This window comes from Ascaphus truei, chromosome 6 (genome assembly GCF_040206685.1).
Source record: "Ascaphus truei isolate aAscTru1 chromosome 6, aAscTru1.hap1, whole genome shotgun sequence".
Taxonomy (NCBI): domain Eukaryota; kingdom Metazoa; phylum Chordata; class Amphibia; order Anura; family Ascaphidae; genus Ascaphus; species Ascaphus truei.
This window is the reverse complement of record NC_134488.1, coordinates 88,391,478-88,497,431: the sequence shown is the minus strand read 5'-3', so window position 1 is coordinate 88,497,431 and position 105,954 is coordinate 88,391,478. Positions and strand designations below refer to the sequence as shown.

Below are 105,954 nucleotides of genomic sequence, written 5' to 3'. Positions count from 1 at the left end.
CAATTCACGTGGTGGAAAGGTTGTCGGTGACGTTCCATTGTGTTCATACTAGGCAGGAATTAGGAGATGAATGAAAAAAGTAATTTGACTCAAAACAGATGTGTACTGCAAAAAAGGAAGTATCCTATTAAAAGGTGCAGTGACTTTTAGCAAAGGTAAAATGTCTTTAAAAAAAAGGGAGAGGCGCATGCGCGACGTTGGAGTGAATGGAGACCTGATTACAGTGCTCCTCTCCCACCGGCGCTATTAAAGCAATTATAAGCGACAGAAGCGTGATTGTACCTGATCGCTACACAGCACAACATTTATAAACACCAAGAGATGCCGATTAGCAAATCAGCTCGGACCAAAAGCCAATCGGTCACCACTTATTTCAGGAAAAGTGGAGTGTCCCCAGCTGAAAGTAAGGAGATCCCCGCGCAGACATCAGACAAGGTCCCTGATATGGATCCTCTCACAGAGGAAGAGGGGGATGAAGAGACAGTCCGGCGCAAGGACCTAAAAGCATTCTGTGCAGATATGAAGAAGTTCTTCATGACAGAACTTTGGGCGCTTAGAAAGAACCTCGATGCTCTCGGGGAGCGGACTGACTCCATTGAAACCAAAATGGACGAGACAACCACTGCCCTAGCTCAAACACACGGCCAAGTCACTTTTTCCAGATAAGCCAGACTCTGAGATATTGCTTCCTCGCCAAACTCGGGGTCACTGGAGCCATACATAGTCCAGCACACCCACCATCCGTTAACACCGACCCCCCCCCACTCCCTCCTGGAACAAAGCAGGGACCTCCCGCGCTAAACAGCATGCAACGCGGGAGGCTTCAGGCTCCAACTGATCTCATTCAGCACAAGTCCACAACCTTCCAGTCCTCCCGGAATGAATCCTTGTTCAAACCCGCTGTCTCACCAGTGCCAGATATCGCCCAGACTTACCCCTCCTGCCAGATGTCAGCTTTAGCCCGGAGCGGATCCGTATGCGGTTTTGGAGCGGCAGCCATCTTGATCCGGTCCTCCTCTGTGCGGAGCGGGAACAACAATGGTTTTGGCGTGAAGGAACGCTGACGTCATCCACAAGCTCCGTCTTCACGCGAGATCTCGGCCTCAGACTGATGACGTCGGAGCGGCCGAGACCCCATTGCAGGAGACAGTTCCTCCATAGCTCCGGGTGGAATAAGAGGGGGAGAGGGAGACTCGGCGGTCAGGCCCCTCTCCCTGCTCTCGGCCCGCTCACCTGGGGTGACCGGAGGGTGTCTGTGTGCCCTACCATCCCCCGTTTAAATCACCACTCATGTCCTTGCCCCCCACACAATACCCAATAAACATTAATAAAGATCAACTCCTTATTAAACATTGCCCCACATAGGGTGACACAGGGTTTGGGAATCACACAAGAGATGAGTTAACCCCATATGATCCCATTTAGCGGAGAAGCTTAAAACTTTGTTAAATAAAGGTAAAGGGTTAAAGATCCTAACTTAAAACATACTCACATTGTATATATCTACTGTAAGGGGTGCATCCACCATAATTAGGTAGAGTCAAGGTCAACAAACACAGTTAAATTAAACATTTAATTACAGTACTTATTCTTGTATGATTCACAGGCACCCCAAGATAAGGTTTCTGAAGCCGAGTTGGCTATGTTAAATGGTATATGTGTCATATCCAGGTTCGATATTTGTAGTATATATATAGAGAATATATGTTATATGGGATATTGGTATATTATTATTGTTATATATATATATTGTTATATATTGCTATATAGGATTTCGTTATGATACTTATCTGTTATATCGGTTTGGCTGTCTACGGTAGGCTATGAGAAGGTCTACTATGTCACGTCGTAAGGACTACATCAGTATCGGAGACATTCTAGCAAATTAGATAAGAACACAAACATAAGGGCTCTACGGCCTAAGGTTACTGTTATTTTATCAAGGTTAATCCCGCTAGCCCCATTACCAGTAATATTACTGTCTATGTTGCAATTAGGATTCACTGTTGGTGGTCACTATGGTCACTGTCAGTGGCTCTGGGTTACTGTCACTATCATTTTCTGTCGCAGTTTACAAAGTATGCATTACTTTTTCTTTTTGGAAAGGTGCCGGGGGAGGTACTCTCCTTCGCGCATGTGTCCCCTTCTTCGGTCCCCAGATCCGAGGGACCGATTCCAAGACCCAGGGTGGGATGTCTCCAACACAGGAGATTGGCCCATCTTTAGGATGGAGTCGGATGACCCACCCTCTGGGCACAGGAGCTACTCTCGGGGGCTCCCGAGATACGCCCTTGTTTTTTGTTCATCCCTTTTTACAATTTTGTTATTATTTTCCCGTTCCCGTTTTAGCCCTCTTGTCGCTTCCCCTGTCTTGTCTACCTTTCCCTGCCCTCCACCTTTCCCTTCCCTCTCCAGGATGCATAGATTCCACCGGAGCGTCTAGCCGACACGATAGATTGGGACACAACCGAAAGAAACCTCAGAAATAATTTCACAAGCAAGTATACAGATCATTATATGCATCATTCCCTGCTCCGTAAAACATGGCGTTAACATTAATCTCTCACAATGTGAAGGGCTTTAATAGCCCAATCAAAAGAAAGCTTGCCTTTACGGATTACAAGAGAAAACAAACGGATGTGTTATTTCTACAAGAAATGCACTTTAGTAATAATAACTCCCCTAAATTCCTAGACAGGGGCTTTTCCCAATTTTACACAGCATCAGCATCAGTCAAAAAACGAGGGGTAGCCATCGTATTTAGTAACTCAATCCCATTTGTGCCCCAGACAATCAAAAAAGATGTAGAGGGTCATTATATCATTTTAACAGGAACCATACATGTGCAGCCCATCACATTGGCCTCCCTCTACGCCCCCTGTACACAGGATGCGTCTTTTTTTGACAGATTCCGTCGCTTACTAAACTCAGCAGCTAAGGGATATATTATAATAGCAGGAGATTTCAATATCACAATGCAATCTTCATTAGACAGATCAGGGGGAAGTGACTCCGATAATAAAAAGCTCAAAACTCCCTGCACAGTGCCCTAAAAGACAATCAACTAGTAGATATATGGAGGGAGCTCCACCCTACGACAAGGCACTACACTTTCTATTCCCACCCACACACTTCATACAGCAGAATCGATTATCTCTTCGTTTCGTGCCACTTGGTTCCTAAGGTCAATCATACAAAGATCCATGATATTTCATGGACTTCCCGGTGGATAATTCCCTTTGTTGGTCTAAGAGGAAGTTTTATGAAAAAGCTAACAGGCCGGATACGATGCTAGCTCGCGCACTGAAAGATAGGCAATCCAAGTTTAATATCCAAGCTATACGCTAAAAATCGGGTACACCAACAGCCAACCCTAAAAAAATAGTAGAAGAATTCGGTTCATTCTATGATTCCCTATATGATGGAAAGAAGGTGGCACATAATAACAACATGAGCAGAGCACTGAGAGATTTCTTAGCCAGCTCAAATTTAGAGAGATTGACAGAGTCTGACAGAAAAGCTATGGGCGCTGACTTCACATTGGAAGAAGTGTCGCAAGCTATTAAAGAACTCAAGCCATCAAAAGCACCAGGCCCGATGGCTTCTCGGGGCTATATTTTAAGAAGTTCTCTAACTTACTCGCCCCAAGGTTGCTCCATTTGTTCAATGCTATATTAGCGGGAGCTCTAATCCCAGTTGATATGCTCCGGGCATCTATATCACTTATACACAAACCAGGCAAGGATCCGCTAAATTGTAAAAGTTATAGGCCAATCTCACTAATCAATACCGATATAAAAATATACGCTAAATTACTGACCAATAGATTAAGTTTAATCCTACCCAGACTAATACACCCAGATTAAGTCGGTTTCGTTAAAGGGAGGCAGGCAGCGGATAACACCCGACGATTCATTGATCTGCTGGAATTGGCAAACAAAAATAACGCACAAAGCATGTTATTAAGTCTGGACGCGGAAGAAGATTTTGATAGGATAGACTGGCCTTACTTAAAAGAGACGCTTGCGGCATTCGGCTTCAGGGATCGGGTGAGTGGAGCGATTATGTCGCTATACTCAGGTCCATCGGCCAGGGTCATACATCAGTGCTTCCCCTCGGCCCCATTTCAAATTCAAAGCGGCACGAGACAGGGGTGCCCGTTATCTCCCCTCCTGTTTGCTCTATGTATCGAACCTCTGGCGGCACGTATTCGAGACAGTCCGGATATCTCAGGGTTAAACGCTTACTCTCAACCACATAAAGCGGCCCTGTACGCAGACGATATCCTATTGATCATCTCAAAACCCCTCACATCATTACCTAACCTATTTGATCTACTAGACACATTTTCTAAGGTCTCTGGGTTCAAAATAAACCAATCTAAGTCTGAAGCTCTGAATATCAATCTCCCTAGACATACAGAGAAACTATTGAAACTAAATTTTAAATTTAACTGGCAAAAGAACTATATAAAATACCTGGGGATCCACATCACCAAAGATGCAAAAAGCATCTATAATGCAAATTATCCCAACCTAATTCGGACTCTAAAACAAGACCTCATCAGATGGTCTTCCAAGAAGATATCTTGGATTGGAAGGATACACAGCGTTAAAATGAATTTACTCCCCCGTATCCTTTACCTCTTCCAGACATTACCTGTGCCACTCAAACTGAAGGACATACTCTCACTTCAGTCTGAAATCTCTAACTTTATCTGGGGAGGGAAAAAACCGAGTCAATAAATTAAATATGAAAAGACCTACCTTAGCGGGTGGCTTAGCGGTACCCTGCCTGTTATCATACTATAAAGCGGCTCAATTAAGTCATATTATACAATGGCATTCTGATCCTAAACTAAAGAGATGGGTGAAGCTAGAGAGTGCTGCCTGTGCCCCATTAGAGCTTAACAACCTGATTTGGCTACCTAAAAGTGCAAGAAAATTGGCTATGCTACCGCTTACCTCAATGACCAACTCCATATCGGTCTGGGAAGGAACGAGATTAAAAAACTCGCTTATCTCAGGAAGTTCGCTGATGTCACCCATTTGGAACAACCCCGGCTTTGCGCCCGGCCTTATTGGTAACAATCACTCAATTTGGAAACTAAAAGGATATAACAGACTCAAAGACCTGGAGGGCTATAATCTAAAAATCAAATCATTCGATCATATCAGACTAGAAAAAGACATCCCCCACGTAGAATTCTATAAATACCTCCAGCTTAGAGCATTTTATAATAAATCCGCCCCGTACCCCCCCCCCCCCCCCCCTGACAAATTTCGAAAAGCTGTCGGACAGAAACCGACACTAAGGGACTTATATCTACGATATATACGGAGAGGTAATTGAGTCGGTAGCATCAAAAAAGCAAATACCATCCTTCCGCAATCAATGGGAAATAGACCTAGGGGAGACCCTAGAGGATGAAGAATGGAACACCATATTCTTGGCTACCGCCAAAAGCTCTATATGCACCACACTGAAGGAGAACACATATAAAGTTCTTATGAGATGGTACCTCACCCCACTCAAATTATCGAAATTCATACCAGGGTCCTCCCCACTGTGTCCTAAACAATGTGGAGGAACAGCTGACCTGTTACATATGCTGTGGTCCTGCCCGCGGATCTCCCTAGTTTGGGAACAAATCAGGAATTGGATCCAGAGGATTTTTGACCTCTCTATTCCCCCAGACCCTTGGCTGTTTCTATTAAACAGACCCTTAAAAGGCCTGTCAAAATCGCATAATAAACTCATTGCACATTTCGCAATAGCAACACGGTGTGAGATCGCAGCATTATGGAAACGCCCCGAAATTCCAATTATCCCAAAGATTCGGAATCATATTTGGTTTATATGCCAGATGGAAAAGTTAACGAGTTTAGTTAATGACACTGGCGATAATTACCTAAAAGTTTGGGCTCCTTGGCTAGCTCAGACAGACATCCCTGGGGTAGAGCGTAACACAATTTGGCTATAATAGTAATAGATGCGCTCTCCTACAGAGAGGTGAAGCCCTTGCCCACAATAAATACTTCACACACCATCAGATCGCTCATCTATACCTTACTTCGGCCTCTGCGGCTAATCGGCGGTACTAAGGACGTCTCAACAGCCCTCAGTGGCCGTTCCATCCACTCCCTCCGATCTCCCATTCCGATCCTACATCCCCCCCTCCTCCCTCCCCCCCCCCTCCTTTTTTTTTTTTTTTCTTGTTGTTCGTCTTTCCTATTTATTATTGTTATTATTATCCCCCAACCCCTCACAATAAGAGTGACTATCCTCACCCGCACGGTTAAGTAGGGCTCGAAAAACCGTGCGGGTCTGTTATGCGTAAATTAATGTTTACTATATGCTAATTTGAACAATGTTTGTCTGAATGGTTTCTTATGTATAACAAGCATGTATTCACCAATAAAATACAAGTTATATAAAAAAAAAAAAAAAAAGGAACACCTTGTTCACTATTTTATTTTCACTTTTGATTAAAGCAGCAATTCTGCTATATAGACACGTACTTACATACATACATAAGCACACGCACCAGGGGTGGGGTATTCCAGAGCTGTACCGTGCTATTTTAATTTCGAGGACTCCCCATATTCCACAGATACTTACTGGCACAGTTGCTAGTGTTTTCCTCTCCTTTAGTAAGAGTAGATGATCCAAGGCATTGCAGATTTTCCATAACATTTATTGTGTCAGAACAGCACCACGTTTCAACCTTCTAAGAGGTAATTTTCAAGTGACTGGCATGTAAAAAGACTTCTTAGAAGGTTGAAACGTGGTGCTGTTCTGACACAATAAAAGTGCTTTAATCATCTATTCTTACTCAAGTTTAGGATTTTTTTTAGACAGGTTTACCTGAACCAGGAGCACTGGTGATTGCAAGTATCTTTACTTTATTTTGGTGTGCAGCATTATAACTTACTGTTCGTCTCGGGGGGGGGGGGGGGGGGAAGAGATGATATGGTGGCCTCTTATGACGACTGTTTATATACAGGATTCAGGAAGCAACACTGGCAAATAAATCGGTAAGTATCTCGGGAACCGGGCAGTCCCGGGAGATAATAGTGCGGTTTTGTTCTGGAGGGACCCACATTCCAAATGATAAAAATGTCAATATTACAATTCAACAGGGTTGCTACTTTAATAATATTGAAGTCTTTTGCTTTATCAAATTTGGTCTGAATGCCTAACTAAACAAATATACAAAAAAATGTTTGTTAGTAGGCATTAGGATCAATTAGTTACATATTTGAAAACAACAAACATTAACAAACCAAAAAAAAAACCCCCCACTTATAAGCACATTCAGGTCTCAGACAGAACCACAAACCCGAAGAAGTGAAAACCGCCACAAAACACGTAGGAGCCGTGGTGTGCTAAAGAATGTGTCCCAGAATGTACCATAGGAAAGACCCTTTGTGAGGGAACCCATATGCAATAGGCGCGGTGTGCAGAAATATAGTCACCGGACACACAAAGGCTGTTTACATGGACACCCCAGGGAAATCCTCACCAGTGAGATCAGATTTGGAGATCAAAATTGGAGGATAAAATGGCTAACGGACTTTATTCAAAAAAAGGGTGGACATCTTTCTAGAAAGGAAAGGTATACAGGGATATACCAAATAAGTATACATGGGAAGGATGTTGATCCAGGCATTAATCCGATTGCCAATTCTTGGAGTCAGGAAGGAATTTATTTTTCCCCTTATGAGTTATCATTGGATGATATGTCACTGGGGTTTTTTGTTTGCCTTCCTCTGGATCAATAAGTAAGTATAGATATAGGATAAAGTATATGTTGTCTATATTTAGCATAGTTTGAACTTGATGGACGTATGTCTTTTTTCAACCTCATCTACTATGTATCTACTGGTATGTATTCCAATGATGAGTATACTGTATTTTTAGCTTTTTCCTGTAAGACCAATGCTTACCATGTGTTTTTATTAAATTATATACAGAATTACACTATGGAGGCTTTTTGCTATATTTTTTAGATCCACAACCCTGCCGTTCCCCATAATCTGTTAGCATACTGTACTAAGCTTCCATTGTGGTCAGTGGTTCTGGGTAATGAAATGCAAATGAGCACTCATTTTCTTTGCTGTACAGTGTAGGAGGATTTTTTACTCACCATACAGTAAGTCAGGGGTGCACAAAGTGGGGGGCGCAATTTTTCTGGGGGGGCGCGGCCTTGCTTGCAGAGGCCCTGCGCTCTTCCCCAAGGCATTTAAATTTAATGGCGGGGGAATGCCTCTGCAACTCTAAACTTACTTTCAATCTTCCGGCGTCAGGACTCGTGTCCATGGCAATGCGGCGTCAAATGACGTAACATCACACGTGTCAAATGACACTGCTTGTCACGTGACGTCCTATGACCCCGCGTGCCGCCTCAAGGTAAGAGGAGGGGGGGGGGGAACGAGCACCAGATGAGGAAAGGCAGGGGGGCGCAGCAGCAAAAGTTAGCACTCCCCTGCAGTAACTTATTTTGTGTACCTGGTTTGTAGCCACGACCAGCTTCACAATGCAAGTCAGTAACTGTCCTCACATGGATGAGACCCAAAAAGTCAAAACAGCGATCAGAATAGGTTTGCTCATCATACACTTCTTTAATCCAGGCTTGGATGAAAAAGTGGTGTAAAACAGCAGACATAAGTTTATAGGGATCCATGGATAACAAGCAAAAAGTGACACGTTGAGTGCTAATTTGCACGTCATTACCCACAATCCCTGGCTGCAGTGGAAGCATTGTATTCTGAATGACTCTGGAGAAAGTCAGGTTTGTGGACCTGTTGGAGACGTGAATGTGCACAAGTGTTTTTTTTCTTTCTTTCATTCTTTCCTGTACAGGGGAGGTTTTTTTCCCTTCACCTTTTAATTCACTGTGTGTTATTTAACTGAAGAGAGAATACCAATGTGATTCCAAACTTTAATTGGGGCCAATTTATTTTAAATTAAAAAAAATAATAATAATCTTACCCAATTCACATTCATCCCCACATGATACCCACGTCTCTTGAAATTAAAACAGAAACAGAATGTGTGAAGATAAATAATTAAACCAATTTGTGGTAATGTGGTATTGACAAGCACCTAATGGAATAACCCCAAATTTCCTCAAACAAACCCCCACATAAACCACATTTCACTTCCTATTATTATATATTTGCACATGATCAACACAGAATCATTGATGTTTGAAATCTCACTACATAGCTCAGCTTCACTGGACAGCAGTCATATGTACATGAGTGAGTTTAGACTACTGACTTGACAAACGTGTGTTAATGCCTCTTCTTTTATAAAAAAATGCATACAGCATCCTGTAGGAGACAAGTGCAGAGGTATAACCAGGAATACATATTTGGGGGAAAATAAACATTGACTTTTATTTAGCCCGTAGCTTCAAAACAAGAGCTTTAAGGCAGCCTACAAGTAAACAAAACAGCCTATCCCTTTGTAAGGCTAGCGTGTGCAAACTTGGGGGCATGACATTTTAGGTGGGGGAGGGTGGGGGGTATACGGTGCTTACAGAGGCACTGCGCTCTTCCCCACAACATTTAAATAAAATGCAGGGGGAGCGCGCAAGGCCTCTGGAACTGCCTCTTACCTGCTCTCTGGCGGCTTCTGGAAAAATGTTGCCATGACAACGCGGCATCAAATGGCAATGCAGCATCACAGGACACCACCAAAGCCGGAGAGAAGGGGGGGGGGGAGGGGGCAAAGAAAAAGTTTTGCGCACCCCTGGGCTAACATACTTACCAGTCCCTATCTGCAGGACTGTGAGGATTGGCCTCTTAACCTCTGACCCAAAGTCCAAAGAGGTACCTGTTGTCAGGTTATCAGGGACTCCTTCCTGCAGTCCAGGGTCTGGATTGGTGTTCCAAGGGTGATTCCTGTGACAGGTTCCAAGGTTCGCTGAATCCCAGAATACAGGATCTGGTTCCCTGGAATCTCTCTCTGACAGTACCCTCTAGATTCCCTGCAATTTAAGCAGGAGGCTAATTGTCCATAGCTGCAATTAACCAGCTCCCTGCTAGACTCAGCCAGGTGTATTTTCAGCCCTTTTTTTTCAGCCGGGTTAAGGCCGTCACATACATCTCCCGTTTGTGGGTAGCTTGAGCGAATCATGGCTGAAGCCCATCCCTCTACTCTTACTCGAGATGTACCTGTAGCTTGAATGAGAATGGGTGGAGAGAGAGAACCCCAAGTCACACTGGGATTGGGGCCCTTACTCCAGGTGACCTTCACTCATACCAGTTTTTTTTTGTTTTCTCCTCTGGGCCATTATCTGGAGGTGAGTTACCGAGGGTTGCTACCTTTCTGGCAGTTTGTGGCCACGATATGTGACGATGGTTGAGAACACCCGTGACCCAATCCTTGTGGCTGGTATAGATAACCAGCATTCCCATGAAGATGTTAGCATAACTTGGTGCGAACCTTGTGCCCATCGCCGTTCCACAGACCTGCAGGATATAGCTTCCCTCACAGCAGAAATAATTATGCTCCAAAATATAAAGGATAGCATCTTGAAGGAAGTCTATTAATTCCCTTGGTAATTCATGATCCTGCACGAGTATTCTCTGGATGGATGTACGACCTAACTGGTGCTCTATAACAGTATATAGGGATGTTACATTGCAAGTCCCCCAAATACATTGGGGTTGCCATTGGATATCTTTGATTATCTCTAGCACGTGAGTTGTATCTCTAAGATGTATGGAGGTAGGTGGCTCCTGCCCGCCAGAACTCACTCCTCCTCACCTTTTTAACTTGGGAGGTCTTTTCACTTTGCTGCAAGAACAGGATCTACTATGGTTCTTTCCCCTCATACAGAGGTAAAAGGAAGGGTTCACAGTGTAGTGTAGGACCTGCATTAATTTGGTTACACCTGGACTGTTTTATGCAGGCTTATGACGCTTTGGCCAAAGGGTTTAACTAAATAACCAAGTAATTATTATTGAAGTATTTAAACTTTATAGTTATTACCATATATGTTTTGTCAATTGGATGTAGCATTGGGCACCCCTGTCTTTTGTTGTATCTCTAAGATATGATGATAATTTAGAGACATACGTCTGTAAAAAAAAAACATCTATAAATTGCGAAAGGTTAAAAATCAATGATTTAATCCCTGAAACTATGGGTCTACCTGGGGGGTGTGTGATGTTTTTATGGACCTCTGGTATGAAGTAGAATATTGGCACCATAGGATCTTTAGAGTCCAAAAATTCATATTCCTTATCTGTCAATGTTCCACTGTCCATAGAGCTTCAGCGCATGGAGACAAGGCTGGCCATGTAGGGATGCTTCTGATAAGCACAGATGCAGGGCAGGAACTGATGAAGGACTCTGGAAGCAGGGTATGCAGATAAGCCACAGGAACCAAGAAGCTATAGTGCTGGGGATCTACCATTTCAGAACAGGAGCGGGAAGACCCAAGGTAGGCCAAACAGAGATGCTTGTAGCAAGCACAGGTTACCAGGAATACAGCGATTCATGCATTATGCTCAGTCACTTCCTGATGGAAGGGCTGAACCTAAATAGCACGGGCAGCCAATAGGGACAGAGCTGTATAGAAGGCAGCATGAAGCAGACTGCAGTGTAAGTCCAGAACCAGGTGATTCCAATTGCCCAGTACAGGGATGGATTTGCCTGGAAGCTCTATAGCCCTGTAAGGGTGAGTTCCAGCCAAAGCCAGGACCGGCACCCTTACACTTTGCGCCTAGACTCATGATGAACAATCTAGTTCTTTGAGCATAATTGCAGTAATGTGTGTTGTAGTTGCATTGGAGAACAAAACATCATATTGAATTGTAGAGGGTGTCAAGTTTGCTAAGGTGAGTTTGGGGTGCCAAGCCGTATACTATGTCCCCATAGTCGATAATTGGCATTAGCATCTGCTGTGCAATATGCTTTCTAACCAGCAGACTTAGGGAGGATTTGTTCCTGTAAAGTACACCTAGTTTGGCATAGGTTTTGGATGTCAGGGTATCAATGTGCATCCTGAATGTTAAATGGGAGTCAAACCATATGCCCAAGTATTTAAAACTAGTAACAGGAGTTAGTGTGGTTTTAGCATTGATTCTGATCTGGAGCTCAGTCATTGGAAGCTTTAGAAATGTAGCCTTGGTCCCAAATACTATTGTTACAGTCTTGTCAGTGTTTAAAAACAGTTTGTTTTGGGAAATCCAATTTCCAACTCTCAAAATTTCAGATTGAGGTATGTGTTCAAGGTCGGAGAGGCTATGGCTGTGTGCATATAACATTGTGTTATCTGCATACATGTGCATTGAGGCTCTTTTACAAGCTGTAGGAAGATCGTTGATGAACTCTGAGAAGAGTAGGGGCCCCAGAACAGAGCCTTACGGGACACCACAGGTGATATCCAAGGGGTTTTAGTTAGAGCCCGAGATGGACACATGTTGAGATCTACCTGATAGGTAGGAATTAAACCAGTTTAAAGCATGCTTCCCTATTCCAAAGCACTGCAGTTTGTTAAGCAAGATAACATGATCAACAGTATCAAAAGCCTTTGCAAAATCTAGGAGTATTGCACCAGTGAGTTGTCCCCGTTCCATTCCACACTGGATTTCATTGCAAACTTTTTGCAGGGTAGTTACCATGGAGTGTTTGGGGTGAAAGCCAGATTGGAATTGGTTAGGGAAATTTGTCTTGGTATAGTTATCGCTTAATTGGGAGTGAACACATTTTTCCATGACTTTGGAGATTAACCTGTAGTTTGAGACTGTTTTTGTCCCCACTTTTGAAGATTGGGACAACTCTGGCAGTTTTACAGGTCTTAGGGATATGGCCTGCAGACAGAATAGAGTTGACTATGGAAGCAATTGGTTTGGCAGTAGCTGGGGCACCAAGTCTTAGGAACTTAGATTGCAGTAAGTCAGGTCAATATTGGCTGCTTAGTTTTAATTTGAGGAGCGCTTGTGTAATCTTCTCTTCGGATGCTGGGACAAATTGAAAATTGTGAGCAGTTTTGGGAGAGGGTGGGGCTATATGGGTATTCACAGAATGAGGTTCATTTTTGTGTTTGGGTTGCGTTTAGCTAATAAGTTAGTATCCCAACCCACAAAGTTATCATTGAATGCACTTGCAATATCAGTGGGGTTTGTCAGAGTAATATCCTCAGTGATATTACTTGGTTGTTGATGGCTAGAAGGCTGGAATATATTGTTGATAACCTTCCAGAAGTTAGCTGGGTTTGATGTATTCTGGTGAAGAGTTTCAGAGTAATATTGTGCTTTTACATGTCTTGTTTGCCTTGTGCACATGTTCCACAGGCATCTGTAGCGATTAAGATCCTTGGTAGTGCCAGTTACTTTTGTAGCTTTTCCACAAGGCATCCCTGAAATGGTAGAGTGCTATACGGTCAGTTGTAACCCACGGAAGGTGGGTTGGGAAATGAGTTCCGTTAGGTTAAGTGACTTGGGTTGTATCTGGATGTATTGTTTTTTTTGTGTCGAGCCAATTGAAGTTGAAATCCCCAAGAACTAGCAGCTCACTCTTCTCGTTCTGAGAGGAAATGGAGCCAAGAAACTGTGTGATATCAGTCAGGGACTGGAGAAGGGATTTAGGGGGGCAGTAGATGCCAGCAACCAAGATAGTCTTAGAAAAGGGGAGGCAGATTTTGCCAAATAGGATTTCAAAAGAGGGTGGGCTTTGGGGGCAATTTAACAGTGTAAATTGTAAGGAGTCTGCAATATAAAATAACACCCCTCTTCCTCTCTTTGACCTATCCCTGATAGAAATGGAGTATCCCTGAATGGTGATACTTGCATCAGGGGTTTTAGGGGTTAGCCATGTTTCTGTGAGAACGATGGCTTTGGTTTTATGCATAAGGCACCATAACCTTAGTTCATCCAGTTTGGGCAGCAGGCTCCGGATATTTATATTTGCGACAGATAGACCTTCTTGTAATTCGAAGGGGGTATTCTCAGGGGTATGGGACAGAGGTGAAAAGGGAGGGCCTGGGTTAAGTTCAATATCACTTGCTAAAGAGAGTAACAGTAGGAGTAGACATTTGAGTAGTTGTTTGCAAGTTGTAAATTTGTGATGTTTGCCATTAGAGTGAGCGGTGGTTGGTGTGCTGGTTTTCAGAGTTCTCCACCAACATTTAGTTAATAGTGCATGGCTTTTGAGTAATCCAGGGTGTATGGTGATGTTGGGTGTGGGCCAGGAGGGAGGAGTTTGTAGTGGATAGAGAGAGTAACATTTCCATGAGGCCACGAGAGAACAAAGTTGAGGTACATACCAGGTTCATTATCACAGAGGTAGGTAATGTTGCATGAAGCTGTTATGAGCCAAGTGAGTGTGTGCAGACTAAACAGCATGGGTGTGCCTTTTCCTTGTCAAAATGTTTTGCTGCATTGCAATGCTAGGGAATGAGTTTGTTCCTTTGCGCTATACCCTCACTGTAAATATCCATATGTTGCAATACTGTTATTGTATATACATCCCAGTTGATCACTTTACACTCTTAGTCTACTATCTCCTATTATCCCTAACTGTTCAACCTGTCAGGCTTTAATGCTTTTTTAAGCAAGAGTAGAGGTGACCGGCGCATCCAATATAGAACAGTCCCATAGGTGTGTGTGTGTGTGTGTGTATATGTGTATGTGTGTGTGTGTATGTGTGTATATGTGTATGTGTGTGTGTATATATATATATATATATATATATATGATCCTCTTATTTTTGGCAGTGCGCTGCCTTTTTTGCCTTTTTAATGCTTCATTAGCCATTATGTATGGCACAATATTAACTATTCCAAAATAGCTATCTGTATATCCTTAATCTCAGTAATTTTCTATTAGCTATTATCTATGGTTGATATTGTTAATTATAATTAACAATTTATATATAGTTCCAAATCTTGTTCACCATTTGATGCTATTTAGCATTTATTTATGATGTGTAGTCAAATATGTATCTATGTAATGTGAAGTTCAATAACTCCTATGATTGAAACAGTACTCACGCAGGGTGAATGATACAATAGCAGTGCTCCTACCAATGAATTTTGAATTCTGCTGCATTAATCTACTTGAAAGCTGGAGCCTTTCTGTTATAATTACCAGGCATGGGTTCTGTTTTTGGCACTTTAAGGGTTAATTTCCCTTGATTGTGGATTGTTTTCTCCCCATCTCTTAATTGAAGAGACTTCATAAGGATGAATCTTGCCTCATGTGATCACTATGCCCCCGAGGAAGTAAGCCATTTCTTACGAAACACGTAGGGTGTTTGCTGTTATACATCCTATATTCGCTGAGCCTGGTTGTTGCTGCCGTTTTTATTGCTCTACGGCTGTCTGCTATCTTGTTCTCTAAAGAACTTCAGTAATGTGCTGGAGAGCGCAGAGAGAGGCAGTGTCCCTGTGAGTCAGCTGGGAAGGATTGAAGACGGTGCGCATGACGTCATCACGTAGAGCCGAGCGGAGAACCAGGAAGAGCTTTCCCCTGCTGACGTTGTGCTACAGACTACACATGGATGCCGCGGGACCTTCCGCTGGAGCCCTGCAGCAGAAACCCAATCAGAGAGACTGGAGACCGGAGGAATTCAAATCAAGGGACTATCTTATATTATTATACACCGCGTTTAAAGGAGGAATTACATTGTGAGTGGCACTCCTGGTGTCCGTTTTATTAAATTTTAGTTATCTTGTGGATCTATACTATGTTTTTATTTTCTCTCTATTATTAAGATAACTTCCTATTAACTGTATCCACTCACCATCAACTGGTGACTACGTCAAAGAATTTCAGTGCAGTGTGACTTTTTTTTAAATCACAATCAATGTTTGCATTCATGTGCACTGCATAAAGGGTGAAATTATTTACTAGTCACACTGAAAGTGATCTTCTCCAATACTTAACCTGTGTTCAGCTCTCCTGTTTAGTGTCTTCAAACAACTGTAGTCTGACTTTAAGCATGTCAGTTTTGTCTACTGTCATTTTCTTGGGTAATCAGTGGGTTATCTACCCAAGGAAAATATTGAAGAAGTACAAGGAGACTGTTGACCTCCTGGCGAGAGACATCCAGCTCTATATTGGAGAGTATGGAACTCTTTCTGGAAGATCTCACACTCGTTTACCTAGACTGTGAAACTCTTCCTGGGAGACTTCCAGCTTGGCACGGAGACTGAATCTCTATCCAAGAGACTTTGAGCTCCATACTGAAGCTGTCAAATTCCTTTTGAGACCTTCCGCGCTATGCACAGAGACGGAGATTCCTTCCGAGATGGTCCAAAACTCAACACTGAGATGGAGGGCCTTCTTTTGAGCTGCCTCCTGCTTCAAGTCAGCAATAACTTAGTCTGAGCGGCTGTTTCTTGACCATGTTGGCAACAATGGCGTTCACCGTCTTCAGCTCAGCGTCAAAACTTCAAAGTCGCTACACAAATGACACTCCATGTTCATTACAGTCCCACAGTTAAAAGGGAGTGTGAGCAGACATCTCTGTAGCTTGGCGTTAGCTTCCATCTCCGTTTTCATATCTTTCATGGAGATCACAGTCATGCCTGGCAGTTTGCAGTGCATCTTCAGGGCTGGTCATGGGACTGTCACTTATTGGTTCCAGCTCCGCTTCCCTAGTATTGTTTATTGAGGGTTCTCATTGTCAGAACAAGACAGACACTTCTTTGGGGTACACAACATCTTCTGCCTTGGGCCCTCTGGGGATTCCAAATTTCTCAGGATGAATCCTCAATTTGCTGTAGGCTGCAGGGCATTTCGGCCTCCCCTTTCCTCCCAGTGGGATCTGCGGACGTGTCTGACCCTTCCATGGTGTAGAGAACCTAGTTTCTTCTTTTTACGCCTTTTGTTGCTTTTGACGACTCCATCCCATCATATACTGGCGTTTCCTTTGTTTGAAACTTCAGCAGTTTCACAGCATCCACCATGCTTTTCTTGAGGTTGCATTAGCTGGTGGAAATATTCGGCTTTCAGCTGGTCCCACTCTTGCTGCCGCCACTCATATTCACGGTCATAGAAACCAGTCTTTTTGGTGTGTAGAGTTCAGGCAGCTCCACCATCCTAGGGGTGTTTTGTGGGTACATCACATTTCTGGGCCCACATAAGAGACATCCTCCTTATCAATATCCTCGTAGAACCAGAAGGGACACTCTTCCGTGTGGCCGGGTTCATTACAGGAACACAACATTTTGCCCTCCAGGTGTATTCTTCCCCTGACCTCAGGAGGCTCTATCACTGTAATGGTGATAGATTCTCTCCGAATATGCTAGAACCCCAGCTAGTAGTCCAGGTGAGCGGACTTCACTTTTATAGTTTGTAGCTCTCACATTCGTCTCTGTAGACTTTTTTTGAGCGCCCATTTAAAAATCCCATGTTTGCTTCTTTTTTTGTCTTCTGGGGTTGACTTTGGTCACAGAGTCTGTACCTTGCGTGGGTCACCGTCTGTCGCAGTCCCCTCCAGACAGTGGCTTTTTCCAGTGCAGTGTAGCTGTCTTTATGTGTAGCCCTTTAATTCGTCACTTCTGCACGTAGTTCTTTTGTTCTTGGTTTTGTTGCTCAAGCTGTTGCAGAAACTGTAGGCAAACAAAACCACAACAAATTTTTGAATTTCAAGGGCCACCTCTCGTCCCACTTCCACATGTAGGAAATGAGTGCAGTGGTATAACTAGGGAGACAGATTTGTGGGGGGTGGGGGGAATATACACTGTCTTTTATTTAGCCCGTAGCTTCAAAAACAACATAACTATATGTAGCTTACATAGCTTACAACAAAAACAAAAAAACAAAAAGTAGTCTATCCCTTTATAAGGGCTGACTCACACTTCCCCATCCCTATCTGCAGGGCTGGGAGGGTGGGCCTCTTAACCTCTGACCCAAAGTGAAACTCTACACTGAGATAGAGGGCAGTTTTTGGTTTTCCTGTTTGGTTTGGAGTACCTGTTATCAGGGGCTCTTTTCCACAGTCCAGTGTCTGGTTTGGTGTTCCAGGGGTGATTCCTCTGACAGGCACCAGGGTCTGCTGCATTCTGGAAGAGGATCTGGTTCCCTTGGATATCTCTCTCTCTCTCTCTCTCTCTCTGTCAGCACCCTCTAGATCCCCTGCAGTTGAAGTAGGAGGCTTTTCTACCTGACTGGTGAGCTAGCTGGAAACTGGCTAACTATCTTTAGCTGCAATTAACCAGATCCCTGCTGTACTAAGCCAGATACATGCTTTCTATGTGGAACCCTTTGTAGACAGGAGTTAAGGCCCTGTTACAGGTCCACTTCACATAAATCAATGAGCCCATCAGGAAGCACCTTTAGCACCTAAAAAACATTTTTGTTTATGTAGAATGTCCGACTGCTTAACTAGATGCAACCACAAGGCGACAGAGTACCCAGAGAGAACTGACACATACCAATCTAAACTTAAACGTCAGGCTCTGTTGATAATGTCACCACTGTTTAGTGTCGGGGTCCTGGGCAGTCATAAGTGGAAAAGACTTACATACGGTATGTTCGAAGCAAAAGTTTGTGTTGCCATGTTCAACTCATGGCAACTACCACAACCCTGAAAGTGGCAATCCCCAACAGAAACCTATGAGTTGTTAGTATATTCCCACTGATAAGCTCTTAAAAGTTTTTGGTTAAAATCATTATATTCTTAACCTTTAGCTCATACGTTCAACTGAGCATTTAATATTTAAAATGCTTACTTCGTATCTCCTGAAACGCGCATCATATTTTAATAATAAGGACAACATTTGTATGGGCAAGAAGGAAAGGTCCATGGTCAGCGAGGACTGCTCGTTGAAGGCAAGAGTATTTTTTATGTCTGCACATGAGTTATTGAAGTAACATTTTCACCCCGTCTTTAACTGATAAACCTGGTGTGTTTTGGTCACCAATGTTACAGCTCGACTGCTTTGCAGATAGTATCATATACAAAATACATATCGTATAGTATAGTATACAACTCCATAGAAAAAAAGCAGGTGTAATGGAAAACGCCACATAGGTGAATGTATTAGAAATTTTAATCCTAAATACTACTGAAAATTGTATCTACTGGTGACCTAATTACTTTGTTGTTTATCATTTCAAATCTTGATACTTCATCTTTACACCATATACTGCAGCATATATGATTTACAGAGCATCATAAATTACGATTAAATATTACAAAAGAAATCTGAAAAGCCTGCAAATTTTCATCTTACATAATAAGAAACATTCTCCATCTTTCTCATGCTAGTTTTAGTACCAGAAATATTGTTTCAATATTACTGCGCATTTTGATATTTAGGATGACCAATAACCAAATGGAAGATGATGAATATCATTTAATTAGTACCGAAGAATTATATTGCAAAAATAAATTCATAGGATTGAGGAATCATGGCTATGTATCAAGCTCTAAACATAGATTATGTGCGAATAAACAGATGCAGAGAGCAGTATTTCAAACATGCATGTTTCAGCATAAATGTATCAAGCTATTATTTGAAGAACAGTAGCTTGGGAGGAGTTACAAATTAAACATATGGGATACTATATGTCAACTGTTGTGTCAGGAGAAGTAATTTTTCTTACTTTACCCACAGCCAGAAAGCACAGTCAAAGATTTGCTCTAATTGTTAGAAAGTTGATATGCAAGTATTTTAGAGCAGTGTTTTTCCACCAGGGTTCCTAGGAACCCTTGGGTTACCCGGGCATCCTTAAAGGGTTCCCTGAAATTCTCTGGTCATTGGAAAATTGTATCAAGTATAAAAGAATTTACAATGCATCTTATCACAGAGTTGCTATTTGACATGGTTGGGGGTTCCCTCAGACTTCACTTAGTGTTCCTTAACCAAAAAAAGGTTGAAAACCACTGTTTTCGACACTTCATGTTCATCTCTACACCATGTTCATGAGGTTGATACATGCCCTCATATTATCAAGGCTACAGTACATTCTTATTGCTCAAACATATTAGGACTAAAAGTCAATCAAATGAATGAAATGAACATCAACGACAGGAAGAAATAATACTGCTTGTATTTTATATCAAAAACATTTTTCAAAGTAAAATTCTAAAGGCATTTTGGATCTATACACAAAAGCACCAGAAAGTATTACAACAAAAAAAATGCATCAGTGCAAAATGTTTAAAAAAAATAATATATGCATATGAAACACTGCATTTTTTTTGTAATTCAATGATTGCTACATAATAATATTAATAATAATAATAGTAGTAGAATTTAGTATAAATGTAGAACAAAAAGTGTGTAAGCAGACTTAAAAAATATATATATATTGTGGAAATAACAAACCAAAAAAAAAGTTCTCACATTCTGGGGGTTGCTCATCAATCTGTGATCATGCCAATTGAGGCTTCAACGTGAGTTTGTGCGATAGTGCCCCAATTGGCACTACAGCAGTATAATGAACAACACCCTCTGTGTGTAAATATTTATATCTGGATTTATCAAAATGTATCATTCAAATTCATTCTCCTTTTAAACTGCTTTGGGAAATGAATTTACAGGGTGGCTCAAAAAACAAACAAACAAAAAAAACAAAACAGAAATGTGCAAGCCACAATGAATCCTCATGAATACTGTATAGTAGATTAAACTGCTACTGTAATCATAATAATCCTCTAGGGGATCTGGATAAAACGTTAGTATGTGCTTCTTCATCGCCAAACATACAGTACATCTTGGTTTGGCTCCATCATAAATCAGCCATTCTCTAGAGTCGAAAAATGCCTAAGGCACCTGAATGCAGAAATCAGATTATCTTCTTCATCCCTGAATGAGTTAATACCACTTGTGTTGACACACATTGAAGAAATCCACAATGTTGATTTAACACTGAGCACAAAGTTTGGCAATAGGATGATGGGTAGACTGAGAACAAGTCACTGCTGCTTGCAGCTTTCCTTCTTGTCTTTGGGTTTACTGCGCCCCAATTTCTCTGGCTGACGTTTGGTCGGTGGTATAAATATAGGTTCCACACTATCGTCCATGAAGTCGTAGAAGCCATCAACTGGAACAGTCTGGGCAGAAACTGGAAACTCTAGATTAAAAAAACAGAACGAAAAAAACTTGGTTACATTTTTGAACATTGCCATTCCTCACAGGGACCCGTTTTTTGCTTTGCCTAATATAACAGAAAACTTCAATTGGATAGAAAATGGGCACAAAGCAATTTAAGGCAGTGACTGCACAGCAGAAATGTTTGCACAGCACAAGCCAATGACCACTTACTAACATTACATTGAGAGATAGAGAGGAAAAAACAGGTAACAGCGCTCACAGCTTCTCCAACCAGCCAACGCATTGAAAAAATAAAAAACTTTATTGAATACACAGATAAAGTCCACCATTGGACGAAACGCGTCAGAGTGAACTGCTGCTGATGTTCACTGTTTGTATTCAATAAAGTTTTTTATTTTTTCAGTGTGTTGGCTGGTTGGAGAAGCTGTGACCGCTGTTACCTGTTTTTTCCTCTCTTATCGTCACTTCCGGCTGGAGCACGCCGACACCACGAGCAGCCGGGACAGAGGCTGCTCACACATCAGAATTACAGGCAGACTGCTACATTTCCTGTTAGTACTGACCAGCTGAATTGCGACATCGTTGGACACAGGGTGGAGGTGTGGCCGACGGACACCGGATACATTGACTTACCTTGAGGCACCTCCCTGGAGGTGCCTTTCTGTACATCTACTGGAGTATACCTCCGAGCCCACCACCCTGATTTAGTCCGGATAAGCTTATATAGCCCTTATATCATTATTCTAAGAAGAGTGGTGTCTTCCTCCCTGATTTACGGACTGGTATAAATTACAGCCTGGGTAGTAGCCTCGGTATACCTAGGGGGTCACCCCCCATATTTTCTATTCTACATTGAGATACAGAAAATACTGGTAAGGTATATAAATGTTATACATTTTCAATTGATATTGCTTATTGTTGAATAGCTAACACATGCTACAGTGTGTTTTCATTTTTTAACACTATAGTGAAATGTCACAATAAGAAACCATAATTTAACCCTTTGAGTGCCGAATGGGCAGTGGCACCACAGTGCCCTAGGCACGTTGTAATCAACCGATAGTGATGTCTGTGATGTCTGTGATGAGGCGAATGGATGAGGACTCATCCTCTTCAATTCCACTTCTGACCAGATGGCATTCAGCACTCTACAGCACTCTATAGGAGCACAGAATGCCATTTCCCCATACACAACTAGTACCGGGAGTGCTAGACCCCATGATGTGGGGGATAAAGCAGCAAGTCTCCCAAAAAAATATTTTGGAGAATAGTACTGCAGATTGTGGCTTTAAAGCAACATGCACACTTTCATACACTCTTCAAGCATAACAAGGCATGCTTGGATACTTTGCTCTTGGAGTCATTACCTTGGGAGCAAACAGCAAACACATCATTATGCGTTTCCTTTTTTGATTTGAAAGTAGGATCGAGTTCTTCTGCAATGTTTCTGGATGACCTCAGCCTGAAACAAACCGACATGGTATGGTGAATTAGCGCTAAATCAATTGTTAATGCCTTTGTGACGGCCATTGTAAAACACATTAAGACATCTCTTAAAGTTGAAGAGCAGTGGATTTCAGTAAGCCCTTCTGGCAATGGTGTTAAGGAATGTATACTTCTTGACATTGTCAAATGGTGAAACATCTACAACTCATGTTTTTATTTCAAGAATGACACTTTATGATAAGTCAATGGTCATGGGACAGGTGATGTTAATATACATTAAGGAACAATAATACCATAATTGGTAGCAAGTGCTAATAACATTAAAATAATTCTGAAAGTCACACACTTGTTTTAGCTTTACAGGTGTTCAAGGTGTTTTAAGGTAAAATAGTAAAAAAAAAAAAAACAACAATCAAATTAACCATTTTTACAATAACTGTCTACAGTACAAGACCCAGACATGGAACCCATGGGAGTATCTGAATGTCTTCCACAGGTTCCAAGAAAACCAGCTTAATTGTTACATGGTCACACTGCAGATATGTGCAGATCGTTACTCGTAATCCTTGTTGTCAGAGCAGTTTAGGTGCCATGTGGCAATAGAGAGAATTAAGTAGATTTTGGGATCCTGTGGAAAACAATAAACTCATGGGTTCTTTGTCATTGCTGAACCGTCTACTATATTTCTAAGCATCACAGCCTTAAGTGTCTGGCTTGCAGCCACACCCTATATGTATAACCTTACAATTCCAATGGTTCTACTTTATAGAACAAAACCTTTACTGACTAACCAACTGTTAAAAATGCAACCTCAGGTTTTGTATCGGGCATTGCATTGTGCTGCGAATGTGTTGCTTTAAAGGGGAAAAAAATCAATTTAGTTTTTTACCCAGAACGAGTACAAATTTTGACAAAAGCAAAAGTTGTTAAATGGATCAGTGGCACTTAATATAAACCTACATTCTGATAATAACATGATCTGCATTGTTAACACGCGAGTATCTTAGAGCAAAAATTGAAAGGTTGGTTGCAACAAACTGACAGACATGGTAAGTGTAGAGAAATATTTCCATTCTTAGCAACTTCATCTGAATTTAATAATATCAAGGAGAGTTCCTCAAGTATCTGGTTAGTAAGTTAAAAAAAAAATGATGATGACGCAAACTGAGTAATATTTGTTATTTAAATTTCCATTTGTGCTCAGTCAATAAGAGTGATACTAGGACAAATACAAGCCCACAATGTGTGGGCCTAGCCGGGTATGGCTATTTTTAGTAGAGTGTTTTTTTAAGTGTGACTCTTGATTGATGTTTTACTTTTAAGTGTGCCTTCAGTCATGTGACCTGTTGATAGAAGGCTGTCTGAAAATGTAATAATCTTAAATCAATGCTTTATTAGAAAGAAAAGTCTTTAAAGACAAAGACCTGTCTCTAACCCTCTGGCCATGTCTCTTTGAAGCCAAGTGAGATACTGATACTTGTGTTAGTTATATTTGCTTCTGCTTAACGATATCTATGAATAAGGGATTTTACATCTTGACATTAAAATGTGCAGGCCAAGAGAAGTAATACTCCAAATCTATGGCCTATACTTCAATAAACCACAGAGTATATTATTATTATTATTCAAGTGAAGTCATATAATCAGATAGTGAAAGGGGCATTGCCTCTTGTCCTATTTTTTTTTTTTTTTTTTTATTAATTTAACAGTTAGTTCCTTGCCTTTATGGCAATGCAATCATCTAAGCTGCCAATTGATCCTTTCTCCCGTGATCCATCGGTGAAGATCCTGCTTCCCAGGGCACGCAATGGCAAGAGAGGAAGTGGTGTAGCGTCCTAAATAGTTGCTATAACAGCCCAAAAAGGCTTAATACATTAAAAAGGGCCTAGATTGAAAAAAATGTATGTATTTTTTAAAATCTTTATGCATTAACAGAACTCAATTGGATCTTCCTCAAAGCAACCAGATTGTGAGCCTTGACAGCCTTTTAATTATAGACATAACGGTCTATCAAACACTCAATTATTTTCTGAGCCCTTAGCCACATGTTTACAAATATCAAAAAGTAAAAGGACTAAGGACTTGCACACACAGAGTACGGTACTAACAAATACAGTATTAGTAGAAAAACAGTGTAAAGCCTGACTTGCTTTACTATAAAGAATACAATTTACATTTTTATAGAAAATTATTTTAAACACAAAACTCAAGTAAGAATGTAAAGAAAAAAAGAAAAAAAAACACAGTAATGTATGGGCATTATCATGATGTTCTGGGATATCTGTAAATTGTAAGATTTCTCTATAACTATGGCTTAAAATAGGATATAAAAATATATGACTGGTATTTTACTTGGTGTGGTTGACAATTCCTTCTGCTGTTGAAATCTCCGTTCTCTCTGGGGTGCGACATTCAGCAGGGGATGCGAGGCCCTCAGAGTCCAGCCGCCCCTGGTTACAAGGCAGCTCTTCATTCTAATGGAATCAGACTGGATTAGCTTCTTTTCTTACAGGATTACCTAAGAAAACCTAACCACTGGTACCAAAAAGCAGTAAAGGCTTCTTCACTTCTGCAGTATTGTAATGGATTCGTCTCTGCAAGTTGGTCTATTAAATGTTGCGTAAATGTGCTTTATGACTATCAGCAAAGCAAAAAACAAAATGTCTGGCAATGTATGGGTTGCCCTAATCCTACAATCTATGGCCTGTGGGATTAGTCTGACATCCTCCCTAAAGAAATACCTACAATGATTACTTGAAATAACCAGTGTTTATTTATACTCTGTAGTTCACAGAGTTAGAAAGTAATGAGGTAATCAACTAGTCTTTGATTAGTTCAATGGACAACAGCCTAGAGGAGTGATTTTCAACTGGGGTTGAGAGGAGACAGAGAGAGAGAGACAGAGAGAAAGAAAGAGGAGGAAGGGAGAGAAGGGAGGTGAGAGAGGAGGGGGGGTGAGAGAGGGAGGGGGGTGAGAGGGATGGGGGTTAGAGGAGGAGGGGGGTGAGAGGAGGGGGGTGAGAGGAGGGGGGGTGAGAGGAGGGGGGGTGAGAGGAGGGGGAGTGAGAGGGGGGGTGAGAGAGGAGGAGGGGGGGTGAGAGAGGAGGAGGGGGGGTGAGAGAGGAGGGGGGGTGAGAGAGGAGGGGGGTGAGGGGAGGGGGGGTGAGAGAGGAGTGGGGTGAGAGAGGAGGAGAGAGGGAACAGGAGAGAGAGGGGGAAGAGGAGAGAGAGGGGGGGAGAAGAGGAGAGAGAGGGGAGAGAAGAGGAGAGAGAGGGGAGAGAAGAGGATAGAGGGGGGAGAGAAGAGGATAGAGGGGGGGAGAAGAGGATAGAGGGGGGAGAAGAGGATAGAGGTGGGAGAAGAGGAGAGAGGGGGAGAGTGGGGGAAAGAGGAGAGGGGGGGGAAAGAGGAGAGGGGGGGGAAGAGGAGAGACGGTGGAGGAAAGAGGAGAGACGGTGAGGAAAGAGGATAGAAGGGGGAGGAAAGAGGAGAGAGGGGGAGGAGAGAGGGAGAGACTAAGGCTGGGGAAAGGAGGGGGGGAGGGGAGAAAGAGAGAGATGCTCCAGCTCGGGTTTACAGCTCCCGCAACAATTTAATTTAAATGTTCCAGGGACACCCTTGCTTCTGGAGAAATAGACCTGGCGTGGTGCGGGAGCTTTAAACCCCAGCTACAGGCATCCCCTATGGAGGCCCGGAATTTTGGGCACCCTGACAAGTTGTTCAGGCAATCAGCTTTCAGTTCTCATCCACATAGAGTGAGGGTCAGGGGAGGTGATTGGACAGGAGGCACCAGCAAAGAACTGACTCCTCCCCCACCCTGCCTGCAGAGAGCTCCGCACAGGAGAGTGAAGGGAAAGGTTTGTATGTCTGTGCGTGTCTGATGTGTGTTTTGTGGGTGTAGAGAGGGGCAGCAGTGTCTGTTTTGTTGGGGTTTGTGTGTGTGTGTGTGTGTGTGTGTGTGTGTGTGTGTGTGTGTGTGTGTGTGTTTTATGGGTGTAGAGGGTGGAGGGCTGCATAGTTTTTGTTGGTGTGTGTGTCTGCAGTGTGTGGGTTTACAGGGGGGGGGCTGCAGAGTGTTTGCGGGTATAGAGGGGAGGCTGCTGGTGTGTTTTGTGGGTGTAGTGGGGGCCTGCAGTGTGTGTCTTTAGTGGGTGCAGATTGTGTTTTGTTGGTGTTTGCGTGTCTGCAGTTTTGTGGGTTTACAGGGGGCTGCAGTGTGTGTTTGTGGGTGTAGAGGGGGGCTGCTGTGTGTATTGTGTGTGGTCTTGTTAGTGTAGAGGATGGAGGAGGACTGCAGTGTTTTGTGGGTGTAGAAGAGGGGGGCTACAGAGTCTGTGTAGGGGGGCTGCAGTGTGTGTGTGTGTATATATATATATATATATATATATATATATATATATATATATATATATATATATATGCAAATATAGCTGTATGCATATTTGCTTTCCTGTGGAGGGTTTTTGTCACTTTTTTTACTCACCATAACTTAACTCAGTAGTGTGTATATATATATATATATATATATATATATATATATATATATATATATATATATATATATATATATATATATATATATACACTAGGTGATTACCTAGTCTATAGTCTCAAACCAGCTTAGCCATTACAACCAACCTCACACTGATGATACCCATCAAGGTTGAAACATGTCTGTGAGTGGGTTTAATGGCTTTGCATCTCATCCCAGCCTCTGTCTAAAAGCTGTGCTTAAAACAGCATTCATTGGCTTGAGGATTTGCTTGTGTAATACGAGCTTGAGACAAAAGGTGGCACTGAGTGCTCATGTGCATGTCATTTCCCAGAATCCCTTGCTGCAGTGGAAGCGCTGTATGCTGGGCGATAATGGGGAAAGACAGGGTTGCATACCTGTCTAAGACATGCAAATGAACATACAGTAATATTTACAGTTGATATATATATAGATATATATATCTATATATATATATATATATATATATATATATAGATATATATATCTATATATATATATATATATATATATATATATATATAGGGACTGTGTCTGTACAATTTTTTTTTAATAAACACGTGCAGTAAAAGCAAAAGAATGCAGACGATCATGCTGATAGAAATCAATATGACCACAAAATTGTCGATTTTTTTAAATGAAAAATGTAAAAAAAAAAAAAAAAAAATTTACGCTTACATTTAGCCTATAATAGTAATAATCCCTTAAGAATATGGCATTACTTGTCAATAATGCCCTGGCTGGGTTAAAGGCCCTCGACGTCATTATTGGCCAGTAATGCCCTGTTATTCAGGGATTATTACTTAATTATAGGCTAAAGCTGTTAAATTCCGGGCATTATTGAAATCCCCGCTCTCTGGTTAAAATTCCGGACATTATTCATTCAGTAATGGGGCAGAATTTTTGGCACCCTGCCAAGTTTTTCAACCAATCAACTTTCAGTTCTATCCACACAGAGTGAAAGTAGCTCTCAGACAGGGGAGGTGATTGGACAGGAGACACCAGCAAGGCACTGACTCCTCCCCCACCCTGCCTGCAGAGAGCTCCACACAGGAGAGTGAGGGAAAGGTGTGTGTCTCTCCTGTGTGTTTTGTGGGTCTAGAGGGCGACAGCAGTGTGTTTTGTGGGTGTAGATGGGCAGCAGTCTGTTTTGTTGGTGTGTGTGTGGCTGCAGTGTGTGGGTTTACAGGAGCCTGCAGTGGTGTAGAGGGGGGTACTGGTGAGTGGTTTTTTCTTCTTCTCCTTGTTCTTTTTATTGATTTTCCAACATTGCTGGTAAACATGACAGATTTCAACACATCTTTACAATTTCCCATGTTTAAATTATACTTAAAAGGAAAGAAATATATATAAGTAAAAAGGTCTAAAAATCAGATGCTCAAACGTAACTCAAAAATACACTATTTTGAAATTAAATTAACTCACTGAATGTGCAAAACATAACTTTAGTCGGACACATATTACAGACGTTAGGTTCGGATATACTGTTCTCCTGTCTTGATACCCTTTTAGCCTGGTTCTCTTCTCCCTCTGTTTAGGTTTGTTTTGTGGGTATAGAAGGGGGCAGAAGTCTGTTTTGTTGGTGTGTGTGTTTGAGCAGTGTGGGTGTAGAGGGGGCCTGCAGTGTGTGTGTCTTCAGTGGGTGTAGAGTGGAGGAGTGCTGCAGAGTATGTTTTGTTGTGTGTGTGTCTGCAGTTTTGTGGGTTTACAGGGGGGCTGCAGTGTGTTTGTGAGTGTATGGGGGGACGGGACTTCAGTGTGTATTTTGCAGTGTAGAGGGTGGAAGGAAGAGTGGTTTGTGGGTGTAGAGTGCCCCCCCCCCCCCCCGGCTGCAGAGTGTTTGTGTGTGTATATAGCGACATAGGAGATACATAATATTAGGGCTTCATAGAAGTAGTATATAATTACAAAATATAGAAGCAACCTAATAAGGGGGGGGAGTTTAAAAGGGAGAAATGGAGATGGCCATTGAAGTGTTGGAGGCAATCTCTGGGACCTTAACAGATCAACCTTTCCAGTTGTGACATCTCCGGTTTCCTGGTAGCAGTTCCACAGCACTGGGGGAGCCTCGATCTGTGGACTTCTATTGCAGACAATCCGGATGGTGGTGATATTATCACAAATTGCTTGAATTGGTTTTTATCTTGTGAGTGTATTTCTCCCCCCCCCCCCTCCCCTCCCTTCTACAATTAAATGTACTCTATTATGCTATGGGGCATGCACTCTCTCCTCTTTATATATATATATATATATATATATAAAAAAAAAATGTAAATAATAATAATAATAATAATAATAATAATAATAAATATATATATATATATATATATATACCTAAATTTAGCCTATAATAGTAATAATCCCCACAAAACAGGGCATTACTGGCCAATAATGCCCTGTCCTTCGGCGGTTATTACTTAATTACTCTGCTTTTCCTTCGTGGGTGTACAGTGTCACAGACGCTGCTCTTAAAACGTGCGTTCATTTTCATTTGCTGAACAAAGTGCATATTTAGAAATGAGAAAGAAAACCACTGCCCACAGAAATCTCCACTACAGATCTGTCAATTCCTTCACAAAAAAAGACGTGGTAGGAACTCCTGGTAAGTGAGGTAAACCGTGCTGCAGTGATAATGAGTCGAGGGAAGCACGTGCTCGGGGAGAAGCACAGGGAAATGATGCTGCTTTGTGTAAAGTGTAACTGAACAGTGATTGGGAAATGTAAAAAAACTTCCAAAACAAAAGAGAAAATTAAATAATGTAAAGACATTTTTTCTTCTTCAGATCTGGACTGACTTTCTTCACATATTGGAGAAAGTGTACTATTTACCTTGATTGGATTTTTCTAGTAGTGCCTATTAGAAGTTTTTATCCTTTAAACACTACATGCAACACTTTTGCAAGATGTGCTTGTGGTGGATTTACATCAGTACATATACGGCAATCCACAGCATAGAAAGTGACACAAATTGTTGGTTGTTACATGTTTTGTTGAACCAGCATGAGAATTCTTCCTGGATTACACAAACTTTCAAGACCTTCCAACTCTTTCCTACTGATATACAGTGGCTTTTTTGTTAAGGTCACGTTCACACACATTGCGACACTTCTGGTACGGATTCCATAAAAATAAATAGAATGATCTTTGGATTGCATTGAGATTTACCTTAATTCCTATGGTTCTCCTCTCAGAAAAGCTACAGACACTGCTGTCATCGTCACTCTCTCTCTGTAGATCTAGCTCTTCTGATCTCCTATGAGCCTTCAGCTCCTGTCGCTGAATATACTTTGCAATCTCCTAGAACATTGCAGCCAGAAAAAGACAGATATGTTTTAAATGTGTAAAAGTTTTCAACATTCCCTAAACGGTGTATTAAATTGTATGGTGTAATCATACTGAAAGGTAGTAATCTTGTGAAAAAACAACCAAATAAATTTCTATTTCAATCTATTTCTGTTCTCCCCAGCTTACCTCGTCTTGTGCAACCTGAGCAGCCCGGAAATCTTCATGCTGTTCCTTACGTTTCAGTTTCGCCTGAACAAGATATTAGAATTCAATTAAAACATAGGAACCGAGGGATGCTTGGCAAGACCCATAAAGAACAGACAGTTGTATCGTGGATCATACTATAATAAAAAATGCAATACAACACAACAACCAACCATTGAAACCAGAGCAGTTTTAGCCATCGTACAACTAACAAACCAGTGCACTTCTTGATATGCCCACTACTAACATGTAAGTTATGAATATAATTTCAGTTTGGCAGCAAGATACTTAAACTAGCCGAGAAATATCTCGGGCAGAGGGGCCTTCCATGTATTCTTATGCAAAATGACAAAGGCCCCTATGCCTGCAAAAGGCCCTTCCTCCCCCCAGCAGGAACACCTACTATGCGCTTCTCTTCTTCCTCCTGCAGCTGTTGAGCCAATTCTTCATCTTCTAAAAGCTGATCTGAATTCTTAACATGTAAGTCTGCCATCTGCCATTTGAGGGGATCTATATCAAAGCCCGGCCTGGAGTCCTCACCTTGCCAAAGACAAATACAATCAGCTACAAACATGCAACTGCTAGAACTTCACTTAAGTGTTATCCATATTTCTCTTGAGTACTCATGCCATAAATGTTTGCTATTTAAACATTAAATATGGGGTCTGAATGTAACTATTTTAAGTGAAAGTTTATTCATATTATTTATTTGCATTTCTTCATCATGGATTGGTGGAGGTAGTAGTTGTATTCTACACTAGTTTACATTGTACCCTCGGATCGCCTTTGAAATTCACTTAGCAAAACTTATCCCCAAAGAATTCTTACACCATCATAATATACATTTCTAGCCTATTGAGGTATAAATAGATTCTCACTTCCGTATGGAAAATCTCTAACCAAGAATAACACCAAGAAAAGAAAGCAGAGAAATAACTACTTTACGCTATTTGAAAATAAAAATATTTACAATAGTGAGCAGGTAAAACCTACTATGGATCAATGAGACTTTGTTAATTATTTCTTGTTAGTAAAACTTCATTGCTAGGGACAGAAGTCCCCTTCATGTAGTCAATGTACACGTGTTGGCTTGCATTGTGCATCACATGTTCGCAAAGCAAAATACCATTTGGTGACCTAATTATAGCAACAGGTTGGTCTTTACGTACAAATAACATTATTATTAATCAAAGTAACACTGAAACGTACTTTGTACATATACAAGGTATTTCAAAGATGTCTTGTTCATCTCTAACTTGTTCATAAATAGCCTTATTCAAGGCTGCAGTTCAAGTTCATGACAACACTGAGAATGAACATGGTGCTGTAATAATCAATACTGAATGGGAAAACACACTTCCAACATCCTATGCTTGAAGGATAGAGATCTAGCAAACATTATCAAAGCCTACCCAATAATCCTATATCACTGCCCTTTGCTAGTGCACTTAGGTCCTTTACCCACTTTGAAATACCAACAGAAAAACAGCCTGTGTGAAGGTCTCTTCTTTTCAGCGCTAGTCCTAAAAACGAAGAAGTGCTGGAACTCACTTTGGGGCAAATTCATCAAGTTCTGTTACGGGTTAGTGCACCCGATCCTGCGTTAACTCCCATGGACTTGAATGTGAGTTAAAGCTGATCGGCTGCACTAACCTGTACGGCCACTTGATAAATCTACACTTTGGGAATGGTGGTTTACAACGGGAGGGGTAAAGATGAGAAGATGAACTAGTGCAATTTTAACATGCCATTTCAAATTAGTGGTACGGATCTAAAATTCAGGAGATCTCAACTTTGAAATAGGAATGTATTAGCGCAATCTTTTCTTATTGTATGTTTATGACATTACAATTGAAAGGAAAGAACATTTACTTTGAAAAGACAGATAATATTTCTACATACAAAAAGTACTCTGCATGATTGGGTTCCATTATATTTCAACCACTGGGCAGGGGACACACATTGGGCATCATTTATCCAAGTTTTGGTCCATTCTTGCAATATAGGAAGAAACGGAAGCCAATACATGCTTATTAATTGAAACTACATTTTGACAGATCTCTTTAATACCTGGCTCGGTGACGTTCTCTTGGCATTTTTTTTTTGCCATCTCCTCAACTCCACAATTTAAAATCACGGATGTGGATACCAGCAAAAAGATAAAGCAACAGAGGGATTCAAATCTTATGAAAAAGGTGTGTCCTATATTGCTATGTGGTGGTGTGTTTCTAATCGGAACAAAGTTCTTGTAGGTTTCCTTGCTACTCTCGCACTGTTCCTGGTGGTTGCTGCCGTTTAGGAAAGTGGCAAGCAGGCAGCAAAATCGACAGCTAACTCCGCCATGGTATTTCTGTTGGGACTACCTTACGTTCTCATCTCTAAGGCAAAGGAAAGTTGCCGGTTCTGAACGCAAATATAATCTTCCATGTTTATTTTCAGATTAGGAAAGCCATGAATTGCAGCAGCTGCAAAATATATAGCAAAAACACAGTTTCATAATAAAATAAAAAAATCCTAGTTGACCCGAACACATCAATAACTATATTACTTACTTATATTGTACATTAACCCTGCTCCTAACATCTTTTATTTGCTACAATCACAATGAAATTATGGACATTTAATTACATGGCTGTATCCATTTCGGGCGATAATGAAGATTTTTTTTTTTATGTATGCGGGCTCCACATTAAGTGAAAATAATCTATAAAAATAGCCCATACAGAATGCTGTCGACGGATGAATGCGTCATTATACTGTATGGAACACGTAATTACGTTAATTGTCGTCTTCTGTTTCATAACCAAATATCCCTTGAAACAGAAGGTTTTCTGACTAATTTGGTCCCCACGTCCTTGATCGTTATTTTGTGGTTAATAAAAACAGAACAAACATAAATGGACAATTACAGCGGAGTAGTTGCTGGTGCCTGCCCATTTGCTACCGAAAGTATATACGGAATGTAGGGAATTGTTAGTGTAAGTTCAATTAAGCCATTTCAAAACTTGGACATTGATTTTGCAAAGCAAGTACTTCTTTCCAGAGCAAAGATTATCACAGGACAACGACTTTAGGCTACTTTAATGTACAGATGCATGTGTTTATAACTGGATACGGCTACTTAATTCACCAATATGCAGTGTTACTTGGTTTGTGAGATTGTTTATTTAATACTAAACAAACGCCAATAATGGTTTATTGACGCATAGGGCTTTTGACATTAACCAAACATATCCGAGTTGCCAATAAAACCCCAGATAATCCATGCCTGGAGTATGGCATCAAAAACAATATGGGGAAAGAAAACTAAGTACATAGGTGAAGAGATAGGATTTACCACATTGTGCTTGCATTTGCTCTGTGAGGTTAATGCAGAAGGTTCAACTTGCTGGTCAAATAACCTATTCATATAATTCATCATATGTATTTATGATACCTAGATGCTAAAACAAAGAGCAATAATTTCACTCTTGCATTCTTTTTTCATAGGCTGCAGACTCCAACACACGTTTGTTTTTATTCTAATAAAGTCACTTGTGTTTTTAAATATAAGTACCTGATCTCACAACATGACTTGACATCCTAGTGGAAGGGTTATTCAAGGAATGATGTGGCCGAGGAGCTCTATTTTGATTCCACTGTGAACGTCGACTTCGCTTGTCCTTGACACACTGTTCAGGACAGTCATCGCTGTCTGAGCTGGAGCGTCTGTGCCTTTCAGAATAATGCTTACAATGTTTCTCTCTGTGCCCCCTTATTTTCTCCTCTTTCCGGCTTATTTCCCTATCATGGCTATGCTTTACCTCGGTGCAGCTCGGATGACATGGACTTATTTCCAATGAGTTTCTAGGAGCCCTGTAAGGACCCTGCTCTTGTTCTCTACGGCTTGGTTCTTTCCAAAGCTCAGTTTTGCCATTTTTAGAATAGTTATCATCATAATGGATTTGCCCAAAGGACACTCTGTTGGAGTTTCTTTTGTGAGCAGAATCCCTTCTGCTGAGGTTTTCCTCAGAATGTTTCAAACTATGATCTTGCTCAGAGCTCCACTGTGCTCGTCTGTAATCTGATGCATTTAGGTGTTTTTTACTATCCTTAGGGAAGAGGTAATCCTCCTCCTCCTCCTCCTCCTCATTGTCCAAAGCTTGCAGGTAAGGCTGCTGGTGCTGGAGGCTGCTGTGTTCTTGTTTATACATGCAAACACAAAGCTAAGGTTAGTAAGCTTTACACAAAAAACATACTCTATACATATACAACTCTTAGACAGGAGGGGTCCACAAAGAAGTACAAAGTAATTTCCTCTAAAACGCTGAGTCGTAAATAGAAAAGGAAGTTGCAAGGGATTATTTGAGAAGCATGTGTGACTTTAAGCATGATGTTTAGAAGCAGGTATGAGTCAACAAACGGAGGCATATTATAGGGAAATATTACCATATCTAATTAAAGGTGCTCTTCTACTGCTCTGTAAAGATATGTACGTTGCCTCTTTCCAACACTAGCAGTCTAATAGAATTTTTCCAACAACTACTTGCATTTGCCATCAGGAGAAATTCAACTAAAAACCGTAATCATATTTTTAAATACGGTATTCAATTATGTGTAGCCCCCATTTGTTGAAGATGAAAAGATCCATGCAAAAAGAAATTAAATACATTAAAAAAAAAAAAGGGTAGCCAGAAGCAAAGAGCCATAGAGCCAAGTGGAATAAATGGCAGCATCAGCAACTACTGCACAATGATTGTTGGAAGGCCATCACCACATTGACAAGCAAAGGATATTCAAACTGGATAACATACACTGAGAGACCAATGTATTACATTTCTTATTAGAAGTACATGTCATTTATTATATGCAATGCAGTGCTTGCCATTTCTGAAGTGTTTTTAAATGTTTCAAGTTACATGACCATAAACCACAATGATTAGTAACCTGCAAAAACTGTTGTAGCAATCTTTATATAACCAATATTTGAATGGCTACAAAGAATTGCCAACAGCTATCACAGTTTAGTGAATATCCTCAATGAGTCCAGCACTGGTTAACACACGGCAGACACCTTCAGACAACAGAACTAGTTCAGCCAGGATATGACTAAGTAAATTAAATGGAAAGAGAGACTGGAGGTGATATATAATTTCACAATGAGCGCTCATATTAAGCCCCTCAGTCATGGTGGGGAAAGATTGCAATTGCTCACATACCCCCCCTGGACCTGCTGTAGCTCTCATGAGTCTTCCTCTGAAGCTTTTCCTCTTCAAGCTGTTGCAATCTTTTGGCTATTACCTGTGTGGACGGTAGAGTGTGAGTAATAAGGCATGTCACCAAATAATACAAGCAACACTATTGTAAGAGGTCCATTAGAAAATATAACTTGACTATTGGGGGCAGGGATTACTTTCTTCTAATATGTATATTTTATGCTTTTATTCATATTGTATTGAAACTCAAAAATCTGTTCTATATGGTGCTGTGCATGAAGTTTTGCACGCACACTAAATATATACAGTACTCTGAGATTCAAGCTCTGATACAGGTATTTCTACTGATCCGGCATGAACTGCCATTCAAGTCATTGGCCGTATGCTGAATCGGGTGCGATACCATGCATCAGCGCTTGATAAATCTGCCCCCTAAATTATAATAATTTATCTATAATGTGCCCTGTTTTCCAGTGCAACGTGGGTGAAAGACAATAGAGTATATCAATATATATTACATACGATATAAAATATATTCTATATTCAATTACACAGAACACTACAATAGGTCAAGAGAGAGAATAATAGAAATCACTTTAAAAGTTTAGACTCAGAGTTCATTATTTTTTTGTTCTGCAGAGTTAAAGGTTCCAAAGTTTGGGATGCAAAATTTGCCCATTGATTAGTTTTTCAAATTCAAGGAACTGTAAAAGCACTTTTTCATCACTGATCATCAGTAGAGCAGGCAGAGCGATTTCATAGTTTAATGATCTGTAGCAACTGATAGAAATCCACACTCACGTGCACAAGATTCATCACATAACTAAGAATACTTTTATATGCAGAGGATTAAAAGGTCTACAAAAAATGAATGATGTGAACATACTGAACAAACAGAGTTTAAGAGTTATGTAAGCCATTACACTCCAGCAACGTTGCGTACTGATGGAGAACAATGTTCTGTAGCACCGGTCACTAGTACAGAGTAACAGATACTTGAATTAATAACCCCCAATTTTGGTTATTGCAAAACAGTGATAGTGTCAATTGGGGCATTAGAACATGGAAACTCCAACTGAAGTTAGTAGCTGGTTCTGTGCAATATTGCCCCTTGAGGCAACATCACATTTTAATGAACAACCCCCACTGTCTCCGACATATTGATCCTGTGTGACGCACACTATCATCACCAAGTCAAACTTCTAAAAAGCTCTCTGCACTGCTCCGGTTAGTAGTGATGCTGAGTAAGAGTGGGATGCCACCACATTTACACATATTGAAAAGCATTTACTGCCAACCTCTGAAGAATTTTTCAAATACATGTAGGCAAGGGCTGGCTGGGAATTTATTTTCACAATTTCAGCAGGTATCCTCTTCTATCTCTACTGGAGAATGGAATTGAGTTTTAGGCAAACATTCACAAACCTGCAAAACCCAAGTTAGGACCTCATGCAGTAAAGTCCGATAGAAAAAAATCGCCACGATTTTTAAGTCGCCATTTCTGACAGCGTTGCTATCATGGTATGCAGAAAGCCCCGAATACCAGCGATAGCAACATTTGCAAACATGGCGAGTAGCCGGCAACGTGATGATCGGCCCTCTGAAAAATGCGAGGAGAGACAGAGAGAGAGACAGAGAGAGAGACAGAGACAGACAGAGACAGACAAAAAAATTAAATTACAATTTTATTACTAGTGTAGATGAGCAGGGGGTCTCCGGAGCAGAACCTCATTGTTTTCAGGTCCGGGGACTCCCTGCTTCTCGAGATACAGGCCCCGTTATGGGGTGCCGGTATCTCCTATGCATTGAAATGTCCCGGTCACGTGACACTGGACATTTACATGCATAGGAGATACCGACACCCCATAACGGGGCCTGTATCTCGGGAAGCAGGGGGTCCCCGGACCTCAAATCAACAAGGTTCTGCTCCGGAAACCCCTGCTTATCTACACTAGTAATACAATTTAAATATGTTGTAAGCACCAATACACAACCCACCCCCTGTGCCCCCACGTAAAACCATTATTTATTTATTTGAACACACGATTGATAACATAGGCCAGTGGGGGTCCCGGGTGTTGCCCACGGGTATCTGGGGGTCCTCTGGTGGTCCCTGCTGGCCTGCAGTACCATTCGTGTTGTAAAACAAAATAAATATGGCCTACATTTCAATAAATACGCCTCCCCCCCCCCCACCCCAAACACATACAGTACAGTAATGTGCAAACTAACTAACTATTATCCAGATATGGATAATAGATCATTTGCCCATTATAACTATATATATATATATATATATATATATATATGTAGCCCCCTGTAAACAGCACCGGCTATACCTATCTCCTTCCTACTGTGGTAAGTCCTGTTAAGGACAGGCACCAGTAGTGATCATGGGTTTTCCCCGCTTCAAGCCCTGACTTGATTAATGGAGGTAGGCCCCCTGACTCGGTGTGCAGGCAGAGACACCGGGGAGGGGTCTGCTGACATCATGATAGGCGGGGCTGTCTCTATTTAGTGGGCTGCTCCTGTGAGTCTGAGTTGTTGTTAGGTGTGCTGAAGCCGAGTCTGGAGCGGGTGCTGAAGCAGAGTCTGAGCTTGGAGCATGCAAAGGAGAGGAGAGACTCAGCCACCTTGAGGAGAGCTGATAGAACCATAGATCCGGTGGACCAATGCCCCTTACCCCAATGCTGGGGTGATGGGGAGAATCCATCCCCCACCCAGAGGATACCCTCTGAGGTGGGCAGTGGGGTATTGACGCCCCAGCCCAGACCATCCTGTCGGAGGATAAACTTGCAGGGAAGGAGAGGAGGAAAGCTCTGTACAAAGCGGAGGGTCGAGTAATAAGCGGGACATTGCTGTTGTTCTGCCGGAGGCGCTGATCCGACAAATAAAGAGAGACAATACTTTTATAACAAAGACTGTTGTGTGTTTCTGGAGCATTCACCCTGGGACCAGGGTTCACTCTTCTATACAGGTCCTATCCCACATCCCTGGGAGTATAGAGGATGGAGGCTCTGCACCACTAAAGCATGGAGGCAAATACCCCAGAAGCCAGGTCCTGTGATCCCCCACACCATCGCGGGAGACTCAGGCCCTCCTGTTCCACACAGGTACGCACCACTAAGTACATGTAATCCGCCCTCACACACCCTAGATATGTCAGATGAGTCTAGGGGGGGGGGGGGGGAATATGGGTTATATATATATATATATTTTTTAATATGCAGCCTTTTACAGTATTACCTTAATTGAAAACGAATTACCCAAGCTGCCGATTGATTGATCACCCGTGATCAAATTAAAAAAATGGCATTAAGAGTTGAATAATAAAAAAAGGTAGTAAGTATTATCTCATACTACAGAACCGATTTATTTAAAAACCACCTACAGGATATTGCATGGATTACGTAAATGGATAGACTGACAGATGTTTTTTGCTCCGGACTGAAATAAGAACTACTACAGTAATGTTGAACCCTTTGACTTTAGCCGCTATGGAAGAGGAAGTTGCCCGCTTCTGTTATAAAGCTCATGATCATGAGGGTCTGAGTAAATGTGCTATGTTGTGAGAGTCACAAGGTCTGCGTGCTAATAAAAAAGTAATGACATTCATTGATCATCAAGCGGTTGAGCAACAAACAAAAAAGTTAACCGGTGGAAGCAGCATAGCATAAACCGAGAGGGCAAATAGGATATAGTTAAACAAGGTTAACAACCTGCTTGTAAAAATGTAACAGAGCATCAGCATAACAGTATTATGTCACATATTGGTTAACTCTGTTACAATACCTTACTGCAGGGGTGGCCAACTCCAGTCCTCAAGGGCCACCAACAGGTCAGGTTTTAAGGATATCCCTGCTTCAGCACATGTAGTTCAATTAGTGGCTCATTCAATAAGATTGAGCCATCTGTGCTGAAGCAGGGATATCATTAAAACATGACCTGTTGGCGACCCCTGCTTTACTGTATAAAAATGGTTGCATGAGAACGTACACAGACAGATTCCTCGTGCCCAGTCTTTCCAGACTGGAGACGTTTCCTGTAATGGTTCTGCTTAAAGCAGCAGCCCCAAATAGATATAGAATATAGTGTGTGTGTGTGTGTGTGTGTGTGTGTGTGTGTGTGTGTGTGTGTGTGTGTGTGTGTGTGTGTGTGTGTGTGTGTGTGTGTGTATATATACATACACATATACAAATATATATATATATATATATATATATACATACACATATACAAATATATATATATATATATATATATATATATATATATATATATATATATATATATATATATATATATATATATATATATATATATATATATACACACATATATATACACACACACACACACGTTATGGTGAGTGAAAAAGGCAACAAGAAACCTCCACCATAATGCAAATAAAAAGATCTCTTGTGAGCATATTCACATGTCTGAGGCAAGTCTGCAACCCTGCCTTTCACCATCTAACAATGTTTTTTTCAGACAAAAGGTGACACAATGTGCTCATTTGCATGTCATTTCCCAGAATCCCTTGCTGCTGTGGAAGATATATATATATATATATATATATATATATCTTCCACTGCAGCAAGGGATTCTGGGAAATGACATGCAAATGAGCACATAATGTGTACAAACACACACACACACACACACACACACACACACACACACACACACACACACACACACACACACACACACACACACACACACACACACACCTCAAATGGAAATATTACTGTATGCTTATTTGCATGTCTTAGACAGATCTGCAACCCTGCCTTTCACCATTATCACCCAGCACTTCAACTGCAGCATGGGATTCTGGGAAATGACATGCAAATGAGCATACAGGGCCACCTTTTGCTTCAAAACCATTTAACATGGTCCCCTATAAGCGTAAGCTTGCTGCATTTCACAGCTTTGAGCACAGCCTGGGTTAAGATGCATAGCCAGTAAACCCACTAAGGTCGAAACAGCCGTGGGTGGGTTTACTGGCTATCCAAAGATACTTCTCGGTGTAGCCCACAGGAAAATAGGAAGCTGCAATGTCATTGGTTGCATCTTTCTATTAGAGGGCCATTTAAATACCAGGAAGTAATACCAAGTACAGTATCTCAGAAACAATGAGGTCACCATAGCAAAAAAAACAACAACACGGGTAAGCTCTGAAAGGACCCCCTGGTTTAAATGCTGGAAAAAAAAAAAAAACTTGACAGGATTGCTCCTTTAATAAAGTTATCACATGGATAGTATTTAGATTTCAATGACATTTCGTACCAATGTTGTTAAAGCTGTTGTATGTCTCGCTTGTTTCAGCTGCTTACAATACCGGTTTTAAATAGAAGCTTAGCCACATTTTGTTTTGTCCTTTTAATTTCCGACATGCTGAAAGTTTTTAGTGCATAATGTTTGGGAACGCGTGATTTTTTTTAGTACGAATTATCAGCACATAAGGACACCAGGGAGTACATTCCATATACACCAAAGTGGCTGTTCAAATTGGTGGCGTAGCTAGACTTGCGTGTGCCCCAAGGCAAAAATTTCAGGGCCTCATTATTATTAATACCGACTGTAATTTGTTCCTCCCTCTCCCTGATCCTCTCTCATCATCATCATCATCATCATCATCATCTCTCCCCACTCCCCCTCATCAGCAACACCATCAGCTCTCCTCCTCCTTGCTTACTTGTATAGAGACAGGTGGGGGGAGATATTATGCGGCAGCAGCCCCCGGCGTTAAACAGAAGCCGGTAGAGGAATCAGCAGTTGTTATGCAGGCAGAGCAGCACGGCACGAGGTGAGAAGCGCGCTCTAGCAGCAGAGACCGGAAATTAGAAAGATTTCCGGGTCAGACCGCTAGAGCGAGCACCTCCCCTGCTGTCCTGCTCTGCCTGTGTAACAGTGCTGATTCCTCTGACGGCTTCTGTTTAACGTCGGGGGGCCGCCGCCGCATACCATCTCCCCCGCCTGTCTCTATCTGAAGAGAGACAGATGGGCCAACGACAGAGGGGGAGAGCGGCCCCCCCGAGAGCGCAGGCCTCTGGGCTATAGCTATGGCCCTGGTTCAGATCCTATTCAGACAAAAATCCGCATTGACTTTAACGGCTGCTATGAAACATTAAATCAATGCCAGTGTGGTTGTACTGAGGCAGGCATCATCTACACGGAAGAAGTGAAAAGGGAGGATTAAAAAAAAAATACAAAACAAATAGAGATAAATAGGATAAGGAAGACCAGCACAGATCATGTGTAATGATGTCACTGCTTTGAATATAAAATCTGAGTGCTCTCTCACGAATAGTAGGTATTTCCCTGTGCTTGTTTGCTTTGTCATGCCGGCATGTCACCTGACTCATGGTATCATGCTTAAAGTGGCAATTCAAGCTTTAAGTTAATGTGTCAGCCTCTGAACCAATCAATGGCCAGGTCGCCAGCGACGTCGCCGAAAGTTAAATTATAACTTTTGCGGGTGACGTCATCTGTCGCGTGCACTATAAGCGCGGCCATAGAAATCAAAGAATGCTCAGTATATTAAAACTCATTAAAAATGGCATTGAAGATTCAAGAGTTGAATTTTAAAATAAAAAAACGTACTAAATATTATCTAATACTACAGAACTGATTTGTTTATATATAAATGAAAAAACAACAAAAAAAACCACATGTAGAATATTGTTTGGATTGCTCCTTTAACCACATGGGTTGCTGAGTAGCAGTTGTCCAATACTACCAGAACCTAACATCATGTCAGTGACTATCACTGCCCTCTACTGAGCAGTTGTTACATTTGTGCACGGTTAAGATTATGTTTCCATTTACAGCACAGGAAAGGTTTAGATCTTTGCTTATAAATACATTAGACTCTTTGCTGCTAGAATGGCCCCAATGAATTACAGAAATGTTTATGAGCTTCAGCAACAAAATCATTTTTAGATTTTTCATTTAAGAAAAACAAATTTATAACAGTCAAGTATAACACACGTGTATATATAACTTTTTTTGTACGTACGTATGTACATACAAAAAAGTTTGTAAACCATTTAGGCTTTTAACATATTTCAAACCTAAAACGTTATTAGATCTTAATCTAAGTCCTAATAATAGATAAAGATAACCTGATCAAATTACACAAAAATATGATACTTTTTCAACATTTACTTTTCCACAAATGATTCAACATTCAATATCCATGTGTGAAAAAGTATGTGAACCTTTAGATTCAGTACCCCTTGAGCAGCAAGGACTTCAACTAAGTGTTTCCTGTATTTGCTGGCCAGTCTTTCACACATCGGTTTTGAGGAATTTTGGTCCATTCCTCCTTACAGAACTGCTTCAACTCAGACATTTGAGGGCTTCCTTGCATGGACAGCTCACTTCAGGATCTGACGCAACATTTCGATGAGGTTTAGGTCTGGCCTTTGTCTTGGCCATTCTAAAAAATGGAATTTCTTCTTCTTCTGCAGCCATTCTTTTGTAGATCTGCTTGTACAGTATGTTTAGGATCATTGTCTTGGTGCATGACACACTTTTGCTTCAGCTTCAGCTCACGGACCAATGGCCTGACATTCTCCTCTAAAAATCTTCTGATACAATGCTGAAATCATGGTTATGTCAATGATGGCAAGCCATCCAGGCCCTGAGGCAGCCCCAAACCAGCACGCTCCCACCACCATGCTTGACGGTATGGATTAGGTTCTTCTGTTCAAATGCCGGTTTAGTTTTCGCCAAACAACATTTCTCATTGAGGCCAAAAAGCTCTACCTTTGACTCGTCTGTGCCGAGAACATTGTTCCAGAAGTCTTGCGGACCATCTATGTGCTCTTTGGTCAACTTCAGATGGGTAGGAAATGTTCTTTTTAGAAAGCAGAGGTTTCCTCCTAGCTATCCTTCCATGAACACCATTCTTGTTTCGTCTTTTTCTGATAGTTGAGTCAGGAACACTCACATTAGCCAAGGTGAGAGTGGCTTGCAGATCCTTGGATGTTACTCTGGGGTTCTTTGTGACTTCCTGGTTGATTTGCTGGTTTGTTGTTGTAGAGATTTTGGTAGGATGACCGCTCCTGGGTAGAGTGACTTTGGTTGGTGAAAAAGGCAACAAGAAACCTCCACGTATAGCATATAGCAAATAAAAAGATCACTTGTGAGCACATTCACATGTCTTAGACAGGTCTGCAACCCTACCTTTCACCATTATCACCTATCATACATTGCTTCCACTGCAGCAAGGGATTCTGGGAAATGACATGCAAATGAGCACACTGTGTCGTTATTTGCTATATGCTATACAGTGGAGGTTTCTTGTTGCCTTTTTCACCCTCCATAACTTAAAATGCGATGGTAAATCCTACAGCCTTGAAAACTGCAAAGCCAGTACAACCAACCTCACACGGATGAGACCCATTAAAGTTGAAACATGCCTGTGAGTGGTTTCTCTGTATTTGCATCCGATTCCCATGCTGTGCTTAAAAGCTATGTGAACAGCGAGCATTAGTTTATAAGGGTTCCATGTAAAAATGGATTTCAGGCACAAGGTGATACGGTGTGCTCATTTGCATGTCATTTCCCAGAATCCCTTGCTGCGGTGGAAGCACTGTATGCTAGGTGATAATGGTGAAAGGCAGGGTTGCAGACCTGTCTAAGACATGTGAATGTGCTCACAAGTGATATTTTTATTTGATATATAGATATACATAGTTTTATTATTTATTTCTTTTTTTTAAACCTTCCCTGCAAAGTTACTGAACCAATTTCTTCCACTGTCCCAACTATATTTCAGTGAATTCTTCTACGTGGTTGAAAATTACTTCTATGGGATTGTGTTAAAAAAACCAAAAAACAGTCAAGTGGGAAATCCCAGTGGAAACATGCATTTAATTTGCCACATGTATCGACCGACTTGTGACTTCATCAATGTACTAATCTTTTGGGCTTCCCAGGACGTAGCTATTGACTTCTGAGCCTGGGCACCCTTAGCGCTCAATGATGTAGCTACGGCTAAAAATACTGCACCCTTTTCCTAGGGTTGATCGCGTCCTGCTAAATGATGGTGGATCTAAGGGGGATAACTTAACTGTGGCGGAAGCAATCATGTAATCATAGTCACGGCCTCTCCGGCATTCAAATGGTTAAAGCAGCATTTCCTTGGTTTTTGTTTTAATACATGCAGCAGCATCTTACATTTATTGCAATGCAACAATCTAACTTGCTGATCGATCGGCAATGATCCTGCTTCACGGGCCATGCAAAACGTCTGCCTATTACAAAAGAGGAAGTTGTGTGGCTTCCTAAATGGTTGCTATAGCAGCCCATAGCAGTTTAAGAAGGGCATAAGGAGTGGGAAATAAAAGTATTATCTGATACTACACAACTGGGAAAATAATTATAGGTCATATAACCAAAAACAAATAAGAGACATCTTTATTTCAGATACTGAATAAATAGTAGGCAACACATTTATTAAGTTACTTCTGTGTAATACAATGTTACAGCCAAGACTTAATTTCCCTTTCAAGGAAACAAAGTGAATAGGAGGAATTAGATAGAAGGATAACAACGCAGCGTAGATATTTGGAACTTTCAAAAAGTAATTTTGTTTTAGGTTCGCCAAGAAGGAACTACGTACCATGGGGAATTCCATTTAGAGATGTGCACTGTGAAGTCAAGCAAGCAAACAACTATTAATAATGAGAATGCATACAATATTATAGATTATTTTAATTTTATTTTTTTAGACAGCACGTCAAAGATATTAGATAACATGAAAGAGGATTCGTATGTAAATTACCATTTACCGGCACTTCCTACCAAACGCACACAGACAGATAACCCAATTACATTTTTAACCTTTAAAAAAATGATCTTGCACTCCTACTGAGTCTACCAAAAGTCTTTGTCTTTGTTATGTGACGGGGAGAGAGCAGAAGTCAGCACTGCCCTGTACTGTTGAAGCTACATGGACAGATTGTTTAAAACACAGGAAATGTGTCAAACGAATAAAAGGGCTTCCTCCCCCAGGGGAAATTTGGAATGACCTTTATGTGTTGCGAGGGTGAGATCCTCCCACTGTATAAAATGCGATAAAAGAAGAATAATAAAATATACTGGAAAGGAAGGACACAAAGCGAAAGTAAAACAGGTTTTAGCAGCTCTTAACTGAGGCACTGGAAATTCCCCTGTGCTGCGTATTACTTAACGGTGCGTCAATTAAAGGGGTAGTTCCACTTAGCAAGCAAAATGTTTAGTTATAAACAAGTTATCACTGTAAATTACATCACCATAAAGATTTAAATGACTCAAATTAAAATTTTCACTTCAAATGAGCAAATTTATATTCTCTTCGGGACCATTTTATTTCCATGAAAATGTCTAATTGTAATCTTTTGGATCTAAGGCATACAGTATTTGGCAATTTATTAACTGCAGAACGACAGAGTGGTTACCTGCCTCACATGTCCATGCAGTCTGCATTGTATTGGCTTGACCACAAGATTAGTATTGCTAATGCAGTGGCAGACAATTTGAAGTGCTTGCCATCGATAAAAGACATTATTTGGATAAATATAGTGCCAATACTAGGGGCACGGTCTTGTGGGTATACATTTGGGTAGATGGAGTAGAAATCTAAAATAAAAAATGGTTGTGGCATGTACGGCCCACCTGTGAGCACGTGACCTGCATACGGGACAAGGTTTAAAACACAGCTCACAAGCTGGCCCACTTTTCTCCTTTGCGAAGGCCCCTCAAATTAACAATATCTCCCCTCAATCCATCCCCATATACCATCTGTCATAAACAGCACACAAGCGACTTAGAGATGAAACCAAGGTTAGTACAAATGGCTACTCTAGCTAACAACTTTCTCCAGCGCAGAGTACTTTTAATGAGTTAATCTATGCCCCTTACTTATTGCAATCATATCTATACGCTGCAACTCCCCAAGAAATGTCAAATACAATTATTTGCAGTCTAAGGCCCCTGTTTATTTAAAAAAATTAAAAAAACAAACTAAAATATGCACTTAACACACAAAAATTATGTTGTAGCAAACCAAAAAATAGTACCAGCGCACTCTGTCTCACAGCTACAGATATAAGCGAATACCAGTGTAGGGAATATGAATAATTTAATGACACTAATAATAAACTGAAAATATAGCAACAATAGCCAATACGCCAATGCAAGAATAAATATCACCATAGAGAAAATCAAAAATTAAAGGGGGTAGAGGGGAAAGAAGGAGAAGGGGAAAAAACACAAAAGAAAAGCAAAAAATCACAAAAATGGAAAAAGGAAAGCAAACTAGGGGGGCGACGTTTCGAGGGGTGACCTCTTCATCTGGCCCATTCCCCTGGTCCCAAAGGGTCCCAGAGGTACTTCCCTAAGCCTTCCCTCCCCACTGTCAAATAATCCCACACTCAGCTAATGATGTAAATCTAAAGTCTAAAGAGGGCAAATCACATAAGCAGATATCAAATATCAAACAATGAATGTAGATACAAGAATATTGTAAAAGACACAGAACATATGCAGATATCAGATGTCAATCAGTGAACAAGTATAAGCAAACCCTCTTCCTGGTGCCCTGTCAAGCACTCGACATGAATGTTACTGCTTTCTTTGCGGCTGACAGCCCAGGATCTGGCTATGGTCCACAGCCTTCTAAACTACACAAGTCACTTTTAGTGGGCCATCAATGATACCCCTCCAATTAAACCCTCTTCATAGATAAGCACAGACACAGGAAGAATCTTGACTAGTCATATAGACAATTTCTTTTATTTTTAAACATAATTGCTAACAAACGTTAACCTCATAAATTGCCAGATTGATTAAAATACTTAATGTCCCCCGCCATTTGTATTACAGGTTGTAAGAAAAGAAAATGGGTGGATATTTACTTTTCAACTGCATAGACTTAAAGAAATAAACTATTCAATGGTCCTGTCAAATGGCAGACCTCCAGGGTTCACTATATGGCTGTTTATCAAAGCTCCCAGACACTGCAGGCCAATATAAAACCGTGTTATCCAGTGCAGCTTTCTATTGGTCCATATGACAAGGAAGCTGAAAACTGCAGGAGATACCTTTGAATGGGGTGCCGGTAAATATCCCTGGAAGAAGGGGGTACCCCGAGCTGAAATTAAAATTGGGTTCAGCTCAGGAGACCCCCTGCCTGCTTCAAACCTGTATTCAAAATTGAAGGGGGAGGACTAAACCCAGCAACTTGGATGGCTCCTTTAAATATGGCCATTTGTCTTCTTGCACAGTATATATGCCAAAAAAAGAACGAGAAGTGCAAGAAGTCACTTTTTATTTTTTTCCCAGATTTGGACTGTCTGCATTACCTCTAAGGGGCCAGATCTTCCTCACATGATATACATGATAGATAGATAGATAGAATACATTTAATGCCACAATATAAAAAGCACAATTCATCCTAACTAACCATTGTTTTTTACAGGATTAGAACCCAGGTACAGGTCCTCCAGATGAAAATTGCACTGTTCTCAGCTCCGGGACCCCACAGTTCCCACGATACTTATGGCTGAAGTTACTAGTATTACTAGTTTTTAAAGGGGATTTCAATGACCATCCAATTAGAAAGCCATGACTGATGATGTTGCTTAATGTTAGCCCAAGATTTGGTGTCCCTTTTGTTCCCCTGAGGGAGATTTAAACCTGATAACTTCTGCAGCAACTTCTGGAACTAGGGGGTTTCCCAGATCTGAAAATAATGATATTTGCCTTAGGGGGACCCTAGGCTTCCACCCTGTAAAAATGGGGGCTTTAGGGGAAAAACAAAAACCCGAGTAAGAGGAACTGCCTTGCTGAGGAATGTGACCAGAGTTTGGCTCTCATCCATTACAAATACTGTATGTTTAATTCAGCTGGATGTTTGCTTTTATTTCCTCATTAAAAGGATATGTTAGAATAGACATTATTGCATGAAATGTGCTGCAGAATTTTAAAGATTTCTAGTATGCAATGTGGCAGAGCAGAATTTCTGCTTTTGAGGAAAGAAAAAAATTAGTCAAAAACGAAACAAGCTAATGTATACCATTAATATCTAGACCTACACTTTATTACGGTTGTAAACTCCTCAGGCCAGGGACATCTTTCCTACTGATTTAGATACCTACATCATTATTGTTCTCCCTCCCACAATGTACTGCGCTGAGTATAAGTTGGTGCCATACACAGAGTAGTATTCATATTATTTATCTTAAGAAGCACCTGTTACTCTAGCAATTATTTTTTACATATACCACAAGATGGCAGCAGACTAACATTCCTTCCAGAACATCACCAACTACAGTACATAAAGTATTGGGATTCATTTCTTATTTTCATTCACACCTTAAATAAGTTATGTTGGGTAATAAAAGTGACAGCCCCTCCACCGTATAGAATACAGCAAATGAAAATATCACGTGAGCACATTCACACGCCTCGAACAGTTCTGCACCTTGCTTTTCACCATTAACGCCTAGCATTCAGTGCTTCCACTGCAGCAAGGGATTCGGGAAACGACATGCAAATGAGCTCACCGGTGTCACAGTTTGCTTAACATGCTTTCCAAATACATCTGAATTATATAAATATACATCCGTATTTAGTTTCTTTAAAAAAAATTAAAATGTTAAAAGCTTAAATTATCACATTCATACCCAGCACAAAATCATTAAAGTAGTCTACTGATATTCAGTGTGTCACAAGTCTTGGCACACTGGTGGCTTTGAGAAGTTCTTTTGCTTGTAACTAGGTACTAGAACTTTTTTGCTTGTAACTAGGTACGGTTGTGTCAGCAGATCACAGGCCACGGCTGCAATCAGAACAGAATAGGATCGCCTCTTCCATTCCTGACTTAAGCTTTTCTGGGGCCATGGAAACATTAAACTTGGAACTGGATAAAACAATGTGGCACTGGAAGGGTTAATCTTGATGATACAGACATTCCATTTGTGTGGTTGAGGAAATGGAAACATGCTCTGGTAACCAGAGTGAGACTTACAGGTGCACTAAATCACTTCTTTCAGAATTACCTCCAAGCACAACAGACACATGGTACTTCAGAAAACGTAAAAACCCTTAGAAGTACATAGCTCGGTGGAAAATATATTTTTTACTTCTATTTTTACTTCTACTGTTCCCTTGTATAACACAGGACCTATGTCAATACCATAGCTTGTGGAAAATATTTTTATTAGCTCAGGGCCGCCAACAGAAATTGTGAGGCCCAGAACAAACATTTTAAGCAAGCCCCAGTGTCGGTGGTATTGCGAGCCGCGCCCCTCCCCCCCCCCCCATTTCACACCTCACGAGCCCCCTCTCTTTCCCTGCTCCTCTTACCATGTATTTCTCTCCCGTGTCACCCCCTCTCGCTCTCCCGCCTTGCATGCATTTTTCTCCCCTGCGTCTCACTCTTACTCCCTCTTTTCCTCACTCACCCCCTCTCTCCTCTCACTTGGGACAGAGGTCATGCAGGCAGCTGAGAGCCGGGGCCCATCCGCGACCGGCAGCAGGGCCTGGCAACAATTAGGGGGAAAATGTGCAGAGCTGACCGGGCCCCACCAGCCAGCGGGCCCGGGACACCAACCCCGGCAGGGACACCAACCCCGGCAGACCCACCCTGTTGGTGGCCCTGTGTGCACTTGTTAGAGTAATCAAATATTTAAGCCACAATAGTGCCAGAGCTGTATTGGCTCCTCAAAGAAATAAAAAGAAAGCTTGCTCTGTAGTTGCATGGTGTAAAACTACAGCAACTACATGTACTACACGCCAAAAATCTAATTTTTACAGAGCAAGAAATGTTACAACACAAGGGTATTTTAAAGGGAACTTTTCAAACAATGAGTCATATAATTATGGTAAACCAAATGTGGCCATGTTTGATTGCTGTTGGTCAGTATGAGTTGGCAATACAAATTCTACACTGTCAATTTGCATGGTTTTACCCAACTGCAAAAACACAGCTTATAAAACAACTACTGTACGTAGATAAACGCATCTGTAAAGCAATTCACGTTGCAGTAGGGAATCAAACAATGACATTTAGGATTGTGGGTAGGTCACTTTATTTTGCCTCACCAAATGTTAACAGTCACACGTACACTGCATTAGAAATACAGAAAGATGTATTCCTTTAGCACAACATGAAAATAATCTCATAACGTTACCCACTTAGTAATATTTCTAAAATAGATTATTTTAGTTAAAATGAGCCACCTTTTTAGAATTTGCCATTTAATGTATTCCTCAAATAGTGCAACATCTATAATAAATTTGCTTTCTGAGAATTAGAACAATACGAGTAGGAAAGCTCATTATATCCTTTTAACAGAATCTGTTCACGGTCCAGAGGTATATATCTATAGCAGGTATTTAAGGCTATATTTTGATCAAGCATTAGAAAAGTGCAATCTCAAAGTCTAGTTAGGATGAGGCTTGACAAGAATACTAACATAAGAACTAAAACACTGTCTCCTTCGTGACGGATAGATAGTACGTTTCAGCAAAGGACAGATTTTCCATGTCAAATTGGTATGATACAAATCTCCACCTTCCTCAAACTAATCAGGAGACTCCTTCCCTTTAGCAGTGGCTTTTATGTGGTTTTTGGATGTTGTGAAGAATTAGATGGCAGTGAAGCAGGTGCATATACATTGGTTTATAGATATAAAGTAAGCTTTAGGCTATCGACACATGCAGTGATACTATGCATATTATTACTGTACAACCACTTTCAGTGAGAAACTGGCATCACAAAATTTTGTTTTAGGTTTCATAATCCTAAACATTCAAGTAACGCCTGCTTAACACTGCTTTGAACTTCCTCTAATTTGATAACAACAGCTCAACCCCGTTATAGCGTGATCCGCTACAACGCGGATCCACTGCTAACACGGTCTGAGCATGGCTCCCGATATTGAACATCTCCAAGGTTTTTTTTTTTTAATTCAATGCTTTATTGCTAAAAGGACACACATGGGAGACAGACAGACAGATAGAGACAGAGACAGGACACACCCAGTAAAATAAACAATTATCTTTATCATCAACTATTTACAGTCTATGTCAGCGCACCAGAGAATTAAGCCCATACTTTACTGTCTCGCTAAATGCTAATCCTCTGAAGCAGCAGTGAAACGCTTTTGGCAATTTGGATAGGTTTGTCCCAGCCGGCTCCCTCTACCAGAATGATGTCACAGGGTCATGTGATCGGGGCCAGACCAGAACCGTCGGCAGCACAGACAGTGTGTGCTGGGCCGGGGAGAGAGGATGTGCAGGGGGGGGAAAAAGAGCTCAGGGATGAGGAACCCCTGATCGCGGTGGCCATTTCCCCCCGAAATTCCCATTATAACACGGTCGCATTATGTGGCCCCCAAGCACCACGTTATAACAGGGTTCAGCTGTAGTTATTACGCTTGTTAGTGCTACAGACAAGAGACACACACGCACAAACCTTAACAACATTCTAAATGTACAAAAAAAAAAGTTATGAAAGTCTTGTCCTATGGCCCATGTTGGTACTATCAGTGCTATGTCTTATTACCTCTCACTCCCGCCTACAATACTTCTCCCATACTGCCCCCTCTATCTGGAATTCCCTACCACGTACCATCAGACTCTGCCCCAGCTTTAAGGCATTCAAAAACTCTAAAAACTCCCCTTTTTTTGTTAGGAAGCCTATCTGGCATTCCCCAAAAATCCACCTCCCCCCCTCATTATTGGTACCTGTGGTGCAGCTGTACCAATCTCCATGCTATCGAACACCCCCAAACCTCAATAGACCCAGCTGTGTGGCCGGACTATACTACACCTTGAGGCATACTTCATCCCACAATAAGCAGTCACTTTACCTTTTGTTTCAACATTGCCCCTTATTCCCTCTAGACTGTAAGCTCGCAGGAGCGGGCCGTCATTACCTTCTGCATCGGTTTGCGCTAGTTTGTCCATGTATATCATTTTGTTTGTGACATACAACTGTACACCCACTGTACCGCACTATGGAAAACGTTGGCACTTTACAAATAAATGATATGTGGAAAAACAAAAAAGTCGTCTTAAGAATTTGTAGAACTTATTAGCAACAGAAGTTCTAGATAATTGTATTACCGGTTTTGTGGTTAATCGCGTAGGAATTTGAGTCATACAATGTATATATAATTATATCATGTGTTAATGTGGACAAACAAAATAGAGAAACTATTGCAGGAAATGTATGCATAATAAATTGTGAATCTTTCTCCACAACAGCACTGCAGTGCTAACCTTCCAAAAACCAACTAGGATGGAATCAGGCAGAGAAAATCTTGCTACTTGGCACTGGGATGCTGTGAGAGGGGAAGGGAGGGTAAGGTGCGACTGCAAAAAGATTTGAGGGTGGGCCTGTGTTCAGCTTGGCGGGCATGGTGCTACCCCCCTACCCCTGATGGCAGCCCTGACAGGATATCAAGATATTTCTTTAAAGGGGTAATCCTTACTGGGAACGAAAATTAACCAATTCCAGTGACATGTTCAAGGGGTATCACCTGGGTAACTGGTGCCCTTTTGTTACCTAAATCTGACACATACATTACATACGTATATATTTATTTAATAAAGTTAGACTTTGGAGGGGTTGCATTTCCTCTGGCTACTTCCTTTTTAGTTCAGCAAGTGCTTGTACAGCAAAAGTCCCACATCCTTACTACCCCTTGACTGTATTGGTTCTCTGATAAGGACAGGGTGGAATAAGGGTAAAGCAAATACTTGACTGACAAAAACACTTCCCTATTCAGAGGCCCTTAAGAAATTCAACTGGCCGAATACTTGGGACAACACCTCTAAAATACCCCAATCATACTGTGCAGAGATCTGTTACTGTACTTACATTAGAAATATCTGTACTTCCCCACTTTTTTTTTTAAAAAGATCAGTGATACAATTTGAGAAGAAATTATATTATAAACCACAGTGTGTCATAATAATAACGTGTGTTTTTATACAGCACTGACAACATACACAGAGCCGTACATAGAAATCCGCAGGCACTATGACTCACTGCCCCAAAGATCTGCTAATCTAAGTTTGGTGTCGGAAGCACAGGAAGATTTGCCTGAGGTCACAAGGCTCTGACACTGATTGAAAAAAGCTAACCCACTTTTCAGGTAATGTTCTAACCACCGAGCTACTCCTTCAGGTCATTATCACAAAAAATCAATACATTACAATTGCCATGTGAACTAGGAGCTGTGAATTTAGGATATTACTGTAGAGTTCCCATTCCTGAGAATACAGGACAATACGGTAACAAGTATAAATTAGGAAATATGGCACAAAATGTTTACCAAGTAGTCCTAAACTTTAGGTCACTTTACATTTCCATTCAAGTGTATGGGCCATAAGGTACCTTAAGGCTTGGCACCACTTAGCAGATATGGCCCCATTTGTTACTTACTCATGTGCCCCAGTTTCCCAGAGATAGGCAAATATATGGCAGTAATTTGTCAGAAATGTACGTTTCTAACCATTAAAAATATATTTGAAGATAGGAGACAAATAAAATAGTAAAAATATATATGTACATATTTATGGTTGTAATAACTATTTATAACCAATTAGGACTGGCGTCCGTTTCTATCATCCACTGTGTTATAGTCAGTAATCCCACTAGCCAATCCCTGTACAGTATACTGTATGTTTAGAATGTCAAAACTTTCTTTTGATTGGCACTCATCCTCCATTTTTAGTGCCCACTGTTTATCTTGATAGATATAGATTTAAAAAAAATAACTTAATATATGTTTGATTTTTTTTCTCCAGAGCCGAAAATAGTGCGTTTCAGCTCTGTGGGAACCGCAGCTTCAAACCGGTAAAAAATAATAATAATTCCACCCTCAACCCCAAAAAGGGAAAACAAAAAGGAAACAAAGTCATGTCTAGCGAAAGTTGGGTTTTCTAGATTTGTAATATATTCTATTTAAAATATTTAGTATCCTAAAGTTCCACAAATAGGAGGCTGTAAAGCAAAAAACAATCAATCATCTAGATTAAAGTGCACTAAAAATACATAACTGCAAGGGCGAGCAACAGGGACAAGAGACATTCTGTACAAGTGAATATGCCGAACACGGCGTAGCAACACTTTGAATGAGCGAGTTTTGCCTTGCAGTCAGATTTAGTTCTGGCACATTCATAGGAACTTGCAGAATCCAAGTGAAGAAAGCTGCATCCTCTGTGTGGGCTGAGGGGTTTATATTCCTTTACAAATGCCAAACTAGGACGTTTCATCACTATATTCTTAGCTTATCTTTGTGAAGCAAACCGGTTCCTGGTTTTCTTCTGTATTACTTTGAGCTTTTGTTTTGCAGCGGAAGACCAGAAGTGCAAGCAATGTAAATATGCGACTGGCAAAGGCTTGCCCCAAAATATTTTGTATAATCAAAAACAAAAACTTGAATTGCAGATACAAAAGACTGTCGATCACAACAGCGCTTTGTTCCCACCCTGTGTGGTCACACAAACTCCACATTCCAACTTAATGTAGTTAAAAAAATCATTCGTACACTGATCCCAGAACAAGGTTACATTTAAAGCTTGCATACTGACGGTTACACAGATTCCCCCATCCGGAAAGGGACATTTGATGGCGGCTGTTTCACCCGCAACCAAATAACTGCCGGCATTCTGCCGTAGACCGAGCCTCTGGTGCATCCAGGGTTGCCACCTTCTATTGAAAGATAACCCAGAGATAACATTTTTTTACATTTATCTTCTTTATATATTTATTTCTGTTAACCTCGGCGGCAGTATCTCCCCCTGCAGCTCCCGTCAACATGGCTGCATGATGTGAAATCGTGCAGCGTTGCCATGACAACGGGATGCTACGTGAAGTCACAGCATTAAGTCACCATGACAACGGGACGCCATATGGTGCCGAGGCATCATATGAAATCATGTTGTCATGGCAACCATTTGACGTCGCGCAGCCATGTTGACGGGAGCTGCAGGGAGAGATGCTGAGAGGATGCTGGGAGATACCTCCGCTGCCCGAATATTTACCAGGTAAACAAAAAACCCGGAGATACATGGCGGAAACCCGTAGACTCCGGGTCAAACCCGGAGTTGGGGCAACCCTGGCTGCATCAGATCCGCCGCTGGAATCCCCACCGCATTCAATTCTCCGGTTCTAAGATAAGTTTAATTACCATTTAAGGTAGGAGTTTAATTTAAAGGGGTATCAGCAGTTAGAGTGGGTGAGTTTAGGGTAAGGACGTTTTAGGCACTTACCTTAGCCACGACCAAATATTCTACACCACCCCAAACATGAACTATTCTGTAAATCTACCACACACACTCGCTGTCAAGGCAGATCTCCCCACACCCTTGAAATAAAACAGTATTCCCATCAACAAGGAAAAATAAATATTGGTTATAAAATAAAGGGCCATTAAGAGCCAGCACATAAAATACAGTTGCTGTTTTACAGATCACAATAGTGTCCAAGTTCTGGAGAGAGAGAAAAATAAAGAGCCAAATTTAGCAAATTCACATAAAAGCCCAACAGCTTCTTCAGGAAGAAGTGTTCTTTCTTTGCACTACAAATCGCTCAATAACCATTATTATAGACTCATATGGGAGACATAGGGTGTTTTTTTTTTTACATTAATATGATGTTCTGATAGTTGCCTTGAGTAAGCATGATGCTTATGTAGTCTTTTGATGGGTCACTAGAATATAATGAATGTGAGTGACTATGCTTCTAAAAGTAAAGATAAGTTGCTAATGGAGGGGGATACCCCTCCCCTAGGCTTAATAGGTATCACTTAGTGACCAGGTCAGTGACATAGGATGCCAGAATACTAATCTGTACACCTGACAAAGGGAGGTGCGGCCTGCCGAAATGTTGCATGGTTTTATATTTCTGGCACCTTGGTAAATGTTATAATAATGAGGATGACAATTTTAACAGACTTCGATTTTCGGATGCGACCGCCTGCCCAAAATATTTTGGCAAGTTGTTTATGCATGGGAGACCTAGGGTGCATTGTATCAAGGAGCAACAGCAGGCATTTTAATGTTTAAGTGATGTTGTACACACATTTAAAATACAATTTGAGAGGCTGTGAAATACCCATTATTGGCAGTGGGTTTTTTCTGCTCGATAACTCGTCAGAAAGTTCCATCTGAAACACCAGGTGCACGGTGTATGCCCAGGTATTAGCAGCTTCTATAGGAAGGACTTCTGAGATGCCATTCCAGACTGACTATCCTAGGATTAATTCACCGGTATTCTCGATCATGGTGCGATAACCCATATCGGAGGTTAGTGAAGCTCCCCCATTACGCAGCAGAACTTTACTGGGTTAGCTTATCTATTAATGCGAGGGGAGAGGGGGGAGAAATGTTGCTATATTTAATCTTTCCTTACTATATTTTAGATTCTGCTAAGTGTGGGAACATATTTTCCAGATCAAATAAGTATGAGAATACAAAAACATTGAATGTTGACGCAATCATGCTCAATCCAGGAAATGGGTAAATTTACTTTATGTTCTGGTTTTCCACAGTTTGCCAGGTGATAGCGTCACCTTTTTCCTTGAGTCCCGTTTTAAAACATGGGCCTCGATTCTGTTCCCCGAGTATAATGTTTTCAAAAGTAAACCCAAAGACATTGCCACATCAGTTAACAGGATTATGACCTCTAGCAATAATGAGCAGCATTACAGATTGTAATTCACTTTGACTAATCTTAATGTTAAGTAGCTTTACAGTGCCTTTGACAACTCTTAAAAGATGAAGGGGAGTGATTAATCTACTAAGTAGTATTTGTACAGATTTATTGTAATGGTAAAATAATTTTGTACGTTTTGTAGCCTTGTTGCACAAGTTCAGAAAACCCTACATAGTCTCACAACTGACACCGCTGCAAAGTTAGACCAAAGCTTTTAAACATACAGGAGTTCTGCCGTAATCAAATGGCATCTATAAACGGTGTGTCCTTTTTCCTAGGTTGTGAAGAACATTTGTTTGAGCATGTACAGTACAGAGGTTCTGGAACGCTGACAGAAAAGCCAGCCTTTGCCCGAGAAGACTTACTCTCTGTTACAGTACCAATGATGTGTCTAGAAAGAGAATAATTAGGTTAATGTCCTGACTATGTGGTCTATCTAGTAGATGGAAAAAAAAATCCTACCCGTTTAATTCCTTAACTGCAGAATTTTATTAACCATAAAACCCCTTCACTGAGGTTTACAGTAGAGTTAGTCTTACTGTGTTCTCTAGCTCGACTTTAAAAACTGTTCGTGAAATATATTCAACAATGTATTTTTTGTATCTATGGATCAGTGTATCCCAAAGCAGAACCACTGCATAGGTTTCAAGTTTGCAAACTATGGTTGTCCTTTCCAAATAAGAACATGAAACATTTTACCAATAAAATGTCCTAATGACTAACAAGAATTGATTTAGATGTAATGTCCAACTAAACCAATAATTACTGCAGACACAAACATTCTGTAACAGGATTGCACAGCAGGGTATTCTAGTAAGGCAATATTTTAAACAAATGACTCATGTCCTTGTTACCATGTTACTATATGCTCTATAACTACAGAACTTCCAGTAAGTCATGTCATGCAATGATATAGTTACACCCACTACAGTACAACAATATAACTGCGGGTAATCTGTTATTTTTTCCAGCACTACACCCTAGCGATCTCGAATATCGGAACTGCTGACCCACAACCACCTGACACATGAAAAGCCCAATTATATTTGAATACTCCATCTAAACAAGGGATGTTGTGGAAATCACAGAGTATGAAGCGATAGCTCATGCAGTGCTGCAATCCAGTTTAATAGATAATGGGTTAATAAGCCCATACCTCACAACAACATAAAATGTTTGTATATTAGAATTCCAGCGAACGCCCCTGACTGACTTTTTGGCTGTTTAAGCATTAAGCCTGGCTGCTCTTTTTTCTTTTTCTTTGAAAATAGATTTTCCTTTTGTTTGCTAACAGGATTAGAACAGGGGTGTCCTCCGGAGCCGAATCCCTCTATATTCAGCATCAGCCCCCCGCCCCCCAGTTCCCGCCATACTTACAGTTTTCAGTGTCGGTCTTCTGCTCTCATTATGGCGAAACAAAATGGTTGCTAAATAGCGGGCAAATAGGAAACTACAACGGATGACGTTGTGGCTTCCTATGTGATGACCGAGGTGTTAACTTTAAATAAAGCAGGAAGTTCATTGGCACAGAATAATACTAAGTATCTTGGGGACAAAGTGTTTCCCAAACCTGGAAAAGAGAGCGGTTCAGCTCGAGGACGCACCGGATCCAATCCTGTTCTTGACACAGGGTACAAGGTACAAATTTGACTCCCATCACAAAGTGGTATTACATCCAAATGAGACGTAAAGAAGGAAACCATAAGTCAATTTCATATCTAATAAAATGTTTTACTGAAAAAGCTCTGCCTTCTATAACTTTATTAGTAACACAACATAGGAGTTGTCTCTATATTCGACGAAGAGGTCAATGAGGTCGTTTTCTGCCAAATTCCCTATTGAAGTCAATGGCAAATTTTGGCTAAAAACAGCCAGGTGGGCAACTTCAGCATCTATAGAATAAGCTCCATAGTGGTCTCCATCTTTTTATTATAAGGATTGCCACCTTTTGTATAGGGATAGCCACTATTTTGACACCTCCTTATGGGGTTTTAGATTTTGTGATGCTCACTTAAAACATAATATTCCTTTTGGAATTATGCTCATTCTAAAAAATAAATAAATTAAATTTAAAAAAAATCATTCATACATTTGAGTCACAAAATGCTTACATTTATTCAAGATCATTAGAGAGGCCACCATGTGTATATTTAAAAATATTTTATGCACAAAATCAATGGCTGCAACAAAGGAGTATTTAACATGATAATGTCACTTCGATTTGTTAATATTATTTCTGGTCTGTACAGAGGAACAAGAATATTAATTGTGTTTTATTCTGGTTTTGAAGACCTTGAGAATAGACCACAAGTCCAAACATAATAGTTTGGAATAAACTATTTTCCAAGTGTCCAAACATAATAGGCTGTAAAACCACACTCGTACTGATTGAATTCTGGAATATGGTTTCACTAAACCATGACGAACTGCTCCTACAAACAGCATCTCATCACAACTCAAAAATAACATCCTCCTATTGTTTAAGAGGATCCTGGAAATTATAAGTTTTTTTTTATAGTTGATGTTTTTAAAAGCGTGGGGGAAAAGGGTCAATCCTGCATGTATAGTATGGTCATAGAACCAGTACAGTACACATGGATAAGGGCTTCTTGTACTTTCTGTTTTGTTCTTGAATATTTACAACTATAATTCAATTCACTTGCAATGAAGAATAACAGCTTTTGTAAATGTGTGACCTTATGACACGGATTTGCATAAGTTGTCAGCTTTTCTGCAAAATATTTGAATCAATGTTTTAATGCAGTGTGCCTTTTTTTCTACTGTTGACTTACTTTGGTAACAAGAAGTGTACTGAAAATATCTACCAAGTATTGACTTTTGTAGATTGGCTTTTGCTGCCAGATTTTTGGGGCACAGTGCAGGGTCCTCTTACCTTGTCCAGCACGGCATCGCCTTTTCCAATGACGCAGCATCATGACGTCGCGGCATCAAGTGACGAGACGTTGTCATGGCAACACGGCGCCATGTGATGCCACGGCGCCATGACGCTACAGGCGGAGACACCATCAGACAGGTGAGATGGTTACAAAGGCCCCGCGCTCTTGCCCGGCAATCACTTTCATTGTTGTGGGGAAGAGCGTGGGGCCTTTGTAACCGCGGGGCTCGGTGCAGTGGCATGGACGGCCCCGCCATCAAGCCAGCCCTGTAGAATGTTGTAGAGCTTCAACATGGCAGCATGCAAATTACAATTAGTCCTCCTACACCAAGATCTTACTTTACCTTGTCCTCCTCTTCCCTCTGCAGACATTCCTGTGCTTTTCTTTGAAGCTCTTCTTGAATTGCACGAGCATACTCCGAGTCCAACTCTTCACTGGTTAAAGATGAAAAGAAAGAAAACATTTGCAAAAATGGTATAAAATGTTCTAAACACAAAGATTTTTAAAGTCATAAGACAATCACTACATAAAATGTAATCATAACTGTTACATTAAATAACTTTTTTTTTTTAAAGTTGGGGTTACTAAAATGGACAAAATATTGCATATATTTGTGGCAGGGAAGGACACAAATGATTAACCAAGGGGCCCAAGTAATAGCTTGAGAGGCAGCAATGGTCTACATTTAGCCCTACGGAGAATACTCAGCCTGGTTTTTGTTGTTTTTTTACAGGATTGGTGCCAAGGGATTCTGCATTTGAACTGCACCTTATTCAGCTTCAGAAACCCCTGGTTCCTGAGATACTTAATGGTAAAAGAATGGCATTTCAGTCCCCTCCGGTGCACACCAAATGGCGATTTAAAAACTCCTGGATCATGCTGGCTCACATGAGGCAGCTTCTTATTGGATGCCATTTACAAATACACAGCAAACCAGGAAGTACCAGTACTAATCCAGGAGTACCGGTAATAGCTCCGGAACCAGAGAGGGTTCCCACATCGGAATATAATGGGGATCCCCTGAACTGATTCACAAGGTTAGGTAGGGGGTTATTGCTGCTTTAACTAGTGAAAACAAACGCTGAGTGCTGATATTTGAAAGTGGAATTACATCAGTAAGTGTGTGTCTTAAAAGGGAGGTTGTATACACCATAATACATAAAATATATTTTCCAAAGTGTATTAGTATAGACCAGAGGTGGCCAACCCCAGTCCTCAAGAGCCACCAAGCCAGGAATTCAGGATATCCCTACTTCAGCACAGGTGGCTCAATCATAACGACTGAGCCACCAATTGAGCCACCTGTGCTGAAGAAAACCTGACCTGTTGGTTGCCCTTGAGGACTGGAGTTGGCCACCCCGGGTATAGACAACAATATTAGCCCATAATCCGGTCATAACACCGCACCCAAGAAACTCACATTTGCTTCTGCTTCTCTAAGCTGAACACCTTGCACTGAAGATCCTCTTCATCCTGGAGCTTTTTGGCAATGCGAATATCCTTCTGGACCAACTTGTTTTTCCGAACATTGGAGGCATAATGCTGCTCAACTAGGACATTTCAGAAGGAGACAGTCACTTAGAATTAAAAACATATAATGCATTTCTTCAGAGACAGGCAAATTATGGATCAAATAGTTCCTCATAGGGAACATTTACAGCATTGTTACTCCCTACATGTAGCATTTCAATATTTTCTTTGTTTTTTTTTTTAGAAAAATTATATTGTTTTTAAAAGAAAAAAACGTTTTGACAAAATTAAACAGTGAAGAATAGTGGTTAAAGATTACAAGGCCTAAGTCTTGCAATACCCCACCATGATGGGCAACAATGATGTGCTTTTATTTGAGGGACGCAGCTTACTTTCTTGTTCTTGCAGGCAGTGAGCCAGGGCCCCATCTTCCAGGACTGCAAAGTCACGGCAAACTGTAAAAACACACAATTTAATGTACAGATAGCAACCTCATAAAACAGGTGTCCCACAAACACGCTTGCATATTTTAGTAGCCAATATTTGCCAAAATATGTAAGTCAGTAACAGCACCATAAACCAAATAGGCGTAAAGGAAGCTTGTTGTGACAGATAGAAAGACCGGTTACACAGATATTTTAGAACAAACAGTGTAGCGTAGGGACGGGCAGTCCAAGATCGAACCTAATGGTTAAAACAAAACGTTACATGACTGTGGTGACAGCAGGTATGTTTGAACAACCCATCACAAAATTCCCATGTGTTGTCTCCTTATGTTGTGGATGGTGCGTCGTCCACAATATACAGTAGTTTAATTTATTTTAAAGTTTCATGAAACCGTGATTTTCATAAAGACTTTTATTGGGTTTTATGTACAATTTATTGTGGCCTGACTGCCCATACACTCCTGAGCTCTAACAGATTTCAGACCCAGACTTAAAACATTGATTGGTTTTCCTGAGATATTTATAGGGAAAACACATGAATCCAATCAATGCAAGATTAGACATGGAGCCGCTGTGACAAAACCATCCGCTTTAAAGTTAAATGCAGATTCTCAAGAGCTTTAGTAAAAGCTAATGTCAGTAATATCCTATTTACATACAACGACTAGCTCATTAACTTCCAACAAATGAAAGGAGTTAAAATGCAAACATGTTCTATCCCGACCAGACTATCATGCGGTGCATGTTTTAACACACTTGAACAAAGTATGTATTCTGTATAAAGTACATGTTTGATTTTGCTTTCACACAGTATGCAATAGTTTTGTTTTTATTACCATAGAGTAGTCTCATACTTGCATTTGACTTTGTATACTGTGCTACATTAATCCCACTAACACCAGTTCCTATGAAATGTAAATTTTTTATTTGAAATAAAAATACTACATCTGGTATTGTACTTGAGAGAAGAGAAGAGGAGGAAGATAAGGAGTAGAAGAAGAGAAGAGAGCAGGAGAATATTATGAGAGGAGTAGAAGAAGAGAAGAGACGAGGAGGAAGAGAAGGAGGAGGAAGAGAAGGAGACTAGGAGGAGAAGAAGAGAGGAAGAGAAGAGAGGAGCAGAAAAAGAAAAGAGAAGAGAGGAGTAGAAGAAGAGAATAGAGGAGTAGAAGGAGAGGAGAAGAAGAAAAGAGGAGGAGAAGAAGAGAAGAGAGGAAGAGAAGATGAGAAGAGATGAGAGGAATAGAAGAAGAAAAGAGAGGAGTAGAAGAAAAGAGAGGAGGAGAAGATGAGGGGAGTAGAAGAAGAGATACGGAGGAAGAGAAGGAGAGGGGGAGATTTCAATCTAGTGAATAAATTACAGAAGAAAAAAAAAGCATCAAACTTAATCTCATGCTTTAGTGCACTCATCGGTTTCTTTTCTTTTGTTTGTTTGTTACCACTACCGACTTCATAATGCACAAATCAGTAACGAAGTTCAAACTGATGGGTTCCACAGGTCAAAACGGTGAATATTCCTAATTTGCCGCCCTGAACCCAAATGTTACTGTACAAGCTGTGCAACACAACAAGCTAAATCTCAAGGGAAATATCAATGCCTAACACGGATAGCGAGCAAGAAGTGACGCACTCTGTGCGCTCCATTGCACATCATTACCCAGAATCCCTGTCTGTAATTACTGTAAAACATACCCATTGAGGTGAAGTTATTTATGGGGCCCTGTTAAAGACACTTTTTGCACTTATGAGTGTGGATATTTTCCATTGCTTTTACTTACAATGGGAACTAAAAAGGAGGAAGAGTAATTGTTAGTTGTGTTTTCTCCATTTCAGGAACAAAGTAAGTTATACCTTCTGCATGACAAATAACCCAATTCAAAATATGGGGGGTAAGACATTTAAGAAAGGGCACTAAAAAATGTTGGGGACAATATTTTCAAAAACTGGAAATATATATATTTTATTTATATTTAAAAAAAATGTATTTTAATACAAGTCTATGTACGGGTATTGTTGGGTAATGGGGGTTCACATTCACTGCTCTCTAATTAACAAATTACCCTAGCTCTAATTATTGTATCATGAAGGTAGCTTATTTAAGAATGTATGTATTGTCCAGGTAAACGTTTAGTAGTCCTTAAAAGACTGTTTTGACTACCGTGGCCCCGTTTTGCCCTTAAAACACAGATCACAGTAATTTCTGCCTATGTAGGACTTGACCTTTACGATATCCGGAGAGAAGATAATTATACCACTGCTGAATCTAGGGGAAAATGGCAAACCCCTTAGCCTATTCTGCCAACAAGTACATACATAATCTGTTGTGCATACAAGCAAAGAGCAGATGTTTCATGAGATAATGCCTACATGTACCAATTAAAGAATCTTGGAAATTATTTGAGTGCCCGCTGCTCACTACAGAACTTAGTGAGATCATGGAACATCAACATCGGCTGCCAGACTTCCAGCCAATTGGATCTTAAGTTTATTTTTCACAACATAATGTCAATAACATTGTACAGGGTAACAGCTTCTAAATATGGCAATGTTAAAATCCTTCTCACGATTTAATTTCATTGGGGTTAGATATTTAGATTATAAAGCCATTCTGGGCCCTGAAGAACTTTTGGTAGTTGGCTACTGCTACTTTCAAGGATTAAACATTCAGGAGTACATAGACTCTTCCTATTTAGGCTGCAACCATAGTTGGGGAGACGGTGCGAGCGATGTCGCTCACATCTAATACAAAATAGCTACAGTCAATGCGCACGGCCATAGTGTGCACGCATGTAGGAGATGGCGCTGCAGAAACAAGCAGACAAATCATTTAGATTTTTCGGCGCGACGGACGGTCACGTGCACGGTTCACCAATGAAGACAAACTGCTCACGTTACTTCACCGTCACGCCCCGCCCCCCCCAGTTGTGCGCTCCATCTCCTACACTACAGGCCAACAATCGCAGAAGAGATACGTGTGTGTGATGTCACACGCTTACTATGAACTATACATCTGGATTACTTAATACGTGCTTTATTGACATATGTAATACCAGGTAGAGTGCAAAGTCATATCTCGGCTTGACCAGCTCCTATCTCCATCTATCCAAGGAAACCCGGTTATCACAGAGAACCATTATCTGTTTCATATCTTGCTTTTATACATTTAATATGGAAAAGGTCATCACTACAGAATACCTCAGAAACACTAATTGTTAAACTAATGTTAAATAAAATGCAGTAGCTCATTTGTCAGAGAGCAAGAGCTGAAGGCAGCACATGGCCTTTATAAACCGTTGCTGTGACTTGGACTAAAAAAGGTATTTGGCACAAATCCAAAGTGATTAGTATGCAGCTGTCTTTAGTTTATCAACACAAAACAAGTGTGTGAAAAATTGATGGGATCATTTACTTTTCCCCAGTATCAAAGCATCTGCATGCAACATAATTGCGTGACCCACAAAAATCTAATACTTCAGATGGCTGCTGGGTACTTGAGGCTGTCTGGATAATCTGACCAAAGACAAATGCAGGTGACTGAAAACACAAAAGTAAGCGTTGTACACAACAAAAACAGCATGCTTTTCATTCACAGACCGCATACAATATTGCTAGAAAAATAAAATTAATAGAATGTCCTTAACATTTAAAAAAAAAATAATAAATAAAAGGGGACAGACACATGGTTTATATTTTTACAATAAAAAGTATATATTATCAAGTTTGTCCTATAACATCAATTAGTCAGATTACCAACGCTCTCAGTGCAGAATTGGCGTCTCTTATACAAAAACAGATTTCTCCTATTTTTATGGAGCAGATGCTTCAAAAACATGACTGGCAGAATCAATCCTTATTAATGTGGATAATCTTAATCCAGTGTTTCCCAACCCTCCGATGGGAAAATCACAGCTACACCAGAATTTCTGAATAACCAAATAATAAACAGGCATGAATTTATCCAATTTTTATTTTTCATTATTATTGGTGGATTACTCTATAGCCTGATGTGTCTTATTTTCCCCAGGAGAGGTTGAAGGAACATTAAATCTAATCAATGTTACCATTATTATTTATAACAATGCGACAAAATATTCCATCGCACTGCACAATAGGGTTGAAGGACAAAACAATAAAATATCAAAGATTAACATACATTGTTACAGTAGGTAAGGACAGTCCTGCCCCAAGGAGCTTGCAATCTATAACGGAAGGGTAAGTAATAAACATGTACCTGTTATTGTACAACAAAAATGGTCTATTGGGTTAAATGCAGATCATTTCCACTTGGGTTGATCGGGTAAGTTGGGAGGGATCTGCTGCATTAATATGGTAAGGGTCATGTATGAAAACATGTGCATACATTTCACGAACAGCTGAGCATCTTACGTAGAAAAGATGACTATTTATACAGAAAAACCACATGAACACCTTCAACAGATGAATTATGTGAAACTTTTTCTTAGTGGACACGGAATGAAGCGGTGACTGTTTGTTTTTGTTGCAAGGCACATGTAGCTGAATCTGTGCCGTTATTCAATGGCAGCTGTATTCGCTAAACATTCAGCCAACACTGGCAGTCAGTGTCGGTAGCTGGCACAAAACCAAACTAAACAGTTCTCAAATTTGACATCATCTTTTTCTTTGTACTGGTGCAAGATTGTTAGATATAATTAGTTTCTGCTGAATAGAAACAGACACTAACTGCCAGCAAGCTACAGTAGGTGTATTACGAAGATACATCCAACCCCACTCCATGGCAATGCTTTGTGCTGCGATTACAAATGAGCAGTAGTTGACAAATCACCAAAAAATCTACTCGCCACCTAGTACCAAACGTGTGCTGCTTGGGCCAATATTTACTCGCCCGGGGGTTAAATCCACTCGCCCGGGGCGAGCAAATGTATAGGTTTGTCGAACACTGCAAATGAGGAATAGGTGAATTATACTGTAGTTGGGGATGCCGGTTTCAACCGAAAAACAAAGGCCACCCCAAACTGATCATCTTGCACTTTCGGTTAAAACCAATAAACACCATAAATGAAGCCTCTTTTCCTTTTAAACTCTTGTGGCAGCCCTTCCAGCAGCCCAAAGGCATCACGGGAAAGTGGTGGTGGGAGGGAAGGGGGCGCGGCAAGGGTTAAATACTAAAAAAAGTGCAACGGTAAACACCGAATTCAAATGAATGTAAATTTTATTATTTTCTAATAAAATAAAAAAACACTGGATAATAAAAAAATAAATAAATAAAATGGAATTCCTAATTATAGTCGCTGAACAATAGAAATGAATGAGATTTAGATTCTGTATGGCACACTTGTGACAAGGCATAATACATACAGCTATCTAGCTGACTCATTAATTTCCCTGCAGGGTCCCACAAAATGAGTAATATCTCCGCTCAATCCGTCACAATTATAACCTAAACGCTGCCACTACCAAAATGTAATGTACTTGCAGGGTTTTTGGGTTCCTATTTACTTGGAAATATATGTAACTAGCTGAGAGACCCGGCGTTGCCCGGGATGTGAACCGTGAATAAGTATGTGTAAATGTTGTATGATAATGTGTATTGCAAATTTTTAATGTCATGTGAATGTTATGTAATATTTGTGAAAAGTGTGTTTCTAAACCAACAACAGTAGAAAGCACATGTATAGGAGTTGAATTTTGCTAAGTGTATCAGCAGAGGAGGGTTGTGTGTGTGTGTGAGGCCGTGTGTGGTAGGTGAGGGCGTGTGCCGTGGCTTAGGGCATGTGTGTATGCTATGTAATTGGGCTGAGTCCGTGGTGTCAGTGCCAATGAGAGGTGTGCGGGGGCGGGTGTGTCAGGGGAGCAATGTGATTGGCCTGAGGCGGATTGTCCTGAGGCGGAGTGACGGGCCAAAGGCCCAATGCGATGGGCCGTAGACACAGGGACCGTAGACACAGGGAGACACATACAGACAGACAGACAACGACACATAGGACACTTTGAGAAATATATAGTAGATTAGCCCACAAAAATCTATTGCAGCATAATGTGTCTGAAAATGCAATTACTCTGCAAAGCGTGCAAAGTTCAGAGAACAAAGACTATACTTATTACATTTTAGATGTACTGTAATATACAAAAATAGTACTGTACAGCGCTTAATTTACACCAAGAAAATGTTGCAAGAAACATGCAGTCAATATACTGTATGCAGCCATTTTCATAAAATAAAAAAGGGCAAAACCGAATTCCTATACATTACCACATAACAATATCCACTTCCTTCCAAAGAGGTAATTGGCACGTGAAAGATGAGAATTCACTTGTCTGGCATCAGAACACACCTCTTGTTAAATGTCAAATGTATTTTTTTTTTTATCCTAAAAATCTTCTGCATTTAGAACAGAATAAGCCCACCTTCTGGACATCCTTACAGTGTCACCTTTATAGTTTGGGGAGAAAAATAGCTTTCTTTTTAATTAATGCCTCAAGAGTATAAAATGTTTTACAACGCTTTCCCCTAGGTCCTACAATGCTACCTTCACTATTGCATTTGAATAATTAAATATACACATGTATGTAGACACCACTTTTGCCAACGCAACTTCTAGTTTTGTATGAGAAAGCGGATATTAGAGATATAGAAAATGACAGGTTTGTATGTGTTATATCAATTTAATCAGCCGAGTTCCATGGTCATAAATAAATCTTTCATATCCTTGTGAAGTGTATCGTATGCCAGATCTATAAGGAAAATGCAAAATTCACCTCTTCGCATCTGGTTGGGAGAGTTTTACGATCCCTTTGAAGGTACATTTAAAAAAAATAAAAAATAAAACACAACTGCTTATTTCCACTGCCAAACAAGAGTTGGGAATAAAGGTTTCAAATCCCCCACTTTCCAAACCAGGCTATGGCCCCAAATAACCTCACTCCTAGACAAACACAGAAAGCCAGGCAGGGTCAGTGGCCTGACCTGCCATAAAATAACTTGTATTTTTAAGATGCAACTTGCAACTCAAAATAACCTGTGCTGTGCCAGAGTATTAACGTACTGAATATTTTCTTGGCCCAATCATGACAGTGTACATAAGGGAAAATAGCAGCTACACAATTTAAACTTAAGGCTGTCCATGGTTGTTCTTTCATAGCACTGACACGAAATATAGCATGTTACAGTAGAAATATACAAACCGTGCAGATAATTCATTTTTCCACCTTCAATCTTATGGAAGATGAAAATTGATTTAATTTATCCAAAATAATCCTGCATTAATAATGCAATTTCATTCTTAAAAAGGCGCAACAAATAAAATATATAAATTTACTTAGAATACCTCAATTTATCATGGGCATTCAATTCTAAAATAATGATGTTAGGGATCATGATGTTAAAAATTGTTTTTTGGGGGGGGAAGAGGGAAATACCGAACAGGAATAAAAAAAAAAAAAGCAAGTCAAGCTACAAATGGAAAACATATTTAAGTTGAACAAAATAGACCACCGATTTTAAAAGTTAGGAAAAGGAGTCTTACAGGTTAACTGTCCCATACACAGGGCCAGCTTGATGGCAGTGTTATCGGTGCCAACGCACAAGCCCCACGGCACGGTTGCAGAGGCCCCCCACTCTTCCCCATAGCAATGAAGCCGATTGCCGGGGGAGAGGGTGGGGCCTCCGTAACGGTCTTACCTTTTCTGGCGCATCTCCTATTGCAGGGTCACATCAAATGGCGTTGCATTGCCATGGCAACGTGACGGAGCAACATGTTGCCATGACAACATGGCCCGCAATGTCAAGGGACGCTGCAACGTCATAAAGATGCATCGGAGATACCGCATCAGATAAGGTAAGTGGGCAAAAGTCCCTATACCCACCCCCACGATAATTCCAGCCGATGCTGCCCATACAGTACAAATCTGTCATCAACCATATCATAGGAAATGATACAGAGGAAAGGGATCCAAAAAGGGCTAAAACAAATGAGATGTTGCTATTTTTCAGCTTCTTTTTGATCAGAGAGCGCAGTTGTACAGTTTTTGATTTTGTATATGTTTTTGGAGGTCTTGCTGGAGGCCTCCAGTCAAGCGGACACCTCCTATTATGATGTATTTTTTGTTTTTTTACACAGCTTCACTCTACAATCGGTGCTGGTCACCTTCTGGGATAGTAAAAAACAGAGGGAAGGTTGAGATCAGAAATCCAGAACAGTTTTCAAATATGGTTTACCTGGAAATGATATGTAATCAGGCCAAACCGGTTTCCAAACAAAAAGGGACTGCAAAGGAAGTGTTTGTGTCTTATACTAACATCTCTTCAACTCCAGTGAAAAAGGAGTGTCACACGACATTACTAGTCAGCCAAGGTTTCAGATTTGCGTTGCACACCATTGAACATCAGTACACCGAAGAAGGTCCCCATGGGGACCGCAACGTCGGGCTAAATGTTTGCTTGTTGGACTAAATAAATACGCCTGTGCAGTGCTGGTATTTTGGATCACTAACGTGACCTTTACTGACTTACAGTTACCCCCGCTCTACTTTGCACCACATCTGCCTCTACAGGCATGCTACCTAGTGTGCGGCCGGATAGGTAGGCTACGATAGGCTACGATAGGCTACGATAGATACGATAGATACGATAGATACGATAGATACGATAGATACGATAGATACGATAGATACGATAGATACGATACACACCACGATGGTCGAAAACACAAAATGTTTTTAAATGACAGTGCATCCATTCTGCTGGCAGGGACCTGCAGGTTATTCAGGTGATCATGAAAAACATCAGAGTCATGCTCAAACAATAAATAAAACGAATCATTTCTACAATAGAATGGTGTTGCAGGCCCGGCTGGACGGACGGTTATTTCCAGACGTGAAATTAGTTTAACACTAGCAATCCACATAAATAGGTTGTCTAGTTGGTGTGCTTCACCTAAACATTTTGGCTTACTAACATCAGACATAAAACAAGAAAAAGTAATGACCTGAAGTGTTTTGCCTTCTCTACCACAGCATATTTCACCTACTGACATGCAGAGACATATTCCAAGTCATCCAACCAGTTTCACAGTAGAGTAGAAGGCAAGAATCTTCCTCCCCCACATGAAAGATTAAACACTCCTGTCCAATTGAACCATTAATAAAAAAGTAACATACAATCTGCCCTGAAGTTTATGTTAACGTTTCACTGAAGCAGAAGTTCACATCCTAAGAATTCCACAATAACATACTGCAGATTAATATTTTTTAGGGACTTTCTAACGGAAGAAGAACGCTCTAAAAATAATTCTAGACGTCCTTAAAATCGGTCTGGGTCATTTGGTCTCGACCAAACCTCTGTCAGTGTTTATCCTCCACTTACCTCGCCACGGGACATCTCTCCAGCGGCCACTTTGCCGCTAAAGTTAGGCCCCTACCCGTACCCTAAAATACCCCAATACCAATGTTACCCATTACCCTAAAACTCCTTAGCCTAAACCCCTTACCCCGAGCCCATACCCTAAAACCCCTACCCAAACTACTAAAAAAACAAAAAAAAAACGTAAACTAAATTTACCTTACTGGCAAAGTGGCAGTGTCCTAAGGTCCCTTAGCAGCCAAACACCTTAGGAGCCTTGGCCATGACCAAAAGGTCCCATTCCACCTCAAATATCCTCTTGTTTAGTTGTTCCATTGAACTTTACCAATAAGAACGACCAATTTAACCAGTATAAAAAATTATTTGTATATAATCTTTTTATATTGGTGGCCCCAGGGAGCTTTACCTTAATGCTCCAGCTCCAAAAAAAACCTGGTTATTGATCAATAATTAAAAAAAAAAAATTTAAAACCCTTTAAATCTCACAAACATTCTTTTCTATTGACAATATCCCTGCCAGGATCCGCCGTGACTCGGCGGCCAATTGAAAGCTCTAACTTCACTGGGGGAGGACCTTGCGGTTTTTTTGTGACCCAGCAGCCATATTTGTAGTTTTTGGCAAGAACCAAAAATGTACTAGTTAAATTGATTGGCACGATGGTGGGACCCTGGAGCTAGGGGCACTATGATTGAGCTTCGCAAGACCCCAAAGATGAACGACGGTTAATAAAAAATAAAAAAGGGAGATTGGGGAAAGGGGGGGGGGGTGGAAAAAGGGGCTTAGCAGCTTTAAAAATAGTCCGAAAAAAAAAAAAAGTGTTCTCTTTTCGATGATCTTATGATACAAGTAAAATACGTAACTCCCTTGAAGAAGCAACATGGTTTAGTTGCGAACGCGTAGGATGGAAGGACCAGGAGTTTTCTTCACGTTGGTGACCCTTCGCGAGACCGGAGCATTGCATGATGACAACACCACAGCTACAGCGCGGCAGTCCCCCCCCAGCCAGAAGTACAAAGCTACAGAGCCACCAATAAATATATAAAGATGGGCATATTCATGTTATGCACATTGTGAGTGTATTTTAATGAGCTTTAACCTTTCAATAAATTATTTAACCGTCTGCACTAATGTGGGTTACATTTGCGCTTCTGTTTTATAGATTCTATAAAATACAGCACTGTTTGTATACTATTTTTTTTTTTAAAGCATCCAGAAGCACACCTTTTGTTTTCGATGTACAGGCAGTCCTCGGTTATCCGACACAATGCGTTACTCAAAATAGCATTGTAAAGCGAAACGTTGTAAAGCGAAACACGTTTTCCCATAGGAACACTGTTTAAATGAAAGGTTCCGTTCCTGAAAGCATTTTAACACTAAAATACACTAAAAATTTTATGCAGGCAATAAGATATGCAGCACACACATAAATGATATAGTGTATATACTGTATTATATATATAATATAACATAATAAATAATATATTATATAGTATAATATAATATTATATATATATATATACGCTTTGCAACGTTGTTTATGTGAATGTGTATATATATACACACACAACGTTGCAAAGCGTCGTAAGAGCGTTGGATAAGCCATTTTGGCATGTAAAAATGAATATAGGTATGCATTGCACAGCGTTGGATAAGCCATTCGTTGTAAAGCGAACTGTTGTAAAATGAGGACTGCCTGTATATTGCTATTATGCCACTATTGTGTAGTGTAGTGGCATGGAAGAAGCAATTGTTATTTTAAGCAATTTTAATATGGTCTTCAGAACCAGAGCAACAGATTTTCAGTCAGACATTGTCCAGCAAGCAGATCATCAGGGAGTTACCTCATGATGCATAACACTCACAAGGGTAGATGAAAAAAAAGCTTGAAGAGAGCAGGTGTGGATGTGAAATGTTTTACCTCGCATTCACTTTACATCGGCGCCGCAACAGAAACAGCATGGATGAAGTTGAATAGCGATGCCATGAATAGTCTTCTGGGCCAGTTGCGAGGTGCAAGAGCGACTATACAGCTGTCGGTTTGGATTTCACTTAGACCAGGCCTGCATTATGTGGATGGCCAAGAGAGGTGTAAGCTAGATTCAGGTCTTGCCTGATTTATTAAAAACAACAATAGTTACATTGCCTCCCAGATGTGTTGGTGATACAGGCAGCGGGACAACGACGGGTTATAAGGGCTCAGCTGAACTTGTGCGGAAATGAAAAGGGATGTACCGAACATTTTGTGGCTTCTCCCAAAGTGTGTTTAATCTGGTCTGAAATTACCCCGCATTTGTTGTGGCGTGGGGTTAGGGACACAGGGGCAATCCGGTCCCGTAATGAAGATGGATCAGAGAGAATCCCCTTACAGTTTATATACAAAAGGGTATTTTCTAATGGACAACAGGATAATTAGTGTTTAAATCAGGCATTGCACGCGCACACACACACACACACACACACACACACACACACACACACACACACACACACACGAGTAATGCAAATGTTTTCTTATGATATCATCTCAAACAAAATATTTTTAAAATGAGGAAAAAGCACTGATACCCGTTAGCAGGGGATTCCATGATATGGTTGTGATAGGATATGTGATGTTAAAGACGCATCCACCATAACTAACCTACATTTGTTTGTCTTTTTACATGATTGGAACCAGAAGGGATCCTCCAGGGGTGAACCACCCTGTGCTTCCAGACATACTTACTGGTGATGTTGCCAGTATTACTTCCTGATTCTTAAATATCCATCCAATAGGAAACCGCAACAGATTATGTTCTAGCTTCTTATAGGACTGCGGTTTGGTAGCTATTTGGTGTCTCCTAAGGGAGAATTAAACCTGGTAACTCCACCAGTAAGTATCTCAGGAAACGAGTAGGAACAACTGTTCCTTTAACACAATTCATATTCTTGCCATTGGCAAAAGAGACGAATAATTATATTTTGGGGCACGTTTTAAAGTAGCGACTTCTTCCAAAAATGAGTTGTTGTTTTTTAGTGACATTAAAAACAGGCTGACAAGCACAGTTGGTTTCAAGTGTATAAATGTTGATGGCCATTTTAATCACAAAAAGAAAAATGGATCTCTCGAATGCGACTACATTTCACAGGCAGCGTCACTGAACACCCTCCAGCACGCCAAAAAGGGTCACACAAATAGCATAAATTGCTTCAAGGTTAAAAAACAACGCCATAGAACAGTCAACATACTTGAATGTGAAATAGCTGAAAGGCATCGTGACAAAAGGACCACTCCTCCAAAAGCACACAAGAGCTTTTCAGTCACAGTAAAATATTTGTTAAATGGTAAGGACTTAACTAGTCAAAACATATCAGGGCTAGGTGGAATGTAAGTGCATTTCAGGATTACCCAAAATTAAGGTATGCAGAAATAAATACTTTGTTATATTATATACACTGCTTAGAACTATTTCTGGGATCTTGGAATAGAACATACAATGATACAATATCTCAAGATAATGCGAGAATATTATAGGGTCAACAATCATTACTGGAGGACTGTGCTGTAAGCGATGCTGACTTTGGAATATAGACATAGAGTCAAGTTCAATGTCAGCACCATACCAAAATAAAATAAGGATTTTGGCTGACTTATTTTAATCTTTGTGAAGTGGTGTGCCTAAAAAACAAAAATTTAAAAAAAAAATGTTTTTTATTTATCTAAAAACCCATTAAAATAAAATAAAAAGGACAAGCACTTTTTTACATAAATGTAACATGGCATGTTTCGTAATCATAATGTGCTTTTAATAGCACCGATTTAAGAACTAGTACTTCACTTAATTCTTTGAGAGTACTGTAAAGATGTGCTTCACAATGGAAAAAGGATTAAGAATCACCAAAAAAAAAAAGGCATGCAACATCAAACATCAAATGTTTATTTTAACGCAGAGTAGGTTGGACTGCTGAGTGTCAGCCAATGTGTACGGTGCTGAAGCAACTTCAATATCCTAAGCACTCAAAACTTGAGCTAAAGACTTTAAAACACGACTGCCATCATCATCATCATCACCATGGAAATGCCCAAACACAGGGCCTTATGCAGAGAGGAACGTTATTTAATGTGAAAACGGCAAGAAAATAGCCTCAGAATTGGAGCAAGTTATGGTCGTATGCAGAAAGCTGCGTTACCTAATTTTTCTGATGAGATTCAAAATTGCCAAGTTTTTCTGGCTAGATTGAACTCACTATAATATAGGGCAGAATGGCGAGTTGCAGTGCATCTATGCTACCTGCATACCACCCTATTTTAACATGGCGAATTTACCAATCTCTCCACGTGTTTGGCAATTTTTAAAGTAAAGAAACCTGCTGTGGAGAATTTTATGAATCTCTCCATGTTCTCTGCAGGAGAAGCTTCTCTGGGAAGTTTTTTCTCCAAAATATGGTGCTATTTCCCTTCTCTATCCTCTCTGCATAAGCCCCACAGTCTCATAAGACAATCTTTTTTTTTTTTTTTAAAGAGTGTAGACCACTTTTCTGAAATATAAAAACAGCTTTTAAAAAGGAATGCTAGAAAATTAGCAACAACTTAAATACTGTATGTGATTAGTTCATAATCCTATTTTTAAATAAATTAGAAAACTGATAGTGAAAACCAAAATATTGTTTTTCCTTTGGATTTCTATCACAGACTTAAGCAGTTGCAGAAGAGCCTGGCATCACATGGTAGCGATCTGAAGCCATTCATTAGTTGAATTTACCCAATGAAATCATCATCTATTAAAGCTGCAGTTCAGTCAATATCCTGCATGTGTGTTTTTTTTTAATAAATCAGTTCTGTAGTAAGAAAAAATACTTTTAGCATTTTCTGTTTTAAAAACAACAACTTTGAAAGACCAATTTTCTTGTATTCTATTTTAACAGCCATTTGCTAAGGCACTGCCCCTTCATGTCCTGTCACAAGCCCTGGCACACCCCTTTGTCAGCCCTGCCCTCCCTCTAGCACATGTCACTGCAGGAATGCTCATGAATATTCATGAGCTTCCACTGAGAGAAAGAAGCAGAAGAAAAACAGATCCCTTCACTAATTACGTCACCAAATTTCGCCGATCAAGACATGGAGAACGAATTGACCTGCAGCTATGCAGTTCTTTAGGTAATTAGAGATTGCACACATGAAACTATTTAAGTAAAAAAATAAATAAAATAAAAAAAAGACTGAATTGCAGCTTTAATAGTAATCCTATAATCGTAGGATGAAAAAAATAAAAAGCTTAAAAAAATAAATAAAGAGAAGAAAATTGTAAACGGTGTAGTGTTCACATGAGCCACACCTACTGTAACTATGAAATGGGAAGAGAGCACAAATGGTCTAAAATAAAGAAAGATTTATAACACACCTCAGCAGTATAATATTAATCCAAACTGCAGTTTCCTTTCCTTGCAACCAATAGCAAAGAACAACAGTGATACCAGGTCATTGGAAAGGAGGTGGTCAGTGAACGGTTCAAAGTCACTGACAAAGTTCTCCTAAAGATATGCGTCTTAAACTGACTGCAGAATCAAATGCTTGTAGTAAATCAGAGGGCTGCACTTTTAAACCGCAAGTGATTTTAAAGCAGCAATCAGCCCTAATTGCGATGTTGATTTTATTTATTTTATTAATTTAGTTACTTTTAAAACAGCATTCGAACTGGGGGATGGTCCGGAGCCTAACTGTGGTTTAGTAGCAGGTATTACTTTCTAGACATTGAAATGGCCATCCAATAGGAAGCTGCAATGTCAGCTGTGGGACCCATGAGATTTGGCAGCCATTTTGATCTCCCAAAAGGAGAGGAAAAAACACCAGCAACTAAACCAAGTATTTCGCGAACTGGGGGGTCCCCTGAGCTAAAAACATCATGGTTCAGCTCAAGAGAATCCCCCAATTCAAATGCTGTAAAAAATAAAAAAAACATGAGTACGCGGGATTGAATAATTTGATTAAAATGTCGTATTTTAGCACCCTATTTACTGCTAGAACACTTATAGAGATCTCCAAATCTTTAAGCCACCGTCCCAAAGTAACAGGGTGTGACGTTTTAATATAAATGTACCACTTCAGAAACAATAGAAAAAAAAATGGCAGAATGGTTTATTTAAAACATTTCATCACATTCCCAGCCTAAGCAAAGTCTGGCAAAGCGTACCAAGTAACAGGGGGTTCTTCTTTTAACAATGAATTAGGCATGTCTGCTCACCAGAAACACACCACAAAATATCCACAACATGAACATTTGGGTAATAGAACAGAAAACAAAAGAATTTTAAAAATGGACATTAAGCCAATACACACATGAATTTTTATTTCCATGTCATAAAATGAAAAAAGTTATATATATATATATATATATATATATATATATATATATATATATATATATATGTAACGGTGTTTCTGGCCCGGCCTGACCCACCCAATCTCACATTGGCCCCTGTGGTCTAACCGGACCCCATTACAGTGTGGATATGTCATATGGTGCACCTGCTGGCTACAGGACTCCTGAGTCTCCCGCATGATGGTGTGTGGGGAGAACCCGTCAGACAGGCAGCTGAGGTAGTGTGCTGAGTCTCACCTAGTTCCAGTGCAGCGCCTCCACCTCACCAGGGTCCCTGCGTCCGCATGGGGATGATCCTGGCGAGGAACTCCTCCGTGGTGCTCCTCTCTGTACACTCATTCCAGATAGATACACGAGAGGGTTTCTGGCTGAACTCATCTTTATTGACACGGCAGGGCAACTGCCCTCCACAAGGAGTATCTTCAGCCGCTCATCTCGCCAGTGCTCCCTTTAGTTAGGTATGTCACCCAGATCAGGGATTCACTATTCCCGCCGGAATCACTGTCCTGTGCCAGGTCCCTGGACACAGCCTCCCATGGAGTTACTATAACATAACTAACACTCTGATAGAACTTTAACTCCTTCCTCAGCTCTGACAAGAGCTTTCCAGCAACACTCACAGAACTCAGAACTCAGAACTCAGAACTCAGAACTAACTTTGCAACACAGTGCTGTGCCTTATGTAAGCTTCTGAGGCTGACACATCTCTGACATCACTAACCATGGAGTCAGAGCATGTGACCAGTCCCAGCCATACACAGAGCACCCCACCAGGGTGTGAGGGGAAACCTCCATAATTACTGCTGGCATGCCCACACTTACCAGGCCTTACTGCCAACAGGAGAGATGACTGTAGGCATTTTACATGACCGCTACATTCTCCCCCTGGTGAATCCCATCGTCCACGCTGGGACCTAAATTTGTATACCTCTTTCCAGGAAACACTGTAACGGAAAACATAATTAACATCACACAAATTTCCTCATAATACAGTACACATGAATACAGTCATTCGCCAAGCCCGCCCCGACCAGCAGCCACGAACCCGCGTAATGTCTCAGTACCCCCTTAATAATAGTGATCTGGGTCAGGTTTCCTCACTTCCCGGTTACCCATATCCAGGACCGTAACATAATAATGCCTAGGTGATCCTCTCTCTGGCACATAGGTCACCCTATGTTTGTGAACATTTCTCCCTATGCTCCACACTCGCATCAGGGTGTCTATTCTTTCTTCCGCCTTTTTACCTACTATGTCGCTCCCCCTATTGGTTAAGTACAGCTCTATAGTTTCTTGGAGCCACGTTTCCCTATTGTCCTCAATTTCATCCATCAGGGGCTCCGGAACATAGGGATACTCCAACCCATGGGACTTTTTATATCTGGCTATTATAGCCCTCTCCGCCCTACTGACCCTGGTCAGATCCGCATTACCTGCCCTCCCAGGTAACACCCATGATAGGGGCTCATCAGAATCTACTGGACCTGACAGTGTGTCCGGACCCATGGGCGCTATGTCCCTACGCTCCAGCTGGAACCACCTCTTCTGTAGCTCCCTGTCCCTCTGCTCTGGTGTAAACTCTCCCTCTTTCCACCAGAAATCTACCACGTCCTCCCGCCGGATGAGGAACCGAGTACGGTCCATCCACGCGGAGTACCCCTCAAATAGTGGAGCCCACCACCGGGTCTCCTTAAAGGGATTAGGCCCTGGTTCCCGGTCGTCATCAAACGAAAACACCCCTGACGACCTTGTGGATCGCGGTTTGGACCACCTCGAGGACCCCGGAGCCTTTACTGCCGGTTGGGGTGCTGTATCCGCCACCCTCAATTCTCCTCCTCCCCGTAAATCACCTTCCGTAGCTCCACTGAGCTGCCTCTCCCCAGTCCATTTTTCCTCCCCCCCCAAAGGTATGTCCACAAGTTCCAAGCTGGGCGGTGAACCCGGTGACCGTGTGATAGGGGTAGGGGCATTAGCTAGGGCATGGGGTTGGGTATAGGGGCATGGAACGGGACCCCACGGGGTTACGACCCGCTCCTGGCTGTCCGTAGACTGGTCCAAGGATGATGTCTCACCCTCCTCAGTCCTGACACCGTCTCTCCATTTTCTGGGCAATACGAGCGGTCGGGGGCCTTCCCCCAATCGCCGAAGCGTCGCTGCTTCCCCTTCCTGGGTTCCGCCGTCGCCACCGGAAGTGACGTCCTCCCCGGAACCGGAAGCGTCGCCATCTCGCGTTGGACCCCCATGCGGGATCTCTTCTCCCACGACATCCGGTTGCTCCGCCGTCGCCACCGGAAGTGATGCCGTCCCTCCACGTGCGCGTTGGGCCTGGCGCGGCCCTTCCAGCGCTTCGCCGTCTGTTGTGACCAGGTAAGAGATAGGGCTTTTTGGCTTACCCATCCGCAGGGGTGTAGGCGTCTCTCTCCCATCTCCGCCAGGTCCTGGAATGGCGGGACTCCGTCGGTCGGATCGCCGATCTGCGGGGGACGTCCGGTCACTCACCCCACGGGGCGTCGTTCTCCCCGTCTGTCTTTTCCGCTCCGTTCTTGCTACCGCCAGCTCACGGAGGTCCTCATCAGAGTAGTCCCCTCGCCCCGACCTAGGGGTCTCGGGCGGGGTGAAAGTCTCTTTGCCCCTGTCGCGGGGTTTAATCCAGCCGCCTCAATGGCCAGTGACCCAGCCGACTTGACCGGCTCCAGTCCCTTGTCTCCGGGACTCGCGCGGTTGATCCACAGCGCGCCCGGGGACTCAGCAGAGCGCCGTGTCACATCCACCGGGGGGTCAGCAGGCTGTATTGGAACGAATGTGGGCATAGGCCACAGATACAAAGTCCCGCAATGAGGGCAACGTGCCATCGTATTCACTGTACCTCCGGGCAGCCCGCATTGTAGGCAGAGCCCGACTACCGTCTCTGTATTGGCCACCCTCACCACCAGCACCCCGCCGGGCACTGAGTAGGGCTGGGTGGAGACCATAGTGCCCACAGTGGAGGAGCAGGCCATTCTTTGTACAGGAGTCACTTCCTGTACAGGTCTCTCCTTCTCTGTGGTTCCTCGCAACTGACTGGTGGAAGTTGCTGGACCCGCCACTCCCTGCTTCGGCTCCTCCCTTCTCTGACAGAGTTGGAACCCGCCCCCAGGGGTTGCAATAATGGGCGGGTCCCACAGGGGAATATCATGCCCCTTAATTAAGGCCGCACCTCTCTCAGTCCTGGTGGGCGCGGTCTGCGTTTTCGCGCCAGTCTCCTCCCCAGAGCTGAAGTCCTTTCCCGCGGCTAGTTCCCGCCTTCTCCTTGCAGCAGCTTTTTGCACAAGGTACCTTTGCTTGCAAATCACCTCCACGGCCGGAACTACTTTTTGTAGTGGCGCCGTCTGGATATCAGTCCCTGGGCCCAGTGGGTGCATCCCCACAGGCCATAATTGAAAGTCACTCCCCCTGGTAGAAATCAGGGGAGGGTCCCATAAACTCAACGGTTGACTCAGCACAGGGGCTGAATTAGTCACTGTCCATCCCGGCGCAGCCATAGCTTTCGCGCCATGCCCCCCATCAGGGCGGGGCTCTGCTGTTCGCGCCATTCCCGGCCAGCTCTGTGCAAGTCCTGCAGCAGCCATTTTTTCTGCGCCTGGCCCATGCGGTTTCCCTAGCAAGCGGGAACCGCCATTTTGGTTGGCTTTTAAGCCCAAAAAGTCAGTCTGTTTGCTCTCCTCACGGGGTTCTCCCCCAATTATGACAATTTCCTCACACTCTTCAAGGGTGGCCCCTCGCTGTCCCATACAGGATAAAAACGGGGCAGCCATAGCCTTCGCTCCGCTCCAGAGCAGCCTGGTCAATGACAACTCGGCGACAGTCTGCTCTTCAGTGGGTTGCACGCCACGGGTGCCCTCCCCATCAGCCTCTGTCCGCCATTTTACGTTCTCCGCGCCACGCGGCTCCTCCACTCTCTCATAACAGTTGTCGTACATGAGGCTCCACTCTGCGGGGCAGCCACCACACCGGTACAATAAAGATTAGCTCAGCACCACCACATGTGTACTTTATCTAGGTGTGACTCAGGGTTGCACTACCTCAGGCTAGGCTCACTCTCTCAGTGTCTGCTGTGACTCCTTCCTCCCAGTCTGTGCTCCCTACGGTGAGTGTCTGGAATGGCTAGGTACTCTGGCTGGCTCTGCCATGCAGTACTTGGGGCGTCTACCTGTCTTGGTCAGCCTAGCGCAGACCCTCTCCAGGACTCCTGACCAAGTTAACAGGCTGTCCCTTCTGGCATCCTACCAACTAGCACTGCCTCAAGGTGACTCGGTCAGCTATAGCCCGCTCCAGACCCCTCACTCCCTTTCAGGCCCCTAGGTTGTCCCTGCGAACTGACAATATCCCGTCAGCCCCCTGACCACCCCTAGGTCCGTCCCTACGCAGCACAAAGTGGCAGCAGACACTCTCCCTGTTTCCCAGTGACCTAGCTAAAAGCCTGTCCTGTTGACGGATCTGATCTCAGCAGCTCGCCTCCAAATGTAACGGTGTTTCTGGCCCGGCCTGACCCACCCAATCTCACATTGGCCCCTGTGGTCTAACCGGACCCCATTACAGTGTGGATATGTCATATGGTGCACCTGCTGGCTACAGGACTCCTGAGTCTCCCGCATGATGGTGTGTGGGGAGAACCCGTCAGACAGGCAGCTGAGGTAGTGTGCTGAGTCTCACCTAGTTCCAGTGCAGCGCCTCCACCTCACCAGGGTCCCTGCGTCCGCATGGGGATGATCCTGGCGAGGAACTCCTCCGTGGTGCTCCTCTCTGTACACTCATTCCAGATAGATACACGAGAGGGTTTCTGGCTGAACTCATCTTTATTGACACGGCAGGGCAACTGCCCTCCACAAGGAGTATCTTCAGCCGCTCATCTCGCCAGTGCTCCCTTTAGTTAGGTATGTCACCCAGATCAGGGATTCACTATTCCCGCCGGAATCACTGTCCTGTGCCAGGTCCCTGGACACAGCCTCCCATGGAGTTACTATAACATAACTAACACTCTGATAGAACTTTAACTCCTTCCTCAGCTCTGACAAGAGCTTTCCAGCAACACTCACAGAACTCAGAACTCAGAACTCAGAACTCAGAACTCAGAACTCAGAACTAACTTTGCAACACAGTGCTGTGCCTTATGTAAGCTTCTGAGGCTGACACATCTCTGACATCACTAACCATGGAGTCAGAGCATGTGACCAGTCCCAGCCATACACAGAGCACCCCACCAGGGTGTGAGGGGAAACCTCCATAATTACTGCTGGCATGCCCACACTTACCAGGCCTTACTGCCAACAGGAGAGATGACTATAGGCATTTTACATGACCGCTACATTTATATATAATAAAGATAATTTTTAACTAAATTATGACCACGAGACTAAATTATGTCCATGAGACAATTGATTAAAAAAAAAAGGAAATCAATCATAACGTGGCTAAGAAAAAAAACCCTGCATGCGAAGTAAACACCACCAAAATCCTTCATCCCATTTGTGAGGTACTTAACATAAGAAAATTTCCAATTTATAAATGAGTGAACTAACCTGATGACATACTGTAGATTGTGCAAATCAGCCGTGGCTATATCCTAGTTACGGTTAAATAGAATATTACATTTCCAGCATCAACCGAGTTAACTAAAGAATGACAAACACCCATGGGCCGTTCTATACAGATTGCGGCCGTGCATGTGCGAAAGCACGTGCCGCATGCTTTTCCCTGTTATAGAGCCGGGAGCTGCAGGTACTGTGTGTATGTGTGTATGTATGTGTGTATAGCCCTGCTTCCTAGCGAACACAGGCCACTACCATATTACCATATTACCATATATACCGTATTACCTGTAGGCTCACAGGGTCTGAGCCTCTGTCACGGAGAGCCTGGGGTACACACAATATCTAGAACTTGGTGCAGTGCCTCCACCTGCGACAGCTTCCGTCCGAGGGGAAGTGGGTCTTCGTAGGACTTATATACATAACACACACACACAGCAATATCCCTTAACCAATTAACTTTACTTGCAGTAACCATATGTGTTATACCAACAGGTGTCCCTCCCTAGAGGAGACACTATACTTGGCGTCTCGTTGAACGCTCACCCTCCCTTCACCGGGTGATCCCACCCCGTGTCCAGTTCCCCTTGGGAATAGTTCTCCCATCCTCAAGTGAGTCAATGAATGTGTATGAGTGTGACTGCGCAGCCACTGTGTCCTGAATGAAGGATGGTACCGTTGGTGCACTTTAGAATTACCTGCCGGGCACTCCAGTACCCGGTGCGGCTACAATCTTCACAAAGGATCAGCGAGGTGTAGATGACGTCACCCGTAGGTGTCTAGGGCGATCCCACCCAGACACGCTGCGGCTCGATAGCGGGGTCTGCGCCCAGACCTCCTGCCAACTTAGAACTGTCCCAGTGGTGATAATGTGGCAATAAGGGAACCGGAACCTAACTATGGCCAGTCCCTAGCTCTGCTTGTCTCTACGGGACTCAGGGCCTAACTGGGCCTGGGGCATGCGGCCTAAGTAGGAGGCGGTCTGTCTCCCCACACCGAAGCTCCTTCTCCTCTCCAACCAACTCTGACCTCTCGTGCGCGTAAACACTTCCTTTTCCTCCTGGTCTCGCACCTCATTGGCCCAGGCGCATCACGGGGACCCGCGGGGGCTGCTGGGACCCGTCGTGCTCTACCTCCTTAGCGGGCTCTCACACTCGCTCTGCGCATGCGCAACCTCTGCTAGGCTAAGTCTGTGCTGACGCCAACCACAACATGGCGGCTCCCTTGTGCGGAACCTCCGTTATCGGAGTGTTCCCTAACTGCAACATACCCACCCATAACAACAAAAAGGAATAAATATTTTTTTATTTTAATTGTGCAATCATTGACACGCACACACACACACACATCCACGCATACATACATTTGAGCGCCGGTAGCCAACATGAAATCATCTTTTTCCCATCTTCGCTGCTGTCTGTCGGCTCCCACTGCGCCACTAAAATTCCACGCGCACGGCGTAGCACGCGCCCGGCACTATATAACAGCCCTAAGGCTTAACTTAAATATTGATTCCTCTAGAGCAAAAAGGTGATCAAACTTATTTACATTTAATTTAAACTGGTTTTGAATATAGTTGGTTACGTAGGGTTGCCAGGTGTCTTGTATTGAACTTGACTGTTCTGTATTTGGATACTCTGTCCAGTAAAAAAGAAAAGAGAGGTACTGCAATACTGGACATGTATGTGTCCGGTATTACCTCCCTAGACATAGTAACCTGACGCACCTCTCACCATTGAGTCCAGTATTTTTGGAGAAGACACCTGTGCAACCCTATGGTTACGTCTAGTTAGTGCTACACGCTGCCAAGACCCCACATTCCCCTCTGCTTGAAGAAAAAAAAGACACTGATGGAAAACAAGCTTAGTTTTCATAAAATGTGGGTATTGTAAGATCATATATTTAAAGGGTTACTGCATGGCATCTGGCTTTTTTAACTTTAATTAAAAAGGTGACCTAACGCCATCCTAACCATTTTTGTTTCATGTGTACTGAATTCTAACCAGAGGATCCTCTAGAGCAGCGGTGCGCAAACAGGGGGGGGGGGGGCGCAATTTTTTTTCGTGGGGGGGCACAGGTGGTTACAGAGGCCCAACGCTCTTCCCCAATGCATTTAATTTAATGCCGGAGGATCGCGTGAAGCCTGTGCAACACTCCACTTACCTTGATTCAGCCGGCTGTGTGACGCGTCGCCACGGCAACACAGCGTCATGGCGTGACGTCACATGACCACCGCACGCCGGAAAGCAATGTAGGGGGGTGCGCGAACACCAGGCAGAGGGTGCGCAGCGTGAATAGTTTGAGCACCCCAGGGGTCCGCAAACTGGGGGGCGTGGCGGTTACAGAGGTCCCGCACTCTTCCCCAAGGCATCTGTAAATTCTCTTACCTTGGCGTCCAATAACACGTCGCAATGACGCCACGGGGTCACGGGGTCACGTTACCATGGCAATGTCGGAGCCAAGGTAAGGGGGGGGGGCACAGCATGCAGGGGGGAGCAGGGGGAAAAGTTTGAACACCCCTGCTCTAAAGCACAAACTGAGGGGTGCAGAATTTTCTGGGGGGTGGGTGGTTGCGGTACTTACAGAGGCCCTGCGCTCTTCCCCAAAGCATTTAAATGAAATGCTGGGGGAACACGCGAGGCCTCTGTATTGCCTCTTACCTGCTCCCTGGCGGCTTCTGGTGACACAATGTCACATGACATTGTGATGTCAGAAACGCCAGAGAAAATGTAAGGTGGGGGGTCGCACGAGCAGGCAGGGGGGCGCAGATGAAAAAGTTTGGGCACCCCTTCTCTAAAGCGGAATCGCACTATTCTCAGCTCTGTAGACCCCCATGGTTTCTGAGTAATTTACAGATATAATTGTCTGGGCGGAGATGTGAGAAACAATCCAACTTGCTGACGCAAAATATTATGCATTGATTGCCCAAATTTCTTGCTAAACGTTTTGCCAATCCTCAAGCAGCAAATATTGTTGCCAAATTAGCACACTTTCATGTAAAGATCGCCAGCCAGGGAGAAAAACAGTGTGTGTGCCAGATTTATGGTGCCTGCATGAATCAAATTGGCATAAGATATTGAAATGCACGGTGACTAAACACTTGTGAACTTTTTTTGTGGCTGAAAAAGGGCACATTTTGTCTGGTTTGTGACTTAAGGTGAAAGTTTCACTAATTTTTGGAGCTAAAAAACTAGCGGTTTAGCTCAGCTACAATAAAAAAAAATGTAAAAAATTTTTTTATAATATAATACAGTATACACACATACATAAGGATTGCTATACACACACTGACGGACAGCACTCTAGACCGAAATAGTATTGATAATATGCAGTGTGCGCGGAGCGAAGTGGGCCCAAACAACCCCACTGCAAATCATAGAAACCCCAGAGTAGGCTCCAGCACACTTAAGATAAATAGAAAAATGTAGAGAGTCTCAGAATAAACCACAAATTTAATCACATAAACAGCAAATTAATATACAAAATTGGAAATGCTAACTGACTACAAATGCAAAGTATACAGCTCTAATTATCACACAAATGAGGGGAAACAAGATATAAAGGGGAAGGGAAGTGTGGGGTACAAATAAGGGTATGAGGAGAGGACAACAGCAAAACATATAAAGACAATGGGGTAGGGTAAGAGGGGCAACGTTTCAGGGTAGAAACCCTTTCTTCTGGGAGACCTCAAGGTACTTCCCTTAATCCTTGTCCCCCCTGTGAGAGACACAAATACAAGCAAAGCAAAAAAGTCACAGAGTAATACAAGCAACAGCAAGCAAAGCAGAAATCAAAGCAAAAAAATCACTGAGTAATGCGATCATGTAATCCAGCCGTGAACAACCATCCGCAGAACATAAGGATTGCTGCTCTAAATAACTCCAGTTCCAATTAAAGGTATGACCAATCTGGAGAGGCTATAAAACAACCTATCCTGACAATGATCCATTATCGGTAAACTGAATGCCAACAACTGACAAAACATTGTGCGTGACGGTATGAATAAAGAATGAAATTGTTAAAACATTCGCCCATCCCATGAGATACATGACTGGTGATAACTGTTCTTGTTGAGAAGATAATTTGCTTTACCCCTAGACACATAATTATGGAGGGAAAAAGCTGACATCCAGGTAAAACTTGGCAGCTTTGCAGTTATTTTTTCCCCACCCCCAGGTTTCACGTGTTCTGTTCAGTAGTTTTGGAAAAGTTTAATCCTAAAACAGTACTGCTTTTCACAAATGTCAGACTTCTTTTGGAAGAGAATGAGCAGAGGTGTCTGAAGAGAGTTTAACCACATTTGGCAGTGAATAATCTAATGGAAATACAATAAACTGTACCGTGGAAACAAAAATGGTTCTCTCCATATTTTAATTAAAAACTTACTGCAGAAAAAAAGATGGGTCTATTGTACAATTTATAATCTTTAGCATTTTAACCCTTACAGATCTGTTTTATTACTTTAACTCTATATATCCAAATACAAATGTATATGATCATGTATGCCAGCTCTGAAAGGGTTAAAAATAACACCACACTAATGCTGTATGTAAACAAGGTTTTTCAGGATGGATATAGGAAACAATAATTTTATTAAGCTGTTCCAGGCCCGGTACCCAAAATACCCTTTTTCATGCATTTTTTTAGTCATGAGAAATCGGAGAATGCGATTGTACATATTGCTATATGGTGTAAGGTATGTTTGAGCAAGCATTACGAGTGGCTCCATCAAATCAATATCATTGCATGTTGAGCAGTAAACAGACATAACTAATCCCACATTTATTCCTCAACAAAAACAATGTTAAAGCTGCAGTTCAAGCAATATCCTGCGTTTTTTTTTAAATAAATCAGTTCTTTACTGTAGTAAGAAAAAATACTTTTAGCATTTTCTGCTTTTTTTTAAAAAAAAAACAACAACTTTGAAAGACCAATTTTCTTGTATTCTATTTTAACAAGCATGCTTGTTACTATAGCAACCATTTACATTCTCCATATCTAAAGATGTCGCCAAACTTCGCCGATCAATAGACTGAGAACGAATTGACCGGCAGCTATACAGTTCTTTAGGCAAGTAGAGATTGCCCACATGAAACTATTGAAGAAGAAAAAAAAAAAAAATCGGGAGCTTGAATTGCAGCTTTAATGTAACATGTTATGGTAATGTGATTAAAAAGGGAGGACATGTATCAGTAAGTTACCTGAATCACAGTAACACACATTTAACTAAAGTCTCCTGGTTACAAAATTGAAGTACAAAACATTACCAAATTTATCAAAGCGAAGAAAGCCCTCTGAAAGCTAAATGGACTTGTTCCTATGATATCTGGTGGAGTCTATTTGCACAAGTGCTGTCCCAGTTTTGCCACCAAGAGACTGACTACTATGACCCAATACAATCTCCTTTCCAACCACTAGAGGCATCACACAAAATAAGATGGATGTGATGTGATTCCCCAGAGAAGTGGGCTTAGAACAATTTGCGGAGCAGTGACGATCTGAGCGCCAAACATTGGGACTCACTCAACTCACCCTTTAATCACCAGAAAAGTAATTCCATAACCATCAATGAGGTCATCTACAATCAACTGGAAAAGTAATTTGTGATACAGTGATAAAGCAGAAGGGAGCTGAGATGTGAGATTCAATTATGGTTCATAGCATCAGTTATTTATGGCTCTGTGACTCCCACATGTATAATTCCCTAGCATGTATCAAATGATCATAAATTAAACTATTTCTATTGTACAATGCTGTGACGGTGAAGGGGTAACCAGGCTCACAAATAAAGGTCAAGCCCACTTGGTTGCCCCTGATCCATGTTTTGGGGTCTTCGAGTGTCAGCTCTTGGACCTGCCTGTCGTATATGTACTGCTGTGTCTTTATGTAAAATGTGCGACAATAAGGAATTTTTATGTTTTTGCCTTTCCAGGAGTGCCAGCAAGCAGAGATTGCTAGGCTATGAGGTTCAGAGTGGGTTTTGCGGAGAAACTCTTTACAGATTGTGGCTATGTAGCGGGGTTCCAGAGTTACTGGAAACCCCAAAATTGTATCCTGGAATCAGATAGGATTCTCAGATACCTGTACATTGAAGCACAATGCTCCAGTCAAAATCCTACCCTGAAAACGTTCTTGCAGCTCACCGCCAGGAGTCCCTGCTTAAGCACAGACCAGAAAGGTAAAAAGGGGCATAGGGGGATCAAGGTATCCTCAGAATGGTACAGGGATCCCTAGTATAAAGGGGGGTGACCAATTCATGCCCAAGTCACCCTGACCCTGGAATAGGGGTTCAGGTGGGTGCTCCAGCTATAGGACAAAGCTGCGAGGTTTATTGTGTGTAAAAATGTAGTGTCAGGTTTTTGCAGTGTGGCGGGGATATGGCTAGTGAGAATAGAGTATACATTCTTATTCTACCCGACACCAAAGAAAGACAGACATTTTTAGCAAGACACAGTATAAAAGTATAGTTTATTAAACTGTGTGTTTTAAAAAATATGCTTTGTGCACAGGACATCTGGGGATGAAAGGCCCAGAGGATGTTCAAGGTGTGATTCAATTATCCACATCCTCAGATCAAAGGGATGCAATGTGCCTGTCCATTTGGTCTACCCTGACTGGCCGGAGTCTCTCACCGTGGGTGGAATGGAGGGAAGCAGGGGCAGAGGCCATATTTCACCTGCCCCTGGGTTCAGTAAGATGTTTAAGAAACCCCGTTTTTGTTACTGGATTGTCTCAGATTGGTTGCTAGGGAAATTCCTCACGCTCCTGATAGGGAGATAGAATTCTGGGAATAGAACTGAGAGGTTTAAAAAAAAAAAAACACAGCTCAGATTTGGCAGTTCTCTAAGTTTCTCTCAGGATTTTAAAGTTTTCCAGATTCCAAGCACCAAGTGAATCTCCGCCCTTTGGAGAGATAGGAGTGCTGTGGCAGTTGGAACTGCATGGTGGTTTCAGTTCTAATACTTTTTAGGGTAAGCTTGGCGATAAGCCCCTAGACATAGGAAAGTACAGTTTTTTCCATCCCAATTCCCCAAGTTAGTGTGTCTTTTTACTGTAAATTGTGTAACATTGTGTGTTTGCTTTTTCCTGTGAATACATTGACCATTTATTTCATTATCTTGTTTTGCTCAGTGAAATGATCCTGGTATAAAAGGTGTAATTGCCTGGTCTCCCATGACAAATGCTACTAATTTTTTACTCTTAAGGGGAATATCAGTCACAAAAAACTCCACTGATTATCCCACTTTCTGACAGCAAACGATAAATCTTATAGTGGGTAGATTCATCAAAAGCCATGCAGGTTAGGGCACCTGGTACAGCATTGGCACGCACTCAAGTCAGTCAATGCCGGATCGGTTGCGCTAACCCATAACAGCGCCTGATGAATCTATACATCAGTTTGTCTTCTCTCAGGGGGTATTCCTGTAACTGAGGTTATGTTGACCATTCAACTATAGTTATCAAATGAGGCAATTTATTGAAGTCCTCTTTTTACAATTCAGAAACAAGCTTAAGTAGGCCTCTTGCATGAAATACTAGCACAACAATTTTACAGACTTGTTTGATGGGTAGTTTACCCCTAGAGCAGTGGTTTTCCCCTAGAGCAGTGGTACACACACACACACACACACACACACACACACCACACACACACACACACCTGTTCGGACCAGTTCAGGAGTGAAGCTTTTGGAAGGTGTTCCCTGCGAGAGCAGGCAGTTAGGCAGAAGGATAGCAGTGAGCTGCCGGCTTCTGCTTAGCTTGGGAGCCACCGTGTCACTGCTATGTGGGGGTGCCGCGGGGCCGCCAGTCCTGAGACAGTTGTCCCAGCTCTGGCCCTCTGGCAGCCGGGAAACCCGGGCCATAGAGGGGTGGGGAGAGCGGAGGCGCGCTAACGCTGAGGCTCGCCTGCTTCAGTCAGTGCGATTGCACGGACTTGCAGGCGAGCCAGCGTGCGCGAAGGGAGCCGGGGGGAGGTGGGGCAGTGACGTCGCTGGGCCAATCGCCCGCGACGCACTGACGTCAATGTCACGGCTCCGACATCACGATGCCGTGACGTTGACGCTGCTGTGCTGTGATTGGAGGTTTTCAGCCAACAGCGCACTGAAAAACAGCTTGGCGCTCGGCTGAAACCTCCAACTCGTCAGCACGCCTGCGGACGCTCGCGTGAGCCCCCTCTCAAGGCATCCTCATTGAGGATGCAGGGGCTCAGCGCGAGCGTCCGCACGCCTCAGCACGGCCTGTCCGTCTATGGACTCGGCCTAAGGGGTGCTAACGGAACCCCGGTTTAAAATCACTGCCCTACAGTGCCATGGGTAGTTTGACCTGCATGGGCAACAGAATTTTTTTTGGACTTTTGCAATAACTTTTTTAAACAACGATGTGAGTGTTTATCAGAAAAGTCATTCAGTACTCATGAACAAATTAATCTACAAATCAATTGGAAACAGGGTTGCCACCTTCTGTTGAATGCGAACCTGGAGACTTTTTCCAGTTCAATTTCAAGTAATGTAATCACTTATTCATAAACGTGGACTTGAATTCATTTTATTGCTTTTTATTTATAAAATGTAACTCTTAACTTTTCCGGCAGCATCTTCCCCTGACGTCAAATGGCATCTTGTTGCCATGACAATGGGACACCTCGTGGCACCACAATGTCACGTGACGTCCCATTATCATGGCAACGCAACGCCATTTGCCGCCCGATTTCAAATCTAAACCCATAGCCCGGTGATAGTTAACCGAAACCCGTAGTCTCCGGGTAAAACCCGGAGTGGTGGCAACCCTGATTGGAAATATAATTTGTGATAGAATACAGTATCCATACTCTGCAGGCTCCTACACTGTTTCCCATAAAGGCGCGGCACTAGAATATTACCTGGGAGTGTATAAATGCCTTTTCTACCAAATGTCTTTATTTAAAAGCCGAATTCATTATAGTAATTTAGAAGAAAAAAAATCTGTGCTTATGGCTTTTGTACCTTTTTGCCTAAAAAAAAAATTATTAAAATAAAATACAAAACATATTTATGAAGAATGCACGGGTTAGAAAGGAAAGTCTGTGTCATCACATGGGTGAAAAAAATGAAAAGGCAGCAGGCCAGACTCCTCGCAAGAAGAAAATGACCATCGTTTGACAAAGATGTTACTCAACTCAATTGTAAGAGATATCAAAAGACCAAGAAGAATACCAAAATCAAGATGGGAGGATGAAATCAGAAAATATGTTGGAGAAATGGAGGAGAGACTTACAGCCACAGTACTTGAAAGATCTTTCTCCAGCAGCGGATCCACAAGGGCTGATGATTTAGAGAGCTAGAGATAGATTTCACATTTGCAAAGTCCTATGGAGGGTTGACTTTCTTCTATAGGAGCAGGGCTGCCAAAATGAGGAATGAATGTGAGGAGCAGGAGGAGATTGAGGGAGCCAGGTTGAGCAAGAAGGATGTAACTGAGCGATAGCAGGGGGGGGAGTAAAGAAGAGAGAGTGGTGAGGGGGAATAGAGGAGGTGGCTTGCGAGGTGTGAAATGGAGGAGCTCGCAAGACCACTGACATGGGGGAGGGCGTTCAAAATTCTAGTCCTGGGCACAAGGAAATCTGTCGGCGATACATTTTTATTTAACATAACTATTTTACAGTGACAACCCAAAAAAAAAACCATATCTTTGTTTTAAGATGTCTTCATCACACAAGGATTGTTAAATTGTTTGCATATGTCCATGAGTTAAGAAATCAAACGTGATGCTTCAACATATTCCAGGCACCGTATTTGTATCACTGGGTCACTTTTAAAAAAAGAGGGAAATATTCACTCAACTAATCAAATACAGACCTTTGATTCGCAGATGGCAAGAATGAATGTGAGAGGCTCTATAACTTTACCTTCACTGTTATTTTTCATATATTTGGATATGTTATGTTAACACTGAAATATTGTAATTCACTTCTCCAGTGTGATCATTTTGGCAAACAATTATCATTTTACTACCCACAAACAGCATTTTTATTCACAAATACTAACCTTCATTAACCCGAGGGAGATTGGATTTATCAATTGGAATATGGGTCATCTTGTGTTGTTCAACTTGGCTGTCTTGTAACTCCACTCCTTTTATTCACGTCAATGAACCGTGAAGACAGGATCTGTAAAAGGGAAGGAAGCTCATTTAAAAAATGTGTCTTTGTTCTGCCTTAGTATTAAAAAAAAATATATATATATACAGATGAACCCATTAAAACGCAGTGCTCTGGGTCCACATAATGAGACTGCGTTATAACCGGGATCGCAAAATGGCCACCGCAGGGGGGACTTACCAGGCATCTGCAGCCCTCTCCTCTCCCTGCTTCATCAGGCTGTTCCACATGCACTGCACTTATTTACGCTCTCCCAAGCTTGTTCAATTTGACGTTCAATTTGAAGTTCAATTTGACTTTCGAGCGCAGAGGAGGGTGACGTGACCCTTCTCTGACCAATGACAGCCAAACAGTGAATTTCTAAATTATTATTTTATATAATACACATGTAAGAATTGTACCCAGTGCAGTACATGTTACGTTTGTTTATAGAGTCAGATTCATCACACCCACCTTGTGGTGTAACAGTTAGAGAATTGCACTAGCATATGAAGGCTCATGGGTTCAATTCCTGCATGATATGGTATAATTTATAAATTATTATTTTATATAATACACATGCAGGAATTGAACCCAAGATCTTTCATATGCTAGTGCAATTCTCCAGCTGCTACAACACAGGGTTGGTGAGATAGATCTGGTGTATGTATCTCCGTGTGTGTCCGTTAGCAATAAAGCATTGAATGTTATTAAAAAAAAAACCCTTAGAGATGTTTTTAAATCGGGAGCCACGCCGAGACTGCGTTATAAGCGGATCTGCGTTGTAGCGGATCGCACTATAATGGGGTTGAGCTGTAGTATTATTATCCTCAACAACCGTATAGATGGTTAGATCACATTTTTATAACATCTTTCTTTACTTGTTCTGAATGCCAAATACCCCAACAATGAGTCACTAAAGAGATGATACATTTTGCGTGTTGAGATACACTTTGAAATCTAGGTAAATTTTCTGATTGTTATGTTAACACCCATACCCACAATGCTTTACTTATGCCATTAGTTTCCTGTGAGTAACAGGAGGCATTTTTATTAAAAGTGCAGTCCATCCTTGGACTAAAACAAAAGGAATGTCATTATTTAAAAATATTTTTTTAGGACTTTTGTTGTCATGGACACTTTAAAAATGCTTTGGGGCGTTTTTAAGATCTTTCCCGAATCTCTTGTGATTAGACAGGTTGAAAACATCAGCAAATAAAAATTACTACTACAATGTTGTTTTGTTCAAACTAAGAATGCCGCCAGCATTAGCAAAAGGGAGATGGGCGAGGTCAATAATTACCAAATAAGATTAGAATTGATCAGGACTCTACAAAACTTGAAACATTCATTTTTTCACAGGAAACAAGAGTCACATTTTCACTGCCTTTACAGCCCAAACAAGACAAATGTATTGACTAGTTGCGTATATAATAAAACATTTTTTTTTTTAAACCACATCACTTATTATATACACACACATGTTGACAATTTAGAATGACCGCACAAGCTATATAACTAAATAGATAGATAAACTATAATGCAATAATGGAAACCAATCTAACCCTTTAAATCTGCTAAAGAGAATTAACATCCAATAGGCTACAAACAATAATTATATACTGTACTTGGTAGTTAGGCCCACAGAACCACACTGCCATATGAATTTTATAAAGAACTGATACCATGTGACAAGTCATACTGGAGTTCAGTTGTGTTTCATTTGCAAAGCAAGCAGCAGCATTCTCACCTTACCTCCTGGTATACTTTTTAAACCACAATACACACAATAATATTTGATAACTTTATTTTGCACGTGTAGACTTATATTAATTGTAGGAATATTAAATGCTAAGTTTTAAATAGCCCAGGTGTGCTCCAACAAGTGTGCTTCTTGTTAGGAATCAGGTTGTATTCACAGCCTTCTCTATTTTTGAAAATATACCCGTTAAAATGTAGGCATCACAAGACCCCAAATAACTCCTGAAAGTGGAAATGGAACAGTTCTGATCGCAATCCTGGCTTTCTAAAACCCACAGCCTCCCCATCACCCCTGGTCATGGACAAATACATCACGAATAGTGTTTCACATTTTTGTTTTTTTATTTTTTTAAAAATCCAGAAAATTTGCCGTGCATTTTTTTCTGTTTTGCATTAAACCCAGGATGAAATTGGGTGAATAAATAAACAAACTGTGAAATATATTTTAAAAAAAATTACATACATACCACATACAGTATACACACAGATCTCAATATCAAATGGAAATATTACTGTATGCTCATTTGCATGTCTCAGACACGTCTGGAACCCTGCCTTTCACCATTATCACCCAGCATATAGTGGTTCTACAGCAGCAAGGGATTCTGGGAAATGACATGCAAATGAGCACACCGTGCCACTTTTTGCTTCAAATCCATTTTGACATGGACACCCTATAAGTGGTTGTATGTATTTTTTTTTTACATTTTACCTTGAGCAGTGCCTCACTAAACCGGAGGTAACAAAATAGGTGCGTAGCATCTCCTTGTAACATACGTGAGCCAATCAGAGCTTATAGGACACACAGAACAATTGCGTAAGGCAGGGATTCTCAAGTCCAGACCTGAAAACAACAACAGATCAGGTTTTCAGGATATCCCAGCTTCAGCACAGGTGTCTGAATCAGAGCCACCTGTGCTGAAGCAGGGATATCCTGAAATCCTGACCTGTTGGGGTTTTCAGGACTGGAGTTGAGAACTTCTGGCATAAGGCGTTGACTTTGTTAACAGAAACGAGATGAATTTTTTATAAAAACTGAATTCCTTTGACAGATAAAACTGGTAATTTTTCTGCAGAAATCAGTAAATACTGAAGAAGCAGATCACTAATCATGAGGCCCAATAAACAGCATGCGGGCAATCAGCGTGCTGGCATGTGTGACTTGTACTGGCGCGAGTTAACCAGGGAGAGAGTAGTGACACAAGTTTACTGGTGTCAAATTAGATATAGATAGATACAGTATAGATATATAGCAGCATACTGTACTTAACAAAAGCAACACCAAAGAGGATTTACAGTCTCAACATATCAAGATATCACCATCCCGAAACAAATAAAATATACCGCTTCAAAGTCCTGGTGGGGAGGAGGGGACAAAGGCTGTTGCTCAATTTGGCCAAGTAAAAAATAAAAACGGACGCTGTGTTTTTATTTTGCCAAACGAAATGTAGCTGTAAGGGACCATAACAGCGTATTACGTACTGGACTGTATACACACAGGACCTTTATGCCAAAGATCTGATGCATCAATGAACCCAGTTATTTTGCCCACCGAGGGTGAACCTGCAATTTGGGGAGCAGTTATACGAGGCGTAATGAAGGATTTCCTCAAGTGGAGATATTGCATTGGCGAGTGTCAAATTCTGCATCTGGTACAGATTTTTTTCAGTTACTTATTTTTTTCCACTGCCCAGCAGTCGTGCTTCAACTCCACGGCAGTCTTAGGCTATGCTGATAGTGCCGGCGACGGTCGCTGGAAAATCAAATAGAGATGACTTCCAGTGATCGCGACCAATCCGTCGCTCCATCGCGCCGTGCTTACTATAAGCGCACGCGACGGAAGCAATGCATTTGTTTTGCCGCAACGTCGCTGTCGCCAGCACTATAAGTGCAGCCTTAAGGAAGCTGTCTTTGGCCTTTATTCTGTCAACTGTGATAGCAGCACCGATTTATCAACTGCTGGACAGACGTATTTAGTACTCACAGCACCAGCAAACACTGCATTACAGCTCAAATGAGTTAAGGAGCATACAACTAAACCTCAAATGGGCCTCAATATGTAAAAATACCATCGGGTAACACAAAGAATTATACAACATTTTGGGAGACATCAGGCTGTAGAAAACTGTGGAACCACTTCAGTACTATTGGAAAGTACTAATTCAGGTCCCTCTGACACAGAAGGGGTTAATGTGTGACTGTACAACAACCTTTAAATGAATCCTAAAATCTTTTTACACACCTCTAAAGATAGTACTTGTTAGTTTGTCATAGGTGGTGATAGTCTTTAATGGACTCATAAGAGTTATTCAGAAGTGAAGCTTTACTGAGCCTTACAAACTGCACAGATCTCATCAGTTATGAAGAAGATTTTCCTTTGGTACTTGGAAAGCGGAATACACTTTAATTTTATTGAAGAATAACTATTCTTGGTCCAATAGCAGAAATAACAATCTACGCCGTACCAAGGGTAGTTTAAGTATTATTGATGCAGTGAGAAACCAAGACAGAGGTTCTATAGCCGAGATTATGCACTTAGTCTATATTTGGGTGAGGTTTAAATGCCAATCTTTGCAAGACTAACAGCAAAAAAAATTAAGAAATAACCACACAGCAATTTATTTTAAATAACTATTTCAGGTGCCAAGCTCCCTAGTGGGCGTCAACATCCAATCCATTATGTAGATGGTACAACAAGATTGAACAAGAATATTCACACCCAGAAGAAATATGCTATGTTGGTATACTGTATACGGTCACCTGAACAAAAAGCAAATTTAACATTGTTTTAGGAAAGTACTGATCAAGGGGGCTTTTTTGCAACACACATTTTAATCCTAGTATATGTCAAATTCCTAGTTCCTTTGGTTGGATGCATCTGTTAATGTTTCCTTACAGTATAGTACTTATCCAAAAGGCAAAGTGCTCTCCTTCCAAATTCCAGAGAAGCGCTAGAAAAAGATAATTCTGTGAACGCAGGAGTGCATGATACAAATTGTATGACTCCATCCAAGAGAAAAGAAGTTGGCTGCCTGTTTAACACTGTATGGTAAAGGGTACACAAGAAGGTGACCACAATCCAGTAGGTGATTAAATACAGACATATTACTGTTAACACATACTGGCATGATAGATAAGAAACCCCTGCTGCAATATTAAATATAGCTGCAAGCAAACAGCCATGTGACTTCATCTCGTCATTCCGATCTTTAAAGCAGAAACACCCCTCACTCCCCCAGAAGCCTATATGGGTTTAACTCATAATGCAGGTATCTTTTCCCTGAGCATGTCCAGCTCTTTACAAAAAAATATTTTTTTTTTGATAGAAAAGTTTTTCTGCTGTTAAAAAAACATTATTTTCTTAAGTTTTAAGCTTCTGGGGTTACCATGGTAACCTTTACACTGGGCTCTGGTGAGAGCTGCTTTTTAACCACTTCATATTTCAAACTTTTGTGTCTCCTAAATGTAACGGATTTTTTTTTTATTATTATTAGATTTATTTATTTTTAAATAGTGTTGTAAAGGCCAAGAAAGAATGTCTTAAAGCAAACCAACAATTACAAAAAGTAAAAAGATGATTAAAAAAAAATAAACTGGTGAAAAGCACGGACTGAGACTTTAAAGTCAGTGGTTTGAAGAGTGATGTATTAGGGGTACAAAGCAACACATTTTTGTTTACAAATCAAAAGTAACACTTCACACCCAAAGGTTTTTTTGTTGTTGTTTGTGTGTCACTGCTGTCTTTTTAAGCATAACATTGGCTAACTCCTTCTAAAGCTTCCCACTGGGCATTGAAGGGGTTAATGCTGAGGGTAAACCATGACAGTGTCACGGCATGACGAAGAAATGGGATTCTACGCTTTAAATTAATGAACTCTAATTCAATTCTAAATTATTTTTCTCATAACAGAATGTGCAGAAATACAATATGGAGTACAGCTCATGTGCAGAGAATGAGCAAAGCTGACATATTCCGCACGCTGCACTAATAAGGGAAGATTCAACTCTTTATTTGCAGAAGAAGCAATACAATAGCACAATTTCTGTTATGGGCTCATTGGCATTTGTAAATGTAAGTGTTACATGCTAGTGGCAAGACAGTATCACACACTGCAGCAGATTGATTGGTTACTACAGGAGGCGTATGGCCAGCTAAACCTATATGGATGAATGTAGCCAGTCTTCAGTAGAACCGTAAGGAAAAACAAATTGAGGTTTTATAGTATTGATGAATAACCTGATGACGATTAACTGATGTCTATTTTACACCATGGACACAAACAGTGCATCAAACCCTGAAAGGTTACAATAAGTATCAAATTGAACGTTTCTGTTCAGTGCGTACACACACACACACACACAATTCCCTGCTAATGTTGCTGGTAATATTTTTTGTGGGGGGCGAAATAACCAGTGGACAGCCTTCCAAACAGGAAACAATTGATAATGCAACCTTTATATCCCCTTCTCGCATAGGCTGTGAGGCCATAAAGGTTTCCAGAGCACATACAGTATATACAGCATACATCTGCATCATTCCGTTTATAAGAGAAATACATAGCGTGTGTACAAGGAGCAAAACAAAATCATAATCTTGCCTGCTGAGCAAAGATTTTCTGGCTCCACACATACTAAAAAGAGCTGGATCAATTCAACCCAATACATAAATAGCTATGCTATCTGGGTCCTTAAACATAAATGATATTACTAAGGTTTACTAAGAAATATGCATGGGGTATATCAAGTTGTTCACTGCATGATGGATCTAAAATGCTTCTTCACAAGGAAGATCCCAGATTTGCTGCAAAAGGCTGCAGTGATTGACTCTCAGGACAAAAGAGACACTGATTCTGACACTCACTGGGAGCTCCCATGCAAACACTGGGCATCCGTCTCCCTTTTAGTCTCCCCCCCTCCTCTGTGGGCGAAGGAAGCCCCTGTACCTGTGTGTGGATGCCCAGGCTCAGTCCTTGCACAAGGGCCAGCTGATGTGCACAGCTCACCTCCGTGGGATCGCTCTGTGGGGCGGACAGCGCTTCCTCTCCCTCCACCCACCGGCTCCTGCTCACACACACAGCTGATCTGCAACAATGTAAGGAGCAGGAGAGACGGAGGCCGCCGGGGGACACACTTCCCACTCAGCTCATAGCAGCCTCTTCCCAGCTAAAACCACACTAATTATACATATCCAAAACCGCAGCCGCAAAGTGCATAAACATGAATGGTATTTGGGGTTTCTGGACCAATACAATAATAATAAATTAAAAAAAAAAAAAATTATTTATATATATTTATATATATATAATCAAAAAATAAATAGATAATACTGTTCTGTGGCTAACGATATGCTTTTATTTGTGCGAGCTTTCGAGATACACTGATCTCTTCTTCCGGCGATGTTACTGATACCTCTACATGCTGTGACCATGCAGCAAGCTTAAGCCTATAGGGAACCATGTTAAAAAATGGTTATTGAGGCAAAAAGTGACACTGTGTGCTCATTTGCATGTCATTTCCCAGAATCCCTTGCTGCAGTGGAAGTGCTGTATGCTGGGTGATAATGGGGAAAGGCGGGGTTGCAGACCTGCCTAAGGCTAAGGCCCCGCTCCCAGAGTCAGCGCACCTGCGCTGCTGACAGGCGGTGCGCTGAGATACACAGACCGCGATCTGCGGTCTGTAGGGAGCGGGAGCCGGAGCGGGAGGTGGGAGGTTTGATCGGGAGGTTTGATCGGGAGGTGGGCGGTTTGACAGGGAGGGGGGGCGTGGCTTGAGCGGAGGGACCCGCTACTCTCCCCCCCCTCCCTCCACGGACTCGGGCTGGAGCTGGAAGGTAAGTTTAAACACACACACGCAGGCACTCATTCATACACGCGCACACACACACACAGGCAGGCACTCACACACACACACACGCGCGCGCACACACAGGCAGGCACTCACGCACTCATACACACACACACACACAGGCAGGCACTCACGCACTCATACACACACACACACAGACAGAGGCAGGCACTCGGGCACACACACACACAGACAGGCACTCACGCACTCAGACACATACACACACAGACAGGCACGCACTCAGACACACACACAGAGAAAGGCACTCACCTGCTTTCACTCCACACTCATCCCCGCTCCCCGAAGCCTCTCCTCCTCCCGAAGCCTCCCCTCCCCATTGGCTCACAGCCACACACGTCACGCGTCAAAGCTAGAAAACACCATTCTCTGGTGTCTCCAGCGGCTGACGCGCGACAGCGTGTAGTCAGCTGTGCAGCCAGTGGGGACCGGGACCAGCTCGCGAGGATTCCCCTGCTGGTGGGGAACTCGCGACATTGCCGCCCGCGCCAACGAGCGCAGCGGGACCGAGGCCTAAGACATGCAGATGAGCATACAGTTATATTTGCATATATATATATATATATATATATATATATATATATATATATATATAAAATCAAAAAATAAATAGATGATAGATATATATATATATATATCTATACACATACATATATATATATATATATACACATACATACATATACATACATACATACATACACCCAAACATATGGGTGTGTGCATGGGTAATATATACATCAAAACATGGGTGCGTGCATGGGTAATTATATATATATATATATATATATATTTATGAAGCCAGGTCCCCTCTGGCTCCCCGGTTCCCCGGCCTCTCTCCTCTTACCTCCGCTGCTGGCGGGTGATTGCGGGTGGCGGCAGGCTCGCCATCGGCCCCTCTATGTTGGCTTGGTGTATACGCATGCGCGGAGGCTCGCACATGCGCAGAGAGTGTGTGGCGGCCATTGAAGGGTTGCGCCTGCGCAGTAGAGTGAGCGCACGCGGCGACCCATAGACATAGGTTCCGCGGGGACTACAAGCCCCATAGTGCTTAGGGGCAGGAGTACCACATGACGCCAAGGAGCCAATCGTGCGGCTAGGTCTCCTGCAGGAGGAGATACTATTTTGTGCGCTGGAAGAGGAAGTGTCAGTCGGAGATGGGACAGGATAGGAGGTATGTGAGCAGGGGTCTGTGACCCTCTGCTCTAGGCCAGATTCCCCCTAGGCCCCAGCTCCATCATTTAGTTTGTGGCTGCTACAGGGACAGGCCCTTAGGTAGGGACCCTGCCCCACTAGCTAATAAATAGATCAGGGACACAGCTGCAAGCAGCGCAGACCTGATAAGTTGATCTGAGACCAGAGCATTCCTGCTGACAAAGACTGTCATCAAGGTGGGACACTTCAGCGGGAAACCACCCCACGCAGAGGCGGACTCGTCGCGGAAGCTATCGTTTTATCGGCGGATCCCTTGTCTGTTCAGTCGGCGTGCCCGGGTGCTGGAGCACCCGGCAGGTACCTTACAGAAAGTGCACCAACTATACTACACTCCATTTAGTGGGCTGTGCTGTCACACACATTGGGGTTGGGACCTTGTGAGACTGGGATTCTCGGGACACAGTGTGGGTTACACGGTGGTGGGATACAGCCGTGCGAGGCGTGTGGGTAGTTGTATCTTTAGTCTCATAGAGTTATAAGACATTATACAGTATAAGATATGTTACAGTAAAGGCCTTTCTATTTTATATTGTGTGTTCATTGTTTGGGTCCTGTGAGGGGCTCCTCCCACTACGTTGGGATCCCTCTCAGGTGGAGGCGCTGCACCAAGGTTGTAAGTATATCACCCCAGGCTCCCTGTGGCAGAGGCTTAGGCCCCTGTGAGCCAACAGGTAAAAGGGCAGCACCAGTAGCCATCTTATTTGCGGGGAAACAGGGATATATATATATATATATCTCGCACACACCAAAACATATGGGTGTATGCATGGGTAATATATACACCAAAACATATGGGTGTGTGCATGGGTAATATATACACCAAAACATATGGGTGTGTGCATGGGTAATATATACACCAAAACATATGGGTGTGTGCATGGGTAATATATACACCAAAACATATGGTGTGTGCATGGGTAATATATACACCAAAACATATGGGTGTGTGCATGGGTAATATATACACCAAAACATATGGGTGTGTGCATGGGTAATATATACACCAAAACATATGGGTGTGTGCATGGGTAATATATACACCAAAACATATGGGTGTGTGCATGGGTAATATATACACCAAAACATATGGGTGTGTGCATGGGTAATATATACACCAAAACATATGGGTGTGTGCATGGGTAATATATACACCAAAACATATGGTGTGTGCATGGGTAATATATACACCAAAACATATGGGTGTGTGCATGGGTATTATATACACCAAAACATATGGGTGTGTGCATGGGTAATATATACACCAAAACATATGGTTGTGTGCATGGGTAATATATACACCAAAACATATGGGTGTGTGCATGGGTAATATATACACCAAAACATATGGGTGTGTGCATGGGTAATATATACACCAAAACATATGGGTGTGTGCATGGGTAATATATATACCAAAACATACGGGTGTGTGCATGCGTAATATATACACCAAAACATGGGTGTGCATGCGTATGTAGCCATGGCTAGTCCAGACTATACTTTCTGCCTCCTATCAAGTAAGTCCTAGTAGCTACAGGCAGTGTCAGGCTATCCTGTGGGTTTACCCCACCTCATGCAACCTCCTTGAGTGGCACGAGTGGAGATGAGGCGTGGTCTGTGAGTTACCCAATCAGGGTGCAGCACAGGTCCCCTCCTCTTCTGTACTAAGGAGGAGGCAACCCAAGTTATAGTCAGTCTAGGTCTCCCCCTCCTGGGGGAGAGACATGCAGTCCAGCTCTCCCCCTCATGGGGTAGAGGAGTGGAGCTCTGAGTCTCTCTCGTCTGGGAGAGACAGGCCTTCAGCACCTCTTGGGGTTGATTGCCTCCCCAAGATCTGAATAGAGCACAAAGCCTCAAGACCGCTAGAAGGCTGGTACCATCCAGAGGTCTGGGACCCATCCTAAAAGATGATGCATGCGCTGTAATATCAACTGCAGTGGCTGCTTCAATAAAGAATCCTTTTTATATACAGCTGCCTAAGTAATTTAACAGTCAATTGGGTACGGGTATGCGAGAAGTTTGTCATGATGGGGATTGTTTCCAGGACCCTGGAGCCTGCTGTGACTGGAGGAGCTGATACTACGAAAAGAACCTGAAGGATCACCAAAAGCCTGTCCTGTTTACCCTTACCATCGCGGAAGCCCATCTCTCCTCGACCCTCACAGGTATTTAGCACCATGACACCTGTAGCAATAGCAAGCTCTCCTAGAGGGGGGGGAGGAAGCAGCCCTACACGTAATATATACACCAAAACATGGGTGTGTGCATGGGTAATATATCCACCAAAACATGGGTGTGTGCATGGGTAATATATACATATCCACCAAAACATGGGTGTGTGCATGCGTAATATATACACCAAAACATATGGGTGTGTGCATGGGTAATATATACACCAAAACAGGTGTGTGCATGGGTAATATATACACCAAAACATATGTGTGTGCATGGGTAATATATACAATGTGGCCAGGTCTCCCTTTGGGCTCTCCCTCGCCCCCTGTCAGGAATCGGCGTTCTCTGCGCTCCCCACACAGAGCACTCTCTCCCCTCAGGGAGTACCTGGAGACACACACCAATCCTGCCTTACTGACCTCCGCGGCTCCCCCCCCCCTGCCGCTGTCGCGAGATCACTCCCCTCTGCGATTCCTCTGCTCAGCGCTGGGCGCGCCCACGCCCTCCCGCGCACACCTGCACCATCCACTGGCTCGGTCCACGCGTTACAGAGCGCGCTCATTCTGCACACTCTTCTTCCCGTCCCCCGGACCTCAGGCTCCGCCCCGCACATCGCACGGGCATACTCAGGTTACCAACAAGACTCACCTGGCCTGTTATGCCTGCACCAATCTGCAGTGTCTCCCTGTAGCTCTTCCTGTCCTGCCTCCGTTCCTAATTGGACCTTCCTGCTTTATCTAGCTCCTCTCTGCTCTCAGTCTTTGCTCGACATAGTCTCTGTATGGAAGTACTTCTGGATTCTCGCAGTGGTTTCACAGGTTCTGACGCGACTTGTACGACTACCCCCTCTGGCTCTCGATCTCGGCACTCCTTGGACAACGCTCACTCTGGTAACCCCTTGAACACGGCTTGGACTACGACCTATCTCCACTCTCCACTCCCTGACCTCTGCAAGGCATTCTACACTCTATCTCTACAACCGGTACCGGCAAGTATTGTTTACCTTACTACACCTGGCCTGGCAACACTTTATAACACACTCTGGACACGCTCCCTTTGCTGCGGGTGCGTGTATTACCACTTCCCCCTTCAGCTCAGGGGACGGGTCTGGCCTGCGGGCAGCACCGGCATAACATCCCCTCCCCCCCCCCCCCTTGGTTCCCCCCTTACCTCTGCTATAGCGGGGGAACCACCGGTGAGTGCAGGGAGCTACGGGCTGGTAGAGGCGCGATCCGATCCCCGGAGCTCCTTGAGGTAGGCGGTGGCCATGTTTGTACTCCCTGCGCTTGCGCAGTAGCACCCGAGGTTGCGTCCGCCATATTGGTACACCTCGCGCATTCGCAGAGCA

General features: G+C 42.0%; 1 protein-coding gene across 2 annotated transcripts; it reads right to left on the bottom strand.

The window, feature by feature from the left end:
• Nucleotides 1-19,000: 19,000 nt before the first annotated feature.
• Nucleotides 19,001-100,460, bottom strand: LOC142497352 (uncharacterized). 2 transcript variants are annotated; one of them, XM_075605023.1, is made up of 13 exons: nucleotides 100,361-100,460; nucleotides 93,505-93,626; nucleotides 62,162-62,224; nucleotides 61,720-61,849; nucleotides 60,643-60,733; nucleotides 35,676-35,757; nucleotides 34,034-34,657; nucleotides 30,881-31,017; nucleotides 30,460-30,522; nucleotides 30,154-30,285; nucleotides 24,827-24,948; nucleotides 22,396-22,490; nucleotides 19,001-21,047 (listed from the first exon to the last, which is right to left on the bottom strand). In XM_075605023.1, exons 2-13 carry the CDS (start codon nucleotides 93,551-93,553, stop codon nucleotides 20,890-20,892), a joined length of 1,746 nt encoding a protein of 581 aa, XP_075461138.1. In that variant the 5' UTR covers nucleotides 93,554-93,626; nucleotides 100,361-100,460; the 3' UTR covers nucleotides 19,001-20,889. The 2 variants fall into 2 exon arrangements, with proteins under 2 accessions (XP_075461138.1, XP_075461137.1); XM_075605022.1 differs by having other exon boundaries at nucleotides 100,301-100,459.
• Nucleotides 100,461-105,954: the final 5,494 nt, after the last annotated feature.

What these genes read in the sequence shown, in the direction of transcription:
- LOC142497352 (XM_075605023.1), bottom strand. Translation starts at nt 93,553, where the DNA reads ATGACCCATATTCCAATTGATAAATCCAATCTCCCTCGGGTTAATGAA. An exon ending in AAGTCATGTTGTGAGATCAG is followed by an intron (nt 31,018 to 34,033) that starts GTACTTATATTT and finishes GTCTTTGGCAAG; the next exon opens with GTGAGGACTCCAGGCCGGGC. An exon ending in GTTTGCTGTTTGCTCCCAAG is followed by an intron (nt 21,048 to 22,395) that starts GTAATGACTCCA and finishes TTTTTAATCTAG; the next exon opens with AGTTTCCAGTTTCTGCCCAG.